At 35.4% G+C, this 144,179-nt stretch overlaps 1 protein-coding gene across 1 annotated transcript; it reads left to right on the top strand.

The window, feature by feature from the left end:
- Positions 1-29,754: 29,754 nt before the first annotated feature.
- On the top strand, positions 29,755-143,829 carry LOC150099817 (U3 small nucleolar ribonucleoprotein MPP10-like). Its single transcript, XM_090403678.1, has 11 exons — positions 29,755-29,845; positions 33,199-33,850; positions 55,264-55,394; positions 74,583-74,754; positions 80,625-80,766; positions 95,321-95,388; positions 101,853-101,990; positions 107,193-107,303; positions 132,903-133,010; positions 134,826-135,011; positions 143,662-143,829. The coding sequence occupies exons 1-11, from the start codon at positions 29,781-29,783 to the stop codon at positions 143,803-143,805; spliced, it is 1,917 nt and encodes a 638-aa protein (XP_090259804.1). The 5' UTR covers positions 29,755-29,780; the 3' UTR covers positions 143,806-143,829.
- Positions 143,830-144,179: the final 350 nt, after the last annotated feature.

Raw genomic sequence — 144,179 nt, 5'->3', positions numbered from 1 at the left:
TGGATATTTCCCAGTGATTGTACTTTTCAGTTTAACACCAATCTGATTAAAACCCAGTAGAAGGCCCAAACCCGAGGTCTCCTTGGGAAACAACAGGTTGTAATCTTTTGGGACTGTCAGAGAAATGGTGTTGTTTTGGTTCTTTTTTCCAGTAATCACAGAACTCACATCAAACACTGCTTGAGGAAGTTCAGAGGGTGAATTGTAACTGCTATGGGGAATCTTGTTCACTTTGTAAAATCCTTCTTTAGACTTTTCGAAAACTTTATTTCCTGTGATGTTGTTGTTGTCAATAGTGTTGACTCCTCCTCCAACTCCACGTATCATATGAAACTCATCGTAACCGGAATCGATGTTATTAAATTCTCCCGGAAGATGAATTTCGGCAAGAGCAACTTCCCATTTATCTTTAAGTCTGATCTCATGCGGTAATTCCACTTGAAATTTCGTTTGCGTGTTAGTAGGAAACACTTTCATACTGGCGTTACCAGGAAGGGTTAAGTAAAACATCTTCGCTACGAACCCAAGAATTATACGATGAGGGATAACCGAGTCACTTAACAAAATACTGAAGCTTTCCTTTCTGTTTGCGTTGTTTAAGTACCTGTTCGATTAGATACACGTCTTCCAGAAGTTCATTGGGTATATCAGCCTTTTGCAACTGAGGTTCATAGAAAGTTCCCTCCACTATCTGTCCGTTCCGACCGCGAACTCTATATACTACAGGGTTTCTATTAATAACCTGAGCAATAGTGAACAATTATCGTGCCCAGTTACCCCAAAACCCTTTTCTAAAGTTGTGAGTATCATCACTTAAAACCACACTATCACCTACTTGAAATTTTGGTTTGGTACTCTCCTCTTGGGTTCCGTACAAATATTTCCAAACACGATCCTCGTAGTGAATGTTAACTTCCGAAGGAGCCATACCGATAATGCGGTGTGGTGTGAGGTTATACGTATGTACAAGGGTCGGCAAAACATTCGTATAACATTTTCTTTTAGTATAAGTCATCCATTTGTAGATCTTTGTTTTCAATGTTCTGATAAATCTTTCTGCAATGGGTGCTTTCATTTCGCTACTGGTCGTGTAGAAATGAATATTATGGTTCTTAAACAATGCACAAACTTTCTTGTTGCAAACCTCTTTTCCTTGATCAATGTTTATGTAACATGGCACTTCTTTAAAAATAGACTCGAAAGCATTAACAACAGCGTCTGCTGATTTCTTCTTCAGTATTCGAACCTACGCAAATCGGGAAAAACAATCAATGCATTTAAGGAGGAAACCCACACCCCATTCTCTTTTGCATGGGATAACATATCAGCCAAATCACATTGAAAAGTGTGTAAAAGTGTCGGGACTTTGATTTGATTGCGTTTAAATTTTCTTCTAATGGTTTCATGTTTCACATAAGTAGGCTGTGTTGCTAACAAACTTTTCACGGTTTCATGTGGCAAATTTGAATGTTTCTGTAAAGCTTTGATACTTCCAAAACTAATAACTGTATTAGGATTATAGTAATCTATTAACTTTTCCATCACTAAGCATAAGTTTTTTTTTCTTTGCAAGTGAAAATCAAGAACCATCGCAAAAGTGGCAGATACTTGCTTTTATAGCAGTGCTGCTAATATTGGTGTATGTTGAAATTGGCATACTCATCTGGGAAGCAGTATCAAAATCAGTGTTTGTGGGGTGGCTTTCACCACATTTCAGACACTTAGAGTCAGCCTTGCAGAGCCTTTGATCATGCCCTTATTTCTGACATCTGTGACACTGACCTGATGAAGCTCTTTTCCTTAAAGTTTCAAGCATGATCATGAGTCGACAGATCGATGTCAGATCATGTTTTTATAGGAGTTTTGAATCACCACAAGAACCAGTGGCATCGGGCCAGAGGCGTACCTAGAAGGGGGTGGTCCTCCCCGGGCGGCACTTTGAACCTTTTTGAACTTTTGCAGTTAATTCTAAAATACAGTCTCGAGAACTCATTTCCAAATATTGTAATACTACTGCGAATTTTCCTCACAATTGCTGTAAGTGTCGCTAGTTGTGAGAGGAGTTTTTCTAAATAAAATCGATTAAGAATTACCTACATTGCTATGAAATAGATTTCACCAATGTCATCGACGATTTTTCTAAAAGAAAAACAAGAAAAATAACATTTTAGAATGTTGAAATTAAAGTTTTACTTCAAAAATAAACAGAATGTTTTAATTTATTTCCCTATACGTCGTTATGACTTTCTCTAGTCTTTTTGGTGTATTGAGAGGGTCGGCAAACTCAGGGACCACCCGGGGGAAAAAGCTCTAGCTACACCACTGCATCGGGCTGTTGTAAGCACATGACATTCTGCTGACCTTTACTGGTGGTAGTCTGTGGTAGCAGAGATCTGCTATTTCCTCATTGTTGATATCTTCTGTCACTCCTCGGAGCACCACCTTCAAATTTCTCTCCGATGAGTGACTGAGGGAGAATGTATGATATTAGATATTCAGAGCATCAATGCTTTTAGTTAGGTGACGAAAATCACCCACAGTGGCGGGCTGCCACAGTATTGCCAAGTATCCAATCCACAGTTAAATGGGTTAACAGTTAACGCCAGTGGCTGGATGGAAAGAAGCAAAAATGCTTTTCAGGTTCCCCTTTATCTGTATAAGAGATTCTATCGATGAAGTATTATTGAGCTTAGAGCTCGCTCTTAAGGGGCATGAAGTTAACTATCTTCGGTTTGTAGTAGAATTGAATTTGGTCTTTTATATTTGCAGTGAATTGCTTCATTGTAGTTGGCATCTTGCTTGATCAATGGGTTTGAATGAAGGAATGTTTCTGCTAAATCAAGAAGAAGAGAAGGAATGTTAGGAATGTTTACTTCATTGTGGATCTGGAAATTTCTAATAAACCATGGAGCTTCCGGGATCATCCTTAGGCACTCATTCTGGATGTTTTGCAGAGTCAATATGTTAGTTTCAGATGTGTGACTCTATGCTGGAGAAGCGTAGGTGACAACTGGGCAAATTACCATTTTGTACAGTGTTAGCTTGTTTGGATGTCTAATTTGCTTTTGCGGCTGATCAAGGATTAGAGTTGTGCAATTACTCTTGATGTCTTCGATCCTATTAGTTTGATGTCACTGTTAAATAGGAGTTTATTATCTAGTTTCACTCCAAGATATGTAACTTCTTTCTCCCATGGGATCTTGACTTCGTTGAGCTGAATGTCGTTGTTGGGGACCTTTCTTCTGGAGAATAGTACGGCTGTTCTTTTTTTACTGCCATGACTTCAAGGCAGTAAAGTCTTAATCTTTTAATTGACAATTGGGGACTGAGAGATCCAGATAGTATCGCAGTATCGTCCGCGTATAGTGTTGAGGTAATCGTTCTCGGGTTTGGCTGGATGTTGGCTAAGTAGATCGAGAGCAGAAGTGTTCCAGAAGAGAGCTCTGTGGCACACCTGCACGGATCCTGCGTTTGGATGACACTGTTCCGTTTAGTTTGATTTGCATATATCTAGAAATCAAATATGATTTGATTAGTTTAACTACTTTTATTGCAACCGTAAAGTCTATAAGCTTATAGAGAAGACCCTGATGCCAGACTTTATCAAAAGCTGTCGCAATATCAATGAAGATCGCTGCTGTGTGGAGATTCCAATTAAATCCACCTGCTATATGTTCTACCATTCTATGTATCTGTTGCACTGTAGAATGTTCCCTACGGAATCCAAATTGTTCGTCAGGGATTATTCTAAGATTGTCAGCAAGTGCTTGTGACCTTATGAGGACAACCTTTTCTGTGACTTTTCCAAGGCTTGATATGAGACTAATGGGTCTATAACTTTCAGGAAGTTGGGGATCCTGGTTATCGGAAAGTGATGAAATTTGATGATTGCATTTGTTATATTAAGTATGTGTATTATAGCTTTTCTTAGTAGCATATTTATTACACTTCTGGGTCTGAAGCCTTTTTGCTGTTCAAATGAGTTATAATGTTTATTATTTCTGCGAGAGTGATGGGAGAGATGGGTTCTAAGTTATCCATATGATGATGTAAAGCTTTTCTGACCTGGCGATGAATTTTATAGATGAAACTAATATCAAAGCTTTCATGTGACGGGCTTCACTGTTCCTTCAAATTGTCTATAAGGGCTTTTGCCTTATCCTTACTTGTGTGAGCTATTCCTTGCTTGGTCTGTATGGGAAATAGAGGTTGTCTTTTGGTGCGAAGGATTTTTAGGAATTTCCAGAGAGTGGTCTTCTGAATTGATTGTGGCTAATTTGGTTTCCCATTCGTGATTTCGGAGGTTTTGAAGACTTCTCTGATTTTTCTGTTAAGGGTGTTTAATATTGTTTTATCTTGTGGTGCTCTTGTATTTTGATATCTCTTTCTAGCTTTGTTTTTCGCTCTGATTAGGTCCATGATTTCTTCTGGGATCTGATCGGTCAAGTGGTTGATAGTACTTTGTGCAACTGAAGCTATTGCTTTGCGAATTTAACTTGTTAAATTGTTTACAGCTATGTCTATCTCCTCCTTATTGTGAATGATGGGCAGTGGGCCGATGTACTCTGGGAGAATTTTGTTCAGTTTATCCCATGCTATAAGGAGTGCTGGGGTGAGAGCTGTTCTTGAGTATCTAGTTTAAGCTGGATTGGACTGTGGTCAGATGAGAGTTCCCCTATTGTTTCTAGATGGTAGTGGTATCTGATGTTTTTGAAAATTACAATGTCTAGAACATCTGGGTTTCCTGTTGGAATGTAATGGGGGGGGCTCGATGGGACCAGTCACAACAGCTGAGTTGAGCATTGCGTAGTTGTATAAAGTGTGACCTTTGGTGTTGACTGAAGAGCTAAACCAAGCTGTATGTTTGGAGTTAAGATCTCCTCCTAGGATTATGGAGTCTTTGGATCCGAGGATAGACTCTAAATCAGATGTCAGAAGTAGAATGCTTGGAGGATTGTATGCTGCATAAATTTTGAATTTGCCAGCATTGCTGGTGTGTACCTCCAAGTTCGTAGTTTGTGGGTTGGGTACTGTATTCAGGTAGCTTTTAGTGTAGATGGCGGTGCATCCACCTCTTGCGCCCAGTCGACCGTTTCTGTACATGGTAAAGCCTCGGAGTCTTGGGTTATTTGCTGGCCTCAAGTGTGTCTCGTTAATTACAACGATGTCAGGAATGTTAATGGATTAACAAACAAAATCTTGGAGCTTCCAGATTTTGTTTGTTAATCCATTAGCATTCCATGCTACAGTCATAAGTAAATTGGGTTTGAATTTTTTATTCATGTCAAAGAGCTGTCAAAATAGATTGGGTTCCTTGTAGTAATCTCTTTCCTCAAGCTGGTGAGATTTTGAAGAATTCCTGCAGCATGGCGGCAAGTGAAGCATTTAAAATATAAGTTAGATTAGAGCCTGCTTGCTCGTGAGGTGTACGAGTATTGATTCGTGCATCCTCAGAATATGTTTTGGTCATGATTGTGGGTCGCATTCCTTCCTGTGTTGCTGGGGCGATTTGAGCTGGAGGGCGACTTGCTTGACTGCTTATCGAGTCTTTGTGTGTGTGTGGGGGGGGGGGAGGTAAGATTAGCTCTTGTTGATCCACGATTTTTTGCATGGAAAATGCAGCCCTTGTAATTGGCGAGGTGAGGTCCTCTGCAGTTTGCACATCATGCCAGAGTGGTTTTCGGCTTGGTGCATGTCCCTTTAAAATTCATCAGCAGACTCTGGTCTACTGATGCATTTTAAACATCTGTTGGAAGCTTTACGGAGTTTTGGGGCAAGCCCAAACTTTTGGCATCTATGGCATTGCCCTAATGATGCCTTCTTCCTTAGCGGCTCAATTGCAATTTTGAGTCTGCATACATTAGTTAGTGCGTTGATTCTTTTTTGTGTGTGTTGCTTATTTCCACTAACACGAGTGGCATCGGTTTTCTATCTGATCTTAACATCCTACTCATTTTGACTGCGATCAAGCCTTGGTTGACGAGATCAGCAGTGACCTCATCAATCGTGACTCCCTTCGCAGCCCCTCTAAGTACCGCTTTGAGGTTCTTTTCGCTATCCAGTGCGAAGGTGTGGAAAGGCATCTTGGAATTATCCAGCATTTTTGCCATCTTGCGGTAGTCTGTAACAATTTCGGGTTGAATTTGTATTGCCTCTTCTATATTTCCGGCCCAGGAGAAGTTGATGTTTTGTTCTCCAAGGGACCTAGAGACTGACGTCCATTTTTCTTTTTCTCGGAGGATAACTGGATGGACCTTTTCTTTTCTGACTTGGGTATCATGTGTTGTTATATCCTCTTGCATATGATCTTCTGATGTTCTTTCGGATTCATATTGAGAGAGTCTTTGGTGTAGAAACAGGTGTGAAGTCTCCCCCAGTGTCCTCATCATCTTCTTCAGCGTCATTAATCTATGTGTAGATAGATATTCAGGAAGCCAGGCCATTGTGTCTCAAATTTTTTTAAAAGAAGTTTAAAGAGGTTAAAGAGTTTAAAGAGCTTGCTAACTTATTAAGTTAGCAAGGAGCTAGCTTAATAAGCTAGCAGTGAATTACAAAACATTACAAAAAAGCTAATAAAGATAACTAATTTTAGCACTTAAACGACTCCAGTCTTTTCTAATATTGAAACATTTTAAGTACAACAGCATATCCATAAATTCAAAAGATTCATGTTGCCTTTGACTCTCCCTGTACAATGGACGTATAAAATTTTCTTTCTTGTATCACTGCGCAATTTGTGTCATAAACCGAACTCCGAGAACGTTAATAAGAGCCGAGATATAACGAAGGATCTTATGTTAAGCTTGGTTAGATGAGTCATTAGTAAGTTCGTTCGTCCATAAATAAGAATCCTTTATTAGGTCGTTGACGAGAAAAAGAGTGGAACGTGTAACTTCAAATTGACTTCTTAGTATAAGGCTGTAAATCATTAGCTATTACTTAAGGAATTTAAGACATTTTTTTACACAAACATCGAACAAAAATGTTACGAAATATTGCTTTGAATATTTTCTCGTATTTTTAAACCTCTTTGTTCTTTGTTAAAGGATATAAGTGATAGTAAACATTGTTTAAAATTATTATTTTTTTAGAAACTAGAGCCACTGTTTCTTTCTTTTTTTTTTTTTTTTTGATCGGAACATATTTACAAAATTCAGTTTCTTTTCAAAATTGTAACGGTTCTAAGCAGAAAACAAAATACATAAAAATTAGAAAGATACATTTGTTTTTTTTTATGAACTTCTCCTAATCAATTTCAAGTAAGAAGGGCTTATTGATTTACAAATTATATCCGCTTGTGTGGGAATGAGTATAAAATTACTGAAACGTGCGACACTAATTCACAAGAACGCTCTTTCGTTGTTCCAAGAAAAGCTCATTATTCCAAGAATTTATTTACAACTTCGTTTCTGTTCACTAAATGTTGAACTTCCGTATTGATTCCTTCCAGTTCGAGAAACAAAGAAATGATCGTCTTATGTAATACGTGAAACCATTTTTTTTTTATTTTCTGGCTCGATCGCTTTGAAAGCTTGTTCTCATTAGTAGCGCCACCTATTCAAAAAAAAAAAAAAAAAAGAATATCCGTTTTTTATTGAAATTGAAACCAAGTTTATTTATTAACCTTCATACTCATTATGAATATTTCCACTGACGAAGCTAGGCAGATAAAAATTTATTTATTTTACTGATTCGTAAAATGGAATATTCGGAATCCACAGTTATGAATGCCGTTATATAATACCAGTATGAAAAATAGGCCTAATGATTGCTCGACTTATGAAATTTCTGGGATACCGTATTTTATTATTTAATTAATAATATAAAATTTTATTTTCTGAATTTTATTAGGAAGAATTTTAGAGGGATGAATTACATTCTCAGCAATTAAACGAATAATGTCTGCTTCGAAGCCAGTTACCATGTAACTGCTACCACATCGGTACTTGGCTTACTTTTTACACATCAGATGTTATTATGAGGTATGGGGAAAGCGGTTGAATGATGTGACCTACAGAGATGTTTGCGAAGGAACGAAAAAAAAAAAACATCAATTACAATATTATATTGGATTGTAGATATACAGTATTTCCATATATTTCTACAGAGTTATATCATGATGTCCGTGACAAAATTATTATTCAAAGAACCCTATTGATTGGTCGTAATTCTTTTAAATTCGAAAGTTTATGGCAGGAAGTTATAGCGCATTTACGAGATTGCTAGCAAGTTTTGGGCTTATTTTTATTGTCTATACATGTGATTTTTGTTTTGCCTAATTTTGCCATTATAAACCACCTGCCTGAAACCCAAACTGAAGCGAGTCAATAAATTTTAATAGAAATCCTACATGCGATTTTTTTTATCATCCGTTCATCCGTGCAAAATTATTAATACAATTTTAAATCAGTTTTTCGTTTGCCAGAAATACTCTAAATGAACCAAAATTAAAACATATGGACATAAAACTCCGATTTACACAAAAATTGGAACGGCTGGAAAAAGTTTTGTCAAATTTCTAAATACAAAATATCATTAAAATCTAAGTAGCCAGAGTCTCTAAATAAATTTTGTGCTGGGACTCACAAAATAGCTTTTATCTGAGGTTGCTTGGTTGGTAAAATAAGACTATGAAACTAATGATGTGTACGACTTCTTATAATTAGTTTAGATAAAGTCATCTCGGGAGTAAGGCGGTATATAAAGGCTGTTTTCTTTAATAACTCATTCACTACGACTTCGTCCCCATCATTTTTCTCTTAACATAGCCCGTGTTCGAGGTAACTCGAACACGGGATATATCGATATTTATGATGGGATGGTACTAAATAATAATAATAATAATAATAACTGAATAAATATATGAATAAAATAAACATAAGGCATGCTTAACCTCTTGGTAATCTTCATGGCACTGGTTTAGAGAGTGAAGGCATTTCTAAATTCGAATTCATTTATTTTATCGACAGAATTTTTTTATTTGATCAAATTAAATCATCAATATAATACAAGTAACTTCTTCGTGAGATGATTTATTATTTTCTTCCCGAGTAAAATTTCTTTTCATGTGAAATTCTATGATAGTACTTTTATTATTCGAATACCAGATGGCGCCACCATATGAGCAACCATATTTACGTATAGTAATCGTTCACTTAGTGGTATTAGTGTGTAATTGTGCTTTAAGTTTGGGCATAAAAAATTGTCACACTTTTAAAATATATATTGAGAGCTCGGTTTATTAGCGATTACTTAATTCATTAGTAAACTAATAATAATAATTAAATAGAGTCAAGATGTAAAACTGAACATTAAAATAATTAAATGACTATACATGTAAAATTATGTAATCAAATAAGGAATTTAATGTAAACCACTCATATTTCGTGATGATCTCATCACAGCATCAGAGTGACAACATACAAAGAAAATAGAACCGCTGCACGAAGCAAAAAAGTACAGACAATGATTACAAAGTACTTCTGGTCTACCGTTTCCGATCTGTCACGTGGTATTATTAGGAACCCGTGGAAACTGAGAACATTTTCATTAACACAATTGTAAAGAAAGATGTTCTAAAGGCAAAAGGACAGCAAAGCTCGTAATGAGATGTAAAAGTATACTCCACAGAGCAGGTTTAAAAAGAGAATTACTAAAAATTTACCACTGACATTGAATTAAGATATTTGCATCTAGAATTGCATCTAGAAACACAAGAAAACTATTATTCGCGCACAGTAAATAGAATTGCATGTATGGCATGACAAATGAATAAACCAGAGAAATACATATAAGAGTCTCTCGAATTTGAAAGACCTTTATGAGGAATTTTTGCATTGTTCCATGGGATCCCGTGGCTAGTAGAAACTTCGTGTTCTCTAAGACTAGATTTCTCAACTTGTCTCAGCTGTATAATTTTCCATTTCTCCCACATCGTCAACATAACGAAACGAAGCGGAGAGATAAATTTACAGTAGTGAAAACACGTGAAAAACCTGAAGTACTTTGTAACCTTTGTTCAGTTTTTTTTTTTTTTGCTTTCGTGTAGCTTCAGTTTTCGTTGTGTGTTTTCACTCTGATGTGATGAGACATTCATCACGAATATTAGTGGTTTATATTAAATTCTTTATTTCATTGCGTAATTTACATGTATAGTCATTTATTTATGGCTGACAATTACAGTAGCATTAACATTCAAATAAACATTAAAATGATCCACTTACTGTGAAATAAAAAAATTAGGTTATTTTCTTCGAACTGTTTAGCAAATACTTTTGTATATTCGGGCGTCATCGTTGATAAAAAAATAAAGAAATAAAATAAAAAAAACAGACAGACATAGCATTTTGTTAATGTAGTGAAAAAACTGTATAAAGAAATATTAGGATCTGGATTGAAAAGAAGAAAAAGGGATAAAACTATAAGACTGGAGGACAAAGCAACACTTAAAAAGGAGGTTTGCAAATTTGAACAATGTAACTGCGTTTGGAACAAATAATTAGGAAATATCATCCTAACTAGCAGTGTAATGAGATTGACCACTATGACCACTGTAACGTGGATTGACTACTATGACCTGAAGGGCAAGAGGTTAGACTCGAAACCCATCACATTCCCTTTCAAAACAAACCTCCAAATCAGAATAAAAGATGTCCATGCTTTTCTGGGATTAACAAAACCAATCCCTTTACATACTCAAGAATCGGGCACAAAAGTGAACAGGACATTATAAATAAAAAGAATGAAAATAGATAGTGATTCAGAATTATCTCTATAGAGTCTTTTCAAAAAGCAATGAACAATCACATGATAACAGCTATTACCATATTACAGTCACATTAACTGGTAGATGACTTTCATTACTCGGTGAAATATCACCACTTTACTGAAGATGCACAATGTTTTGTTCTTGGAGCAAGGATTCCGACTGTTCTCCCCACCATCTTTCGACATGCAGCGTGAGCGATATGCGGTATGTCTGGCATGCCAGCATACTACAGGGATCCAGCCTCCTGCATCTTCGACAGAACAGCAGTAAAGCAGTTCCGCAGGCCGGCTTCCAGTTAATGTACGGGATCGAACCAGATGATGCATGAAAACCCGAGTTTCCTGGATAAAAAAAAAAAAAAACTCGTTTGTCCATGTCAGATATCGACTAACTCGGGTACCGGTCGAAGAAACTTTTAGAAAAAATTTTTCTAGTCGCCGACTAGAATCGAACTTATGTCTTTCTTTGGGTGACGTGGTGCTCTTGACGCATCACTTCACTAATTATTTATAAATAAAGTTTATTCAACAGGAAATTCGTGAAAGGGATGAAAAAGAGCGATAATAATTCCTATTCATAAAAAGATAATAAAGAATAAATGTATCAAACAATACCCTAAAATTATAGAGGCATAAATGTTTTGAATGTCTGTTGCGAAATACAAAGCAAAAAATTAAACAACTTTCAAAATACTCTCAAAACTTAATTCTGGAAGAACGAAATGATTTTAGAAAAGGACATTCATGTACAGATCCAACTTTTCGTCTAAAATTAATAATAATAATAATAATAATAAATAGAAGAGAGTAAAATCTGGAAACACGTCACATCTATTGATTTTGAAAAAGCTTTTGAAAAAGTAAAAGAAAGATTTTATATAACATATTACAAAAATGACGAACAGCAAATAATTTTCTAATAACAATTATATACATATATAAAGATAATGATATATGGATACAACTGAAATTTGAATTATCATCTTGGAAATATATAAATCAAGGAGTTAGAGAAGGATGCTCCCTATCTGTAACTCTATTTATTTTAATGGATAATAAAAAATGAAATAGACACAATTATCAAGACAATAAACTATTCTCTAATGTGAATTTAAACTCTTTGAGAAAGCTATTCTGAACCTAAAAGTAATAGTAGAAGATTTTGGAATGACAATCTCAACAAAAAAAATAAAAATAAATGGAATTTATAAATTCATTTGGTAGGGGCATCTTAAAAGAATGCAAAAAGAAACACCACCCAAACAAGTTCTTCATCATAAACCATTAGGAAAAAGAAAACCGGATCGTCTATTGAAGACCCTTTCTGTTGTCCTTTGAGGCTGGAACAGGCCAAAATAAGCCTAAATCTTTAAAGTGTTTGATGATCATGATGATGCCTTTGCAGAAAATTTCTGATTTACTCTCTCTTATGATGGAATTTAACTATAAAATATGAAAATTAGATACTTCTTTAGCCAACTACCAGAGAAAAGAAAATTATAGGTTTGATTCTAATATCCAACTATAGCAACTTTTCAAAGCTCTTATTTCAACCAATTGTCAAGTTAGTCAAGCTCTGACAAACAGAAGTAAGATTTTTTTTCCCTGTGAACGCGGGATTTTAAGCTGGCATCTAGAAAAAAAAAATCAACCCAGAATTCATACTATTACAAAGGACACAATGCTAAGGTTTCATCCCCTGAGATGGCAGTAGTCATTTGCCTTATTTACCCTGGACCAGCTGCCTCTCATAACATCGATAGTTATGGTCTTAGCTTTAGGCAGCTGAGGGTTGACACCTGCCTTCCTAGTTACAAAATGTTAGCGCTAAAAACGCTCTTCCTACTCCATAGAAGAATTAAAGGAGTTAAAAGATTCAGTACCATGAGATAGCAGAAGGCATAGGCCTTAGTAGTAGGGAGTCACTATAAACCAGATTGAGATGTAGATAAAATAAGAAAAGTGACGTCATCGAACTGAAGTAGATAAGTGACGTCATGTAGATAAGAAGTAGATAAGCGACATCATTGAGCTGAAGTCAGTGACGTCACCCTGGATGCATGAGTTGTACGTGTCCTCTTTTTGTTTGCTTGCAGAGGTGCATTATGGGTAATGGTTCGAGTATGAAATTCTGGGTATTATTTAGAGAATGGAATCTTTGAAATTTCCTGGGGGAAACCCAAGTTCCAGTGTGGAACTCTGGGTAATGGTTCGTATATGGAATACTGGGTGATGCTCTGTTGATCCCAGTTACTGATGACGTCATGTTGTTTCTTTTGGTTTGAGCATGGATTTCTGGCTGTTATTTAGAGAATGGAATCTTCGGAATTTCCTGGGGGGGGGGGAAACCCATCCGTATTTGACGTCACGTTGTGTGTGTTTGGTTCGAGTATGGAATTCTGGTTAATGTTTAGAGCAGGGTTTCTCAAACTGTGTTCCATGGAACACTAGTGTTCCGTAGAAGGTGAATAGGTGTTCCGCGAGAAGTTCTGGAGTTTGTCATTTTAGTTTTCTAAGCATTTTTCCTGAATAAATATTTTATAGTGGAAATATTCTGAGGAGAATAATATTCGTGAATATGTGGAAAAGCTCAGACCCAGAACGCCTAATAGCATCTGTAACATCTGTGTATTGTTAATTTTCACACATAGAAACTTTCAACATTTGGGAAAGGGAATACTGCCGTTTATGACCGATCATAAAAATTGCCTGCAAGCCGATTACAACAATGGGCGGCGTGTTCTCAAAATTGAACGAAATAATATCTGTGTTGCAAATGTTATTGACCAATCAGTGAGAAAGTATAAAGAGAATTTTTCCACTGAAATTGAAGATCAAGGTAGTCTGTATCCGGTTTTCAAATCTATTTCTACTGAATACTTTCTTCGCAAGTTCGTATTGCAGTGTGCAAGTGCCTGTTCTGAAACCGGAGTGCCATGATTTTTTTAAAAGTAATAAGAATACAGATTTAAATTTCAATATGAATAAGAGACAAGGGACTTTGTTTAATTTTGGTATTAAGAAATCTCTTATCGAAGGTGTTTGTGATGGAACAGATAGTGAGTCATCCATCTCAAGCCTACAAAGCGATCTCCAGGATGTACAAAAGGTGGGGAAAACTACTAGCACACAGGAGAAAAAGTCTGCATTCACTCATAGGTACTTATAATAATATTATAAATATATTTGGTGATCAGAATAGGACATGTCAATGAAAATCAGCACAAATTAATTTAATGATGGCTTATTGAAACTTTAATTAAATCAATTAAATTAAACTATAATTGATATTAAATTAATTATTAATTAATAATAAAAATCAGCTAAATTACCAATTAATTATTAATTAATATATTACAAAATAACCAAGGTGTTCCATGAAAATTTCAGGATTTGTGAAGTGTTCCGGCATAGAAAAAGTTTGAGAAACCCTGGTTAAGAGGATGGAATTGTGGGATGTACCGCCATCTGTCAGTGACGCGCTGTGAGCCTTTGGTTCGAGTGTGGCATTAGGTAATGATTAGAGATTGGAATTCTGGGAGGATATTTGGTCAAGTGTTGGGGTCTTTGGCTCGATTGTGCAACTATAGAAGAATATTTGTCTATAGGTGGCAGCACGAATTTTCCAATATAAATGTGTGCTATTTCATTCCTAATTTTGATTATGGGAATTTCTAGTTTAGCGTCAACAGATGGCTCCAGCAGTGTTTTTTCTTTATATTGACGTCAATAGGTAGCAGTTGGACATTTTCTACAATAATTAATTACTGGATATCAGTGGTGTCCCCCTCCTCATCCCCACAAACAAACACATACACTCACATTTTTTCCCTTTCGCTTCATTAATTTCAATGTAGTGTGAACAGATAGCAGTATGAATTTGGTATTTTCAAAATATAGTCTAAATTCATCCCTAATTTAGACTATAGGAATTTTTAGTTCAGTGTCAAGAGATATCATCACAATTTTTTTTTTTTTTTACATTCACTTTTTCTTGTCATTAGGTAGCAGTTAGACATTTTCTAAATAATTAACTACTGGATATCATTGGTGGAATCCCCTTCCTCATCCCCACACATCTGTTCGCATCACAGTGTGAAACTAACAGAACCTCGCAAACAAGTTTAACTATGATTTTACAGGAGAGACAGCAGTTTTCTAACAAGAATATGCAAACGCAAAGAAGGAAAGGAGTCAAATCCTGTGTTTGACTCATTTCCTTTAGACACAATTGACTGTTTCTTCCTCAGATAAGATAGTCTGGAGTACCTTGTTTGGAACTTGTACCAGAGAATTTAACATGAAAAGTATAGTATAGTATCAGACATAATGTTCACTTCAAACAATAATAAAAATAATTAATTTATTTGTGTTGGGAAAAAAAGGAACATAATAAGGATGAAGAATACAGAAAAGCATTCGAATACAGATGAAAAAAAAATACGAAGTCTCAGAAAAAATATGAAAATGACTTGGCATTATAGATGCACAATTTCTTCATAATGAAGTCTCAACTTTATTTCCTAAAGAAATTTGTATTCGGATAGAACTATTTTAAGATTTATAGGTGGAATGAATTTCCTGAAAAGTTAAAAATCAGAATTCTTGGTTAATTAAATATAACCATTAACTGAAATGGGAGAATGGTTCCCTTTCTCTGGACAAACTAAGAAAATGGATAATACAATTAACATGCAAATATCAAATATTACTTGCCAAAGGCAGAGAAAAGTCGGTAATGTTTTCGAAACTTTTACACAGACCTGTTCGTGATATAAACGATATTATTTGTCCAAACATATGCACTTACTCATGTTACTGGAAACATAATGAAAGATTTTGTGCTAATATCATTGCTCAAAAACATATGTATTGGTTTAAAAAAATAAAAATTTATGCATCAATTTTACAATAGAAAACATTTCCCAGACAGGGCCCAAGATGAATAAGCTTTGCTCCTGTAATGCCACATGAAGTAGGATAACATCAGTTCAATGTCACTACCACAAGCATGCGAAAACATGCCCATGAGTCATCTGCGCAAATGTTACATTTGGAAAGAAACGGACAGGGTAAACAATCTTATAAGGAACAAGATTCGAGTACATTTTTTCAGTTACTGCAATTCAATCAGCGCAGAAATCATCTTTGTGTTGTGGTGTGGTGAGTGGCCAGTAAAGTAAAATAACGGGTCAGCCCCAAAAGCCTTTGAAATTTTCTTTCTTCAGGAAAATAGCATGAGACAAAACTCTTCACATAGCTCTAAAAGGATGGAAACCCATTAATATTTTGGATGATACATACATTGTGATATGGTCATCCAGGAGCACTTAGGAAAAGTTATGCCAGAGTTGGTTTAATATCCTCGGATACCTGCAAAGGAGAGTAGAGTACGAATTGGACATCGGAGACTGCAATATTCTCAAATGCCAAGATGGTGAACTAATCATCGATGAAACAGGAAATGGTGTAAGTAAATTTTTCTCTATTAGCTCTGAAGAAGCTGAGCGATTTTCACCAAAAATCTACAACATCGATTATCATTTACTATTTTTGGAAACTGAATTACCAGCTATCAGAATCATGGGAGAAATAATTGGCGCTTATCTGAACTCTTTGATGGTTAAATTAGACTTTCAAAACTTTATTTCAAGACTTTCAATAATGATTCTTTATTTTGGGACATTTACGAACACCATGCGAGACTACTTGTGTATGTGTGGTGACAAAAGAATGTGAGGAAGCGATAGACAAGCAAGCTGTCGTTTCGAGCAGTAGACATTTTTAGAAAAACTGTCTACTATAGTATGCCTACAGATTTGAGACCGTTTGACACTTCTGCACATGTTAACAGGAGGAGAATCCATTCTGATAATAGGGTAATCAGTCCGTATTGTTCGATGAGTTGTTTATTATTACACGTCGGAAAATTAACGTTCTCGTTTATGATCATTGTAGTTAACTATGTTGCTTGTATAACAGTTGGAAAATTTTACCTATAAAGCACGAGATTTCGCGTGTTGGCGACCAATTCGTACGCCCTTCTTGGCTACTATTCTTGGCAAGACGCCAAGTAGAGATCTACAAACTGTGGGCGAACTATACTATTTAACTAAACATTCCTATAGTCTAAATTAAGGATGGAATATCACACACACTTAAATACCAAATTCCTGCTGCCGTCTGTTCGCACTACTGTGAAATTAATGCAGAGAATGAAAAAAATGAATGAAAATTGTGTGCGCGTGTGTGTGTGTGTGTGTATTTGTGGGAGTGTGGGGGAAACCACTGATATCCAATAATTAATTATTTAGAAAAATGCCTACTGCTACCTATTGATAAGAAAACGTGAATGTAAACAAAAAAATTGTGACATCTCTTGACACTAAACTAAAAATTCCTATAGTCTAAATTAGGGATGAAATATCACACACACTTAAAATATCAAATTCGTATTTCCATCTATTCACACTACATTGAAATTAATGCAGTGAACGAAATAAGAAAAATGAGTGTATGTGTGGGTGAGGAGGGGGGGCACACTAGTGATATCCAGTATTTAATTATTTTAGAAAATGTCTAAATGCTACCTAATGACAAGAAAACATGAATGTAAAAAAAATGTGATGACATCTCTTGACATTAAACTAAAAATTCCTATAGTCTAAATTTGGGATGAAATATCACACACACTGAAAATACCAAATTCAGGTGAGGCATGCAGGTGACGATTTTAAGTGTTCCTGGAGGCCTCACTTTAGTTCGTATGGGAGTGGCGAATCCCAGGTACCTGATACTGGACCATGCCTTACTCCATCTAATATATATCTGTTATATTATCTGTAGACTGGTCCCTACTCATCTTTCCTCACTTTTTTTTTCTTTCTCCTTCTTCCCCCAAAGCTATTAGAGTATTGAAGGGCTAGGATGGATGTTCCTATTTACTGTTTCTTTTAGTCTCATGCAGTGGCAGTCTGACTTCTCTCCAAGATATTTGCCGCACCCGGTAGACTGAACTCCTGTAAGGTTGGCATCTGCAAGGGCATGCAGCTGTAAAACTTTGCAGATCATCTGAATGTAGACAGACCTCAAAGAAGTAGATAGGAGTAGGGCTCACTCCAGAAGCAACGCATAGGGACTTCGTCTGGCACCTCAAGAAAAAGGGGAAAGTACGGCCGAATCGGGAGTGGATACAGCTAACAAAGATAGCTCTAAGAAGAAGAGAAAAGCAAAAATTGAAAAGTGCTTCACACATCAGAATAGGAACCCTTAATGTGAGTTCCCTCTATGGAAGAAGCTGAGAAGTACCAAATTTGATGCAGTGGAGATGGGTGGAGATACTGACTGTGCAAGAAACAAAATGGAAAGGACCAACAGAAGGAGAAATTGGAGAAGGATGCAAGTCATTTTATTGTGGAATGAACAGACAACGGAATCGAGTGTGAATTGGGCTCAATCAGGAACTTAAAGAAAATGTATTAGAAGTGAATAGAATATCAGACAGAGCAATTGTAGCGCATTTAGACAGTGATGGTGAAATTCTGACTTTAGTGAGCATATACGCACCTCAAGCTGACTGTGAAGAAGAAGAAAATGAAGTTTTCGATAGACCTAGAATGTATAATAAGCAGATTAAAAAGTATGGAACGGATGTTTGTGTGTGGGGAAAGTAATGAAAGTAGGGAGACTATACAAGGAAGACATGCAGTCGGTGATAGGAACAGTGAAGATGATAAGGTTGCTGATTTTGCAATGGCAAGGAATCTTGTTATATTACCCACCTTCTACATCAAACCACCAAATCACAGGTACCCATACAGCAGTGGGAGAGACACTCCCAAGTGGACTATGTATTCTGTAGAAGAGAATATATAATACTAGGTGAGGGAGTGGTATAGCAGTACAGGCTTCTACTCTGCCAAGTGGGAAAAGAGGGGTAAATTGGAAGTAAGCGAAAGGGATCTTCAAAATAAGATGGTGGAAGCTGGGAGGAAATGCTCTTAGAGAAGAATAGAAGGTACAGGTAACGATTTCTGAAAATGAGCCAATCGGAGATGGAAAATGAGAAAACAAAATCAAAAATATCCGAAATATTGGGAAAGAAGTGTTGGGCCAGACAACAGGAAATATTAAAGTGGGCAAGCAAACGTGGTAGTGGTGCAATGAGGTACAAAATTGTATTAGGAAAAAGAAAATGGCCATGTGAAATGGGACAGGGTAGGTGATGAGAATAATGGAATGGAAAAGAGAGCAGTAGCAAGATCTAAAACTGGAGCCTATGCTAACGTGTATGAACATCTGGATAATGAAGAAGTTGTCAAAAAGGCCCTCAGGATAGCCAGAAAAAAAGGAGTGGAATAGCAAAGTTATTTATCAAGCCAGGATGATCAAGAGAAAGGATCGTAATGTTCTGTATGAAGAAATGGGTGTGTCTAGGTGAATTGGGCATGATTCTATTAACGGATGCCTTTAACAGAATCATTGAAACTAAGGAAATATCAGTGGAATGGAGAGAGAGAGAGAGAGAGAGAGAGAGAGAGAGAGAGAGAGAGAGAGAGAGAGAGAGAGAGAGAGAGAGTATACATAGGAACCTTCATTCTTATATATAGGAACCAGTATACTGGTTCCTATATATAAGAATGAAGGTGATATTCAGTCTTGTTACAACTACAGATGAAATAAATTCATGAGTCACACTATGAAGGTATGTGATAAGGTAATTAAGAAGAGATAATGAGATTTGGTGTCAGTTAGCAAAGAGCAGTTTGGGCTTATGCTCGGTCGGGGAACATTTGAAGCCATCTTTGTTCTAAGATGGCTCATAGAAGGAAATCGGGAGAGTAACATGGAAATTTTTCTTGTCTTCATCGATTTGGAAAAGGTCTTTGATACAGTCGCAAGAAAAAGAAACGGAGAAACATTAGGGGAAAAGTGATTCCAAAGAAGTATGTACATCTTGTACAAGACATGTATGATGGTAGTAAAAAAGGGTGAGATAAAGAGCAGGAGCCACTGAGGCATTCCCAGTAAAAGTCATGTATCATCAAGAGTCAGCTTTGAACCCCCTTCTTATTTGTTATTTTCTTGGATCTGTTGACTCAGGGTGATTCAGGGTAAAAAAAATTTACCCTGAATCACCCTGGATGAGTGGCGGACTGGCCAGTGTGTCAGCTATCCCGATGGCAAGTGGACCCTGTGGGTCCGTGATGGAGTAGGCTCCAGTGGCGTAGCTAGGGGGTGGCGGAGGTGTGAGGTTTTCCCCGGGCGGTACGAGGTTTTCACGTGAGACACAATTTTATTTTTCGACGATTCTTTTATTTATGTTAAATTTGTAATTTTTATTATCTAATTAATCATTAGTTTTTAACGACTATACTTACAACCAAAATAAATAAAATATAAATATAACAGAACCATTACATTTCCTTATACTATAATTCAAATTCTTAAAAATAAAACAATAAACTGCATGGCACGGCGATTGCTTTATTGGTTATTGCATATACTGTGACTGCAGCTTCACGGCAGCAGGCACCGCACAGTCAATACACATTTTCAAAACTTTTTTCTTCTTCTAATTTTGCATATAACTAGGGCCATCGACAGGATTTCAGGGCCCCGATAATAAAAATATTTCTACGGTTCCCTATTATATTAGGGTTTTTGCTTATATAGGGAGTATATATATGTGAAAAGTGAACTTTTAACATCTTTCTCTAAATCCAGAGTAATTTAATAAAAAGGTGGCACAGCGTTGGGCAGCTCCTGTTGGAGGAGATGACCTTGCTAATGCTTCTGCCTTGGTGTCTCCACTTGGGCCTGGCTCCCACTGAAGAGACCTCAATAAAGGTCGAAACTAGTCTGACTAGTGGCCCTTCCCTTAATGCATAACATTAGCCATATCCGCAAGGAGATGTGTTTTGCATTATGGGAGATACTGAGATAGGAGTGTTGGTAGCTTGTTCCACCTTTGCAAGGAGTCTCCCGGTGTTGTACCACTTTACTCCAGTCCTGAAGATACTTTCAGGAGCAAACGTTGTTTGCACACACTTGGATAAAGGATTAAACTAAATTTTTTATAATGTTTTAGTAATAATAAGTAATAAGAAAATAAGAAACAAAGATCCTATTTCCAAGCCATCTATCTCCGCGATATACTGATGCACAACTTTCGTCCAGTTCACTTGTTGCATCATTTGTCAGGCAGCCAGAACGTGGCGTGACTCCTTTACCATCATTTAATATATCTTTTCGTGTTTCGTAAAGAACGGATCCGTTTTCTAAAGTGTGTATATATATATATATATATATGTGGATTTCGATTTTATTGAATTGTAAGTAATGAATATATGAATTGGAAGTATTTATTGTCAATTAATATGTTTAACTTATTTGATATAAAAGCAAATGTCCTTCACATTGCCCCGTATTTACTCGAATATAACTCGAACTTTTTTCCCCAAAAATTAAAGCTGAAAATCGTAGTGCATGATATACAGTATATGGGGATTTTCAGAAACTAAAGTTTTCAGTTTTTTCGGAAAATCCCCGCATCACGCACCACGCACCACGATTGCTATTGCTATTCCCTGCTTAGAAAGCAGTTTCCTTGTGGGCACTCTACTCAAATAGCGCCATCTTCTTTCCCATTATTTCAAGTAAAAATTAACAATAATTTACAAGACTTCAGATACCTAATGAACAATCCTTCACGAATGACTAATGAGAAGTAAAAGCACTTCTCATTAGTCATTGAAAGCAGAACGCGAAACAGACAGCTATGTTTACTCTATCTTTACTGCCCTATCTTTACTAGGCCAGTAAAGATAGAGCAGCTATGAAGAAGTACATGTGATTGGTGCAGTATCAACAAAAAATCGCACGACTCAAAGATAAAAGCAAGCCGACAATTTTAGAATTGAAATACTAATTCTCTTCAACCGAATTCAATATCTGAAACTACCATAACAACATTCACTATATATTTCTTAGTTTTAACACAAAAAGTAGTATAAAGATTTATCCTGCTTGGACCCAGCAAAGTTTAAAACTAGAGAGAAGGGCTTTGAAAGTGAAGCATTGGAAGGTATTATTAAGCTGTCTTCACAAATCAGCAAAGAACAAGAAATATTGGAATTGTTTTCTTTTGCTTCGAACTTTGATATATTAAAGATATTGCTTAATGATGGTGAGAATATGAATTCCAGTTGCAATAAGTGTAAAATTTGTAGCACTTGCCCAGCGTGTGTACTAAAATTTCCGGCATCCAACAGACTTCATGACAAGGCATATGATAACTTTTAGGAACTTTATAAAGTCATGTGCACGCTATCAGTTACTCAAGTCCAATGTGAGAGGACATTCACAATCAGAGTGAATAAACTTGGAATCATACATGTTGCTGTCCACTGAAAAGGAATTGTTAGATGAATTGGATGCAGAAGCAATTGTTGACAGATTCGCACAATCATCTAGTGAATTCGAACGATTGCTCTTAATATAGTGGACTGCATGAAATATGCTTTTGAACTACCTGTTAATGTGTAAAATGTTCAGTACAAGCAAACTATTTTAAAATATCCACCGTTAATTTAAAATTAGAAAAAAAATATAAATTAAATTATAACAATCTGTATTTACATTTACTATCTAGTGTATACTGCCAGTAATGTGTACAATACATATATGTACACTGTAATTACTAAAAATATATACATTTATTTCACAAACATTTTAATTGTAACGTTTTTCCACTTATGTATTTTTTTGAAAATTTTATTTATTTCTTATAAAAATTAAATGGTAGCCTTATAATTGTGGGTGAGCCCCCTTTGTCTCCTGGCAAACAATATTTTCAGACCCAGTCCGCCACTGCCCTCGATGATGTGGTGATTTGCACAAACTCTGAGCAGGAAGCAGGAGAAGGACTTCAGCAATGGAGGAAAGCTTTGGAAGACAGTGATGTGAGGATCGGTAGAACTTAGACAGAGTACATCTGTTGTAGTGAAGCAGCAGAAAGTAATATTGCAGGGAACAGGCATGCCTCAAGTGTCTAGGTTCACATACCTAGGAGCATGTATCCAAAGTGATGGATACCTGGACTCACATCTTAATAGTAGGGTCCAATCAGGGTGAATAAACAGAAAAACATTTCAGGCATCTTGTGTGATGCAAAAGTGTCGAGCAAGTTAAAAGGGAAGATCTACAAAATGGCAGTGAGACTTGCATTGATGTATAGCAGTGATACCTAGCAGATGACTAAGATATGGAAGAAGAGAATGAACGTAGTTGAAACGAGAATGCTGAGACAAGCAAGTGGTAAAACAAGATTGAACAAGATTTAAAAGATCAAGAACTCACTAATCAGGGAAACAGTAAAAGTAAACCAAATGTCCATTAAGATTAGAAAATCAAGGCTGAGGTGTTTGATCATGTTATGGTGAGATAAAAGCTATGGAAAGGAGAGTGCTGGATATGAAACCGCCAGGAAAAATAAGAAAGAGGAGACCTAAACGATGACTGGACAACTTGGGAGGGATCTTCAAGATCTCGAGCTAGAGGAGAAATGCCCTTTGACAGAAGTGAGTGGAGGAGGTTGATCTGCTGCAACGACCCTAATTGAATGGAAATGAAGCTGGAGAAGAAGAAGAGTGAATTTTATGTCTGAAAATAATTTAACTTTTTTTGTGAAAATTTCGAACCACCTTCAACAGACGTCGCGTTTTTATTTTAAATTTTTAGCATTCTAGCCTAGCCTAGCTCTACGAGATACAGAATTAAAAATCTGAATTTCTGGGTGGTGAAACTCTCCAGAGATAAAATAATTCGGACACAAATTGAAACAGGCCAATAAAAAGTTGCTGTTTATTGGCGTCTAGGTTAGTTAGAATCGAATGTTCAATGATATTTCTCGCAATTTAGCATTATGGTATTGGAAATGTTGGAACAAGCCTGCATACACTTCTAACAATGCTTGTTGGTAGACAAAATTTAAAGCACATCTGGTTTTATTTAACTGGAATAAACAGGAAAAGATAACATTAATAAACTACAGTTTTTACTCTGACAAATCTGAAAAACGAGCATAAAAATAATGAAATAAAATAATTAGTTGTGGATTACAAAGTGTACGAGTCTCGGTCTCTTACCCTGGCCCGTTTCTACATTTTGCGGGGCCCTGTGTGAAATCAAAAAGTGGGGCCCCTGAAAGTTAGTAACATTTATGGAAATTTTAAATGGAAGAATATCTTGCTAATTAATTAATTAAATCAAATATGAAAAATATTTATGCACATAAATAAACAAATATGCTCTTTAGCATCAATTTAAGTAAAGGGAAAAAATTAGTTAAAAAATAAATGTGTTTGTGTGTACATGATATATTATTTTATTATGTAAGTAAACATTATCATATAAATACGCCAGAACAATGATTTATTTAATAATATAAATAATAATATAAAAATATGAAAAAATATCAATTTTTACTATAAAGAATGAAATATATGTATAACAACGTATAAGATTTAAAAGAAATCTTAATATATTAAATTTTATTTAACCTAATGCGCTTATCAATAAAATTATTTATAACGCTATTCAAATTTTGTGCAATTTCATGCTCTATAGATAATATTGCCAGGAACGGCAAACTTTCTTGAGACATAGAAGATAGCAAATAGCTTTTTATTAATTTTAATTTGGAAAATGATCTTTCTGCTGATGCGACCGTAACTGGACTGGTCAATAATATTTTAAATGTCGTAGTAATATTTGGATAAATACCCGACAAATTATTTGCAATTATGAATTTTAAAATATTAATGGGTACATCTTTTGGAACAATATTTCTAAAAATAATTAATTCATTGTAAAATTCAGATTCATCAATATCTGTATTTAATTTTTGATACAGCTGTTTGCAGCAAAATTTTAATTCATTTTCTGTCATTTTTCTTATTAATTTCATATCATAAAGAAATCCAAATGATTTTTCGTGAAATTCATGCAATTTAAAATTTTAAAATTTAAAATTTTTAAATCTTTAAATTTACTTTCTATTTCTAATAGATTTAACAGTTCTTTAGCAATCTCAAAACAGCTATCAATCCTGATATTCTCTGCTCTTCAATGTACTGCACTAACTCTTTAATATGTTTAGTTGCTACGTCTATGGGAATTTTTGCATTTTGTAATACTTTACTTACTAAATTAACTTTTGCTCATACCAAATTACGAGGGCTTAGTATAAGCTCAAATGAATCTATTTGCTCATATATTGAAACCACTTCTATTTTGACAGTATTATCTGATGTAGTTTTAAATAATTATTTTAGTGCATTTAAAAATTCTGAAATTTGAAAACTTATAGCTCTAACTGATTCTACTCTACATTCCCATCTTGTATCACATAACGGTTTTGGAGTTAATTGTTTAACAAATTTCTTTAATATGTCCCAACGCGAAGTTGAGGCACCAAATAATGTATATATTTTTTGTATAACATTAAAAAAATGTATTGCTATAATAGATGATTTTACGACATCCTCTAAAATCAAATTTAAATTATGACAGGTGCAAGGAGTATAAAATGCCTTTTCGTTTACATTTAAAATGTAAGCAAGGACTCCCTTATATACTCCTTTCATATTCGCTCCGTTATTATACCATTGCCCTCTACAATCTGATAATTTAAAATTTAATTTATTTAAGTGATTTTATATTTTCAGATATACCTTTACCAGTAGTGTCATTAGTTGTTAAAAACGTCAAGAAGTGTTCACGAATTTCAATACATGCTTAAAATATATGTAAAAATCTAAAAATTACTGAAATTTGCTCCTGATGACTAACACCAGGAGTACAATCGAGAATTATTGAATAGTACTTTGCCTGTCGTATCATATTTACAATATTTTGTTGAATTTTGGTTCCCATATCAACAATTAATTCATTTTGCACAATGGGTGTTAGATACGAATTTTGTTTCTTACCTATAACTTTTTTTTCCGAACATCGCATTAAATGATCTTTTAAAAGTGGATCAAAATCTGCAATTAATTCTATGATTCCAAAAAAATTACCATTATGGGCTGTGTACAAAGTATCAAAATTACCTCTAAAAGCTAAATTATGTTCGGATAAATAAAGAATTGCTGCTACTATTCGTCTCAAAACATTTCATAACCGTTCTGCTTCAAATTTTATGACATTTTGAATTGCCTGATCAATTGTATTATGATTTTTTAAATTACATTCCATTTGTGTTCATGGATACATGCATTTCATGTGCATTGGATTTCGTTCGTGCGACTCTAATCTTTCACTTACATATCGCCAGTCAGAAAGGCCATTATTAGATAAAAAATTATCATCAGAAGAAAATAATTTGCAACAAAAACAAAAAATTGATTTCGAAGAGTTTGAATATATAAGCCATCTTTTGTTTTGCTTCTCTCCATTTGCAACTGTCCTAACATTGTGAGAGGTGGAAAAACACCTCTTGTTGTCATCTTTTGGAAAATCGTTTTCAGTCGATGGAGACGGTGGACCACGTTGTACAATTTGTGTTAGTGTTAGTGTTGCATTGTTCAAAATTTTAGGCCATGTTGTTGGATCATCAATAGTAGATAGTTCATCTTCCTCTGGTGTCTCAGTTTTAGGATCTTCAATACTCATTGTTTGACCAAACGCGTCATGTTCTCCCCTTCCTTTGAGTATTTCAGAACTCTCATCATTCATTAATGTTGAAGCCGAAGAACTGTTTGTAATTATTTCAGAACTCCCGTTATCAACTGATATATCTGAACAAATATATGAGTTCAACTTCATAAATTTAAATAGTGAATTTCGTTGACGTTCCTCACCCTTCTTTTTCTTGTTTTCGCGTTCGTTTTTCATGCCCACTTGGGTATTTTCTTCCATAATAATCTCTCTCACGACTAGTCATACTCTAGAATTAAATACGATAGATTTAATTATAAAATAAGTTAATAAATTAAAACAAAATACATATCTGATAAATAAAATATATATAAAATAGATAATATTAGAAAATAAATAAATCTAATATATATTGAAAACTGCTATCGAAGAAAAATTCTGATGTGGGATAACCTAAAACCAGTTTACAAAATATATTTTTTAAGATATTTCAATAATGTCACATAAAAAAAATTGCCATGACAGTACGTGTATATACTTACTTGTTCATAAAATCATAAACTAAAATTAAAAAAAAACTCCTTAAAATTATTAAAAACACCTGTTTTAAAATACACTTTTCCCTATTTAACACTATGTTGTACGATATTGTTATATATCTTAGAGTAGTTTCAACTACTACCGCTCTAGCGCTACGATCTTATTTTGCTTTCTATAACAACAATAGTTGGTGGTAAAATTATATACATATATTTTTCTATATAATAATATTTTTATACAATAATTACAATATTAATTTATATAATCATTAAAAAATTAATTGATTTTCTTTATTCAATTTTTTGCGCTTTGTGGGACCCTATGCCACAGCACACCCATAATAAGGCCTTGCTCTTGCCAGTCTAGTGCAGTTGGTAAAACGTTAGAACAATGCGCTTCTTGATTGAAAAAAAAGTGCAATTGTCGTCATGACAAAAGGTATCTTTTTAATGAGTTTTTTCAATTGAAGGCGGGTTAACTGCAGCAGGGTGGGTGTTTGCTCCCCCGAAACTTTTTTAACAATATACAGGCTTTTTTTTATCTGTATGATCACCCACATTGAAGTTTTATGTTTATTAATCCAGATATGGTTAGATCAAGACATTGTTCAAAGGGAAAATCTCTCTCTCTCTCTCCTAACCACTAACCTCCTTCTTACTATCACTTTTATATTGAATTTTGCAACATGTTCTTCGAATTCCAATTCCCTGTCCTTCATCCTTGGGTCCATAGCTTCTTCGTTCCTTTAGAAGCCATTTTTCATTTTTATTATAAGAATTTCGATATGTTGTGTCACAGATATGAAATATTATACTTGTCTACGTATCTCTTGGCAGTGACAAGTACGGTTTTCCTCCCACAGTGAGAGAAACTCGAGCTTTTAATTCCACAACTGAGTAAAATTAATATGCAAGTGCGTACAAATACATGACACTTAGGATTAGTGACATTGAATCTTGTGCAGATTCCATGAGAATGCTTCTCAACAATAAATGAATAATTGTGTGGTATTCTTTCTTGACTATAATCTACATGTTTCGTTGATTTTTCTATCGGCATCTTCAGGGAATACAAATTAGTAAGCTATATGAAGGTAACAGACTAGGTTATAACTGATGGTTCTAATTCATACAAAAAATTAGTATTGTGCGAGACAATGCGCGTGTCTGGGGGGAACGTGATTTATTTGTTATGACACATGATGTAATTGGCGTAAAAGTTCATTTCCTTATGTTTAATGATCTGATTAAAGCTTTCCAAATTTCTGGTAGGGTTAGACCTTGATTCTTCATTGTGCGGGCGACTGTAGCCGTTTCCTTGAAGGTTCTTGAATGGTAGTTCTCTTCTATATAGGGCATATGGCTCTTATCCCACTCAATGAGATGGTTGGTAGAGGCAAAGTGGCAAGAAAGGCCTGAAATGTCTTGTCTGTTGTTTCTGACATACCCTATGTGTTCTTTCTTTCTCGTTTCGAAGCTTCTAGAGGTCTAACCAATGTAACTAACACCATATGAGCAAGGTATATTATTTACTCCAGAGTACTTATAGAATGGATGAGGGTCTTTCGGTGATCTTAAAAATTTCCGAATAGTGTTGACTGGCTTGAATGCTACTCTGATATTATGCGGTTTTAGAAGGTTAGCCAATTTTTTTGGAAATGCTGCTGACAAATGGAATAGTAATAGTACTGATGTATTGGACATCATCACGTTGTCTTTGTGGTATGTCAGTAAAGAGTATCTTGTTGCAGAGTCTTTTTGGATAACCATTTATAGATAGCTCTCTGGATATCGTAGTTAATTCCTTTTGTAGGTCATCTTGGTCTGTTGTGTACTGTATAGCTTTTTTCTTGAGCATATGGATAATGCTAAGTTTCTGAGATATATAATGAGACGAGTTGAAATGGAGGTAACGTCCAATATTCGTAGGTTTGCTATGCACAGATAGGTTGATACTGTTATTGGTTTGTTTCTTTATTAGGGTGTCTAGGAATGGCAGTTTTCCATCTTTTTCGATTTCTAATGTGAATTTGATAGTATGGTGGAAACTATTGATTTGGTTGAGGTAATTCATTAGTTCTTCTTTCCAATGATTCCAAATGAGAAAGATATCATTATTGTTATTGTTATTATTCCTGACATCTCCAAGGAGTAAGAAGATTCATTGCGGGAGGACACCTACAGATGTCTCAACCACTACACCGAACCTCTACTACGATATGTCATCAACATATCTGTACCAAGTTTTCGGTTTTGGGATGATTTGGGATAAGATTTTTTACTCTAGATCTTCCATGAATAAGTCAGCACAAGGAGGAGAGAGGGGGGCTACCCATAATGAAACTTGGTACAGATATGTTGATGACATATCGTAGTAGAGGTTCGGTGTAGTGGTTGAGACAGCTGTAGATGTCTCAACGCGATGAATCTTCGGACTCCTTGGAGGTGTCAGGAATAATAACAATAACAATAATATTTTTTTCAAAAAAAAGCGTTAAATGATTTATACATTTCCGAATCTATTTATTGATTTATAAAAAGTAACTTGACTAACATTATAAAAAAGTGTAATAGTTTATATAACAAATGAATAAATTTCCCTGACGGCAAGAAACTGTAATTTCTTTTTTTAAAAAAAAAAGTATGAGCTTGCTCTTTCGGGGAAAAAAAAGCGTTACATGATTTATACATTTCCGAATCTATTTATTGATTTATTTTTAGGTGTATTTTATTGTAATTTAAATGTAGATGGCGTGTAGTGTGTTGTGATGAAACGTCGTTTGTATTTTGATGAAACGTGTTTGAGTTGCCATGGATTTAAAGGACATGTTATCGAATGTAGAAGCGTATACCAAACAACCTGAATCATTTTTAGAGTAAGTTTTATATGAATAACATGTAAAAATACGAATCTAGTTGCTTCAGTTCTTCCTTAATAGCTTGCTGGTGTTAGTTTTTCGAACTTGAATACAGCTTACGCTGTATTCAAGTTCGAAAAACTAACACCAGCTGTGTTTGAGTCATAGTTTATATATTCTTTAAGGCTTATTTTAAAAATATGATTACCATTTTATTCGATATTTTTTTAACATACCTTTTATTTTCTCCTACTTTCGTTGGGCATACGGAACTTAGCCATTACGTTGTTCTGTTTAGCTGTAATCCAAATATCCCCATTTCGTTAAATTAATTATATAATAAATGAAATCGGTACATAAAAATATACGTGTTTATATTTTATTCCGTTTATGCTCACATTAGATCAGATTTCCCATGGTTTTTTTGCCCGTGTAATTTAATCACTTGTGAGGTTAGTTTGACCGCACTTAAAGTTGTAGTAAGGGGAGACTGCTCTTGAGTGCCTTGTCTATTATCCGAAAATCATTCACTAATCATAATTTTTGAGTTTTATAGTATTCATGTATCAGTTACATACATTTATCATCAACCTTACACTAGAGAGTTCAAAGCCCCCCTATTGCATCAGCACCTCATTTATTCCCAATTATTCAAGCTAAAATTATTTTAATATTCTCAAAAGAATGTCGCCATTATTAATAGCATTCCTTATAGCCATCCCCAACTTTGCATCATCAGAAAACATCTCAATTCACATGAATTGTCATTAGAGCACAACCCTGCACCATACGACTGGTTATCTTCTCATTCACTTGTATGGAATTGATGATGAAGTAATTTGTCCTCATACATCTAAAAATATTGCCATATATGAATTTCCTCTATCTGTCACTTCTTTCACTTTGTCATAAAGTGCAAGTAGATTGTTAGAGTAAGATCTATCCTTTACAGACCATGCTAACCATCATAAAACATCCTGTCTCTGTTAACCAGTTACTAGATTCTATTCCAAACCAGTCTCTCCAATACCTTAATCTCAACATCAGGCATACAGAATGGAACTACTCATCACCTTATACACCTGTAGTTCATTTGTAGCATTTGCCTACATTTTTGTTGCAACATCATTCATACCTGATCTGTACTGACAGAGTGCTTATTAAATAATTTTCACACACCCTCTGTTGCGGTCATGTTTCTATCCATGTATCACTCTACTACAATTATTCTAACTAATTTTCTAAGGGGAAAAAAATAGTGCTTTTTCCATAGAAAATTAGTGTTTTATAATATATATTAGTGTAGATTTCATGTTTTTAGAATATTTAGTGTTTTTGTAATATTTTTATTGTACTATTGCAATATTAAATACAGCCATAAACTAGTACCAAAAATGCACAAGAAACAGAATGCTAACAAGAACAGCAAAATTGAGAACAAAAAGGCTTGCCCTTCTAAAGAAGATATTGAAAATAATTTAGCCTCCAAAATCTCAAGATTAAAGTAAATTATTAGACTAATGATATGGGAATTATAAAAAGTTGAGTGGCATTTAAAGGAACATGGAGAATAAGAAAGTTAAGAAGCAAAATGAAGAACAGCAAAGCAAGGAATTAGGTAAGCTAGTACATAATGAAAGTTAAGTAAGTAAAGTTGATCATAAAAATGAAGGATGTAATTTGCTATGGCAACTATCATAGAACAAGCAGTTGATGAGTGGGTTATAATTTCAAGTTTCCCAGACCAAAAATTAAAATATAGCACATGCAAAGAAAAAACAGCAAAGCAAAACAAGAGAGGCAGCAATTCCAGTAAGGATGAATGATTTAACTAGCAATAAGTTCAGTATGATAGTGGATATGAAAGAATTGTTGGAAGAAGTAAGAGTGAGAAAGTTAAAATCATAAGTTTATTGCCTAGATATGATAGAAATAATTAAGGACTATGATGCCAAACAATTTGATGCATAGGCTTTGTAGAAGTAATGGATATGGGTTTTTGGTATATCGAATGGATTTGGTATCAGGAGTAATGGATATCGAATGCATTTAGTATCAGGAGTCTTGAGAAATTATTAATTGGTATGAGACCTAATGCAGAGAGTCAGGGAAAGTAAATTATCATGTGAGGATGGTAAGCAACTGTGTAAGAGCGACAAGATTATGTGACTGTTAATGATGGGGAATGGGTATTATCATGAAAACAATTATAAGGAAAGAAGAATTTTGTGTTTGTCCGGTTCAGACTTATCAAGCATGTGCAAGGATGTCTGCATAAGTAAGGCACTAGATAAGAACAGAGATCTGCAAGATGTCCAACTGCATCTAGTGGACTACAGAGAAAAGTTGAAACATTGGGACTTCAGATTATAGGCATTAGTGAGACCTACCTCTCAGAGACACACTAACTTGTGTAAAGAGTAGAGTATTTTTAGGATGGATAGACAGGCTAGGAGAGGAGGGGGAGTGCTAATGAGCATGACATGGTGTTGTTACACACCTAGAGGATCGTTTATTAGTGAGGAAGACATGCATTACCAAAAGATAATGAGTAAGAAATGAGTAATCATAATGGGGGTGCTTTAATTATCCAAACATTGATTGGGTAGCTGTGACATCTCATGAGAAGAATGAAGCTGATTTTATTTAGCTGCTGTAAGACAATTTCCCCAAGCAGCATGTGACAGAAGGAACTCAAGGTCAAAGAGTGTTAGAGCTGATTATAGTGTCACAGGGGATTTTAATTAAAGATTGTAATTATCCTGCCTCTGGTTGGTGTTGTGATCACTATCACCAACTTGAGGTAGTACTCACTTGTTCCATTCAGAAAAGGTTACATGCTGAACTACAAAGCTGGAAATCATTCCCACCTGTTGAGTATGCTGGGTTCTGTACTATGGTATCAGTTGTTGGATGGGAAGGATATTGACAGTGCATGGGAAGTATTTAAAAAAATACTTAAATGATGCACGAGGGGATGAAGACTAGATTTTTCTCATAGAGTTTTACATGATTGGAATAGATTGCCATTGGATGTGGTGTGTGTGCAAGTAGTGTGAACGAATTCAAGAACTGATATGAGAGCTGGTGGCGATGGTATGTTGCCACTCTTGATGAGTCCCTGATGGTCTCTTAATAATATAATTCAATTGAATTGTATTCAGTATTGATCAGCATGTATTTGTTATTTTAATTTTATTCTGTATTTATAATCAAGTTTATATTCTTTATCATATCATCTTTATATTCTTTATCATAATCAAGTTCATATTCTTTATATGTTGATTCCTGAAGCCATTTTGTAAGATTTAATTCACTTCATTGTATTGTATTTCAATACTTTCCTAATCAACTGTTCTTTTGTTTTACAGGCCCCAGCCTCATGGCGTAGAAAGTTTTAAAATAATTTTAAAAAAACTCTATCAACTTACTTCAGAAATTAATACAAAGAAAAATTCTCTTCCAAGTGTTTTAAAAGAACTTCTAATAGAAAAGTTTGATAGTGAACAAATTTGGCAACAACTTGAGCTACAGAATTCTTCATTAAGATCCATTGTGACAAATAATGTTGAAAGAATTCTTACTCAGTGCCAGAATGGAGGAACATCTTCACTCTCTATCAATTCAAAGGCTGCTCTTGATAGTCATGATGAAGACATGTATAAATCAGAATCATGTGATGATGATGAAGATGATGTTCAGAAACAAATTTTATGTACTAAAATGGAAAAAGGGAAAGTTGCTAAAGTGAAAAAAACTGTGAAACCATCAGTGGTTGATGACCAGTTTTTTAAATTAGAAGAGATGGAAAATTTTCTTCAGAAAGAAGATATGAGAGAATTAGAAATGCATGAAGATTCTAATGATGACAGTGATAAAAGTTCCACCAGTATAAATTTATTTGAAGATCTTCCTTCTGATAATGAAGACATAAACCAGAATGATGAATTCAGTGATGATGATGATAGCAATAATGATTCTGTTGATTTGAAGGATACAGAATCTCTTGAAATGGGAAAAAAGGTAATTTTGTTGTTTTCAAAAAAATCTTATTCTACCAGCAAAATAAACTACTTTATATATCATGTATTGAAAATATATTGTGTTATTGTGTTATATAATATAATATATTATTATTACTTGACACCTCCACTAACTACACCAATGCCATCTACCGCCAACCATCACCACCACTAGTATTTCCACAGACAATCACTATGTATATATATATATATATATATATATATATATATATATATATATATACATAGTGTGTATGTATATATATATATATATACTGTGTATATATATTGTGTATATATACTGTGTATATATATATACTGTGTATATATATGGACTGTGTATATATATATATATGTAGAAAGTATTTTTACCTTGGGTATAAATATGTTAAAGATACCAAGTAATTTTTAAACCTGGTTTTACTCCATTTCCCAAGTAAGCAAACAGACTAAAAGTCAAGTTTGCGCCTGCAATTGATGCAAGTCTAACTGATCCCACAGGTATTGCAGGACCAGGGCAACTCGTGGCAAAGGTGGAACAAGCTCCAATCACTAATCTTAATATTTACCCTTAATGCCAAAACACATCTCCAAGAAGGGGATGTATGATGTTTTGTATTAAAGGCAAGGGGCCACTACCCAGACCGGTTTCGACCTTTATTGAGGTCTCGTCAGTGGGAGCTAGGCTAGAATTAGAAATACCAAGATTTAGTAATACAGAGCTTGTAAGTATTTCGCCAAAACAAGTTACCATAAGGTGTTTTAACCTTATTGAATAAAAATCTCTGGAGGAGATATAGATGTAGAAAGTATTTTTACCTTGGGTGTAAATATGTTAAAGATACCAAGTAATTTTTAAACCTGGTTTTACTCCATTTCCCAAGTAAGCAAACAGACTAAAAGTCAAGTTTGCGCCTGCAATTGATGCAAGTCTAACTGATCCCACAGGTATTGCAGGACCAGGGCAACTCGTGGCAAAGGTGGAACAATATTAAGATTAGTGATCGGAGCTTGTTCCACCTTTGCCACGAGTTGCCCTGGTCCTGCAATACCTGTGGGATCAGTTAGACTTGCATCAATTGCAGGCGCAAACTTGACTTTTAGTCTGTTTGCTTACTTGGGAAATGGAGTAAAACCAGGTTTAAAAATTACTTGGTATCTTTAACACACACACACACACACACACACACACACACACACACACACACACACACACACACACACACACACACACACACAGTGATACCCCGAAGTTATGCGGTAGGTGGGACCAACGAAAAGCGCGTAAGTTGAATTCGCGTAACTCGGGGTATAATTTTGCATGTAATTTATATATACAAACATACAATTGGGACCAAAGGTTTACAAAAACACCTATATATTTTTTAAGAAATATAATCATAATTGTAGTTTTTTGTACATAAAAAAAAGAAAGTTATTTCGATGTCGATGGTTTCATAAAATCTAATAGATTCGTCTGACAGCATAATGTCATTTTCTTGTCACGCAAAATTTCTTCACAGCAAGCAGTGATTTTTTAATTCATTCCCTTGTGGCTACAATTCGTTCCTCGTTAGAATCTATGTCCTCCAAAATCTGTAAACCTTTCTTAATTAAGCTGAGACCTGTTAATTTTGCAATTGTCGTGTGCTTTTCTGGTAAAACTGGATCTGAGGTTTCAGTCTCTTCAGTAGCGAAGAGTCCGATATTGGAGACTCTTCGCTACTTCGCTACTGTATATCATAAATGAATTTATGATATACAGTAGCCCAACTTGGGCTACTGTATATCATAAATTGGTAGGTCATAGGAAAACATCTGTAATGATTGCTTACTAAATAACTTAAGGAAATTACAATGTACAATAGAATATACATTAAATTAAACTTTTAATATATTTCCAGTATTTTGGCAACATCATGTTGCCATCTTCAAAGGAACTTACAATAACGACATGTGCACGCAGGCACTAAACACAGTAAATGAGAAACGAAGCGAGGAAGCTATGGTTTCCCTAAAAGTCCTGATGGTGCTCCCTAGCAGGCTATGTAGGTATTCTTGGCTGTTGGGCTGAAGGTCTCCTGATGTAAGCCTCCCAAATTTGGGGCAGTCTCATGCAACCAAATTTGTTGAGGTTTGGCATGTTTCTTAGGGCTGAGGCTGATTCCATGAATGTCTTTCAAATTTGAACTTGTTGCGGTGTATTATTGTGGCTTTCTTCCACCGTATTCTGTGGCGTGTATCCAGAGCATGGTCTGCAAGACCAGAGTGGCTGTACTGGTGAAACCGGATGTAGTCCTTGTGTTCTGAAATTCTGATATTCGCTCTCCTGCCTGTTTGGCCAAGCCACAATAATACACCATAGCAGGTTCAGATTTGAATGACTATTCATGGAATCAGCCTCAGCCCTAAGAAACATGCCAAACCTCAACATATTTGGTTGCATGAGACTGCCCCAAATTTGGGAGGCTTACATCAGGAGACCTTCAGCCCAATGGCCAAGAATACCTACATAGCCTGCTAGCGGACACCATCAGGACTTTTAGGAAAACCATAGCTTCCTCGCTTCTTTTCTCATTTACTGTGTTTAGTACCTGTGTTCACATGTCTTTATTGTAAGTTCCTTTGAAGATGGCAATGTGACGTTTCTGAAATATTGGAAATATATTAAAGTTTAATTTAATGTATATTCTATTGTACATTGTAATTTCCTTAAATTATTTAGTAAGCATGTATAACCAACATTTAAGCCTTTCTACAAGAATCTGTAATGATTATTTAGCCATTCAGTTCATACATCAAAAATTTCAAATTAGCAACTAATTCTTTGCTAAATTCTAAAGTTGTCTTCACATTTACTCCATTCCTGTTATATAAAAGTACTAACTTAAGGAAATGCCAAAAAGAAACATTTTGTGTGTGTGTGAGTTTTCTATATCAGGGAGTTTTTACCTTAACTTTCTCATTTTTCATCTAAAAATCTTCATCTAAAAATGTACTATTTGTTTCATTTTTTGAAATTTATCTATTATCTCTATCACTGGTGCACTAATACTATAGCACTAGTGATAGTGCTATAGTATCTTCCTTGGATATTTCAGTGTTTATACCTCCAACAGACTTTCTTTCACAACTGTACTAATTCACTACTAAGTAGACATGCAGAAATGTTTATTATATAGGCATCTCCATGGAGTCAAGATTCATTGCAGGAGACCCATTATTCGCACACTAGCCTTTATTTACACGATAGTTGTCATACCTGAATGCATTCACTGATGAAGCACTCACAGCTACTTTTTGGCAACCCATTTTTCTTCCATTTCTTGCATTGATGAACTTGGTAAATAAATTCTTTTACTATTCCAAACATGAAACACTAAATGTTCCTTTGACTTTTTTACCAGAAAGAAATCAGGATAATCTTGTCCAAATCTAAAAAAAAATTTCCTCATCCCAGTATTATTTCTCTAACTGTTCTGAATGTTTGTGCTGCAGGGTTGGCTCCTGGTTGCCTTTTGATTCTCTTCTTTTCCACTGGTATCGCTTATGCATCTTAGAAATTAGCCTATATATTTACCCTTTTCATTCTATTTTCAATTACTCTCCAGTTTTTCTCACTAAAGTAATGAAGAATATCATTAACAGTCAACTACCATATTACTTAGAAATCTCTCAATTAAAAAATTATTAATGGGTGATCTTGCTTGTTTTGTCCATCTTTGAACAAATGGCATGGAAAAGTTAGGAGAATTTCATATGGTTGTTATTGTTACTAAGGCATTTCATATGGAAGACTAATAAGCAAGCTCTCATTATATATATGTCCTCAGTACAAAATTTTTCCCTCTAACATTAGCACCATTCATGGGTCCAAAGTTGTTGTTTTTTTTTAACATGATCTGGAAATCATGCTGTGTAGAATGATATTCACGCTATTTCAGGCCCCCAGTAATGGGACAGTAGTTTAATATTTGGTAGTGCAATAAAATAAAACTTTAAATATCTCAAATGACCAAAGTTAAAAACCCTAGCTTTAAACTGTCTTTAAACAACTTTCAACAACTTTTACTGTCTACAACATGTTGTAGACAGTTAAAAGTCAACAAATTACTATTATTACGGGCAACTCCAGGGAGTCATTAGACTCATCGAGGGAGGCCCCAAATCATATTCATCACAACTATTTGACATTCATACAGTATCTATCATACCTCGCCTTAAATTCATTCACTGTCACAGCATCCACCACAGACTCAGGGGGCGCATTCCACTCATTCACTACTCTAAAAGTAAAGAACCCAGCTCTAACACCTTTACTAACCACACTTTTGCCCAGTTTCCATGGATGTCCCCTAGTCCTCCCACAAATCCTTAACCTGTTCTCATACGGTTCATTCCACAGACCTGCTATCATATATCAAATGCAAAATAAAGTTTGAAAGGACATAATGAAGAAAACTTTCTGCCTCCTCAAACAGATGAGGCATTCAAGTCTCTTGCTAAGAGACTTGTGTTGGGATAACTTCTCTCCTGTGCTTCCACTTGACTCGCATCCAAATTTTACGTTGGCAACATCACCCAAAAAGAAGGTTGACCTTTTGCCATCATTTTCTTTAATTCTTGTAAAGATGACCAAGGGAAATTGCCTCCAACTGTATACCACAAACAGTCCATTGCATATCTTCTATAATTCTTTTGACAAAAAGACATTGAAAAATCATTATTCTGGATACCAATAAGTCTCTTGATCCAGGTTTATTCTTTCCCCATTTTGTGTTCCAGAACGAATACCCATTCTATATCATTTATATACAAGATTGCTAAACAAATTGCAATCCTTTGATCTACCTACCACCCTCTGTAATTGGGTAGTCAGCTTTTTCTCTGGTCATTCACTGTGTCATAGTGGATGGCTCCCTCTTTCCATATTGATAAGTATTATGGATAATTATTAGAAGCTATGAAATTACAAACATATATGAAAATAATAAAAGAAATGTACAAAGGAAGTAAAAGTCATGTTATTGCACAGCAAACATCAGAATCGTTTGACATAAGGCAGGACTGGTATGAGACAAGTTTGTATAATATCTGCTTTACTGTTCAACATAGTCATTGATTAAATTATGAGAAAAGTTATGTGTAAGAAGAGGAATTCTCTGTCACAGCTGGAAAATTTAGATTATGTAGACGGGTTTGATATTATCAAAATACACTGGTGTACAAGCAAAATGGGAAGCATCGTATAAAACAGCTTTTGTTTTAATCATTAAAATAAATGATTAAAACAAAAGTTTTTAAATTGAACAGAAAATTCCACAGGAAAATTAAAATCAATCAACATGCAGTAGGAGTTTAAAGAATTTTACTTACTTGGGAGTAATGTTAATACTGAAAGTGGATCTGACGAGGATATCAATGAAAAGATTGGCAAAAAGCAAATACTGCTTTCAGAAAATTGAATAATATATCGAAATCATTCAAATATTATAAAATCAAAACAAAAATCTTTAGTAGCTATGTTAACACTATATTATATATATATGGATCAGAGACAAGGGAATTGACCAAAAAACAGGAAGCTAAATTAAATAATTTTCAGAGAAAATGTTTGCTTGAAATAATATTATTATTATTGTTCCAGGCAACTCCAAGGAGTCGACAGACTCGTCGAGGGAGGCCCTAACATCATGTCAAGAACAACTATTCAACATTGACACAGTATCTATCATACCTTGCCTTGAACTCATTCACGGTCGTAGCACCCACAACAGACTCTGGAAGCTTATTCCACTCATTCACCACTCTCCAAGTAAAAAACCTAGCTCTATATCCTTTTTCAACCACGCTCTTGCCCAGCTTCCATGCATGGCCCCTAGTCCTCCCACCACCAGTCATATTTTCAAAAATATCTTCTGGATCAATCTTATAGAAACCCTTCAGTAATTTGAATGTCTCAATCATATCACTCCTCCTTCACCTATCGTCCAATCTCTGCAACCCACAAATTTTCAACCTATTCTCATAAGGTTCAATCCACTGACCTTCTATCATCTTGGTCACTCGTCTCTGGATCCTCTCCACTTCCTCCCCATCACGAAGAAACCCTGGTGCCCATAACTGGGCACAGTAGTCCAGATGGGGTCTTATCAAGGCTCGATACAGAAGAACAACAACTTGTTTGTCTCTGCATGTTAAAGTATTTTTCAGAAGCCAAGTGATTTGATGAACTGATTTAGTCACTTTTGCAATGTGCGTACTAAACTTCAATTCCCTATCCACCAACACTCCCAAATCCCTGGCCTCATCAATCTCCTGGAGTACGGTTCCATCAATGTGATATACTGCTGCTATTCTTTTCACCCCAAAAATTGACATCCATTTTTCCTAGCCCAGTCCTCCAAACTATCCAAATCATCCTGTAACATTTTGACATCCTGTGCACTCACAATTGCTCTACCCAACTTTGCATCATCAGCAAACAAGTGAACACTTCCTCTCAAATCCTTTCCTATATCATTGATGAACAAATTGAAAAGCAGTGGTCCAAGAACAGAGCACTGCGGCACACCACTAGTCACAAGCCGTCTTTTAGACTCCACTCCTGCATAAACCACTCTCTGGTATCTCTCCTTCAACCACCATCCTATCCATCTCACCAACCCTATATCTATCCCCATCTGCTCCAGTTTACTGATTAGGGTTCCATATGGTAACCTGTCAAAGGCCTTGGCAAGGTCCAGTAGTATCACTGTAAACCCATTACCCCTATCCAGTTCAGCCGTCACTGTGTTATAAAACGTGAGCAAGTTACTGAGGCATGATCTACCCTTCACAAAACCATGTTGTCCCCCATACAATATCCCATTTTCATCTATCCAATCCTGTATTCTTTTCTTGACTAATTTCTCAAAGACCTTGACAATGATTCCTGATATGCTAATCGGTCGGTAATTTACAACAGCAGTCTTGGAACCACCTTTATGCATTGGAACTATTTTCCCCTCTTTCCACCCCCTCGGGACTAACAGACCCGTGACTCAAATTAAACAAAATGGCCAAGGGTACTGACAATTCTTTAGCTGCTTCTCATACGACACGAGCTGGTATATCATCCAATCCCACAGATGTATTGACATTGAGGTTATGCAATAGACTACTCACCTCCACTTCATTCACCACAATTCCAATATAGTCTACTGGTTTATTCGTTTCTGCAATGTCACCACCTGGATGATATATATACTTGCAAAGTGCTCACTCAGTAACTCAACTATATCAACTGATTCAGTTACCTCCCTACCATCGGCATTCTTTAAAATCATTCTGCCATGTACATTTTTCCTTTTACTTGCACCGTATCGAAAAAAATGTTTACGATTCTCTTTAGCCTGCATGGCCAATGTTCTTTCGTAATCCTTTTTTGCTTTTCTTACCACACTCGTTAGCCTTCTGGCCTGCACTTTATACCGTTAATGTGCCTGCCGGTCACCTTTCTCCTTAAATTCCCTCCATAGTTGCTTTTTTTTTTTTTTTTTTTTTTTTTTTTGCAACTCAAGCTTAATGATGTTATTCATACATTTAACCCCTACGTGATTTATTATTCAAACTCTAGGTATACAGTCAGCCATTGCTTCATGCAAACACTTCTTAACCGCCTCCCATGCACTAACTATTTCTAGCCCTTGCAGTTGTACATGCCATGGCACTGAACCAATCAAACTCGTAAGCTTGTCATACTTACCAGCCCGATAATTCCACATGCAACCTGTCTTAATTGTAAATTCCACACCTTTAGCCACCTCCAAGTCAAGACCCTATGATCACTCTCACCCATTGGTGGTAACGTGGTCATATTCATTACAGTCAAATTCTCAGATGCAATTACCAGGTCACGCACTCTCTGACCCCTAGTATTTTCCATTACATGCTGTTGTCGCAGAGAGTTATCCCTTAATAACTGCATAAAATCCAATTCCTTCCTCCCGTGTGTCCTCTCCTCACTCCAATCGATGCGACCATAGTTGAAATTTCCCATAATAATTACCCTCCTTCCACTCATTCCTTCTATTTGCTTGTGCATACTGTCACCACCATCTTTTCCATCACCTGGTCTATAGCAGCACCCAATTGTATATTTTGTTCTGCTAGCCACAATCTCACACCAAATGGTCTCAAATGTGTTCTTTTCTCTATCCTGCAATTCAACTTCTATTCTCCTTGGCTGCAGCTCATCAGCTATCATCAACAATACTCCTCCCTCCATTTTATTCTCCCTGTCATTCCTGAACACACTATACCCATCACATTCAATCCCACTAGCTATATCATCTGCAGTCAGCCATGATTCAATAATACCAATAATCTGTGGTCTGGAAGTGCAAACCATGGCCAAAAACTCTTCCTGCTTGTTCCTAATACTCCTAGCATTAGTGTACATGAATTTAAGACCCCCATTAGCTCCAAAACTACCTTGATGCCTTATATTAACTATCCCACTCTGATTTATTATATATTAAAAGGATGAATATATTAAAAATATATTCATCCTCGTTGTCGTCCGGTAGCATCCTCTAGCAAGAGTGTTGCAGCAGATTAGCAGCTCTTCTCCATTTCTCTCTGTCTGTTGCCTCCGTCATTCTTAAACCAGTCCATTCCACAATATCATTGAAACACTCTCTAGTTGGTCTTCCATGTGTTCTCTTCCCCACAACTTTCTCTTGTAATATAGTTCTTGTCATGTGTCCCGGAGAACCTCTCAGAAGATGTCCTGCAAATCTGGTCTTTCTTTGCATAATATTCTTGAGCAGTGTTCTTTCCATCCCAACTCTTCTTAAAACTTCTTGATTTGATATTCTCTCTATATAACTAATCTTTTCTATCTTTCTATAATACCACATTTCCAATGCATTAATTCTTTCCATCTCTCTCTTTCTGAATGTCCATGACTCACTTCCATAACTTGCAATACTCCAAACTGTTGCTTTAACTATTCCAACTCTAACACCTATTTTAATATTCTTGTTTATTAAAATTCTCTTCATTTCCATAAATGCCGATTTAGCTTTGCCTATACCATTTCTAATGTCCAACTCTGAAGTTCCTTTCTCTGAGATCCAGCTACCTAAATATTGAAATCTATCCACGTCTTCTAAAATCTTTCCTCCACATCTTATCTTTGCATTATCTCCTATTTTTCTGCCCATTATCATTATCTTGGTCTTCTTTGTGTTAATACTTAGTCCGTATTCTTTACAAGAGTTTTGAATTCTTTGAACAATTTGTTGTAATCTATTTTCACTTTCTGCCATCACCACTGCATCATCCGCATATCTTAAGTTATTAATAATTCTTCCATTTATTTTTATTCCTTCTTCTACATTCTCAAACACCTCTCTATGTATCTGTTCACTATAAAGGTTAAATAATAATGGTGATAACTTGCATCCTTGTCTAACTCCTCTCACCACTGGGAATTCACCTGTTTCCTCTCCATTTACACATATTGATGCTATTTGTGACCAATATAATCTCTTTAAAATTTCCAAGTCATAAGAGTCAATATCAATATTTTCTAGAATGTCAAAAAACCCTTTATGTTTCACTGTATCAAATGCCTTTTCAAAATCTAGAATGTCAAAAAACCCTTTATGTTTCACTGTATCAAATGCCTTTTCAAAATCTAGAAATTCCAAAAACAACTTTCCACCATGGTTTAGTGTTTTTTCCCCGATAATTCTTAGACAAGTTATAGCCTCTCTAGTTCCTTTGTTGTTTGGAATCCAAACTGTTCCTCATTCATTTCTTTTTCTATTTTATTCTTAATTCTCTCTAAAATTATTTGTACCAGAATTTTTACTGTGCGAGTTATAAGACTTATCGTTCTAAAATTGTTACAGTCTAAAACTCCCATCTTTTTTGGAATGGGGATAAAAATTGATCTTCTAAACCGCACTGGTAATTCTTGTCTCTCATAAATTCCGTTAATAATTTGCCATAACACTTCCATACCTTTTTCACCTATATTCCTTAAGTTCTATCTGTATACCATCTATTCCAGGGGATTGTCCTTCTTTAATCTTTTGAATTTCTAGATTCAATTCCTCACTCATGATGTACAGTCTCTGTCCACTATGCTCTTTCATTTGATTTTCTCCTCTTTCTCTGTCTTCATCAAGTTTATTTACATATTCTTCCCATCTCTGTAATATCTTCTCTTTTTCTATCAGAATTTCACTCTTTCATTCTATATTCATCCTAGCATGTAAAAACAATGAATTATGTAAACTGACAGCAAAAAAGTATGACCAGTAGAATAAAAAAATATAAATTAAAAAGGATGGACAGCAGAGATAGATTCTAAGAGTATCTTTGATATGGATACCAGAAGGAAGAAGGAAAAGGCCTAAATTAACTTGGCAGAGAATGGCTGTTTGGGAGAGCTGGAGAGCAGCAGAATTAGTGGAACAATACATGTATCTGAAAGAAATGGATCTCAACATTATGTGCCATGAGGTACCAAGAAAATAGGTAACTAATACAGTAACATCGAACTTCATACATACTTTATCAGTAATGGAGAGAATTTGTCTTTAGGAGAAGGTAGTAGCTTGTATTGATTAGTTTTGAAGGAAGCAGTAAGTTGAAATTTTCTTAGAATCTTTGTTACACATTCAGAAATGCCTTTTATATAAAGAATAGGAATTCTGGTGATTTTTTTTTTTCTTCATTTGGGAAATGTGTATATCAGTTATTTTCTGGATAATTTTGCAGTTGTAATCATTTAGAAGGCCCTTTGTTTGATAGTTTCTATTTCATGTAAGAGTGCTGCTTATGAGGAGCAAATTTTTATAAATGGACTCCTGATAACGGAGATTTTATTATCATATTTTTGGTTGTGGTAGTGATTATGAAGTATGGAGAGTCACTACCATAAGTTTGCCTGGCTGGCTGGCCAACTTATGGCCATGTCAGAATATGCTACCATAAACTACTTGCCTTTGGACACATTGTTAATGTCTGCTTTGTCCTATCTGCACCTTTCGTTATATATAACTCTTACTTTATGCTCTGACTTTCTTCCTCTCGCTCACACCCTGTAATTTAACATATTTATTTGATTAACCAGTTAAACTTCTCATTGAATGCGAGTTTGTAAGAATCCTAAACCAAAACAAAGCAGATATTATTCCCCATTAACTCTGACCTTTACTTTATATCAGTGGTGGCTTAAGCTCATTACTTAGCATATTAAAATTATCTTGCTCCTCTTTTGTCAGATACATGCAGATTTGTAGTTTTGAGATCAGTGCATGGACAAGCCAATCTCAATGTTTTGTTACACTTTTCAATCCACATATGAACATGGATGTAATGAAATTACAAGTCATAGATAATAATAATAATAATAATAATAATAATAATAATTATTATTATTATTATTTGACACCTCCAGGGAGTCCAAGACTCATCGAGGGAGGGCTCCTACTCTACAACTTTCCGTCTTCACCACTCAACCTGATCCACGAACCACATCATCTATACCAATACCATCTGCTGTCCGCCATCACCATGTATTTTTCACAAACATCCATGCCCACAGTGGGATTTGAATCCACAGCTTTTAGGCTGGAGAGCGAGTAGTGGTCCTTCCCTTAATGCATAACATTATACATATCCGCAAGGAGATGTGTTTTGCATTATGGGAGATACTGAGATAGGAGTGATGTTAGCTTGGTCCACCTTTGCTACGAGTTGCCCGGTGTTGTACTACCTTTCGCAGTCCTGAAGATATTTTCAGGAGCAAACTTTGTTTGCTCACACTTGGATAAAGGATTAAACTAAATTTATTATTATTATCATCTAAATTTAAATTATAAACCATGGCCACCCCTATCGATATAGTTGCTAGACCAACCAATCTTTCTTGGGTCATTGCTGTTTGCAAATAATTTTTAATCAGTTTAAGCTTGGAAAAACTTCTTTCCGCATATGCCATGCTAACAGGAATTGTTAGTGTAATGATGGCACCTACTGCAATATGGCTGAACGAGTGCCCTTTTTAAGCCACGCCGCGAGGCAGGCTGCCTCTGCTACATCCTGTCGACGGTACTGCTTACAATGAGTTGAATCCCATATATACTTCATTCATTCCGTACAGTCCTTAATCATCATTAACAGCGACCCCACTTAAGTGGGACAAGCTGCAGAAGAAGAAGAAGAAGATATAGAAATTTATTGCTGAATTAGCATTGTAATTCAGGCTTCCTGGTTAGTCGCTTATGTTCAGGTGTGTCATCCTCATTAGTTTCCCTGTCTTCTGGGCTCTTTAGGTGCCTTGTTGCAGTTTGTTCAGAGTTGCATCCTCAAAATCTTAATTTTTATTGTAACATTGAAGGCTATTGTCAATGCATAAAAACTCTTCGTAGTTTCTGACATGTTGCAGTTTAAAAATGATTTAATTTTCATAATCAGCGATATCTGGCATTTCCTGGTCTGAATTCTTAAAGAAACAATGAGCAAAGCAGTTTTGAATTGTTTGCCTACTTTTTTCTTACCAACTGTTTGCAACAAATTGTACTACTGCCCATAAAATGATAACCTTTGTGTTGATTTCTTTGACCATTGAAGATGTCAGTAGATTTTCTTCAATTGTTTCAAGGATGTAGTGTACCAATATTCCATGATACAGTGTCTTCAAATTTTTTTGATTCCCATGTCTATTGGCTGTACTAGGGACATGGGGTTAGCCTGAAGAAATTCAAATTGAATGTTTTTCAAACAATCTAATTGAGGATGCACCTCACAGTTGTCCAGAAGCAGAAGAATTTTTCTTGAATTTTGTTGTAATTCTACATCCCAACTCATTAGCCATTCCTGAAAAATAATAGAAGTTACCCATGCATTCTTGTTGGCATAACATAGGAGTGGCAAAGTGTCTATTCTAAGCCTGTTATAGCATTGAGGCTTGACGCTTTTTCCAATAACCAACAGCTTCTGTTTGTCACTTACCAGCATGCTACAGCAGCACAGCATAGTAATGGGATCCATTGCTTTTCCTGACAGTGCTGCAAGTTTATAGCTCAGGGAACCATTTGGTGTGGCATGGTAAAACAGACCTGTTTCGTTAGCATCATACATTTCATCAGGACTAAACTTATGCAGCGATTCGGGTAGCTTAGTTGATTTCCACTGTTCAGTGTTCACAGTATCAGTGCTATAGATGCTTACATGGTAACCATCTATAGCTTTAAAGCTTGCATGGTTACCATATAAGCTTTAAGGCTACCAGCTTTCTAGCTGACTCTTCTGATTTGGTTTTTGACATTTGACCATTAATGCGCACACCTCGTTCAGTTACAATAGAGAATCATTGATTGATAGACTCCTCAATATCTGGATCCTTGCCTTCTCGCTTCTGTTTTTAGGATTTTCCCTGTTGTCCATCATGTGAGGTCATTCTTCTTTCAAGAATGCTTCTTTTTGTCCTGCTGGCCTAACAAATGTGCAATTGTAGATTTTGCAACAGTGGTTATCTCTGCCAGTTGATGATGACTGGTGTTAGATGATTGGCTTTTTTATTTTGTCAAACACGGTGATTTTATCTTCTAATGTTAGGTCTTTCCTTGGCGTCTTGACAGGAGCCATATAAAAAAAAATAATTAAATCGCTACACTGTTTGTTACACTTTTTACTAAAAAATTAACATGCCTGTTTTAATCAAGAGTATGCTACCTAGCAGTCATTGTAAGTAGAATTGTTATTCAGTAAAATAACGAACTAATTCAGGCGAGGGGGGGGGTGTCCGTTATATAATAAAGTAGATTTTCTGAATGCATATGTTTAAAAATTGACAAATTAGCTATTTTACATGTTTTTACTTATGTAGAAACTTTTATGTAATTAAAATTAAGTACTGTATCTATGAAAAATTTAATTTCACAGAAAGTTTTCTATATGTATTATTGCTTATAACCTCACCGTGGTTTTTGATCTAATTTTCGATTTACTGTTATATTAACTCTTTTCCGTTTGTCCATATTTTAAGGTTAGGGTTACAAAGATGTGTTTTACCATTCATATCTAATTTTAAATTTATATTGAATAGGTCTATAAAATGTGTATGTACATAAACCATTCACTGCGAGTAAACAAATGCACACTATTGGGTGTGGCTTAGCACACGTCAGAACATTGACTGGCACCCATTAAAACTGATGCAGAAAGTTACGTCACGTGACAAAAGAACCAATTACAGCGTGATTATTATTATTACATCACACCTCCAGGGAGTCCAAAGACTCATTGAGGGAGGGCATCTACTCTACAACTCTTCCTCTCACTACACCACCAACCTTCATCAGCTAACACCAATGCCATCTACTGCCGACTACCACCACTAGTGCTTTCACAGACAATCACAAACATACATGCCCACAATGGGATTCGAACCCACAGCCTTTTGGCTGGAGAGTGGATACGCTAACCACTCGGCCCACCAAGGCCGGCAATTGATGTGATGACTTGCTAATCATTCACAAAACATGATTTATGAGAGGTGACTCATTTATGTTGGCTAAATTACTACATTTTTCCAACATACGATGGACTATTTGCCAAAATTTGTTAAAAAATAACAGAAATTAATAGCATAAATAACCTGCTAATTTAATTATAAACAAATCTTGATTAAAAGCATTTTAAAATTAACAGGGTATTGATTTTCACATGTGACATATGGACCAGAAATTTTGTCTGTTAAATCGAGGGTTTACTGTACTGTCAAAATACATGTGTCCTCTACTCTGTATACTGGTGCTGATTGACAACAATACTCTCTATGTAACTTACTACATGTGTGCCATCTACAGCCACTGTCCTGATAAAGCAGCAAGGTGGCCCAAATAAGCGAAGCAACTTTGGATTATATTCTTGATTTGTTTCCTTTCTTCAGTATTTGTCCCAAATAAACTGTCCCCCAATTAACCAGAATCTACTGTATATATATTTTTTAAAGCCAAATCTTGAAAAATCAGCATGATACAGTGCTAATCATGTGAGATTTTAGAGTTAATTTTCTACTCCTTTTTTTTTTCTTTGTAATGTCTTCAAGAGCATGACTTTCACTATTTTTAGTATTAGATTTGCTATCCTTCTTAGGATTAGTCTTAATCTCATAAATCACTGATTATCAGAAGTGAGACTCATGCATTTCCTATCCTGTTAACAAATATTCTTGCCCTATAGTGTTTTACCTATTTGGAACTATATTCTTGAAAGTTTATTTTTCACTTGGTTAGAGTATAATAAATTGAGTTTAATCCTTTATCCAAGTGTGAGCAAACAAAGTTTGCGTCTGAAAGTATCTTCAGGACTGGGGTAAGGTGGTACAACACCAGGACAACTCGTTGCAAAGGTGGAGCAAGCTACCAACACTACTGTCTCAGTATCTCCTATAATGCAAAACACATCTCCTTGCGGATATGTCTAATTTTTTTAAATTGCGGATTAGACATATCCACAAGGAGATGTGTTTTGCATTATAGGAGATACTGAGACAGTAGTGTTGGTAGCTTGCTCCACCTTTGCAACGAGTTGCCTGGTGTTGTACCACCTTACCCCAGTCCTGAAGATACTTTCAGGTGCAAACTTTGTTTGTTCACACTTGGATAAAGGATTAAACTAAATTTATTAGGAACTATATTTACAATGGACTTGTTGCATGGGTGTCTCACTATTGATCTCCTTCACTTTATCTAATTTGTTATTTTGAATCTGTTCAACTTTCCTTTCTTCTACTGAATTTGCCAATTTTGTTTTGTTATCTACTAGGTCTTCTTTCATTGTTATGAAATCTTCCTTCTCATCTTTGTTTATTGTTTCAGTTTCAAACACTTTTCTTTGTTCAACTTTAGTGCATTCATTAGACTCCTGTAACATGTAAACAGAATGCTTATTAGAGTTATACTCTATCCCACAAAGAGAAATTGTACTCTCCAAGAAGTTACAGGTAAAGTGGTATCTACTTAAGAAATCAAGACCAATATTTATTTTCTTTGAAGTCAAAATCTCAGTTTCAAAGATACTTCTTGATGTGATTGAATCATTGAATATAATAATTTCATCAGGAATGAAGTCCTTTACCTTGTTATAAAATAACAAAGATATGACTGAGATATGTGCTCCTGTATCTAACAGAATCTCACAAGGCAGATCCTCAATTAGATCCTAACCCTATATGACCGTTAAAGGTTTTTCATTTTTAGTATGTGCAATTTCAACATTATACATGTCCTTACAGACATGTATAATGCTATGCATTAAGGGAAGGGCCACTACCCAGACCGGTTTCGATTCTTTATTGAGGTCTCATCAGTGGGAGCCAGACTCAGAAGTGGTACCAAGGTTGAAGTAATGCAAAAATCATATTTCTATATACAAGTAGCCAAAAGGTGTCACACCTTATTATTATCTCCTGTCATGAAGTTACTTTATGTAACTTTCTTTGCTTACACTTGGATAAAGGATGAAACCAAGAATATAATTTGTTGGCATCTTTAATTTATAACATAATCAAGTGGAAGAACTTTCAACATCTATCCCTAATCCAAAGTATTTTAATAGTAAGATGTGACACCTTTTGGCTACTTGTATATGGAAATATGACTTTTGCATTACTTCAACCTTGGTATCATTTCTGGGTCTGGCTTCCACTGATGAGACCCCCAATAAAGGTTGAAACTGGTCTGGGTAGTGGCCCTTCCAATAATGCATAGCACTATACGTCTGTAAGAATATGGGTGTTGCATTATGGAATACTAAGACAATTAATGTGAAGTTATTAGCCTCTATATAAGTTGCCCTGTCATGAAGTTACCTCATGCACAAACTTTGTTTGCTTATACTTGGATAAAGGTGAAACCAAGAATATAATTTCTTGGCATCTTTAATTTATATTGCCTGATAGGTAGTAAGAGCATGAACAGTGAATGAGTTTACAGAATGGTATGTTAGAGACTTTGTGTTGTTTAAGGTGGGTTATTTTGTGTTGTTAAATCCCTCTTCTCATTTAGAAGCAAAATGGACATCCTAGGTATTAGGTATATCTAATACTATCACCAAAATTCAGTACTCATAAACTGCATGCTCTTTTCATCATATTCTGTTTTAGATAATAATCATTCTTTAACTGAATAAATTACATTTTCTTACCTCTTGCATATAATATTTTTGTTTGTTTGTTTGTTTGTTTGTTAATCCCACACGGGTGTGGCCTCATTGTTTTTATTTTATTTATTTTGCATAATACAGAAATTGTATTCGGAGACCAAAATTGAACATTTTTCAAGCTGTTTCACATCCTCAATAAGTGGGGCAGTGTTCCCACGCACTCATGAAATTCATCTTCCACTTAAAGACATTCATAAATTTCACTGCTTGCAGTGGGATCCAAATCTACTTCTAATCAGACCTGCAATATTGCATAAAATGAAAATTTTGTTTAAGAAATATAGGAAGAATGGTAATGAGGCTAGTCATTCTTAGCACAAATGCACGGTAGATGGTGACTGGCATGGTGATATATAATTTATTATTAGTAGTAGTAGTATTAGGATTTCAGTATAATAATTAAACAATAATGTCATCATCATCATCATCATCAAATTCCTGCCATGTACCCTCAAGGGGTGTACAGGATATGACAGTACTACATGAAAAAATTACATCATTACTAACTTCCTATCTACAATTTTCCTCCAAATCAGTCTGTTACTTGTCAAGACTCCAACATTATCAGATCTTATATTTCTATCGTCTAAGGCACTTTGTACCGTATCAATCCACCTATATCTTGGTCTTCCTCTGGGTCGTTTTCCTGCCAACCTGGCAGAGAACACTTGTTTTGCTAATCTTTCCTCTCCCATTCTATTTAAGTGACCATACCATCTGAGATTAGCTCTGCTAACGCATTCCTGGATGCTGACAATGTCAAGTTCTTTCCTAATATCCTCATTTTTAATATGATATTGCCATTGATGCCATCTGTTCACGCCTCTAATCTTTCTCAGGACTCTCATATCTGCGGTCTCTAGTCTTTGGTCAAGTGTTTTACTTCTGACCCAGCTCTCAGATCCATAAGTTAAAATTGGTTTGAACACAGTCTTGTATACAGCTAATTTAGTGTTCCGACTAATTTCTTTCTTATTCCATATGAATTTATTCAGTTGACTTCCCACGATACCAGCTTTGCTGATTCTGTTGTCTATTTCTATATTTAGTTTACCATCTTCAGTAAAAATTGCGCCTAAGTAGCTGAAATGTTTTACTTGTTCCACAGGTTCTCCATTCACAACACAGTTGACATTTTCAACAATTCTGCCTATTTTCATTCTTTGTCTTTTTATTGCTGACCTTCATACCATATCTATTACAACAGCTATTCAATTTAGTCAGAGAATCTTGCAGACTTGTAGCGGATTTATTTAGAAGTATAACATCATCCGCATAAAGCAAAGAGCTGACATTAACATCTCCAATTTTGATATCAGGTTTAATACCACATTCCTTCATAATGTGATCCATATAGATAATGAATAACAGAGGGGATAATGTACATCCTTGTCTCACACCAGATTTAACATTAAACCATCTTCCTGTACTTCCTTCAATTCTAACTGCTGACTCACAACTCAAATAAAGACTAAGTATTGCTTGATATAATGCCCCATTGACACCATATAACTGCAGCGTATTGAATAGCTTCTCTCTTGGCACCTTGTCATATGCCTTTTCCAAATCGACAAAACTTAAATACAGATCTTTGTTATATTCCCATGCTATCTCGACTATTTGTCGTAAAGTGAAGATCTGATCCTGACAGCCTCTATTTGGCCTGAATCCAGCTTGTTCTTCACCAAGCTTTTCTTCCACAATTCTTCTCAACCGTTTCTCAAGTATACTTGCATAGATCTTGCCAGGAACACTCAGTAGGGAAATACCTCTGTAATTCTCACATTCCGTTTTATTTCCCTTTTTATATATGGGTACTATGAGAGCTCTACACCAATCATCGGGAATTCGTCCCTCTGTCCGGGCTTTCTGAACTATGCAGTGCAGCCACTGTAAGACTCTTATACCACCATACTTCAGCATTTCTGGTCGAATATCATCTACTCCTGCTGCCTTTCCACATTTCAAGCCTTTGATGGCTTTTTCTACTTCAAGTATAGATATGTATTCCTGACTGCATGCCTGGTCAGTGTTTTTTATCACTGTGCTGTCATCACTGCTTGTTTCATTTAGCAGTTTTTCAAAGTAATTACTCCATACTTCAAGGATATCTTTTTCTCCTGTTTTCATTTCACCTTTATCATCTCTAATTCCTTTTACAGCACTCTTTCCTCCATTCCTAAGCTTCTTCAACAACCTCCAGAATATTTTGCCACCTTCTTGATATTTATTTTCTATATTCTTGCCAAAGTCCTCCCATGACTTTTGTTTAGCTAGTTTTACACACTGTTTAGCTTTCTTACATTTGTCTCTGTATTCTGTAAGAGTAAAAGCTGAATTATTTGCCAGGAACTTTTGATATGCTTTCTTCTTTTCCTTCACTGCCTCTTTAATTTCCTGTGTCCACCAGGGAGTTCTGATTTTTTTATCTTTGCACACAACCTCACCACATGCCTCTCTGGCAGAATCAATCAATGTTTCCTTCAGAGTTTGCCACTGAATCTCCAATGTTTGATTCCTGTTCTCAAACTCTTTCATTTTCTTTTCAATAATATTTCTGTATTTTAGTCTACAGTTTACATCTGAGAGCTGCTCAACTTTTATTCGCTTTAAAACTTTCTTACATGTTATTCTTTTCAATATGAAATTCAATTTTATCCTGCTCAAGACTAAATAGTGATCACTTCCAATTTCAAATCCTCTGTACACTCTGGTGTCCTGCACCAGGGAGAAAACATCACTATCAACAATAACATAGTCAATGAGACTTTTCTTATTCCTAGCCTCTTCTCTCCATGTGAATTTGTGCACATTTTTATGTTGGAACATGGTGTTAGTAATAACCAGTCCATGTCCTGAGCAGAAATCCAACAGATATTTGCCATTATTATTAGCTTTGCTCTTTTCTCCAAATTTTCCCAAAATATTTTTGTATGTCTCACAATCATTTCCTACTCTGCTATTTAGATCCCCAACAAGGACCAACTTTACCTTTTTCATTGTGTCAGTTGCTTTTTCTAAAGCCTCAAAAAATTCCTCCACTTCTACCTTAGTAGAACCTTCTGTGGGACCATAGGCACAAATAAGTCTCATTGTCCAGTTCCCCATTCTCATATTTGCCCACATTACTCTACTTGAGACTGACTGCCATTCAAGAAGATTAGCCTCGTATTTTGTGTTGAATTCTATGGCTACTCCTTCTTTTCCTTGATTGTTATTGCCTGAATATAACATTTTGTATTTATTGCTCAGAAAGATCTCACCAGTTTTGGTCTTTTTTGTTTGTCACCCCTATTATGTCGATCTGGTACTTATCTAATTCCTCAGCTAGCTCCATTTCTTTGCCATTCAGGCTTCTTACGTTGATAGTACCAATCTTTAACTCTGGTGATGTTGAGTTGTGGTTTGTTTTCAGATTTGTTCCAGTAGCTGACTTTTCGCTGTTCGCCCTGGTTCCCTGGCGAAAACAACGGGGGCCTTGTTTAACCGGGCGACGCCCCAGCCGGCATGAAATTTTGTCATTTTGTACCATCATTTTTTATTTTGGTTTAACCAATAAGAATACAATTTGGTCGGCTAAATCCCAAATTGCCAGCCCATCCCCGTTCGTTCAGTATCAAAGTAGATACCCAACAGGGTGCACCACGAGAAGGTGAGGATTGGACATTAGGTCAGAAGCCCTGGTCGGTTCTCCGCATTCCTTTAAAGGCTATGTGGAGGTCTCCTCTCAGTTATACAGCTTTGACCCTTAATGACACAATAATGTCATGTCTTTAATTTTTCCTTCCTTCCTACCATAATAAACTTCTTCCCCAAATGATCAGTAACACAACAAAATGCCCTTTCTTCATTATCAGCAAGGCATGCAGTTGCCTTACATCTCTCTCATTTTAGTGGCATTATCTCACAATAGAAAAAAGGTTTAGATCACTTTCATCAAACTTTAACACCCCGTCTTTTTTTTTTTTTTTTCTCATCGCATTTTCATCCATAAAATACCCTAGCTAGAATGCAAAGCCACCAAACAAGCATCCACTTTAAAATTAATCCCATTTGTTTTCTCCTAATCTTTAGCCTTAGAACACAAAATGCATATTTAGACTTCTTTAACAGTATAGGTTACTCAAAAGATATAAAATATTGCTACTTAATATAATATATTTGATTTCATTTTGTTTTTAGAATAATGTAAGTGAAGCAATGTATGAGGATTTCTTTGACCCTCCAGAGATGGAAAATAAGATTGCTATTAGTCAGAATATTGATAACGAAAGTGAAAGTTCTATGGAAGAAGCTGATGATGAAGATGATGAGTAAGTTACAAATAATTCAGAATGTAAAACTTTTGATGAATTATTCACGCCTGACACACTTCTGTGTGATGATCATAATTTTTGTTCCTTTTCAGAAGGATTTTTCTCAGTAAATGATAAAATTACTTTGTCTTTCTACTCTAACTGTACAAATTTTGATGAAATTTGCTATGTTATGTTATGTTATGTGAAACTGATATGTTACAGTCTATTATCCTACCCTTTTAAGTGTAAGCAGTACAATACAGACAGTAACATATCAGTTTATTCATTAAAGCATTGCTATAAAAATTAACTACAGAATAATAAACTGAACTGTAGAAGAGACCAAATATTGTGTGTTTCCTTTTGCAATTGCATGAAAAAATATATTATCAAGTTTCTGGTATGTACCCTCAGGGGATGTGTATGTGCAGAATATTATGATAGTACTACATGAAAAGATTACATCATTACTAAATTTCTATTGATAATTTAACTATATTAATGTTACAGTATTTGGAGTCCTGTTATTTCTTAGGATTCCAATATATAGCATCTCTTGCCATATCAGTCTACCTAGATCAGGGGTGGTCAATCTTTTACGTTCCATGCACCAATTTTTTCACTTACGAGTTCAGATGTGCCATGAAACTTTTCCACCCTTAAAAACTCCCTGTAAAAATATGTTAATATGAACATATTTAATAAGCTCATTTTCCCACGGTTCATCAAATTCACTCATACTATCACCTTCTGTTTTTCTTTTGCACTGTGATGGGTAACCGAATGTAAAAACAAAGCTTAATTTTCGAAACAGTACACAACTGCAAATGTTCACAAAGGATGAACAAAGCACAACTCTGTAGCGCACATGTATCAATTGTAAACTGACCAAAACCTGCAATGCACTACTGTTCGTAACGCTTGTCACCTCAGGATCAAACAAGTGAATATTGTTGGATTCTGAATATAAAGAGATTTGAGTAATTAATATTTACTTCAGAATCCAACATGATCTTCCATCACATAAGCTAGACTTGTAATTATTATTTAATGTAAATCACTTGTTTATAAATTAATATTCATGTAACTACCTTTAAGTTCTATTAATAATTAATTAATTAATCAAGGATATATAATAATAGTGAAAGGATTCTGTATTAAAATATTATTAAGTTTATTTTATTTATTGCTATGTTAATATTATAAGAATTTGTATTCAACAATTTAGCTGCATATTAATTGAAATGTAAATATTCCTTATTTGTTCCTGTATGTAGAGGTATAACGTTGTGCAATGCCTCAGTTTTATTATATTTTGTTTTAGTTGTCATGGAGATGTATGTAAGATTGCGAGCGCGAGTTTAGAACAGAGCGTGGCAGATCAGTGTTGAAGGGCTGGAAAAGGATTTTAATAGAAGTAGAGCATGAGAATAATTTCGGCAGGAAGAAGGGATATATAAGCGAAGAACAGATAAAACGATTCATTCGGGGAATCAGAGTGAGATAATAGTGATTAGAGAGATAACAGCGAGTCAGTCAAGTAACTCGCTAAGGTCTACTAGTCGAGGAGCGAGTTATCTAGTAAGTTGCAGAACAACAAATAAAGCAACGGAAGATAGCAAAGTAGCAACTGGATGACTAGCGATAATTTAGTTGGGATTTTGACTCAAGACCGACCTTTCAGGGACACACAGAAACTTGAACAATAGCATGGAGTAATTAAGAGAATAAGTAGAGGCAGCAAGGTTGAATTTAAACGATAGCTGTGTTAAGAGATATAGTGCCTAAAAGATTAATTAAATGCCAGGAGTATAGGCAATTGTGCGTAAAAACTTCAAGTTAAAGAATTACTGTGTGTTATCTTAGTTCAAGAGTTATTAGTAGAATACTGAATTGGTCAAGTATGACAGTGAAATGTTTAAAAGGAGGGCCATAATTGCGAATGACTTTATGCGTGGGTTATGTATGACGAGTGGTGTGGAATTTGTGGATGTGTGGAGTGAGTTCGATGGGCGAAAGGATCTATATAAGATGGATGGCTTGCATTTGAATGGTACAGTGTAAGGAGACTTGAGAAAGTGGTGCTGAATGTAGTGGATGTGCAAATTCAGGGAAACTAGATTTATTAAGGGGGGAGGGTAGATATACAGTCCTTAGGGAGGCAGTTCAATGTATGAATGAATATAATATGCCCGAGCGAATAAGGACAACAAATCAAAGTGGGATAGTTAATATAAGGCATCAAGGTAGAGTTGGGGCTAATGGGGGTCTTAAATTCATGTACACTAATGCTAGGAGTATTAGGAACAAGAAGGAAGAGTTTTTGGCCATGGTTGGCATTTCCAGACCACAGGTTATTGGTATTAGTGAATCATGGCAGACTGTAGATGATATAGCTAGTGGGACTGCATGTGATAGGTATGGTGTGTTCAGAAATGACCGGGAGAATAAAATGGGGGGGGGGGGTATTGTTGATGATAGCTGATGAGCTACAGCCAAGGAGAATAGAAGTTGAATTGCAGGATAGAGAAAAGAGCACATATGAGGCCATTTGGTGTGAGATTGTGGCTAGCTGAACTAAATATACAATTGGGTGCTGCTATAGACCAGGCGATGGAAAAGATGGTGGTGACAGTATGCACAAGCAAACAAAAGGTGACAGTATGCACAAGCAAATAGAAGAAATGAGTGGAAGTAGGGTAATTATTATATGAGATTTCAACAATGTCGCATTGATATTGGAGTGAGGAGAGGACACACGGTAGGAAGGAATTGGATTTTATGCGGTTATTAAGGGATAACTATCTGCGACGGCATGTAATGGAAAATACTAGGGGTCAGAGAGTGCTTGACCTAGTAATTACATCTGAGGACTTGGCTGTAACAAATATGACCACATTGCCACCAATTGGTGAGAGTGATCATAGACTTGGGAGGTGGCTAAAGGTGTGGAATTTTCAATTAAGACAGGGTACATGTGGAATTATCGGGCTGGAAAGTATGACAAGCTTAGGAGTTTGATTGGTTCAGTGCCATGGCATGTACAACTGGAAGACTAGAAGTTGATAGTGCATGGGAGGTAGTTAAGAAGTGTTTGCATGAAGCAATGGCTGACTGTATACCTAGAGTCCGAATAATAAATCAACTAGGGATTAAATGGATGAATAACACCATTAAGCTTGAGCTGCAAAAAATGAAGCAACTATGGAGGGAATTTAAGGAGAAAGGTGACCGGCAGGCACATGAATGGTATAAAGCGCAGGCCAGTAGGGGAACGAGTGTGGTAAGAAAAGCAAAAAAGGATTACGAAAGAACATTGGCCATGCAGGCTAAAGAGAATCCTGTTGAAGATTTGTAGGTTGCAGAGATTGGACGATAGGCAAAGGAGGGGTGATATGATTGAGACATTCAAACTACTGAAGGGTTTCTACAAGATTGATCCAGAAGATATTTTTGAAAATATGACTGTTGGTGGGAGGACTAGGGGCCATGCATGGAAGCTGGGCAAGAGCGTGGTTGACAAGGGTGTTAGAGCTAGGTTTTTTACTTGGAGAGTGGTGAATGAGTGGAATAAGCTTCCAGAGTCTGTTGTGGGTGCTACGACCATGAATGAGTTCAAGGCAAGGTATGATCGATACTGTGTCAGTGTCGAATAGTTGTTCTTGACATGATGTTAGGGCCTCCCTCGATGAGTCTCTTGACTCCTTGGAGTTGCCCAGAACAATAATAATATTATTATTGTAGTTGGTTACTAAGGAACTTATGACATTGAACTTTTTCAAATGGTTAATTGAATTTTGTGAAAGCTGTATTTCAGACAACAGATTAACCATTGCCTGAAATTGTATGACTAAATTACCAGATGAGCCAAAATGTTTGTAATACCTTATTCAGTGACTTAAACTAAAGTGTATTTGTAAGCCTATATTAAACGTTTGTTTTTGTTGATCTAAAGTTGTACTTTGCCTGAATCTCTTTTACTGCACCATTCATAAAATAATCGAACCAAAGCGGGTGAAATAAATAAGTTAAATAAACTCAGCCTGTATACATAATAACAACACATAAAAGGAAATAATCGAGAGTTGGTTTTACTTTAATTCTTTGACTAATTTAGATATAGAGTGGCACAGTCAATAAATACAAATTTTCTCTATATTTGGATTAGAAATCAATTAGCAACTTTTTTTTTTTGTTTGTTTAAGAACATCGTAGTGATAAGTTGACAGATTCAAGGTATAGGTTAAGGTGAAATAGGATCCAACAATATGCAGAGGATGTGCACAAAACAATAAAATTGCTATAAATAATTAATAAGTTTTAGCTTCTTTTTTTTTCTACTAATCAGTTTTTGATTAATACTTTTTGCATAAATAGTAAAAAATACATTAGCTTTTTTATTATTATCATTGGGAACCAATGCGCCACTTTTGGTGCATGTGCCATAGGTTGGCCATCCTAGACCTAGATCTTGGTCTTCCTCTGTCTTTTTCTCTTGCCATCCTAACAACATATATCTGTTTTGTTAACTTTTCCTCTCCTAATTCTTTAAATTATCATATCTCAAACTTTTCTAGTATCAGCTCACTTGAACAAACATAGAAGTCAGTTGCTTACTAGTCCCCATATCCCCCCTCTTTCTCTGATATGTCATATTTTACTACCAGAAGTGAGTTTTCATATGCCACCTTTTAGTGCAAAATTGTGGAGTATTTAGTATAGCATACACAACCTGGATATTTTTCAATGAAAAACTGAGTCAGAGGAAAATTTGGATTTTCCTCTGACTCTTCCTCTTTGAAAATTTCAGTGCATTTTGCTGCATACCATGGCAACACAGTGGTATTATGTACCACTATACATTAATGTGTTAACATACAACATGCAGCAAAATATTATGCATATTATCTTGAAATTATGTAAGAGAACGTTTTAATTAATAGGATTTTAATATGTTGTGTTCTAAACTGTATTAGAAATTTACAAACTTTTGATAAAATTTATTTATTAATAAAATTCTGTTTAATATTATATTTAGTTTATTTAAAATAAATATTTTAATTTAAATTAAATTAAATTAAAATATGGTCTATGGCCCACTAGTGGGCCATAGACCATACTTTGAGAAATGATGCTTTAAGTGACTATATGTTACCATATGGTTTAAGTTACCAAACGTTACCTTTGCTTACACATTCCTGAATGATAAAAATGTCAAGTTTGTTCACTTCCCTTGATTATCTTTTTTATTTCTATCCATAAGTTCAAGTTGATTTGAGCATTGTCTTGTACAGCTAATTTAGAGTTTTGACTAATTTCTCTTATTTTTATTATAAATTTCATCAGTTGACTCACCAATGGGTTGTAGGTTTGAATCCAGTCTTAGGCATGGATGATGTTTATGATTGTTTTTTAGTGGAAGACAAATTTCATCACCTTGTAGGAGACCACTGCTTTACTTATTCAAGACACAAAGTGACTTGAAAAAGTTCATGTTTGGTGTCTGGAACAGAGTTTCTAGATTATGTAAAAAAAATAAAGATACATTTAAAAAAATTAAAAAAATAGAAACAAAAATCCCAAAACTACTTGTGGTATTTGTGGGTATTAATCGCATATTAAAAAAATATATTTTGGTGGATCTTATGTTAGGTTTGTTTTAATGTTCCGTCATGACTGTTCTGTATTATGTCACACTGATATTATGTTAAGTACTCAATTAGACAGTGTATCTGGCTAATGATTCCTTTTTTTTTTTTTTTTTTTTTTGTATTTTATGATTATAAATTCCTCATTTCATCTTAACTGAATACTGTGTATTTAAAACTGCTATCAGGTCTAAATATATTCCTTCCGGATACTCTATGTAATTCTGTTATGTTACATGATTCTCTATTCTGATTGCTGCTCTGTTTCTGTTCTGAATGAGATTGAACAAAGATAAAGTCATGTTATATACCATCCAGTCAGGGCTGGTTTTAGACCAGTTTTGAGGATAAGGCTACACTAGTGTTTTTTTTTCGAACATGTACAGCAGTGAATAGAACATATGCAAGAATGGTGATAGCCACGTTGACGGTAAAAATTTGTACGGAACATCACCATTCTTGTGCATATATTCTATTCACTGCTGTACATGTTCGGGAAAAAAAACTTTTCTTTTTTCGTCTCTTTTTTCAGATTCAAAATACCATTCAAAATTCAATTGTACAATTGTTTTCAAGATGTGTTTTTAATTCATACCACTTTTTACAATTTTGCATATGTTCTACATTCGTTTCATGTCGTGATAAATTATTGGCCAAATGTCGCCAATCTGAAAACCCCTGACTCTCTGTTAATTTGTTTTTCTTTAAAGAAAACAGCTTCCAACAAAAGCAAAATACACTATTGGATTTTTTAGAATAGATTAACCAAGTTCTTTGAACTTTTTCACCATTAGGTAAGAGCCTTACAAACTGTGACGTGGAAAATGATCTTCCATTGTTATCTTTAATAAAGTTCATATTTTGAGGTGTTACAGGTCCCTTATGAATTATGAGTTCTAATAACCGATTATTAACAATAGATGTCCAGCTACAAGGATCCCCTAAAATCACATTCTGTCGTGAATTCAGCACAATTATCAGAAGGCCTACTTTGTAAATTATCCCCACAGCTTGATTTCGGCGTTGACTCTTCCTCCTGGCACAGTTCTGAACAAAATTCAAACATTTCATTTGATTTTTCACATTCCACTTTGATTTTGCCCTTATTGTCTGGAAAAGGTTCTGAAGTGATTGATGTTGTTGAGTTATCTTCATCTAACTTTACATATTTCAGTATGGATCCTCGTAATTTTTCCTTTTCTTTATCACTTTAATTCTTTCTTTTGCATTAAAAAGCACCAGACAGATGTTTAATTTTCCTATCTGACATATGAAAACATATAATAATAATAATAAGAAGAAGAAGAACAAATTATTTTTTCTCTTTTTCAATGAATAAATAAATGTTGTAATGACCCAAGCTGACTTAAGCCTTTCTGTACAGATTCTGAAAAAAACTCTGATCTGTCCATCCGTCTGTCAAATCTATCTCAAAGACGGTGGTATATTTTATAACAGGTACTAGAAAAAAAACAAAAAATTGTAATTCCCTTTTTTTCCCAATTATGTATTTTTAGTAGCAAAAAACTAGGCCAAAACTATGGTTTGCTTGAATGAACATTTCCTTGTTGAGTGAGGTTTTTAAAGAGATAGAGAAGGAAACCCGTCATCATCATCAAATTCCTGACATACACCCTCAAGGGGTGTACAGGATATGATAGTACTACATGAAAAATTTACATAATTACTAACTTCCTATCTACAATTTTCCTCATAATCAGTCTATTACTTGTCAAGACTTCAATATTATCATTATCAGATCTTATATTTCTATCGTCTAAGGCACATTGTACTGTATCGATCCACCTATATATTGGTCTTCCTCTGGGTCGTTTTTCTACCAACCTGGCAGAGAACACTTGTTTTGCTAATCTTTCCTCGCCCATTCTGTTTAAGTGACCATACCACCTGAGATTAGCTCTGCTAACGCATTCCTGGATGCTGACAATGGCAAGTTCTTTCCTAATATCCTCGTTTTTAATATGATATTGCTATTGATGCCATCTGTTCACGTCTCTAATCTTTCTCAGGACTCTCATATCTGAGGTCTCTAGTCTTTGGTCAAGTGTTTTACTTTTGACCCAGCTCTCAGATACATAAGTTAAAACTGGTTTGAACACTGTCTTGTATACAGCTAATTTAGTGTTCCGACTAATTTCTCTCTTATTCCATATGAATTTATTCAATTGACTTCCCACCATATCAGCTTACTGATTCTATTGTCTATTTCTGTATTTAATTTACCATCTTCACTAAAAGTCGTGCCTAAGTAGCTGAAATGTTTTACTTGTTCCACAGATTCCCCGTTCACAACACAGTTGACATTTTCAACAATTCTGCCTATTTTCATTCTTTGTCTTTTTAATGCTGATCTTCATACCATATCTATTACAACAGTTATTCAATTTAGTCAGGGAATCTTGCAGACTTGTAGCGGATTTATTTAGAAGTATAACATCATCCACATAAAGCAAAGAGCTGACATTAACATCTCCAATTTTGATATCATGTTTAATACCACTTTCCTTCATAATGTGATCCATATAGGTAATGAATAACAGAGGGGATAATGTACATCCTTCAATTCCAACTGCCGACTTACAACTCAAATACAGACTAAGTATTACTTGATATAATGCCCCATCGACACCATATAACTGTAGCGTATCGAATAGCTTCTCTCTTGGCGCCTTGTCATATGCCTTTTCCAGATCGACAAAACTTATATACAGATCTTTGTTACATTCCCATGCTTTCTCGACTGTTTGTTGTAAAGGATCTGATCCTGACAGCCTCTATTTGGCCTGAATCCAGCTTGTTCTTCACCAAGCTTTTCTTCCACAATTCTTCTCAACCGTTTCTCAAGTATACTTGCATAGATCTTGCCAGGAACACTCAGTAGAGAAATACCTCTGTAATTCTCACATTCAGTTTTATTTCTCTTTTTATATATGGGCACTATTAGAGCTCTTCTCCAATCATCGGGAATTCGTCCCTCTGTCCAGGCTTTCTGAACTATGCAGTGCAGCCACTGTAAGACTTTTATATCACCATACTTCAGCATTTCTGGTCGAATATCATCTACTCCTGCTGCCTTTCGACATTTCAAGCCTTTGATGGCTTTTTCTACTTTAAGTATGGATATGTATTCCTGACTGTATGCCTGTTGAGTGTTTTTTACCACTGTGCTATCACTGCTTGTTTCATTTAGCAATTTTTCTGAGTAATTACTCCATACTTCAAGGATATCTTTTTCTCCTGTTTTCATGTCACCTTTATAATCTCTAACTCCTTTTACAGCACTCTTTCCTCCATTTCTAAGCTTCTTCAACAACCTCCAGAATCTTTTGCCACCTTCTTGATATTTATTTTCTATATTCTTGCCAAAGTCCTCCCATGACTTTTGTTTAGCTAATTTTACACATTGTTTAGCATTCTTGCATTTGTTTCTATATTCTCTAAGTGTACAAGCTGACTTATTTGCCAGGAACGTTTGATATGCTTTCTTCTTTTCATTCACTGCCTCTTTAATTTCCTGTAGTCCACCAGGGAGTTCTGATTTTTTTATCCTTGCAGACAACCTCACCACATGTCTCTCTGGCAGAATCAATCAATGTTTTCTTCAGAGTTTGCCACTGAATCTCCAAGGTTTGATTCCTGTTCTCAAACTCTTTCATTTTTTCTTCAATAATCTTTGTGTATTTTGGTCTACAGTTCACATCTGAGAGCTGCTCAACTTTTATTCGCTTTAAAACTTTCTTACATGTTATTCTTTTCAACATGAAATTCAATTTTATCCTGCTCAAGACTAAATAGTGATCACTTCCAATTTCAAATCCTCTGTACACTCTGGTGTCCTGCACCAGGGAGAAAATATTGCTATCAACAATAACATAGTCAATGAGACTTTTCTTATTCCTAGCCTCTTCTCTCCATGTGAATTTGTGTACATTTTTATGTTGGAACATGGTGTTAGTAATAACCAGTCCATGTCCTGAGCTGAAATCCAACAGGTTTTTGCCATTATTATTAGCTTTGCTCTTTTCTCCAAATTTTCCCCAAATATTTTTATATGTCTGACAATCATTTCCTACTCTGCTATTCAGATCCCCAACAAGGACGGACCAACTTTTCCTCCACTTCTACTTTAGTAGAACCTTCTGTAGGACCATAGGCACAAATAAGACTCATTGTTCCCCATTCTTATATTTGCCCACATCACTCTACTTGAGACTGCCTGCCATTCAAGAAGATTAACCTCATATTTTGTGTTGAATACTATAGCTACTGCTTCTTTTCCTTGATTGTCATTGCTTGAATATAAGATTTTGTATTTATTGCACAGAAAGATCTCACCAGTTTTTGTCTGTTTTGTTTCAGTCACCCCTATTATGTCGATCTGGTACTTATCTAATTCCTCAGCTAGCTTCATTTCTTTGCCATTCAGGTTTCTTATGTTGATAGTACCAATCTTTAACTCTCGTGATGTTGAGTTGGGGTGTGTTTTCAGATTTGTTCCAGTAGCTGACTTTTCGCTGTTCGCCCTGGTTCCCTGGCTAAAACAACGGGGGCCTTACTTAACCGGACGACGACCCAGCCACCATGAAATTTTATCATGTTGTACCATCATTTTTTATTTTGGTGTAACCAATAAGAATACAATTTGGTTGGCTAAATGCCAAATTGCCAGCCCATCCTCGTTCGTTCAGTATCCAGGTAGATACCCAACAGGGTGCATAAGTTTTAACAATGTTACGTATTATTTCATCGCCAATATTTTAAAAGTAACTATAGGCTGTATCGAATTTATTCCATTGGCCGCCTGCGTGTACGCATGCCCTGCACACCTATTAGAACTGGCACTGCATCTGGTCGTTTCTGACTCTTGGTGATCTTGTGAACTACGGCTCTCTATCTCACACGTCCTCTTGTCTTTTTTTTTCAGCTGTTGTAAGTTGAAGTTGATAAGTTCCTTTATTTTGTAAATCCAACTCTTTTGCAGTCTTCCTCTCCTTCTTATGCCCTGAATCTTCCCTAACATAACTGTCTTTTCCAGTGATTCATCTGCTCACATAATAAGCCCAAAGTACATTAACTTCTGTGTGACGATCATTATTTCCAAGGAGCATTCTGTCTTTATCCTCTCTAGCCTTATTCATCATGCTTGTGGTTCATGATATTCTTAATGGTCTCCGCTATGCCTATGATTCAAATGAATTAATTCACTTTCTGTCTTTCTTCTTAAAGAGCCTCTGTAGCTCAGTCGATATAGATGAAGCCCTTTGGTCGGAAAGATCTGGATTCAATTCCCGTCCATGACGTGAGGAACCTTTATTTGGTCTCTTTTGACTAAAGGTGAGTTAGCTGGTCTCATATGAAGGTAGAAGGTTTTTTCACCTGGAAACTCGGAGATTTTTGACCCTCAAAACAAGCAAACTAGCCTGTGAACATACACAGATCTGCAGCCATAAAATACATACTTAATCCCTCACTAGGAGGGCTCAATCCTCTAAGGGATGGTGGAGGAATGGGGGGGGACCCCATATGAATAAATAAAATAAATGATCTAGCTTTCACATCCATACATCGTAACTGGAAATGCCATTGCTTTGATAATTCTAAGTTTCATGGCCTTACTAACATCTTTTTTTTTTTTTTTTTTGCCAGGTGTAACATAGCTTTTGTTCCCATGGCTGTCCTTTTAATTTCAACTTCACATTCTCTATCATCTCTTATTCTGAACCCCAGTAAATTATACCTTTCAACCACCTCTATTTTATCTCCCTCAATCATAAATTCATCTAAATTGTCAGAAGTCATCACTTTTGTTTTGCTGATATTTAAATTAATCCCAGCTGTGTTGCTTTCTCTCTTAAACAACAGAACATCTGCTCCATATCTTCCTTAATTTGTATTATGAGGGATGTATCACCTCTGTCTTAATTCCTGCTGGGTCTTTGTCTAAGTTAGCTATTCTCATAATATATTCACTATAAATATTAAAAAAGATAGTGCAGCAGTATGCAACCCTGCTGCACCCATATTTCCATCTGAACACTGTCTTTCTCCAAAGACCATTTTTACTGAAGGTTCTTGGTTGTCATACAGCTTTCTAATAAAAAGAATCAGATGCTCAGGTATTCCCATTAATCTCATCACATTCCACAATTGTGATCTGCATAATCAAAAGCTTTCTTATAATAAATAAAACAGATGAATACTTGCTGCTGTCCCCTCTTCCCTTGTTCTTCTTCTAATCCATCTCATGTTTACTATCTGATGTAGTTCCTCCACCTCTCATGAAGCCTGTTCTTCTTTCATTTCTCTGTTCATGTATGGTTCCAGCCTTTTCTTTTTTTTTGATCACTTTCAGCATAGCTCCATTTGCATGTGAAATTATAAAGTTCTGCAATTTTCACAATCTCTGGGTTTTGATTTTATTTTTATTAGGATGAATATTATTATTACATGACACCTCCAGGCAGTCCAAAGACTCATCGAGGGAGGACACCTACTCTACATCTCTTTGTCTCCACCAATTAATCCACCAACTACAACTAACTGCAGCTACTCCAATGCCCATCACCACCACCATTAGTATTTACATAGAAAATCGCAAACATCCATGCACGCAGCGGTATTCGAGCCCTCAGCCTTTTGGCTGGAGAGCGGATATGCTAACCGCTCAGCCAACCAGGCTGGCAGTTTTCCAATCTCTAGGCTTCTAAATATTGATGTTTTCCAATCTCTAGGCCAGTATATTTTCTTCCAAACCTATTGACAGTTTTAGTTAATATATTCACTACTTCATCCCCAGTTGCTCTCAATAATTCCACTGATACTATAAGCTCCAGGAGCTATTTCCTTTTTGGTTGATATCACTTCACATTTCATTATCATGGATTCCTCAACAAATTCTCTTTTCACATTCTTCTTCGGTATTAATATCTTTCTTGTCCAAATCCTATCCATCTTTTTTTTTTACTACTTCCATCAAACTTTTTCCCAAATTAGTTTTTTTCAACTCCTAATCTAGGGATAAACATTCCTGTAACATTCTTCATCTTTCTAAATGGATCTCTTGTTCTACCTGTAATGTAATTTCTTCAGTTTCCTTGCACCTGTTATTTAGACATTTTCCCTTATCTTTCTTAGCCTATCTTTGGAAATCTGCATGCAGTTTTCTAACCCTTTTTTTGTTTCATTATTAAAATAATGGATAAAAAGTATCTATTATTTTATACCCAAGTAGGCAAATAGTAGCCGAGTGGTTAGCGTATCCGCTCTCCAGCCAAAAGGCTGCGGGTTCGAATCCCACCGTGGGCATGGATGTTTGTGATTGTCTGTGAAAAATACTAGTGGTGGTGGTGGTAGATGGCGTTGGTGAATTGTGAGTAGTGGAGATAGAGAGTTGTAGAGTAGCTGCCCTCCCCTGATGAGTCTTTGGACTCCCTGGAGGTGTCACGTAATAATAATAATAATATCTCTTCAGCATGAGTTTTCTTAATTTGCTGCTTAAAAGACTCAAACTGCTTATAAGCCACAGAGATAATTGAAAACTTATAAAAAAACTTTCTGCACTAGTTGGCTTGGTATTGCACTATTGTTCTTCATTATGGCAAACATGATTTGCTGTTTGAAATAAATTCATTTACTATTTTAGTAAATTAAAAGAAATAATAATTAATAAATTATTATTTCTTTTAATTACAAAAATAAAGAGTCAAAAGGCTTCACTTTGGCGAATGCAAATTTATAAAAATTAAGTGGATATTAAATCCAGCATTATTTCAAAGCCAAATATAGAAACTATAAAAGTTTCGTATGAAATTTTACCAGAGAGCTTACGGGAATACACTCACCAATCTTTACGAGTTGCCTTAGCCGGATCTTATAGGAGAGATGATTGCCACCCAAGCATCCATATATTCCCCTCCTATTGGTCCATTTTGAAAAGGTTTCACTGTCAGGCCAGTTAATAATTTTGAAGCCAAGATGGAAGCATTTCAGGCCCTTTTTTCTTGCTGTTGTAATTTTCACAGTGATGGGAGTTCACCTGTGAATATATATAACTTTCAAATGAGTGCCGTAGTCCAGGTTTTGTCTAGTCTTTGATAAGAACCATTGTTTTGAAAATAACAGCTTCATGCCACTGAAACTCTTAATCATAATCACTAATAAAAGACAAGTACATATACTTTTGGCAGTTTATTTTTAAAGCATTTCAACACCAAAACAACTGCAGAAAATCTATATTTTTTATATACTTATGAGAACTTCAAAATTTTTGAAGTTTCACATTTTAAAGTTCTGTACCTGGCTATAAAATAATACTGTATATTATATATATATATATATATATATATATATATTTTTATTTTTATTTTTAAATAATTTTCTCTTTAAAGATTAAAGGTTTTGGATTGTTTTTTCTTATCTCTCAAGTCTGATGTTTTTAGCAACATTTATTGACAAAATATAGGAGCATTTCTGCCCCTACATTAATAAAAAAATAGTAGCTGCAGGCTGGCTTCCAGATAGTACATGGGCTGAACCTGTCAGTAATGAGTCTAGAGGCTTCCCTGTTAACTGCCACATAATCTCACTGCCATGTACTGCCTCATCATGCCTGGAGAAGAAATTTTAAGTGGCAATATGTGAGATGCACTGTCAAGGCTACGTTATGGCAAGGAGGCTGGTAACTTGTCTCCATACAAAGTTGCTCTCAATAATTCCACTGATACTATAAGCTCCAGGAGCTATTTCCATTTTGGCTGATATCACTTCACATTTCATTATCATGGATTCCTTAACAAATTCTCCAAATCCATTTCCAGAGTGTCTCCTCTTACTACATGTCTGCCCTTCCATTTAACCATAAATAATGAGACACATAAACACTGACCGATAACATTGTCACTAAACCAAATCTTCAAAAATCAGTCCCCCTCCTCAAAAAAAAAAAAAAAAAAACAGGCCAAGCAAAAACAGCATACAAATCATGCTATAATCTTTGTTGATCTGGTTGGCTGAATGGCTGGTGTACCTGTTCTCAAACTACCAGTCTTCAGGATTGAATCCTACTGTGGGCATGGATGTTTGTAATTATCTTTAGATGGAAGATGAATTTTATCCCCCAATGTTAGACCATCATCTCGCTTATTGGAGGCCTGAAATGGCTTGAAAAAGTTCCATGTTTGGTCTCTAGAGTAAGGGTTCCAAATTATGAAGAATAGATTAAAAATACAATATATATATATATATCATCATCATCAAATTCCTGCCATGTACCCTCAAGGGGTGTACAGGATATGACAGTACTACATGAAAAAATTACATCATTACTAACTTCCTATCTACAATTTTCCTCCAAATCAGTCTGTTACTTGTCAAGACTCCAACATTATCAGATCTTATATTTCTATCGTCTAAGGCACTTTGTACCGTATCAATCCACCTATATCTTGGTCTTCCTCTGGATCGTTTTCTTGCCAACCTGGTAGAGAACACTAGTTTTACTAATCTTTCCTCTTCCATTCTATTTAAGTGACCATACCATCTGAGATTAGCTCTGCTAACGCATTCCTGGATGCTGACAACGTCAAGTTCTTTCCTAATATCCTCATTTTTAATATGATATTGCCATTGATGCCATCTGTTCACGCCTCTAATCTTTCTCAGGACTCTCATATCTGCAATCTCTAGTCTTTGGTCAAGTGTATTACTTATGACCCAGCTCTCAGATCCATAAGTTAAAATTGGTTTGAACACAGTCTTGTATACAGCTAATTTAGTGTTCCGACTAATTTCTTTCTTATTCCATATGAATTTATTCAGTTGACTTCAGACGATACCAGCTTTGCTGATTCTGTTGTCTATTTCTATATTTAGTTTACCATCTTCAGTAAAAATTGTGCCTAAGTAGCTGAAATGTTTTACCTGTTCCACAGGTTCTCCATTCACAACACAGTTGACATTATCAATGATTCTGCCTATTTTCATTGTCTTTGTCTTTTTATTGCTGACCTTCATACCATATCTATTACAACAGCTATTCAATTTAGTCAGAGAATCTTGCAGACTTGTAGCGGATTTATTTAGAAGTATAACATCATCCGCATAAAGCAAAGAGCTGACATTAACATCTCCAATTTTGATATCATGTTTAATACCACATTCCTCCATAATGTGATCCATATAGATAATGAATAACAGAGGGGATAATGTACATCCTTGTCTCACACCAGATTTAACATTAAACCATCTTCCTGTACTTCCTTCAATTCTAACTGCTGACTCACAACTCAAATAAAGACTAAGTATTGCTTGATATAATGCCCCATTCACACCATATAACTGCAGCATATTGAATAGCTTCTCTCTTGGCACCTTGTCATATGCCTTTTCCAAATCGACAAAACTTAAATACTGATCTTTGTTATATTCCCATGCTTTCTCGACTATTTGTCGTAAAGTGAAGATCTGATCCTGACAGCCTCTATTGGCCTGAATCCAGCTTGTTCTTCACCAAGCTTTTCTTCCACAATTCTTCTCAACCGTTTCTCAAGTATACTTGCATAGATCTTGCCAGGAACACTCAGTAGGGAAATACCTCTGTAATTCTCACATTCAGTTTTATTTCCCTTTTTATATATGGGTACTATGAGAGCTCTACTCCAATCATCGGGAATTCGTCCCTCTGTCCAGGCTTTCTGAACTATGCAATGCAGCCACTGTAAGACTCTTATACCACCATACTTCAGCATTTCTGGTTGAATATCATCTACTCCTGCTGCCTTTCCACATTTCAAGCCTTTGATGGCTTTTTCTACTTCAAGTATGGATATGTATTCCTGACTACATGCCTGGTCAGTGTTTTTTATCACTGTGCTGTCATCACTGCTTGTTTCATTTAGCAGTTTTTCAAAGTAATTACTCCATACTTCAAGGATATCTTTTTCTCCTGTTTTCATTTCACCTTTATCATCTCTAATTCCTTTTACAGCACTCTTTCCTCCATTCCTAAGCTTCTTCAACAACCTCCAGAATCTTTTGCCGCCTTCTTGATATTTATTTTCTATATTCTTGCCAAAGTCCTCCCATGACTTTTGTTTAGCTAGTTTTACACACTGTTTAGCTTTCTTACATTTGTCTCTGTATTCTGTAAGAGTAAAAGCTGACTTATTTGCCAGGAACTTTTGATATGCTTTCTTCTTTTCCTTCACTGCCTCTTTAATTTCCTGTGTCCACCAGGGAGTTCTGATTTTTTTATCCTTGCACACACCCTCACCACATGCCTCTCTGGCAGCATCAATCAATGTTTCCTTCAGAGTTTGCCACTGAATCTCCAAGGTTTGATTCCTGTTCTCAAGCTCTTTCATTTTCTTTTCAATAATATTTCTGTATTTTAGTCTACAGTTCACATCTGAGAGCTGCTCAACTTTTATTCGCTTTAAAACTTTCTTACATGTTATTCTTTTCAATATGAAATTCAATTTTATCCTGCTCAAGACTAAATAGTGATCACTTCCAATTTCAAATCCTCTGTACACTCTGGTGTCCTGCACCAGGGAGAAAACATCACTATCAACAATAACATAGTCAATGAGACTTTTCTTATTCCTAGCCTCTTCTCTCCATGTGAATTTGTGCACATTTTTATGTTGGAACATGGTGTTAGTAATAACCAGTCCATGTCCTGAGCAGAAATCCAACAGATATTTGCCATTATTATTAGCTTTACTCTTTTCTCCAAATTTTCCCAAAATATTTTTGTATGTCTCACAATCATTTCCTACTCTACTATTTAGATCCCCAACAAGGACCAACTTTTCCTTTTTCATTGTGTCAGTTGCTTTTTCTAAAGCCTCAAAAAATTCCTCCACTTCTACCTTAGTAGAACCTTCTGTGGGACCATAGGCACAAATAAGTCTCATTGTCCAGTTCCCCATTCTCATATTTGCCCACATTACTCTACTTGAGACTGACTGCCATTCAAGAAGATTAGCCTCGTGTTTTGTGTTATATACTATGGCTACTCCTTCTTTTCCTTGATTGTCATTGCCTGAATATAACATTTTGTATTTATTGCTCAGAAAGATCTCACCAGTTTTGGTCTTTTTTGTTTCAGTCACCCCTATTATGTCGATCTGGTACTTATCTAATTCCTCAGCTAGCTCCATTTCTTTGCCATTCAGGCTTCTTACGTTGATAGTACCAATCTTTAACTCTGGTGATGTTGAGTTGGGGTTTGTTTTCAGATTTGTTCCAGTAGCTGACTTTTCGCTGTTCGCCCTGGTTCCCTGGCGAAAACAACGAGGGCCTTGTTTAACCGGGCGATGCCCCAGCCGGCATGAAATTTTGTCATTTTGTACCATCATTCTATATTTTGGTTTAACCAATAAGAATACAATTTGGTCGGCTAAATCCCAAATTACCAGCCCATCCTCGTTCGTTCAGTATCAAAGTAGATACCCAACAGGGTGCACCACGAGAAGGTGAGGATTGGACATTAGGTCAGAAGCCCTGGTCGGTTCTCTGCATTCCTTTAAAGGCTATGTGCAGGTCTCCTCTCAGTTATACAGTTTTGACCCTTAAGCACCCCATATATATATATAATTGATAGAAATAGAAAGAAATAGGTTAGCAGATTAACTTTTGTGGGGAGAGTAACAAAAAAAAAAACACTTTACCACTATTCTTGACATAAACACCAGCATAAATTATGTGCATTATTGCTTATTACTGCTTGGCAAAGACTAGCTCATTTAGAATCCCTCACTTTTGTTACTTCTTTGGCTCAAGGTTTCCCTGTCCCACTTAGTAACAATGTATATTCTATTTACTACTTTCTAAACTTCGAAAAGAACTCTCCTCTTCACCTTCCTATCCACAAAACTTGACCCTCTGCATTTCAGCTATCTAAATAATTAAGTATCTTCCTAGGTGACCTCAATGTTCACAACTCTATCTGGATCCCCATTTCCAATACCACTGACCAAACTGGATGAGATGTAGAAATTTTCAGTCACCAAAGCATTATAAGCAGTGACCACATACAAATCATAATCTATGTACTAGTGTTCCCAATACCCTTGATCCCTTTTTAACTAGTTTTTCTTTCACATACCACATAGAGGCCATCTCTTCTCTTAGTAACTCTGATCACAGTCATGTGCAAGTCTCCTCTTACAGAGAATGGTCCCCCAACCTTTTAGAACAGATAGGTTGCAACATGGCATCCTATCACAATGCCTCTTTCAAACTCTGTCAGTTAGGCCATTTCTCCAATTTATACCAACGAGGATCATATTTCTCCAATTTATACCGACAAACATGTGACTTGTTACATGGCATGATGCACCCTGTTGATGGGGTTGTCCATTGACTTCTTTTTAAAGCAATGTATATATTAAAATTTATGGCCAAAGTCCTAAAATCAAAACAGATTTCATTGTTTAAAATTTATTGATTTGAAATAATGATGCATTTATATAGTTAGTTAAAAGATGAGATTGTTTTCTTCATGTAATATATATATTTTTCCTCCCTCCAGAGAGTATGACATCAGAGATGTTGATATGAAATCCCTGAAACAAGTTGTTAAAAGTGCTTCTCAGAATTTGCTAGCTAGTGATAGTGAAGATGATCTTAAAACTAAAAACAAGGATATCCAAAATATTAAACCTTCAGAAACCAAATCTAGGTTTGAGAAACAACAAGAAAAGGCAAGTGTGTATAATATATCCATGTACTCATCAATGTAATCACAACCTAAAGAGAAAAATTCAAATATACTAACTCATGGGAATTTGAGTTTTAAAAATTCTGTTCACTTTAAAACCTTAATTTAAAAAAAAATCTTATTGTAAATAATTCAGGCATGCTCAATTTTGATACTGACAGAAACTTGATTAACCCACATTCCCTCTTCCTCCAACATCTTTGAATTATCTGAATCATGCACTATCAACATCCAGCCCTTGCAGTGTTAAATGCTATGGCACCAATCCAAACAATCCCCTAAGCTTGTCATACTTACTAGCCCTGTAATTCCACGTATACCCATCTTAACTGAAAATTCCACACATTTAGCCATCTCCCAGTTCAAGACCATATGATCACTCTCACCAATTGGTGACAACGTGGTATTCATTGTAGACAAGTGCAATTATCAGATCGAGCATTCTCGAACTCCTAGTATATTCCATCACAATCTGTCTCAGGTAATTATTCCTTAGTAACTGAATAAATTCCATTTCCTTCCTCCCATGTATCCTCTCCTCTTTCCAATGTATGTTCCCATAGTTGAAATCACCCATAATAATTATCTGTCCTCCACTCATTGAGTCTATTTGCTGATACATAGTATCTCCATCATCTTTTCCATCTCCTAGTCTATAGTAGCATCCAACTGTATATTTTTTTCTTCTGGCTTCAATCTCAGACCAAATAGCTTCAAATGTGCTATTTTCACTGGCTTGCAGTTGAACTTCTACTCTCTCTTTGGTTGGTATTCATTGGCTATCATAAATAATACTCTTCCCTCATTCTTTTTTCTCTATTCTCCCTGAACACACTATATCCTTAACATTCAATCCAACTAACTATATCATCTTCTGTTAGCCATGTCTTACTAATGCCTTTGGCCAGGATGAGCCAACTGATGCCAAAAATTCCTCCTGCATTTTTCCAAATGCTCCTGGCATTAGTGTACATAACGTGCAAAAGCCCCTTGGGCCCACCGCTATCCTGACACTTTATTCTAACTATCCCATTCTGGTTTTTTACCAGTGGTACTAACTTAGGCATATTATACACATTGTTACACTCAGCTGCCTCACTGATGTCTGCATATCCACTTAACAGCTCCCTTCCCCCTAAAAAAAAAGCTACTTTCCCTGATTCTGCACATACACTTTCACTTCATTCAACAACACTTTTTCCAGTCTCCAAATACCAAATTCATTCAGATGCAAACTCACTCACTCACAAACTCACTCCACATCCACAAACTCCACACCACTCCTGCATAACCTATGCATTGAGTCATTCACTATTATGTCCTTCCTTCTCAGCTCTACTCTGTCATACTGCAGCAACAGACTCACTATCTTAACTCTCTCTCTCGCACATTTCTTTTCTCTCACACATTATACTGGAAGGCATAGTGTGAGGAACAAACAGCCATGGTGCTCACCTTAATAAGATGTAGCACCTCCTTATGAATGCAACAGTCCTACAGAGCATATTTTCCTTAAGCATATGATAGCAAACAATGCAAATTTTGGGACATTCTTCCTGTAGGCATGTAATGAAATCCTGGACTGTTATGGGGTGGACATCCTTTGACCTCACCTAATGTTCTAGTTAATTCCACAGATGTTTGATAGGATTGAGATCAGGGCTTTATGGAGGCCAGTCAAGTGTGGTGGCATTCATGTCTACAAACCACACAATTACAACTGCAGCCTTATGATAATGTGTATTGTCTTGCTGAAAGAGACAGTGGTCAGTTCCATAGAAACGTCACAAAGGGAAGCATTGCATGTCCAGAATGTTCAGATACCTCGTGGAGTTTAATGTTCATGGCACCACAAACCAGGCTTAAAGCCAGTCCAAGGCCAAACCAGGAAATGCAGAACCATACCATCGCATTGAACACTTCTGAATTTTATAGTTGCGTTTGTGTGCTCTGGTAAGAGACATTCACCACACCCATCCATCTGCTTGGTAGAGGGTGTAGCATGATTCATCACTCCATAAGACAGCTTTCCAAGCTTCTACATCCCACTATAAATGCTCTTTGCACCACTGAAGATGATGCAACATGTCAGTTTATGTAATGTTGGTGGGAATATTGCAGTCCTATCTTGAAACCCATGTTTTGTACCTTGGTTCTGAATGTTTTTGTGCAGATTCATGTTCCAATCAATGCCTGGAACTCTGCATCCAATGTGTCAGCTGACGAATGGCAGTTTTTACATATTGTTCTTCATGGCATCCTATGGTCAGATTTGGTGAGTATTGTGGGTCCTCCACTGAGAGTAGCACTTGCAGTTGACTCCTGAGCTTCCATCTCGGTATGGTATCACTGATTGTTGACCTGGGATGGCCCAATTTTCCAAACAGATAAGCCATTTGTATAAATGGCTTATCTGTTTGGAAAATAATATGACACTTCTAAGTTACACTAACTTAGAAGTGTCATATTCCTGCAGTTTATAATGGCTACAAACACATGACACACACACGATGCACCTTGCCCATAGTGGTGTTCATTGACTTCTTTCCAAGCAGTATATATGTCAAGACTGGTAGGGAGGTTAAGCCTAAAATTAAATTATGGCAATCTAGTCTGCACAGTGTTCAAACAGAGGAATTTGCTCTGCTGCATAGGTCATAGTTATTTTATACTCCTTCCTGTTGAGGACTGATGACATACCTATGTGTGAGTTGTGTGACACCAGACCACCCATAATTCATACTTTAATCCGATGTCCTCATTTCACCAACGAGTGCAGTTATTATTTTAGTCGCTTTCGTAATCTGTCTGAGCTCTATACACTCAGGCAGATTTTATCAGCCTCAGAGTGCCACCTGGTTTTTAAATTTTTGCAGAGCATTAATGTTTACCATCTCATAAATTCTATACTTATTATAAATTAAAGATGTCCAGAAATTATATTCTTGGTTTAATCCTTTCTTCAAGTGTAAGCAAACAATGTTTGTTCATGAAGCATCTTGATGACTGGGCTGCTTATATATAGAACCTAATAATTTCACATCAATTGCCTTAGTACCCCATAATGCAAAGCACACACACTCTTTTGGATGTGTATAATGCTATGAATTATTGGAAGGGCCATTACTCAGACCAGTTCTGACATTTATTGAGGTCTCCTTTTTATGCATGTTTTAATACTTTTAACTCTGTTATATATTCATCTTTTACATTTATTTTTCTACACTGTTTTTTCTTTATAATTTTTCATATTACTTTGTACTTCTAAGAAATGCTTCATTTATTATTATTATTTCTGTTTTTATATATGGACTTTAGACCTGTGCATACTGCTTATTTATTACATGTGTTCTGATGCAGCATGACCATTAAACCAATAAACAAACAAGCCCTAAATGCTAGAAAAATATCAGTATATAAAATACTCATGGACAGCTGTAGTGAGGTGTTTTACAATTTAGCATGCAATATCTCTTCCATAAGTGAAATGGGATTTTCTCTCCCATAAAAGCTCTATTTCAGTCTGAATGGCCGAATGGTTATCGTATCCACTCTCCAGCCAAAAGGCTGCAGGTTTGAATCCCACTGTGGGCATGAAAGTTTGTGATTGTCTGTGGAAATACTGGTGGTGGTGGGTGGTAGATGACGTTGGTGTAGTTGGTGGATTGAGAGAGAGTTGTAGAGTAGGTGTACCCTCCCTCGATGAGTCTTTAGACTCCCTGGAGGTGTCATGTAATAAAAATAATAATAAATATATGATGTAAAAAAAATCAAATATCAGGATTAACTTGGCCATTTTGTTTATAATTATTTCATTTCAATATCATTTCATGCCAGCCTGGTGGGCTGAGTGGTTAGCATATCTGCTCTCCATCCAAAAGGCTGCGGGTTCAAATCCTGCTGTGGGCATGGATGTTTGTGATTTTCGGTGAAAGTACTAGTGGTGGTGGGCAGTAGATGGTATTGGTGTAGATGATGTGGTTCACTGTAGGTGGTGGATTTGGAGCAGGAAAGTTGTAGAGTACGTGCCCTCCCTCGATGAGTCTTTGGACTCCCTGGAAGTGTCACGTAATAATAATAATAATTATTATTATTTTGTAACCAGTGTTTCTGACTTCATATGCAGTTTATCCTACTTTAAATGACTTGTAGAACTGCACTGAAAGAGAAATAATGCCAAATGCAAACTTTAACTGTCATTAAAGTGGTGACTTTATTTAATTCTGCTTGCTGTGCTTATCATTTGTAATAACAGTTAGATATAATGGTCAGATTGATCATTATAAATTGATAATGAGGATTGATTAAGGATTATGAATTAAACATATTTTTTTCTATTTTATTTTATTATTATTATTTTTTTAGCTTACCTGTTTATTACCTTAATAGAAGTTGTTTGATAATATGGCACTTAGTTTTATAGAATGGCAGCTATTTATATATATATATATATGTATGCACACACAGGTAACCCTCGTATAACGTGGATGTTAGGTTCCATGAAAATGTCGCGTTATATAAATTGCGTTATGCGAGACTCAGATCACATAGAAAAAGTATGGTTAGGTTCTGAAATCGTGTTTTTTTTTAAAAGATTATATAGACAATGAAATCCAACAAAAATATATTTTTTTATTTAATTCAGGTAATTCATGTAAGTTAAGAAAACATAAACTATGAAACAAATACATAGTAAAAAATTATAAATTGTACACAAACTTCATTGCACATAATACATAAATGTTTTAGGTAAAATAAAATAAAGTGCATATTTTAATCGTCATCACTGTCTTCAAAACAGACATTTCGCAGGTGTTCTTTATTTACGATTGGCTGGACGTTGTCATCACTTGAAATCTCTTGGATATCCTTTGCATAATTCTCATTGCCTACTTCGGCTGGTTTAGTTATCAAGAAGTCAGTAATAAGACCTTGCTTACCACTATGCTGCAATTTTTAATTAAGTTCAGAATATGAAGCTAAACAAATATCCAATTGTTTTGTGAATTTTCTGCGTTCCATTGAGGGATCATTATCCTTAAAATAACTTCTTAACATTCTTGCCAAGTCCAATCCTTCTGCTAATTTCTTTAACGGATTCATCACAAGCAGAATCTTCGGGGACTTTCCCCGCCATTTGGTTCGACGGCAGCTATTAATTGTACCAGTTTCTCCTCATTTAAATCTATTTCTCCCTCAATTAATTCACTATTGAAGAGATTGGAACACTTATAAAGAAGTTCACGAAGGTTGAGTCTCATGTGCTGATCGAAACCGAATGTATCTTCAGTCTTGTTCAGTTGTTACCTTGGCAGTTTACAGTGGGTGGGTGGGTCTATCCCTATTAACAAACGTGTTTTATTAATATCGTAAAAGTGCTCTAAGTGGCCATTACTATAAAAATAATTTTTTACATAAAAAAAACATTACATATTGTATGTAACTCACCAAAAAATAAAGTGCTCAGCTTGAGATTAACACACTTATGATTTTTAATGCGCTTTCCTGGCAGAAAATGAAGACAGTTTTCAACAATAAATACTTTATGCAGTAAACAATTGACTTACATATGTGCTAAAGGGTATTTCCCTTATTATAAATTAGGGGAAATACTCCTAAGGAAGAAAAACGCTACTTATAAATACATATGCGATATTGGCAGAGGTAATTTGGAGTAAACATTAATGTTTACTCCAAACAAAAAGTCCATTTATTGATCAGGGCAATGTACCATACATTTTATTAGAATGCAAATGAAAAAAAAAATATATATATAATATATAAAAAATATAAAAAAATATTTGGGATGCTAGATAATACATATTGATATATTGACTTTTTAATCTTTTGCAGTTGTTAAAAGACATACAAGAATTGGAAGAAAATAATTTCAAGGAGAAGGACTGGCAGTTAAAAGGGGAACTGAATGCAGAATCTAGACCAGAAAATTGTCTTTTAGAAGAAGATTTTGAGTTTGACCATGTTACTAGGCAGTGTAGGTATCTAAATTTTGGAACACAATAATGTTTCACTTTTTTTTATCTTCTGTAATGAAAACAGCTGGGGTATATATTTGTGTTCATTAGTACTTTTAATTTACTTTCTGTTTGATTACTACTGGCTTGACAGGTATTTTGAACAGTTGTTGATATTAGAAGATGGCTGTCAGAGAGAGAGACAGTCATCAGGCTACTGAAACTTAAGAGCCTTAATAAAAGGCAAATTTAAGGACTTTGCTCCTTTAAGTAGTAATGCAGTATGAAGATGCACTTGTAGAAGGTAATCAAACTTCACAAACTGTAATTTTAGAAATTTAAATTTTAAAGTTTCATAGAGCAAACAATATTTATCTACCTTTTATAGATTAACTAGGGGAGGGGGGGCTCTGGCATCTATGGCATCCATCTCATAATCCCAAACCCTATAACACTAACAATATTAGTGTTATAGGGTTTGGGATTATGAGATGACTGCAGTTGTCTACTATGCTCTTGGCCCTATCTCTCTCTCTCTAAAATCATCAGTAGCCATGGACTCAGCTTTCAGTGAGAGCTAATGGTGAAGACCAGCTATTTCCTCTTTCTTTCCCTTTCTCTAATTTTCAAAGTTATTAGAGCTTAAAGAATTCCACCCTATTCCCTTTGCAGGATAAAAAAAAAAACATTCAGGTATAATGGATATAAGTGATGTCTAGGACACTGCCATTCCCTTTCTAATGGAGAAGAGAAAAAAAAGAGTATTTAAATGCTTGTCCTGTCAAAGAAATGTATTCTAGCATCTTTTCTAAAATATTTAAACCTTTCAGTCTGGAAGATGAAAGTCAGGGTTCATATCAAGAACAAAATTGGTGTAGTCTTTTGTAGATGTTTACTAAGATTCTAATTACTAAAAGGATCACTCAGCAAAAAGTTCAAAAACTGGATCAACACTGATGATTGCTAAAGTTATGCTCAGCTTCATCATTGTTATATAACATCATACATCATCAGTCTAACTGATAATCTTATGTGTTGATGGTTATTCATGACTTATTTTCACTTTTCTTATTTTCATGTTTCACTTACTCACTGTAACATATACATGCTGTGTTGTGCTCTGATGATGATGCTGATTTGAAATTCAGCAATATAACCAATTAATAAAACATCTTTTTATAAAATAGTTCAGTTGGTGTTATTATTACTGTTAAAAATAAGTCATGAATCATACATCATCACTTTGATTTTCATCACATAAATTTACATTTCCAGTTGCCTTATCACTGATCTTTGCCATCAAACTGACTTACATAAAACTGTTGTTAACTATGGCTGTTAAACCATTTAAACTTATATTGCAAATATGTTAGCCACTTGACCAACAAAGTGAATTTGTTGGTCAAGTGGCTAACATATCTGCTCTCTAGTAGGCTACAAGCTCAAATTTCACCATAGGCATGGATGTCTTTAGATGGAAGATGAATTTTACTGCATTGTATGAGATCACTGCCCTGCTTAGTGTTTCCTTATGTTACTAATGCACAATAGGTTTACAACCTTTCTGGGTAGATTGATATAAAAAAAATAAAATTATGTTATATGATCTGATTACAGAACTGCAAGACAAAGATATTGATATTGCTATCATATTGAGGGAGAAAAATATCCAGATTTGGTGCATACATCATGGTTTACTGAGGAGTACCATTTGAAGATTATACTCTTATTCATTGTTCTCACTAAGAATAGGTTAAAAGTAAATTGCCCAGACTTTTTTTTTAAATTTAATTTTAAAAAACTTGCAAGATAGATGAGAATTCAAAAAAAAAAAAAAAAATTAAGAACTTCATGCCATAATGGAAAAATTATGGAATGTATATAGTCAGAGCTCCAGAAATCTATTTGCAACAGGTGTTATCAGAAGAGATACATGGCAAGTAAATTTTCAGCCTCCTCCTAAATGCACACAAAATGTATTCTTTTCTTTCCATAATTTACACTTCTTCTTTTCTTTTTTTTTTTTTTTTCATTTTAAAACATCATCTCATTCAAGTTATTTTATCATGCTGGCCACCAATAAACATAATGATGAAGTTTTATTTATGACCAGGTGAGCGATAGTATTTTATGTAATTAATTTAATAAGTTAATTCCTTCATAGACTATTGACTATTTAGACTTAATATACTTCACCACAACTAATAAAGATTTGAAAGACTTTTTTTAGAATCAGCAGCAGATTTAAAAAGATCAACCAAATCTTAATAAAGATGGTTGTATTAAGCTTCCCAAGATTTGGGAAAGTTTAATTCTTAGGCCTCCACTCAATTAAAGCTAGCCAACAGCACCCATAGAGGGTATCACTCATGGCACATTAGGCTTTCAGTCTAATTTTTTCACTTATTGTTTCTTGCAATTTTAATATTGTTTCCCTGACAATGTCTCAGCAACTGATATGAAATATAGGATTGATTAAACGTGTGTTTAATTAGTTTTATGTGTGCTGTATTTATTTTAATTAGTTTGCACTAAGATATTCTTTAAGATAAACCTAACATCTGTTTCCAAAATATGAAGTGATTCCAATCTATGATGAAAGGCGGTACTATTTATTTCTTGCCCTCTGGTATTAACTTAAGCCTACCCTTTATCTACAGATTAATTTTGAAATTTTGTATAACTTGCAAGTCATTATCATTCGTATAAAAATCAGAGATACCATTAAACGAAAAAATTAAATTAAGAAGACTAATTTTCATTTTGTTTCACTGCCAATAAGACAAATTTATATTTTCATTATTCTACAAACACCCTCTTTAAGTAGGTGTCCAGTTGTAATGTAATATTGGCATAAGCTTATTTTCACACTTCACAACATGAATTATCTTAGTGTAATTATACACTTGAACATCTTATGTGATGAAAAGATTCTAATAGTGTCATTTAAAAAACACAGTTATCTTGCCGAGACGATTCGGAGACTGGATTGCATTATTGACATAGCATTGTAAAAAACTAGTCTTGGTATGTTGCTAATGTTGATCATTTTCTGTTGTTTATTTGTCATTCCTATTGAATTATTTTAATGGATAATTTATAAAAATTCGCTCTTCATTATAGACAGTAAATGCAAACATTTCAATTTTTTTTTGAAGAACTAAGATATTCTTTAAGATAAACCTAACATCTGTTTCCAAAATATGAAGTGATTCCAATCTATGATGAAAGGCGGTACTATTTATTTCTTGCCCTCTGGTATTAACTTAAGCCTACCCTTTATCTACAGATTAATTTTGAAATTTTGTATAACTTGCAAGTCATTATCATTCGTATAAAAATCAGAGATACCATTAAACGAAAAAATGAAATTAAGAAGACTAATTCTCATTTTGTTTCACTGCCAATAAGACAAATTTATATTTTCATTATTCTACAAACACCCTCTTTAAGTAGGTGTCCAGTTGTAATGTAATATTGGCATAAGCTTATTTTCACACTTCACAACATGAATTATCTTAGTGTAATTATACACTTGAACATCTTATGTGATGAAAAGATTCTAATAGTGTCATTTAAAAAACACAGTTATCTTGCCGAGACGATTCGGAGACTGGATTGCATTATTGACATAGCATTGTAAAAAACTAGTCTGGGTATGTTGCTAATGTTGATCATTTTCTGTTGTTTATTTGTCATTCCTATTGAATTATTTTAATGGATAATTTATAAAAATTCGCTCTTCATTATAGACAGTAAATGCAAACATTTCAATTTTTTTTTGAAGTAATGCTAAACCAGAGGCAAAATTAAGGAACCAGAAAGTAGAGAAAATAGTTGTTTTGTCATCAACTAAAAACAATTAAGACATGCTTTCCAAGACAAATGGCTCAAAGTATTCAAGTGATGTGTTATGAAGATGAAGTTGCAATTTATGATGTATGTAAAAACATCCTAGTATGGCTTACAGAAATTCCAGATTACTACAAAATTTTTGAGGTCCTTTTAAAGTGGAAAGATTTAGGTTTCACGAGACATTCACTTTTCACCAAAACTGCTATCATATAAACATAGCTAGCAATCACTTGAATAACACCTCTAGCAATTTTCCAAAGAAAAGTGGATTCTAAAATATTTGAACACCTGCAGTGTTTGTTTTATACATTATTATTATTATTCTTATTAAGAGAGACATCCAGGGACTCATCGAGGGAGACCACATACTACACGCACCAACTATCATACTTTTTCTTGAATTCATTCACACTGCTTACACTCACAACATCCAATGGCAATCTATTCCAATTATGCACCACCCAATGAGAGAAAAATCTAGCTCTTGCCCCCTTCTTAGTGGCATTCATTCTCAGCTTCCAAGGATGCACTCTTGTCCTTCACCTCATCTCATCTCATCTTCTTTATACCCTCTTTTACCTTGTGGTGTCAAGGGTTTATTAATCATCAGACCTCATACCATTCACAGAATAAGGTGGTCAGTGCTACACCCTGGTGTATCCTATGTCCTGTAGTGTTGAGTTCTCAAGGCCAGTTTGCCTGCTTTGATGAAATGAAAAACCCCAGGATAAACTGGGGAAAAAACTCTACTGTCCATGCCCAAGACTGGCTAACTTGACTATGGCTGAGGAAGATCCTTCAGCTCCTCACGTCACAGATGAGAAATTGAACCTAGGACACTCCTTCCACAGGCATATGGTTGCAAAGCACACAGCCACTAGGCTAACCGTTTGGACCTGTCCCTTCACCACCCTCCATAAATTGAAAAATTCCATCCTGTATGATCCTTTCAGAAGTTTGTAAGTCTTAATCATAACACCCCCTCTTTCTCCTATTTGCTAGTGTCTGCAGCCTACAAATTCTCAATCTGTCTTCAGTATTCCATAATCCTGATATCATTTTTAACACTCTCCTTGCACTCTCTCTCCAATATATCAGAATCAAACAGAAACCAGGAGAATAGACCTGCACACAATAATCCAAGTGAGGTTTTATTGAGGCCTTATAAAGAGGCAAAACGACATCCTTACCTTTACATGTGAATGTTCGTTTCAGCATTGCAATTATCTTTTGAGTTGTATTAGCAATCGTTGCTAATACAACTCAATACAACCCCTGAACTTTCCTAGCCTCATCAGTTTCTTCAAGCATAATCCCATTAACATAATACGACATTGGATATCTAATCACGCTGAAGTGCATGACTACATTTATTGACATCCATTTTCCCATGCCCACAATTCCAGCCTATTCAAATCATTCTGCAGGTACTGCATATCAGCAGCATTCCTGATTACCCTACCTATCTTTGCATCGTCAGCAAATAGCTGTATGTCGCTTGTCAAATCCTTCCCAATAATATGAATGTACTGATCTTTATGGTACACCACTTTTTTTTTTTTTTTAATCTTTGTACTGATTATTTAGATGAAATAAGTACAGATACAACAACAAAGGCAGAAAGAAAGGACATAAAAGGTGTTTATAAAAACATGAATATGATGACAGGAAGGAGATAGATGCAAAGGACTGGAGCAATCAAGAATGAAAGAGGTGAAATTCTGATAGAAAAAGAGAAGATATTACAGAGATGGGAAGAATATGTAAATAAACTTTATGAAGACAGGAAAAAAATCAAAGGAAAGAACATAGTGGGTAGAGCCTGTGCATCATGAGGGAAGAATTGAATCTAGCAATTCAAAAGATGAAAGAAGGAAAATCGCCTAGAATAGATGGTATACAGATAGAACTTATAAGGAATATAGGTGAAAAAGGTATGGAAGTGTTGTGGCAAGTTATTAACAGAATTTATGAAGGACAAGAATAACCAGAGGAGCTTAGATCAATTTTTATCCCCATTCTAAAAAAGACTGGAGTTTTATAGACTGTAATAATTTTAGAACAATAAGTCATAACTCACACAGCAAAAATTACTATTTTATTCCTAAGAGAATTATTGCACCAGAATGGTGCAAATAATTTTAGAGAGAATTAGGAATAAAATAGAAAAAGAAATGAATGAGGAACAGTTTGGATTCCAAACCAACAGAAGAACTAGAGAGGCTATAACTTGTCTAAGAATTATTGGGGAGAAAACACTAAACCATGGTGGAAAGTTGTTTTTGGGATTTCTAGATTTTGAAAAGACATTTGATACAGTGAAACATGAAAGGCTTTTTGACATTCTAGAAGATATTGACTCTTATGACTTGGAAAATTTTAAAGAGATTATATTAGTCACAAATAGCATCAGTATGTGTAAATGGAGAGGAAACAGGAGAATTCCTGGTGGAGAGAGGAGTTAGACAAAGATGCAAGTTATCACCATTATTATTTAACCTTTATAGTGAACAAATGCTTAGAGAGGCACTTGAGGATGTAGAAGAAGGAATAAAAATAAACGGAAGAATCATTAATAACTTAAGATATGCGGATGATGTAGTGGTGATGGCAGAAAATGAAAATGCGTTACAACAAATTGTTCAAAGAATTGAAAACTCTTGTAAAGAATATGGACTAAGGATTAACACAAAGAAGACCAAGATAATGATAATGGGCAGAAAAATAGGAGATAATGCAAAGATAAGATGTGGAGGAAAGATTTTAGAAGACATGGATAGATTTCAATATTTAGGTAGCTGGATCTCAGAGAAAGGAACTTCAGAGTTGGACATTAGAAATAGAATAGGCAAAGCTAAATCGGCATTTATGGAAATGAAGAGAATTTTAATAAACAAGAATATTAAAATAGGTGTTAGAGTTGGAATAGTTAAAGCAACAGTTTGGAGTATTGCAAGTTATGGAAGTGAGTCATGGACATTCAGAAAGAGAGATATGGAAAGAATTAATGCTTTGGAAATGTGGTGTTATAGAAAGATAGAAAAGATTAGCTATATAGAGAGAATATCAAATCAAGAAGTTATAAGAGTTGGGATGGAAAGAACACTGCTCAAGAATATTATGCAAAGAAAGACCAGATTTGCAGGAAATCTTCTGAGAGATTCTTCGGGACACCTGACAAGAACCATATTACAAGGGAAAGTTGAGGGGAAGAGAAGACGTGGAAGTCCAACTAGAGAGTGGTTTAATGACATCGTGGAATGGACTGGTTTAAGAATGATGGAAGCAACAGACAGAGAGAAATGGAGAAGAGCTGCTCATCTCCTTCAACTTGCTAGAGGATGCTACCGAACGATGACGATGATAATGGCTGATTATGGGCAGTACTACCCTTACATCACGTCCAGACTTGATATAGACATAAGCCTTTACAAGTGTTTTACCCTATGCCTGTTCTAGTTATCATTGTAGTCATTCTCTGGTGTCAATGCCATGCCGCCAGTGTGCCCTGTAGGGCCCTCAAGGGAAGAATTCTTATATCCTTCTGTGTAAGCCAAAGCTGTTTTAAGTCTTTATAGCTATATGTACTCCATACGCCATGTAAAGAGAAGGTGGCGCTGGTAAACCTTGGAGTTGCCCCATGCTCCTCCTGTATCTTACTAACTCGATACAGGAGGTTATTCTTATAATAGTTTACCTTATTATAATGGCTATAGGCTAGTGGGCACCATGTTCCTACCACCTGGGCATCAACTACCCAAACGTCACCATTACTTTTAATCACTAAGTCTGGCTTAAGCAAACCTGTGGAGGTCCTATAATGTGGTTTCACCTCTGTCTCCCAACTTTTGCTCTTAAAGCGGTTGTTCAGAATGGAGATCATGGCATCATGTGTCTGCATGCAGATCTCATCAGTGCGGAAGCAACACTGGGCTATATGAGACAATGTCTCACTGTAGTGGCAGCCATCCCTACAGTCTGAGTCGTCACTATCCCCATCGAGCTCGAGTGGACAGCACATTGATCCTCATTCTGAAAAGGTCAATATACTCATACCCAGGGAGAAGTCTGGTGCCATCTGGGGAGGCACCAGATATGACTCTTTTAAAGGAGCACGATCTACAGAACAGTGCAGCAGAGATGCCCATCTCTTGTGTTCTGCAGGTGCTGACTCATTTAAATCTTAACTCTTGCAGGCTTACATCCCCCATATATCACTTTTGATATCTCTTAGTCGGCAATCCTCTTATCCATGCTAATATTCTATAATCCAAACCCATATTCTCCAATTTATGTAACAGTCTACCATGCTATATTCTGTTAAAAGCCTTAGCAAAATCCAAAAGTATCATGGTGTATCCATTCCCCTTGTCTAGTTCAATGGTAACATTGTTATAGAATGTGAGCAAGTTGCTAAAACATGACCTTCCCATAGTAAACCCATGTTGCTCATTGCAAAGTAGAGATTCACTGTCAAGCCATTTCTAAATGCAAGCCCTAACCAATTTTTCCAAAATCTTCACAACACTCCTGAGATACTAATTGGTCGATAGTTGGATATATTGGTCTTTGCACCACCCTTATGCAATGGAATTACCACACATTCTTTCCATTCCTGCAGAGCCTTCCCTTTTTATTATAAAGCTTGCCATCATCATCATCAAATTCCTGCCATGTACCCTCAAGGGGTGTACAGGATATGATAGTACTACATGAAAAGAAATTACATCATTATTAATTTCCTATCTACAATTTTCCTCCAAATCAGTCTGTTACTTGTCAACACTCCAACATTATCAGATCTTATATTTCTATCATCTAAAGCACTTTCTACTGTATCAATCCACCTATATCTTGGTCTTCCTCTGGGTTGTTTTGCTGCCAACCTGGCAGAGAACACTTGTTTTGCTAATCTTTCCTTGCCCATTCTGTTTAAGTGACCATACCACTTGAGATTAGCTCTCCTAACGCATTCCTGGATGCTGACAATGTCAAGTTCTTTCCTAATATCCTCGTTTTTAATATGATACTGCCATTGATGCCATCTGTTCACGCCTATAATCTTTCTCAGGACTCTCATATCTGTGGTCTCTAGTCTTTGGTCAAGTGTTTTACTTATGACCCAGCTCTCAGATCCATAACTTAAAACTGTTTTGAACACTGTCTTGTATACAGCTAATTTAGTGTTCCGACTAATTTCTCTCTTATTCCATATGAATTTATTCAATTGACTTCTTACCATACCAGCTTTGCTGATTCTGTTGTCTATTTCTATATTTAATTTACCATCTTCACTAAAAATCGTGCCTAAATAGCTGAAATGTTTTACTTGTTCCACAGGTTCTCCATTCACAACACAGTTGACATTTTCAATGATTCTGCCTATTTTCATTGTCTTTCTATTGCTGACCTTCATTCCATATCTATTACAACAGCTATTCAATTTAGTCAGAGAATCTTGCAGACTTGTAGCGGATTTATTTAGAAGTATAACATCATCCGCATAAAGCAAAGAGCTGACATTAATATCTCCAATTTTGACATCATGTTTAATACCACTTTCCTTCATAATGTGATCCATATAGATAATGAATAACAGAGGGGATAATGTACATCCTTGTCTCACACCAGATTTAACATTAAACCATCTTCCTGTACTTCCTTCAATTCTAACTGCTGACTTGCAACTCAAATAAAGACTAAGTATTGCTTGATATAATGCCCCACTTAACACCATATAACTGCAGCGTATTGAATAGCTTCTCTCTTGGCACCTTGTCATATTCCTTTTCCAGATCGACAAAACTTAAATACAGAGCTTTGTTTTATTCCCATGCTTTCTCGACTATTTGTCGTAAAGTGAAGATCTGATCCTGGCAGCCTCTATTTGGCTTGAATCCAGCTTGTTCTTCACCAAGCTTTTCTTCCACAATTCTTCTCAACCGTTTCTCAAGTATACTTGCATAGATCTTGCCAGGAACACTCAGTAGGGAAATACCTCTGTAATTCTCACATGCAGTTTTATTTCCCTTTTTATATATGGGTACTATGAGAGCTCTACTCCAATCATTGGGAATTCGTCCCTCTGACCAGTCTTTCTGAACTATGCAGTGCAGCCACTGTAAGACTATTATAAAGCTAAATTCAAGAAACCATTTAGTGGCATCAAGAACTTCAGTCTCAGTAATAGAACAAAATGACATGAAATGTAAAGAATTTGTGTCAGTTATTGCTAATGTCATTAAGTAAAAATTAGTTGAGGAAATTATAGCATCCAGTAGTGAGTATTCTTATACATACTTCTATGGATATTTCAAATAAGTGGAAACTCAACCATTATATAAGAGGCATAATTGGAAAAGGCATTTGTTTACATAATTCTACTCCAAAACTCAGTTGTAGTGTGCTCTGATAAATTAGAGAGTGAAATGAACTTTTCTTGCTAGAAGACCGGCAGTTGGTTAGTAGGCGCTGGAATAGAAGTACATGTAACAAATTATCAAATTAACAAGAATCTTGCAAATTATTGCATGCAGTTTCAATTTGGCTGTATAAAATTCTATTAAAGATGTGCCCCTTTGTTGTTGAAATGAAACATTGTGTGTGTGTATGTAGCTGTTACCACAATTCATACTATGAGTGAGTAAAACTTTTTTGTGATATAAGTGGAATTTCTGGAGCCCTGGTTATAGTGATCTCAGTGCAAGATAGGCAATCGACCATTGCAGGTTGTACAGGTTCATAAGGGAGAACCAGTTATAAATTGCAGTAGAACAGCCTGTTGACTCTTTTCTATATTCAGTAAACTGGAAGTCTCCAACACCTTTTTCAGAAATACGGGTGTGTGTGTGTGTATTATTCTTATTATCTGAGACCTTCAGAGAATCAAGGACTCATCGAAAGAGGCCATATATCAACCACACCAGCTGTTATACTTTATACTTTCTATTAAAACTCACTCACACAAGATACATTCACTACATCAACAAACAGACTATTCCACTCACTCAATAATTAGTGCGAGAAAAATCTAGCTGTTATCACTTCCTTAACCATGCACAAACTTCCATGGATGTCCCTGTGTTCTCTCTTCACCTTTTAAAATTATATTAAACCACCTGTAACACCCATTTAGAAGTTTCATTGATGTTTATAAATTTCTGGAGATAAGATTTTTGATTTTCATTGCTCAATGTGAGCCGACTACTGCTGTTTATTGGAGGCCTAAAGTAGTTGAAAATTATTCACTTTAAGGGATAATCAGAGTGGTTTTAGAATTGGATGAGATTATCCAATTCTTAAACCACGCATGGTTTTAATGTGTTATAATTTTGCAGCCTTTTTTTTTAGTTGAATTTGTCATTAAAAAATAATAAATATTAGCTAATAATTTATCGCTTTAGAAACTTAATTCTCCAAAATTGTGGGAAGATACCTCAAACAGCTAACAACAAATCACTTTAAGTATGCTTTTCTCCGCTGCCTTTTATCTACTCATGTATTCATCCTTATAATTTGCTTTAAATCTTATAACTAATTCTCTCTACCCTTTTTAACCACTGCAAAGTTTCTTACTATAAGTATTTTCAAATACTTAAAACTTCTTATCCTTTTGGAGGGCATCATGTCAAATAGCTAACACGATGCCAATTTCAACCTCTCATTCTTCTTCCCTTTTTCTGTTGTTGCTCTCTTTCCTCTTGCTGTCTAACATTTTCTTGAGATTCCTAATTATAGTTCTTGCATTTGTCATTCTCTGCATGCCTTTCCACAATTACAAACAAACCCTCCCATATAATTGCATTATATGGGAGGGTTTGTTTCTTGCTTGAAATTTAACATTATATTTGCTACTCACATTTTCATTTTGCATAAATTAGCTTTAAATACTTAAATTTTCCAGAACTGAGAAGAGTCATTGTAATAAACAACATTTGACTGAAATTTCTCTTTCCCCATGCTCATTGTGTTTTTTTTTTTTTTTTTTTTTTTTTTTTTTTTTTTTGCATAATCCTTATCAATCTTTCACTTGATATCCAATAGAATCTTAGGAATTTCTCTTTTTGTTTATCTTCAAATCCTAGTAATCAAAAAGTGTTGGATGCTGATGGCAAATATATTAGTATAATTATTTTAGTAATTAAACTTTATTCAAGTTATTCATTAATAATAACAAACTACAGTAACTTGAATATAGTTTAATTATGGGCATATTTAGAGGACAGTAATTTAGTGGATAATTTGATCTCAATAACTTTTTAAAAAAATATGAAGCTCTCGAACAGTGAACACTTCCTAATCAAAGCTACAGCAAGATCACATAATAGTGAATTTACTTTCAAAAGATGCAGTCACTGTGCTTAGTCAAAGTCATAATTTGGCCTTCACTCCTAAAAAAAAAAAAAAAAAGTACCAGTTTTAGAAATAACCCACATAGGATGCGGTATCTATGATCTGTCATCCACATTGACTAATAATTATTTTGGATATGGCTAGAATTCTGATAAAAACTAAGCCTTCTAAGAGCAACATTCCACCCAAAGAAATATTAGCACTAAAAAAGTTGTACAACAAAAAAATTAACATAACCAAAACTGATAAAGGAAATGTAACTATCAGAAAACAAGCAACCTTTTTAGACTTCTGCATATCAGATTGCAGATTAGGATCCTACCAAATCTCAAAAGAGAAAGTGTACTGGTTACCTTTCTTTTTTTTTTTTAAGTCATGTTTTGGGCTTAAAGATTTTATCAGAAAAAGCTATAAGTAATAACTCATCTTCTTGCACATCTTGGGGTCTATAAAGTTCCTTAAAGAACACAAAAATTACATCCATGTTCATTTGTATTAGGAAGTTGAGACTAGTAGACCATGCTCTGGATTCACATGATTAAATGGAAGAAGACATCTGTGCTATATCAAAGTCACTGTCTGAGAGACTCTTTGACTATTTTCAAAATTAGCATTGGCTATGAGTTTCTTAGAAGTAGTACGAAATGCTAGATATGATAATATTTGAGTGCTGACAAGTTATTGACTAATTTGGATGAAAATGTTGATAGGAGATTAAAAATAATGTAAACTTAATCATGTAGTGCTGTCATAGTAAACACCACTTGAGGAGGTGCATATCAGGAAATTGATGGGTTCAGTAATACTATATTATTCAGTAATGATGTGTCCATTGAGATTCATTTGCTTCTCCTGTTGAAGTGATGCCAATTCTCCACTCTCTGATCAGTGGACTTTGGGGTTCATGTTGTACTGTGGCATGAATGTTTGTGAAAGTTTGTTTGTTGTAGATGATTTTCATCATCTGGCATTTGTTCCACTTCAGTCTTGGAAGAAAATTTCTTGTTTGTTCTCTGGTGTTTGGATGATGTAACTTTTAGCACTTATGTTATCAATTATGCTAAAGCTTTCTGACCTTTCTTGTTTGGGATTGGCATGAAAACATTGCAGTTATTATAAATTGTAAATATTTGAAACAGCCAACAAAGGAAATATTCCAAATTTAAATAATGATGGTTGACAAAGAATAACATTGTCTACAGCAAGTTAAAAATGTGTTATATTGTTCATTAAAATATACCTGCATGAAAGCAAAAAAAAAAAAAAAAAAAAATTAATATTACAGCTCACTGTATATTGTATTTCTGTTGCAGATACACAAAGAAATTTTTTTTCAACCTCTATTACTCGTCATGTATTAGGTTGTTATATTGCTGTTACTTCAAAATAGCTAGTTAAATAGCAGCTATTTTGAAGAGCACAGTGTTTCGAGTTTAGACTTTTTAAAAGAACTATAATTTTATACAGTTCACTGTTGCGTTAAGCAAACGTTCAGTAAGAATTCATGGAAATGGAGAAGAGAGAAATAACACTTATACAGATATATTTTCTGTTTGTGTTAAAGTTTGGAGAGGATGCATTTAAATTCCCAGGTATTCTGTTTTGTCCTGTAACACAATACATTCACAACTGGAATTCATTTCTCATAGAATGATTGCATAGAATTGTTCTTACTGCAAGAAATTTTCACTTGCCTTGCTACTCTCTCTCTCTCTCTGCCTCATCATTTTTTTCTGACTCTGCCTAAGAGACATGAGGCACTTATGAATTGTTAAAGTTGTACTTATGAGACGCATCTTTTAGGAAGAAGGAAAGAGAATCTGAATCCTCCTCATCCTCATCATAAGGAACATTTCCTAGCTCTTGTTTGAATTGGCCAGTCACATGTGGAATGTTTTCTTCCAGAAAGTTGGGTTTCCATCTCACAAGACAAAGACTCACCTAAGACCATATCTTATCTACCTGAACCCAGTAGTTCTGTATTTCAGTCTTAAGTTTTATGTCTGCTAAAAATCATTATTAACTGTCCTTGCTCTTCTTTTGCATAAAAAAAAAACCAACTTGAAATAAATTATACTCTCTCTCTTTCTTCACCCTTTACCCCCCCCCCCCCACACTCACATTGGCATTTCTTCAACCACATTTCACATCTTATTGTTTTGTTTATTATTAAAATAAATACTTACTCTAAATGTTTACAAAAATAAAAGACCATGTAGTGGCAATTATAAATGGCATTCTTTTTTCTTGCTTGAAGCTTTTTAAAGTGTAGTATAAATTTTAATTATTCACAAAAAAAAAAGTTCTGTAAGTCTTAAAATTTGTCATTTTCAATTATTTAAATATATGTTTGTGTCTTTATTTTAGTACCTCTCATTACTCAGCAGACTACAAAGAAACTTGAAGACATCATTAAACAAAGGATTAAAGATAAGGTTTTCAAATTTTACTAATCTTTAAAGTTAGTATATTGTGTTGCTGAACAAAAAGGAAATATTTTCAATACCACCATTTGAAATGAATAGCATTGCTTTGAGTTTTAATTTCTGATTACAGGATTCATTATGATTTTCAAAAAATTGCTTATTATTTAAGGTGGAAACATGAATTGCTCATGCAACTATCCTTCAAGAACAGAATTTGGAACACAGTGTCAGATTTTCATTGTGTGTGTGTGTGTTTTCTCTCCCTTTCTATATTAGGAAGCTTACTGCATTAAGTTAAAAAATAATGATGATGCGTGATATATGTGGGGATTTTCGGAAACTAAAGTTTTTCAGGAAAAAATTAAATTGACGTTTATTATTAAATTCTTAGTATTCATTATAATTTATAATTGCTTATATTATTTATAAAATGAATGCATTTAAATTTTAATTATCAACGTTATTTACTTGATTGGTGGCTCATCTTTATGACGCAATATTTTTGAATATTTAGCGACAATGTTTCTTTAATTAAATTAAAATAGTTTCATTATTGCTTGTCCTTCTACCATTTCGGAATCATAAGATCACAATGATTTAAAAATACTGAATATGGGTATGATTTACCAAGAATCTACTATTTGCTCTTGCTACTTCCAGTCTCTCATATGACTGGTGCGGTATTAACAAAAGATTGCACGACTCAACAACAAAGGCAAGCCAATGATTGTTGAGATGAAATGCTGATTCTCTTCAACCGAATTCCAAAATATCTGAAACTGCCATAACAACATTCACTATCTATTTTTTTTTTTTTTTTAGTTTTAAACTTTTTTTCCTGTGTGTAAAAAGTGTGTGAAATATGCAAAGCTTTTTCATTTATTTTTTCATAAAGTAAAATCAGGGGTGCAAGATATATGCAAGGGCGAGTTATATTCGAGTAAATGCGGTAAATGTAATGAAGCTTCTTTTTCATTTTCTGTTTGTGTTTTTGTATACTTTCGCTGAAATAACTGTATAGATGAAATACTTACTGTATTCTGAAATGCTAAAATTAAATATCAGACAGAAGTATGAGAATGTGATTTACTCCATGTAGTTATATAGTTTCTTTATATAGTTATATATGGCTTAGAAAATTACTTAGTCCTGTCACAGTACAAGAGGAATAAGAGCTTTTCAGGTAAAGATGGGTTGGCCAGTATTATATGAAGATGGTAGTGTTTTTCTTGCTAGATACTGCATCATTTTTTTTTTTCCCAAGCTGTTTTTATGCACTGCTGATATCCTTCCCATTTGGTAATTGATACCATGAGATCGAACTACCTTTGTAGTTCAGCATGATATCTTTCCTAATCGGAACATCTACGAACTCAGCTACTTTCCTGTGTAAAAACTCGATGTAGCTTAAAAATACCAAAGCGCTTTACATCGATTTTTTACAGAGATCAAGTCCCATGAGAATGTTGTAAAAATAACCATGTTTGGCTCTGTATATTTGGTGCTAGGTATTATTGTAAATAACTCTTTGGAAATTAACTGTATTTACTCCTTTAACAAAAATATTTTAGAATGTCAAAAACAAAAGCAATGTTTTGCCACCAGAACATTGTGCAATAGCTCTCTATGAGGGCATAAGAAAGGTTGTTTGCGACTTTTTTGTGTATGAGAAAGTGCTTACAAGCTCTGCACATAAACACTTCCAAAGTCAGTCTGAAAGGTTCAAACGACTTTCTGCTGACCGGCAACTTACGATCAAAAGGGTGCATGGACGAGAACAAAGAGCGGGTTGAACTTAAAAGAAAATGAAAGAGTTGTGCCGAATTCTTAGGGGGTTATAACCCTCCGTGCAAGGTCTCAGAGAAGGCATAATAAAAAGGGACAGAGCCGAGCAGAGAAGGCTTCCAGTCGTCAGCAGAGAGTCATCAGAAGTCGGAACCAGAGCGGAGGCGAGCTGCAGACCATAAGCAGAGTCCGAACCAGAGCAGTGGCGGAGACCAGAAGACGAACCAGAAGAGGTGAGGCAAGACCTCAGTTACTAAAGAGGAGAGCCGAGATCCAGGTGCCAAGAGAGAAAAAGGTGAAGCACTGTTACCAAAGAGAGCAAGATTAGTCATCAGCGGTCAGCAGTTAGTCATCAGTGATTAGAAGCAGAAGTGGCGGCAATTAGAAGCAGAAGTTCCCGAAGTAAGGATCCAGAGGAGAATTTGCCTGTATGCTGAAACCTCTTGTATGTGCTATTTGAGTACCACAGATTGCAGTTCAAAAAGCCCGCTAATATCCCAACGTGATATCGCTGTAGCAAGATACTCCTGAAGGAAGCCTAAAACTCAAGATGAAAGAAAAGCCATAGACTTTAGGAAAAGATTCTTGACTGAATGTGCGATACAGAGCCTCTGTAAGTTACTTCCCTTTGTATATTTTCTCTTATAATCTAGGAGATATGTTCTATATGGACTGTTAAGAATTAGTTTAATAGTATTAAGAAGTGTCCATAAGAGAGTCAATTGGCATGTTAGAATTATTGTGTAGAGGCTTAAGTGCTGTGAGGACATTATGTTGGAGGTTTAATGGATTTTTTACAACACTCAAAAAGAATTAAAATAGAATTTAATACTTCCTATATTTCGTCCTAGTCACTAGGACATATACAGGGATTACAAAAACAATTAATGTAACATGCACACAAAAACTTACAATACTAAGCCCAACCATGTGGTTGACACTAAAGTCCTATCTAGGTGGAGCACCCTCTAAGGGCGGTAGTAGGCGGCCTGGAATTTAAGGATGACTGATGTTTTGGACACCACTCACAGAGTATCATGGAAGAAAACCACCATGCTCTACCACAGCAAATTCAAGAAAGAGAGACTTTTTTAGAAGCAGCAGCAGCTCTCAGAAACCAACCAAATCTTAACAAATACGGTTGCATTAAGCTTCCGAAGATTTGGGAAACACTCATCACCAGAGGTCCCACCTTACATTCCAGGCCACCTACTACTGCCCTTAGAGGGCGCTCCACCTAGATAGGACTTTAGTGTCACCCACGTGGTTGGGCTTAGTATTTTAAGTTTTTGTGTGCATGTTATATTAATTGTTTTTGTAATCCCCGTAGATGTCCTAGTGACTAGGACGAAATATAGGAAGTATTAAATTCTATTTTAATTCTTTTTGAGTGTTGTAATAAATCCATTGAACCTCCAACATAATGGCATGTTAGAAGTTGATATCTAATTTGTAAAAATAACCTCTTTGCGAATAAACTAGAAGTTTAATAAGTTGAATTTGTAAGCAGAGAGTAAATAAGTTTTAGAGTTAAAGAGATTATTTAGTGTTGAAGTGAAAGGGTTCTAATTTTATGCTAAAGATTTTTTCGATGAGTAGAGAAAGCAATCTCCCTGTCATTTGATTCATGTATAATATGTAAATAAATGTGTTTTAAGTATTTGTTAAAAGAGTGCTGCCTGATCCTTTATTTTACAACTGCACTGTTCCTAAATAAATCGTACTTGTGAGCGGAAAACGACTAAGGCATTAAAAGCACAGTTTTATTACTATTACTATTACTATTATTACGGGCAACTCCAGGGAGTCATTAGACTCATCGAGGGAGGCCCCAAATCATATCATCACAACTATTTGACATTTATACAGTATCTATCATACCTCGCCTTAAACTCATTCACTGTCACGGCATCCACCACAGACTCAGGGAGCGCATTCCACTCATTCACTACTCTAAAAGTAAAGAACCCAGCTCTAACACCTTTACTAACCACACTTTTGCCCAGTTTTTAAAGATGGCATTATTACTTAAGAACCATGACTGTTTATTATTATTATTACGGGCGACTCCAAGGAGTCCTTAGACTCATCAAGAGAGGCCCTAAACATCATGTCCATCACAACTATTCAACATTCACACAGTATCTATCATACTTTGCCTTGAACTCATTCACTATCATAGCATCCACAACAGACTCAGGCAGCTTATTCCACTCATTCACCACTCTAAAAGTAAAAAACCCACCTCTAACACCCTTATTAACCACACTCTTGCCCAGCTTCCATGGATGTCCCCTAGTCCTCCCACCACCAGTCCTGTTCTCAAAAATATCCTCTGAATTAATCCTATAGAAACCCTTCAGCAATTTGAATGTCTCAATCATATCTCCCCTTTTCGCCTATCAACCAATTTCTGCAACCCACAAATCTTCAACCTGTTCTCATAAGGTTCATTCCACAGACCTGCTATCATCTTGGTCACTCGCCTCTGGATCCTCTCAACCTCCTCCCCATCAAGAAGAAACCTAGGTGACCAGATCGGGGCACAGTAATCAAGATGGGATCTTATCAAGGCTCAATACAGAGGGACAATAACTTGCTTATCTCTGCTCGTCAAAGTATTCTTCAGCATTCAAGTGATTTGATGAGCTGATTTAGCCACTTTTGTGATGTGCTCCCTAAACTTCAACTCCCTATCCACCAGCACTCCCAAGTCCCTGGCCTCATCAATCTCCTGGAGTACAGTTCCACCAATGTGATATACTGCTGCTAATCTTTTCACCCCAAAATGCATAACCTTACATTTTACCACATTAAATTGACATCCATTCTCCTTAGCCCAGACCTCCAATCTATCCAAATCATCCTGCAAAATTTTGACATCTTCAGCATTCACTATTGCCCTACCTAACATAGCATCATCAGCGAATAAATGAACCGTTCCTCTCAGAGCCTTCCCTAAACTTTGTTGAAGGAAGTTATGCTAGTAAGAGAGAGAGACATCTACTGGAAGTGTTATTGAGTCATATGCCGAATATATGATATACTGATGGCGCAGCCTTACAAATAAATGTTCCAGTGTTCATAGGCATATGACTGATAAAATACGGAAGGTGGATAAACATAATACGCAGTAGAGTAAGTGAGAAAGGTTACGAGAGAGAAAGTGCGCACAGCTGAATAGTAATATAGAATAAAGATAAAGCTAAAGAATAGAGATATAAGGGAATAAAGATATTACAATACAAGTATAGGAAAACAACACATATTGTTACACCTGGTCAGTATGTCACAATCACTGTTGGCCAAATGGCAAAACAGTCACATGTTTAACTGAGACCTTTCTGACCAGTCAAATCTAACACTATTTGATCTTAGAGTTACTTTTTACATGATGCTTGAGAAAGTTCTTGCATCAGCCCAAAATAAATTTTCCTTCATTCTCCTCCAGAATTACCATAGTTATTAAGTTTAATGTGTTATGCTGTTTCGAGATAGGAATTGTGCATCCAATTTACCTATATGAGGCAGGCTACAGGTGCATTGAATATGGTATACTCAGTGCTGGGCTAGGGAAGGAAGGGAATCCTTGGAGGAGTCGAATAAGTTCTTTAATTTTGTAGAATGTTTAAAGATGGCATTAAGGTTGTATTTGTGTAGGATACTAGACAGATATATATATAATATTTATTCTATCTGATATTCCTTTAATGTATGGAATGGCTGCTGTTTTATTGTAATCTAGTTTATTTTTATTATTATTAGCCAGTATTTTTAAGCTTATGGTAAACATTGAAGAAAAGACTGTTGGAAGTTATTAATAGTTATTAAGTTTAATGTGTTATGCTGTTTCGAGATAGGAATTGTGCATCCAATTTACCTATATGAGGCAGGCTACAGGTGCATTGAATATCGTATACTCAGTGCTGGGCTAGGGAAGGAAGGGAATCCTTGCAGGAGTCGAATAAGTTCTTTAATTTTGCAGAATGTTTAAAGATGGTATTAAGGTTGTATTTGTGTAGGATGCTAGACAGATATATATATAATATTTATTCTATCTGATATTCCTTTAATGTATGGAATGGCTGCTGTTTTATTGTAATAAGCAAAGGAATCTAAATCTTCGGTATAAAAGTAAGCAATAGGGGAAGATAACAGCAAGCCCATGGCTGTGCCTTTTTATTTTTTTGCAGGTAAGAAGTATTTTGTCAAACGATTATCAGAAATTGCCAGTCATAAAGTTGCTTCACATGCAAACTTTGTTTGCTTACACTTGGAAAAAGGATTAAACCAAGAATATAATTTCTTGGCATCTTTAATTTATAGTATAACCAAGTGGAAAGACTTTCAAGACTGTTATCTTCTTTTCCTTCCTTCTGTGTGCATATATGTGCATGCACACAGACTGTGGTAGGGTGACTGATGGGTGAATTTCTTCATAGAAACAGTGGAAATTACTTTTGGGAAATTTTTTGCAATTTTGTACAAATAAATATCAAGAAATCTAAAACATTAAAATATTTATATATGTTTCTGCAAAGATATAGTGATATATATATATATTGAACTCACTATAATGGAATGACTTGTGTATAGAACATTCCAGTGCTATTCCTATAATTGTTATTGAAATTTGTGTGTCATTTTTAAATTCCTAATTGATCTGTTCTGTATTCAATAAATTTCAGGCATGGGATGATGTAGAACGAAAAATGAAACCTAAGGAGGAGCTTTTTGAATATAAGCGAAGGGTTATCCTGGATCAAGAAAAGAGCAAACTGAGTTTGGCAGAAATTTATGAAAAAGAGTACGTAAAACAGCAGCAGGTCTGTATCCATTGAAAAGTTCATAATTGTATTTTTGTAAATAAGTTTTTTTTAGGAATGCAGTTGATGTTTTCCAGTGTTCCTGTCTATTTTCATAGTTTTTGTCTATTATTACTGATTTTCACATCATATTTATTAACAGCAGTTATTTCTATTTCCCATTGCATGTTAGGCTCAGTCGCTTGGCAGAGCCAAATAGATTGGCTTCTTTTAAAACTTAATAATGCTCTTGACAGTTAATCGTATTGTATATTATTGCTGTCTAATGTATAACTTCTGGCTGGTTGGCCTGTGCTTCAGGATGAAAAATCCTTCCACCTTCATATACGACTAACTCGCCTTCACATGAAAAGCTCTTAAAAAAGTTCCAACTACAGAAGCTTTTAGGACTTATTCTCTTTTATTAACTAGGTTTCCATAAAATCAAGTTCTCTTCAAAATAAATAGATAAATAAACAAAACATTAAGGCCAGCTAGAGTTATCAAAAAAAAGTAGACTAAGAATGTATAATATTTTTTCAAAACAAATATTATTATATAGCAGTGACACATGGACAATAAGAGAAAGAGATAAGAAAAGCATCACTGCAGTAGAAATGAAATTATATGAGAAAAACAGCAGGTTATGCAAGACTAGATAAAGAGAGAAATGATGACATACTGAAAGAACTAAGCCAAACATCAATAATGAAAACCAGAGGAAAGTACAGAACCAAATGGAACGAGCATCTATAACAAATGGCATGTGATATAATACCCAAGAAGATAACAAACTATACACCAAAAGGTCATAGAAACAAAGGCAGACTGATGAAACACTGGGCTGAGACCAGAACAGGCCACCTGGCCTAGATTGTGAAAGAAGAAGAAAGATTCCATAGAGGTAAAGTTGTTTAGCAGTGGTAGGTGCCAGTAAGGCTAACATGTTAAGTAAAGAATAAAGATATTAATTCATTTAAAGCGTTCTGAAGATTTATTGTGATTTATTTAAGAGTTAATATCACTGGTCTCAAGTAAAGAGCTGAATTTAATATATCCGATTTTGATAATCAGGTTTAGTTTCATGTTACTACATATGTGTCTCATACCTGTAATGAATAACATTAGTGATAGCATGCTCTCTTGCTTGCTTAAGCCCGTAGTTTTACATCAAATGATTTTTCTCTACATTCTTTAGTTGTAAATTCTTTGCTCCCTATAATCTGTTGGGTTCCCCAAGTTGATTTTAGAGACTAAATGTTTGGCTGTATAATGTCCCATTTATCTTTCATACTATCATTAATGTACATATTGAACAGGTAGCAGTCAAGCACATTTTCCTGTATCATCCCACTAGTTACCTGCCTTCTCTTTGATTTTTCCTGTAGTATCTGTCAAATGCCTTTCCAGATGCACCATTTCTTTTGACCAACTTGGCTTGCTTTTTTTTTTTTTTTTTTTTGTAGAAGTGAGGAAATGACTTTGGTTACTTAAGAGTAATAGCTGTATAACTCAGGAGAGACCTCCACACTTTTAAGGAATGTAGAGAACTAACCAGACTTCTGACCTAATGTCCAATTCTCACCTTCTTGTGGTGCACCCTATTAGCATGCTTCACAGTATTAGAGAAATATAGTTCATTTCTTTGACTCAAAACATTTGTTCGATTTCCAACCAGCCCCTTTAGAGCAGAGCACAAAATTAGATATGTGGTTGACACATGGTCGATGCATTAGATAGTTGTAGAAACACTTCAAATTGTAACTGAAAAGGAACTAGCATCCTAACAAGGTGTATTCCAATTGTATTCTACTGATAAATACTGATAAAAATAAATTGATGAAAAATTAACCTCTGTGACAATTGAATGACCAGAGAGACCATACTGGCCATTTTTTCAAAACCAGGATGGGGGGGGGTATTCATTTCAGATTATTTTGTTAGCACAAAATAAATTGGTGTCCAATTATTTAAAAAATAAAAAAAAATCCACTTCAGAAATATTCCATAATCTTAAATTGATGCACAGTTGACTGCCTGTCACATGCACATGACTGAGATTTTTTTTTTTTTTGCTTCCAAATCCACTACAACTCAAACACCAGCAGACCTTTTTGGTTCAGAAATTGAAAACAAAATTCAAATTATGCAGATTTGATTCAGTGCTTGTCATCCAGAAAAGTGTGATTGCCGAGCTCAATGATAGGTTTAGATGCCTACCAGCATTGTTTTGAAAATTTGTATGGACAATGTAAACATTATATTGAGTGAAGGAGAGATTATATTAAAAATAAATGAATAATTCATTTTTCTGTAGTTGCTCTTTATTTTTATAGAAATTTTGTCTCATTCCTTAAATATTACATAATTATATAATGTTTTTATTGTTTTTATGGCTATTTTGCCTGCTTCTGTTTAGGAGTGCCCCTGTTTTAATATCATTGGCTTTTTACACACTAATTCTTAGGGCATTGTAGATGTGTATTTACAGACAAATATATGTAGCATAATGGAAGAAAATTCACACATACCTTTTCTTGGATGTTGTTGCTAGTCTTCTTTCTGCTGTGTGCATATGTCTGCTGTTATGGTGTTGGAATGGAGTGGGGGGCTTAGGCAATGTAGAAGAATTAAATTGAAAAACCCATTTTTTTGTATAATGTATGTATATTATTATTAAGGGTGGGCGGAGCACTTTTTTTATAGGGTGGGAAAAGATGAAGGGGGTTGAAAATAGCAACTGATTTTTTTGAGGGAGGGGAAGGAGTTATGAGAAAAGGGGATCAGGGAGGGGGTTGACAAGGTGTGAGCTGTTTCGACTATGTTGGTCGTTGTCTGAACTCATGGAGGAAGTGAACGCTATGTCAAGTCAGCTAGGTGTTTCTGCCTTTGAAGTGTTTGTGTTATCGCCTATTGTTCAGGGTTGTGACCTCAATTTTATATTGTGAAGCTTCCAACATTCGGAGATTATGTAAGGACGGTGGACGTTGATTGAGTTCGTGTCACATTTTATGGCTATTGTTTCCGATATTCTAATCATTGTTTCATTGTCTTGTCTGTCTATTATGATGGCCTTGCCTTGTCGATTTGCAGGGTATGTTTTTGTTCAGGGGCATGAACTGCTATTTCTGTTTTCCCTGTACTTTGTATTCTAATTTTCTTTTTGATATTGCGTATTTTAGTGTTTAAATGTTCTGGAATGGGGATGTTACAGTCACGGAAGTGTTCTTGTAGTCTTGCCCATAAAGCCTGATGGTGGAACCTGTGTAGGTGATATCACAGTCTTTTTGGCAGGGAAATTTATAGACTACGTTGTGGTGTTCAAATATTTCTTTGTGTGAGTGAGATTTAGTGGGTTTTAGAAGATTTGCCAATTTTTGGTTTGTGGTGAATACCAGTTTGTGGTCAGTATATTTGAAGATGTATTTGTAGGCTTTGTATGTGTTCTGGGTGTAGGGCAGTTTGATAATTTTTTGTGTTGGGAAGTTTGTTTTGGTACTTGGGTTGTTTTGATGGGATTTTGTTGTCCTATTTGCATAATTTATTAGCTGTGTGGGATAGTTGCGATTTTTAAAAATCTGTTAGTTTTTTTATTTCAGTGTTCAGATAATTATGGTTAGTTGAAAACTTATAGGCATTTATGAATTGTGAAAGGATGACCGATTTTTTGACAGAATATGGATGGTATGAGTGGAAAAGGAGATAGTTTCCGATGTGCGTGGGTTTGTGGTATATTTTCGTGGCTATTTTGTTGTTTTTTCTGATTAATGTCAAGTTTAAGAAATTGATGGATTTGTTCTGTTCGGTTTCTGTGGTGAATTTTAGTCTGTTGCTGTAACTGTTTAAGGACGCTTGTAAGGCGGTGATGTGTGTAGGATGTCCAATACACAGAATATCGTCCACCACGTATCTGCCATAAAAGGTGATGTGGGGGGGCCTCTCCTACTCCCCCCCCCCACATCACCTTATCAAACTGCCCTACACCCAGAACACATACAAAGCCTACAAATACATCTTCAAACATATTGACTACAAACTGGTATTCACCACAAACCAAAAATTGGCAAATCTTCTAAAACCCACTAAATCTCACTCACACAAAGAAATATTTGAACACCACAATGTAGTCTATAAATTTCCTTGCCAAAAAGACTGTGATATCACCTACACAGGTCCCACCATCAGGTCTTTATGGGCAAGACTACAAGAACACTTCCGGGACTGTAACATCCCCATTCCAGAACATTTAAACACTAAAATACGCAACATCAAAAAGAAAATTAGAATACAAAGTACAGGGAAAACAGAAATAGCAGTTTACGCCCTTGAACAAAAACATATCCGACAAATTGATTGGGCAAGGCCATCATAATAGACAGACAAGACAATGAAACAATGCTTAGAATATCGGAAACAATAGCCATGAAATGTGACATGAACTCAATCAACGTCCACCGTCCCTACATAATCTCCGAATGTTGGAAGCTTCACAATATAAAATTGAGGTCACAACCCTGAACAATAGGCGATAACACAAACACTTCAAAGGCAGAAACACCTAGCCAACTTGACATAACATCCACTTCCTCCATGAGTTCAGAAGACGACCAACATAGTCGAAACGGCTTGCACCCAGTCAACCCCCCTCCCTGGTCCCCTTTTCCCATAACTCCTTCCCCTCCCTCAAAAAACAGTTGCTATTTTCAACCCCTTCATCTTTTCCCACCCTATAAAAAAAGTGCTCTGCCCACCCTTAATAATAATATAAATACATTATACAAAAAAAATGGGTTTTTCAATTTAATTCTTCTACATTGCCTAAGCCCCCCACCACCACCACTCCATTCCAACACCATAACAGCAGACGTATGCACTCTGCAGAAAGAAGACTAACGACAGTATCCAAGAAAAGGTATGTGTGAATTTTCTTCCATTATGCTACATATATTTGTCTATAAATACACATCTACAATTCCCTAAGAATTCGTGAGTAAAAAGCCAATGACATTAAAACAGGGGCACTCCTAAACAGAAGCAGGCAAAATAGCCATAAAAAGAATAGCTTTAAGAGGAGTAACATGGGATTTATCCCAGAAATAATACCTATATAATGTTTGTCTTTTCTTTTTTTAATTGAGCTGTAATGTTTGTCTTTTCTTTTTTTAATTGAGCTGTAATGTTTATCTTTTCTTTTTTTAATTGAGCTGTACATTAATTCAATAGGTAAAAAAAGAAGATGAAGAAAAACCAGAACACACTGAAATAAAGCAAATGATGTCAACACTGTTCTATCAGTTAGATGCATTATCAAACTTTCATTATGTTCCAAAACCAGTGAGTACAATGATAGAATAACAATATGTATGCCTTTATTATTTTGTGAAGTTTGGATTATTTTATGTGTATATATATTTATTTTTTTTACTTTCTAATTATTTTTCAATTTGCCAGCTTTCAGCAGGATTTGAACTGTCTCTGAAAAACAAGTTTATTATATTTTTAATATCATTGTGGATTTCATTGAAGGTGAAACATATTGTTCCTTCAAGTTAATCAATGCATTTTTTGCAAGTTCATCCAAAATACATGGCAGAATATACTTGATGTCATAGTGTCTATGAACTCATGGTTTATCTCGTGTAAGAGCATATAGCTCCTGGTGGTGGGGATCATTTGTTTAATAATTCTCTCGCTTCATAAATCTTGCACTACTAGGTAAAATTATTGATCCCAAAGAATGGCAAAATTTTTCAAACTAGTATCCAGTCATTAATTAGCAGTAATTCCTATATAATAGGACATTGTCATAATAAAAAAATGGAATGATCTAACAAATTTATCAACAGATGATAACTTCCTACCTTCTCCTGCTTTCACTTCTGCCATGGCCCTATCAACAAACATAGCATGTTTAGTTGGATTATGAATCTATTCAAATCTATGTTTACTCCAAATGAAATTGAGGTCTCAAAAAGGATTCCATCCATCCAATTTTCATCCATACTTAGAACAGTTGAGTCTCTAATTGGGGATTTTAGGCAATTTAATGTAGTCAGCTTGCCATTCCTCTGTAGCATCCCTCTAGGAGTAAGTGTTTTTATGTCTGTAGGTATGTGTTCACAAGGCCAGTTTGCCTGTTTTGAAGAATGGAAAACCTGAGTTTCTGGGAGAAAAGCCCTGCACCTCTGTATGAGGCCAACTGACTCACCTTTAACTGAAAATCTCTGATAATTTCTTTGAAAAGAATACATTATTGAATCAAACTAGAAAACGACTTCAACAAAGATGTGTTTTTCAATAATATAATATTAAAATACATTCAAAATGAAATCCCCCCCCCCTCAATTCTTATCTATAAAGCAGGTAACAAAGACATTACAGTCATTGTTGACAGAACTTATTATTATTATTATCTAATACCTTCATGGAGTCAAGGACTCATCGAGGGAAGCTATAAATCACCCAAACCAGCTGTCATACCTTCCCTTAAATTCATTCACACTAGATGCACTCATTACCCCTAATGGCAAACTATTACACTTACTTACTGCTATCTGAGAGAAAAACCTAGCTCTTACCCCTTTGTTGACTGTGAACAAACTTAACTTTCTTGGATGCCCCCATGTTCTCTCCCCCACCTTCCATATAATGAAAAATTTCATCAGATGCTATCCTATAACACCCTTTCAAAGGTTTATATACCTCTATCATATCACCCCCTCTTTCTCCTGTTTGCCAGAATCTGTAATCCACATACTTGCAATCTGTCTTCATAATCTATATCCCATAAATTATTATGGATATAATCTTTGTAACTCTTCTTTGCACCCTTTCCACAGCTTCTTTATCCCCTTGAAACCTGGGAGACCAAATCTGTGTACAATAATCCAGGTGTGGTCTTATCAAAAACCTTATAAAGAGGCAAAACAACTTATTTATCCTTACATGTCAAGGTTTGTTCCAACATTGCAATTATCTTCTGAGTTGTATTTGGAACTTTTGCTATGTGACCTTTGAACTTCAAATTCTATCCGGCAATACACCAAGATTCCTTGTTTCCTCAGTTTCTTGTAGTATAACCCTATTGATATAATATGCTGCTGGAAATTAATTATGCCAAAGTGTATAATTTACACTTCCTAACATTAAACTGATAGCCATTTTCGTTTGCCCAAATTTCCAGCATATTCAAATCATTTTGTAAGTGCTGAATATCAGTAGATCTTGATTGCTCTGCCTATCTTCGCATCATCGGCAAACACATCTCATGTTAGACCCTGCCTGGTGTCATTAATGTATAGACTGAACCCTGAGGTACACCACTGGTTATCTTAAATCTGGAACATGCACACCCACTATATTCCACTTTTTGATATCTGTCTGTCAACCATCCCCTTGTTATGACGTTGCTTTCTCTAAAAATCTTAATGCTTTCCTTAATGTAATTTCTTTCCCTATACTGTGATCTATCCCTTCCAGAATTTTCTAACCTTAACCTCCGAATCACCTTTTGTAATTTCCCTATGAAAGTGAAAATTAGCCACCAACTAAGAGTGAATTCTCTAGACCTTCTTTCTGGGGCCATCTCCTTTTCAGACACTGACAAATTCGTTTTTTAAAACTATGCCAGTCACAGTCCTAGGACAGAAGGATCCTTGTTCAGAGAGACCTTCCCAGAATCTTAACGCCTATTTTATCTAAAGTTCTACAGCGTTTGTAGAATTCTTAGCTTGCAATTGTGACTCTAATGTTCTAAATTCCCCTTTCTTATTCCTTTTCATATAGGTTCAGATTTTATGAGTGGTAAGTTGATCTCATGCTCAGACAACACTCAGGTTTACATAACAAAACATGTTTATTAGGATCTTACAATTAGATTCAAATACAAGAATTTAATCAATTAAACACTAAATCAAACTGGCGAATACAAGTGAACATTCTAATAAATAATCAACAACTGTAGCCTCTAAGTTAATCAGTTATACACATAACATTCACAATACAAAATTTCAAATCAGATTCTATCTACAATTCTAGCTCCTCACATTAATTTGGTCACACACATGAGCATAAGTTTTCAGACAACCAGTCTAATGAAAACACCAACAAATTGCTAAGCATATTAGTTATTCAAAGTTCCCTAAGTATTTGTCCATAATTTCCTTTCCACTAGAAACTGATTCACCTTTGCTTCTAATACTATTGGAAAATAAGTAAGAAAGTTCTGTATGTTACCATCACTGTGTCAGATTACCATCTCCGCCTGGTCCATCTTCTTTTGTTGGATAAGACTCTGCACTTCCATCAGTTTGCATCCACGTGGGGGGTCATGTTGTTCATCCGATAAGGCCTTTCTCTGCACTTAACGATGCTAGCATTTGTCTCGATCTTTTCCGGGTCACTATGGTCAGCGTTCCCGCCTTTGGGAAATAACTTTCTACTGCTTTATTCCGGTGGGACTTCTATCGACAGCCCGAAACAGTGGACGCCAGCATCTCGCGTACTGTCCATTTGGTACCCATCAAGCATTCACAAGGAAGAGCTCGCCGTCCGACATCGTAGTGCATTCTTCTATTGGTCAGCTACCCCAGGTCCAAGCGAGAGGAACAAAACTTGAGAGAGCTTGAAGCTCGTGTGAATCCTTACTTATTCTATCTCTGTTGCGCCTTCTTTTCCGCTGCAGAAATCTTCACACGGCACTTTCCCTTCTGCCCTTAAGCTGTTTCATCATAACTCTTCTCCTTGAGGAGTGCTCTTTTCAGGGAACGCGAGCTCAATTCGCCTTCTGCGTAAGCCTTTGCCTCAGGCATTATACCAAACTGGGTAGCTAGCACGCGACCCTTGGACTTTTGTTTACACTGGATATGCCTTTCACATAGAATACATGTTGATCGCTACAACTTATAAAACGGAATTTCTATTTAGACGAACAAAATTCATTTTTTCTTTGTACTTCACATTAAAGTTATTCAATTATGCTCCCTTTTTATAATTTGTTTCCTTACTATAGTACAAGTATCTCTTAGTTCTTTTATTCTTGTTAAATCTTGAATGAAATAATTTTAATGAAAATTCCTCATTCAAGATCTAACACCCTGATCCAAGTCAAAAGGTCAAGAGTTTATATTCCAATCCCATATTCTCCAGTTTATGCAACAGCCTTTCGTGTGGTATCCTATGAAATGCCTTAGAAAAATCCAACATTATCAGAGTGTATCCATTTTCTTTATCCAACTCAGCCATAACATTGTTATAAAATATGAGCAAATCGCTAGAACATGATCTTCCTTTAGTAAACCCGTACTGCTCCTTGCATAGTATAGCTTGTTTGTCTGCCCATTTTTGCATGCAAGTTCTTACCACCTTCTCTAAAATCTTCGCTACCACACCAGAGATACCGATAGGTCAGTAGTTAGACACATCAGTTTTTGTACCACCCTTGTACAATGGAACTACCAAACATTCCTTCCATCCTGTGGTATCATTCTTGAGCTGAGACTCGAATTATACCAACATGTGAAAGCCTAGCCAATTCGGCAGAACATTCCTTTAGCAAACAGGCTGATATCTATCCTATACACAAATTCTTATCCAGGTCATGCAACAGCTCTTCAATCTCATTTTCATGCACATCTAACTCTACCTCAAATGTAACAGTAGAACTATGCACCATGTTACATACACCTGGTTGATGTATCTTAGCAAAGTGAGCACCCATTAATTGAACAATCTCATTAGCTTCTGACACTCGAGTATCGTCTGCCAATTTCTTTTCATACTCTGATTTAGATTTCCGCACAACTTGTTACTTTTCTGGCCTGAGCTTTTTATATTTCATTAACTCCTCTCTTATTCTCAGATTTATTCCAATTCATCTTCTTCTTGTGATTTTTTTGCCTAATAAGGTTGTGCATCCATTTCACTCCCAGCCAATTTATTCTTCGAACACTAGGGATACATTCAGATACCACCTTATTTAGCACTTTTTCAAAGATTCCTATGCATCGCTAACATTTTTCTCATTCAGTAACTGATACCATGGGATCAAAGATAGTATTCTCCTAAGTTGATGCTTAAGGATCAAAGCTGTATAACTGAGAGAAGATCTCTACATAGCCTTTAAAAGAATGCAGAGAACCGACCAGGGCTTCTGACCTAATGTCCAATCCTCACCTTCTCATGGTGCACCCTGTTGGGTATCTACATAGATACTGAACGAGTATTTTCTATATTGGCTTAAACCAATATAGAAAATGGTGGTACAACATGACAAAATTTCATGCTGGCCGGGGCATCGCCCAGTTAAACAAGACTCCCATTGTTTTCGTCAGGGAGCCAGAGTGAACAGCGAAAAGTCAGCTGCTGGAACAAATCTGAAAGCACACCACCAACTCAACATCGCCAGCGTTAAAGATCGGTACTATCAACATAAGAAGCCTGAATGACAAAGAAATGGAGCTAGCTGAAGAATTACATAAGTACCAGATCGACATAATAGGGGTGACTGAAACAAAAAAGACAAAAACTGGTGAGATCTTTCTGAGCAATAAATACAAAATGTTATATTCAGGAAATGACAATCAAGGAAAAGAAGGAATAGCCATAGTATTCAACACAAAATATGAGGCTAATCTTCTTGAATGGCAGGCAGTCTCAAGTAGAGTGATGTGGGCAAATATCAGAATGGGGAATTGGACAATGAGACTTATTGTGCCTGTGGTCCCACAGAAGGTTCTACTAAGATAGAAGTGGAGGAATTTTTTGATGCTTTAGAAAAAGCAACTGACACAATGAAAAAGGAAAAGTTGGTCCTTGTTGGGGATCTAAATAGCAGAGTAGGAAATGATTGTCGGACATACAAAAATGTTTCGGGAAAATTTGGAGAAAAGAGCAAAGCTAATAATAATGGCAAATACCTGTTGGATTTCTGCTCAGGACATGGACTGGTTATTACTAACACCATGTTCCAACATACAAATGTGCACAAATTCACATGGAGAGAAGAGGCAAGGAATAAGAAAAGTCTCATTGACTATGTTATTGTTGATAGTGATGTTTTCTCCCTGGTGCAGTACACCAGAGTGTACAGAGGATTTGAAATTGGAAGTGATCACTATTTAGTCTTGAGCAGGATAAAATTGAATTTCATTTTGAAAAGAATAACATATAAGAAAGTTTTAAAGCGAATAAAAGTTGAGCAGCTCTCAGATGTGAACTGTAGACTAAAATACACAAAGATTATTGAAGAAAAAATGAAAGAGTTTGAGAACAGGAACCAAAACTTGGAGATCAGTGGCAACCCTTGAAGAAAACCCTAATTGATTCAGCCAGAGAGGCATGGTGAGGTTGTCTGCAAGGATAGAAAAATCAGAACTCCATGGTGGACACAGGAAGTTAAAGAGGCAGTGAAGGAAAAGAAGAAAGCATATCAAAAGTTCCTGGCAAATAAGTGCTTTTGCTCTTAGAGAATACAGAGACAAATTTAAAAAAGCGAAACAGTGTGTTAAACTAGCTAAACAAAAGTCATGGGAGGACGTTGGCAAGAACATAGAAAATAAATATCAAGAAGGTGGTTAGATATTCTGGAGGTTGTTGAAGAAGCTTAGAAATGGAGGAAAGTGTGCCGTAAAAGGAGTTAGAGATGATAAAGGTGACATGAAAACAAGGACAAAAAGATATCCTTGAAGTGGAGTAATTACATCGAAAAATTGCTAAATGAAACAAGCAGTGATGACAGCACAGTGATAAAAAACACTGATAAAAATACGAGGGTTACCTGTAATATCAATGGGGAGTGAGGGGAGATAGAAACTGTGATTTAATGTGTTCAACAAAAAGTGAAAGCACAGTGGTAAAAAACACTCAACAGGCATACAGTCAAGAATGCATATCCATCTTTTTGTGGAAAGGCAGCAGGAGTAGATGATATTCGGCCAGAAATGCTGAAGTATGGGGGTATAAAAGTCTTACAGTGGCTGCACTGCATAGCTCAGGCTTGAATAGAGGGACGAATTCCTGATAATTGGAGTAGAGCTCTAATAGTACCCATATATAAAAAGGGAAATGAAACTGAATGTGAGAATTACAGAAGTATTTCCCTGCTGAGTGTTCCAGGCAAGATTTATTCCAGTATACTTGAGAAACAGTTGAGAAGAATTGTGGAAGAAATGTTTGTGAAGAACAAGCTGGATTCAGGTCAAATAGAGGCTGTCAGGATCAGATCTTCACTTTACGACAGTTAATTGAGAAAGCATGGGAATATAACAAAGATCCGTATTTAAGTTTTGTCGATCTGGAAAAAGGCATATGACATGGTGCCAAGAGAGAAGCTATTCAATGTACGGTTATATGGCGTCAATGGGGCATTATATCAAGCAATACTTAGTCTTTATTTGGATTGTAAGTCAGCATTGAATTCCCATCAAGGATGTCATGAGCTTTTCAGCTGAAGATGAGTTAGCTAGTCTCATATGAAGATGGCATGGTTTCCCCTACCCGGAAGCTCATGGTTTTCATCCCACAAAACAGACAAACTGGATCATGCAATTTAAAAACAGAGCAGGCGCAATACAGTTAGTGCTACCCTCTCTATCATTAGCAGTAATCAGGTTTCTAAGAAGCAAAGTTACTTGGCCATGACAGGCTGTTGAGCTTAACATGATAAAAAAATGAAGGGTATGGGATGATGGTGGTAATGATAGCATTTGCAAACAGATTTTCAGTCATTTCAATCAACTTTGCTGAACTTTTTGTTCATCATCATCATCAAATTCCTGACATGTACCCTGAAGGGTGTACAGGACATGATAGTACTACATGAAAAATTTACATCATTACTAACTTCCTATCTACAATTTTCCTCCAAATCAGTCTGTTACTTGTCAAGACTCCAACATTATCATATCTTATATTTCTATCGTCTAAGGCACTTTGTACCATATCAATCCACCTATATCTTGATCATCCTCTGGGTCGCTTTCCTGCCAAAATGGCAGAGAACACTTGTTTTGCTAATCTTTATTGGCCCATTTTGTTCAAGTGACCATACCACCTGAGATTAGCTCTGCTGACGATGGCAAGTTCTTTCCTAATATCCTCGTTTTTAATATGATATTGCCATTGATGCCATCTGTTCACACCCCTAATCTTTCTCAGGACTCTCATATCTGCGGTCTCTAGTCTTTGATCAAGTATTTTACTTCTGACCCAGTTCTCAAATCCATAAGTGAAAATTGGTTTGAACACTGTCTTGTATACAGCTAATTTAGTGTTCCGACTAATTTCTCTCTTATTCCATATGAATTTATTCAATCGATTTCCTACCATACCAGCTTTGTTGATTCTGTTGTCTATTTTCATATTTAATTTACCATCTTCACTAAAAATCGTGCCTAAGTAGCTGAAAGTTTTACTTGTTCCACAGGTTCCCCATTCAAAACACAGTTGACATTTTCAATGATTCTACCTATTTTCATTGTCTTTGTTTTTTTATTGCTGACCTTCATACCATATTCTATTACAACAGTTATTCATTTTAATCAGGGAAACTTGCAAATTTGTAATGGATTTATTTAGAAGTATAACATCGTCCGCATAAAGCAAAGAGCTGACATTAACATCTCCAATTCTAGTATCATGTTCAATACAACTTCCCTTGATAATGTGATCCATATAGATGATGATTAACAGAGGAGATAATGTACATTCTTGTCTCACACTAAATTTAACATTTGATATAATGCCCCATTGACACTATATAACTGTAGTGTATTGAATAGTTTTTCTCTTGGCACCTTGTCATATGCTTTTTCCAGATCGACAAAACTTAAATACAGATCTTTGTTATATTCCCATGCTTTCTCAATTAACTGTCGTAAAGTGAAGATCTGATCCTGACAGCCTCTATTCGACCTGAATCCAGCTTGTTCTTCACTAAGATTTTCTTCCACAATTTTTCTCAACCGTTTCTCAAATATACTGGCATAAATCTTGCCTGGAACACTCAGTAGGGAAATACCTCTGTAATTCTCACATTCAGTTTTATTTCCCTTTTTATATATGGGTACTATTAGAGCTCTACTCCAATCATCAGGTATTCGTCCCTCTATTCAGGCCTTCTGAACTATGCAGTGCAGCCACTGTAAGACTTTTATACCACCATACTTCAGCATTTCTGGCCGAATATCATCTACTCCTGCTGCCTTTCCACAAAAAGATGGATATGCATTCTTGACTGTATGCCTGTTGAGTGTTTTTTACCACTGTGCTTTCACTTTTTGTTGAACACATTAAATCACAGTTTCTATCTCCCCTCACTCCCCATCGATATTACTAACCCTCGTATAATGTGAGGTTCCACAGAAATGCTGCATTATATAAATCGTATAATGCGAGACTCAGATCACATAGAAAAAGTAGGATTATGTTCCAAAATCTTTTTTTTTTAATTATATAAACAATAATGACATATCCAACAAAAAATATTTTTATTTAATTCAGGTAATTCAAGTAAGTTAAGAAAACATATAAACTATGAAACAAATACATAGTATAAAATAAAAATTACAAATTATATATAAACTTCATTGCACATAATGCATAAATGTTTAGGCAAAATAAAATAAAGTGCATAATATAATCATCATCACTGTCTTCAAAACGAACACTTCATAGATGTTCTTTATTTACGAGTTGCCAGACGTTGTCATCACTTGAAATCTCTTGGACATCATTTGTATAATTCTCATACTTCGATTGATTTAGTTATCAAGAAGTTAGTAATAAGACCTTGCTTACCACTATGCTGCAATTTTTTATTAAGTTCATAATAAAGCTAAACAAATATCCAATTGTCTCATGAATTTTCCGGAGTGCTCCATTGAGGGATCATTTTCCGTAAAATAACTTCCTAGCTTTCTTGCCAAGTCCAATCCTTCTGCTAATTTTTTTAAACTGAATTCTTTAACGGATTAATCATAATCAGAATCTTCGGCAGAACTTTCCCTCCATTTGGTTCAACGTCATCTATTAATTGTACCAGTTCCTCCTAATTTAAATCTATATCCCCATTTAATTCACTCATTTCGTTTTCAACCATATCGCAAAACCCTGTAAGTGGTCATTACTATAAAAATAAAATTTTTACATGAAAAAGAAGCATTACATATTAATTATTTATGTAACTCACTACAATAAACACTTTATACGGTAAACCATTGACGCACATGCATGCTAACGGATATTTTCCCTAATATAAATACGCTACTTATAACTACATGCGCAATACGGCAGGCGCAAATTTAGCAAAGATAAAATTTGATTTTTAAATCATGCGATGAAAAATATATGAAAAGATAAAGGGTTACTACAATTTGTAGACCATGTTTTTACCTCATTGTATAAGTACAATGCTGTAAAAGTACTTATACAATCGAAACTGCATTGTATAAGTACCGAGTTCAACTAGGGTTACTACAATTTGTAGACTGTTATATTGAAACCGCGTTATACAAGGGTTACCTGTACTTATTATGGTATATTTTGATGATATCTTATGTATTTGTAACGAAAATGTTATACAAAAACAGTCTCATTCTTTGAACAAATTTAGCAGCAGATTACAGTTCTCCATCGAATAAAAAAAAAAAAATAATAAATATTGGGTTGGCAAATAAGTTTGTTCAGTTTATGCATTAGCACAAGTTTATGCTGCTTCGCCTGTCGCTATTGTTGCACTACTGCGCAACCCTTGTTGAAAGGCGACATTTCACATAACCTTTCAGTGAATTTTCGTTCGCCCTACTTCAGTTGCTTGTGTGTAACATATTTTTAGAAATGGAAGGAAATAATGTACGTTACTGACATATTTTGCTCTTTTACTTCAAAAAAGGCAAACGAGCTGCAGAGGCCCATAAAAAAATATGCAGCATATATGGGGTGATGCCTTAACAGAACGTACATGCCAAAAGTGGTTTGCCAAATTCTGTTCTGGAGATTTTGACGTCAGTGATGCACCGGTCGCCCAACCGAGGTTGATTCGAGTGTTGTGAAGGATATCGTCGACAAAAATCTGTCACAAACAGTGCAGGAGATTGCTGCAGTACTGAACATATCCCATACAAGCTTTGAAAACCATTTGCACAAGCTGGGATATGTTTCAAAACTCTTTGTTTGGGTGCTGCATGAATTGACTGAGGCCAGTATAGCTGCTCACATATCCATCTGTGATGTCACCAAGAAAATGACCTATTTTTGAAGCTGATGATTATGGGAGATGAAAAATGGGTCGTGTACGATAACGTGGTACGTAAAAGATCATGGGGACACAAGAGCAAACTGCCGCAAACAACCTCAAAAGCGGAATTGCACCCAAGCTTGAAGATCATGCTCTCTTGTGGGATTGTAAAGGTGTTGTCCACTACAAGGTGTTACCGTCAGGCAGAAAGATTGATTCGACTGTCTATTGCTCACAGTAATGCAACTGGCCCATGCAATTAGCACAAAACGTCCTGCATTGGCAAATCAGAAAGGAATTGTCTTTCACCATGACAATGCCAGACCCCACACATCGTTAACATCACGAAGTAAATTGTTTCTTCTTGGCTGGGATAGTTTGCCACATCCTCCATATTCATCAGACCTGGCACCTTCTGATTACCACTTATTTCGATTGTTGCAGAATTTTCTGAACGGGAAAACCTTCGCTAATGAGGAGGTTGTCAAAAGGCACTTGGAATAGTTTTTTGCCAGTAAACCTCAGGAGTTTTGTGAACACGGCATAATGAAGTTGGTGGACAGATGGCAAGAGGTCATTGATAAAGAGAGTCAATATATAACTGACTAGTATGTGTTGTATATATTAAATAAAATGTGTTTCATTCCACTCTGAAAAACCGAATGAACTTATTTGCCAACCCAATATATGAGCTTCATAAATATGATCTTGATTAGATCAAATCACTATATTAATACTAAAGTATATGTACTACAAATTGACAAATATTGGAAATTGCTTGAATTTATCTTATAATTCTTATTATATTAAAAAATTTGTTATATTAAGCCAGTTCATACAAATACTCATCCTCAGCCACTACTTTCAACCAAGAAATTGTCTGCTAAATTTATTGATCTTCTTCTTCCTCTGTGTGTTTTTCCCGCTTCCATTGCAGGGTCCACGTGTTACGTAGATACGATGTTTGTTAGTACAACCCCCAGCCGGGCCTGTCGCCAAGCCTGCTGCTGAGGGAGAAATGTAATTTTTGACTGTAGCAGCATGTGTTCACGGGGCTGGTTGCCTGTTTACAGGATGAAAAATCCCAGATAAACTGGAGAAAAAACCCTGCTGTCCACGCCCAAGACCGGCTAACTTGGCTATGGCTGAGAAAGATCCTTAAGTTCCTCACGTCGTCGATGGGATTCGAGCCTAGGACACTCCTTCCCCAGGCATATGGTTGTGAAGTGCATAGCCACCAGGCTAACCACGTGGACCTGCTAAATTGATTGATATCATCTTTTTATGCCAATAACTTAAGGGTTATTGGCATAAAAAGATGATATCAACCCCTATGCCAATAATACCTGGCAGAGAACACTTGTTTTGCTAATCTCATCTCCCATTCTGTTTAAGTGACCATACCACCTGAGATTAGCTCTGCTAACACATTCCTGGATGCTGACAATGGCAAGTTCTTTCCTAATATCCTCGTTTTTAATATGATATTGCCATTGATGCCATCTGTTCATGCCTATAATCTTTCTGAGGACTCTCATATCTGTGGCCTCTAGTCTTGGTCAAGTGTTTTACTTCTGACCCAGCTCTCAGATCCATAAGTTAAAACTGGTTTGAACACTGTCTTGTATACAGCTAATTTAGTGTTCTGACTAATTTCTCTCTTATTCCATATGAATTTATTCAATTGACTGCCTACCATACCAGCTTTGTTGATTCTGTTGTCTATTTCCACATTTAATTTACCATCTTCACTAAAAATCGTGTCTAAGTAGCTGAAATGTTTTACTTGTTCTATAAGTTCTCCATTCACAATGCAGTTGATATTTTCAATGTTTCTGTCTATTTTCATTGTCTTTGTCTTTTTAATGCTGACCTTCATACCATATCTATTACAACAGTTATTCAATTTAGTCAAGGAATCTTGCAGACTTGTAGAAGATTTATTTAGAAGTATAACATCGTCCGCATAAAGCAAAGAGCTGACATTAGCATCTCCAATTCTGGTATCATGTTTAATTCCACTCTCCTTAATAATGTGATCCATATAGTTAATGAATAACAGAGGGGATAATGTACATCCTTGTCTCACACCAGATTTAACATTAAACCATCTTCCTGTACTTCAATTCTGACTGCTGACTTACAACTCAAATAAAGACTAAGTATTGCTTGTGATAATTTCCCATTGACACCATATAACTGTAGCGTATTGAATAGCTTCTCTCTTGGCACCTTGTCATATGCCTTTTCCAGATTGACAAAACTTAAATACAGATCTTTGTTATATTCCCATGCTTTCTCAACTATTTGTCGTAAAGTCAAGATTTGATCCTGACAGTGTCTATTTTGCCTGACTTCAGCTTGTTCTTCACCAAGCTTTTCTTCCACAATTCTTGTCAACCATTTCTCAAGTATACTTGCATAGATCTTGCCAGAACACTCAGTAGGGAAATATCTCTGTAATTCTCACATTCAGTTTTATTTCCCTTTTTATATAAAGGTCTATTAGAGCTCTACTCCAATCATTGGGAATTCATCCCTCTGTCCAGGCTTTCTGAACTATGCAGTGCAGCCATTGTAAGACTTTTATTCCACCATACTTTAGCATTTCTGGTTGAATATCATCTACTCCTGCTGCCTTTCTACTTTTCAAGCCTTTGATGGCTTTTTCTACTTCAAGTATGGATATGTATTCCTGACTGCATGTCTGGTCAGTGTTTTTTTTTTTTTTACCACTGTGCTGTCATCACTGCTTGTTTCATTTAGCAGTTTATCAAAATAATTACTCCATACTTCAAGGATATCTTTTTCTTCCGTTTCCATGTCACTTTCATCATCTCAAACTCCTTTTAATCCTGCTCAAGACTAAATAGTGATTACTTCCAATTTCAAATCCTCTGTACACTCTGGTGTACTGCACCAGGGAGAAAACATCACTATCAACAATAACATAGTCAATGAGACTTTTCTTATTCCTTGCCTCTTCTCTCCATGTGAATTTGTGCACATTTTTATGTTGGAACATGGTGTTAGTAATAACCAGTCCATGTCGTGAGCAGAAATCCAACAGGTATTTGCCATTATTATTAGCTTTGCTCTTTTCTCCAAATTTTACCAAAATATTTTTGTATGTCTGACAATCATTTCTTAATCTGCTATTTAGATCTCCAACAAGGACCAACCTTTCCTTTTTCATTGTGTCAGTTGCTTTTTCTAAAGCATCAAAAAATTCCTCCACTTCTACTTTAGTAGAACCTTCTGTAGGATCATAGGCACAAATAAGTCTCATTGTCCAATTCCCCATTCTTATATTTGCCCACATCACTCTATTTGAGACTGCCTGCACATTCAAGAATATTAGCCTCGTATTTTGTGTTGAATACTATGGCTACTCCTTGTTTGTCATTGCCTGAATATAACATTTCGTATTTATTTCTAACTAGTTTTTGAGCTCACATTTTTATTAAATCATAATCTCTTTGTTTTATTTATAGTTTTTAATACCTCCTTGCTCATATATTTAATTTTTACCTTCCACAAGTTTTCCATTTTTACATTATATTTTGGCTTTATTTTAAATTCTGCACTAAATATCACCATCATCCTGATCTTCCAGATATGTCTGATTTGATTTAAATTAATAAATCTATAATCTTGAATGAAGAAGTTCTATTATGTTTTTTTTTTTTTTGTTGTTGTTGTTTTAGTAGTCGTTGGCTTTTTTTACGTGCTTTTATTATTGAAATTGTATGGAACTGTAATAGCTAATAATGTCTGAATGCAAGTAATAAGAATTTCATGTTGATTTTCATGTTTTAAAATAAGATATTTTGAAATTCTAATGTGGAAAAGCTTTACAAATATCCATGTTTTGTTGATATATATTAAAATTAGTTAATTTCTATAAACTAAATAAAGACAGAGAGAGTAGAAATGTTTTGTAAATAATGTTGATAATATAATTGAGGATAATTTGGTGTTTGACATACCTGAATTAAAAGAAATTATTAAAAAATTGACCAGAGATTTGAAAAATGTAGAAATATTTAAATAAACTGAGACAGGATATGAAAATCAGAAAAAGAAGATACAGAAAAGCACTGAAGTTGGTAAGAATTATATTAAAATATAAGGGGGAGGGGAAGTAATATGGTGCTGCAATTCAGTCATGAATTGTGCGCTTGCCGATGAAGTCACTACTTTGAACTTCCAAGAAGCAAAAATTAAAGTTGTGGCAAATATAATAGAAAAGAAAAGTAAAAGGGATGGTAGTTCTTGTTGGAACTAATGATTTAAGTAGTGACATGTTGTATGAGAGAGGATGTGAAATGACTGTTAGAAGAAGTGAGAGAGAGTAGAAATTGTTGATTTGCTAGCAAGATATGACAGTATAAAGGTAAGTAATATAAAGTATAAGTATGAAGGTAAGTGGAAAAAATGGATGTGTGGGGAGTGAGTTTGATGGTATAGACTTGTATAACAGGAACTGCCTACACTTGAATCGAATTGGCATTAGGAGCCAAAATTATTTATAGGAGTCCATCGAAAATAAAGTGTGATCCGAATGCCCGACTGAGGTTACTATGAAGGAAATTATTATTATTATTATTATTATTATTATTACGGGCAACTCCAGGGAGTCATTAGACTCATCGAGGGAGGCCCCAAATCATTTTCATCACAACTATTTGACATTCATACAGTATCTATCATACCTCGCCTTAAACTCATTCACTGTCACAGCATCCACCACAGACTCAGGGAGCGCATTCCACTCATTCACTACTCTAAAAGTAAAGAACCCAGCTCTAACACCTTTACTAACCACACTTTTGCCCAGTTTCCATGGATGTCCCCTAGCCCTCCCACAACCAGCCCTGTTCTCAAAAATATCTTCTGAATTAATTTTATAGAAACCCTTCAGTAATTTGAATGTCTCAATCATATCTCCCCTCCTCCGCCTATCAACCAATTTTTGCAACCCACAAATCCTCAACCTGTTCTCATACGGTTCATTCCACAGACCTGCTATCATCTTGGTCACTCGCCTCTGGATCCTCTCCACCTCCTCCCCATCAAGAAGAAACCTAGGTGACCAAATCTGAGCACAGTAGTCGAGATGAGGTCTTATCAAGGCTCGATACAGAGGAACAATAACCTGCTTGTCTCTGCTTGTCAACGTATTCTTCAGCAACCAAGTGATTTGATGAGCTGATTTGGCCACTTTTGCAATGTGTCCCCTAAATTTCAATTCCTTATCCACCAACACTCCTAAATCTTGTGCCTCATCAATTTCCTGGAGCACGGTTCCACCAATGCAGTAAACTGCCTCCCATCTTTTCACCCCAAAATGCATAACCTTACATTTTGCCACATTAAATTGACATCCATTCTCCCTAGCCCAGACCTCCAATCTATCCAAATCATCCTGCAAAATTTTGAAGTCATCTGCATTCACTATTGCCCTACCCAACTTCGCATCATCCGCAAACAAATGAACTGTTCCTCTCAGATCCTTTCCTATATCATTTATGAACAAATTAAACAGCAGTGGTCCAAGAACAGATCCTTGTGGTACACCACTAGTCACAGGCCGTCTTGTGGACTCTACTCCTGAGTAAACCACTCTCTGATATCTCTCCGTCAACCACCCTCCTATCCATCTCACCAACCCTATGTCCATTCCCATATGCTGCAATTTACTGATTAGAATTCCATGTGGTATCCTGTCAAAGGCCTTAGCAAGGTCCAGCAGAATCACTGTAAACCCATTACCCTTATCCAGTTCAGCCGTCACTGTGTTATAATACGTGAGCAAGTTACTGAAACATGACCTACCCTTCACAAAACCATGCTGTCCCCGATACAGTATCCCATTTTCTTCTATCCAATCTTGTATTTTCCTCTTGACTATTTTCTCTAAGACCTTGATAATGATTCCTGTTATGCTGATTGGCCGGTAATTTTCAACAGCAGCCTTGGAACCACCTTTGTGCAGTGGAACTATTTTCCCCTCTTTCCACCCCCTTGGGACTGACCCAGTCCTGAGGCTCAAATTAAACATAATGGTCAAGGGCACTGACAATTCTTTGGCTGCTTCACGTACGACACGAGCTGGTATACCATCCAATCCCACAGATGTATTGACATTGAGGTTCTGTAATAGACTAGTTACCTCTACCTCATTCATCACAATTCCAGTATAAGCTGTTGGTTCCTCCATTTCCGCAAAGCCACCACCTGGATGATATACTCTTGCAAAGTGCTCGCTCAGTAATTCCACAACATCGACTGATTCAGTTACCTCCCTACCCTCAGCATTTTTTAAGATCATTCTACCATGAGAATTTTTCCTTTTACTTGCAACATATTGAAAAAACTGTTTGGGATTCTCTTTAGCCTGCATGGCCAATTTCCTTTCGTAATCTGCTTTTGCTTTTCTTACCACCCTTGTTACCATCCTGGCCTGAGCTTTATACTGTTCATGCACCTGATGGTCACCCTTCTCCTTAAATTCCCTCCACAATTGTTTCTTTTTTTGCAGCTCAAGCTTAATAGTGTTATTCATCCATTTAACCCCTACCTGATTTATTATTCGGACTCTTGGTATACAGTCAACCATTGCCTCCTGCAAACAGTTCTTAACCACCTCCCATGCACCATCAACATCCAGCCCTTGCAGTTTTACATGCCATGGCATTGAGCCAAGCACACACCTAAGCTTGTCATACTTACCAGCCCGGTAATTCCACATATACCCTGTCTTAATTGTAAATTCGACTCCTTTAGCCACCTCCCAAGTCATGACCTTATGGTCACTCTCACCAATTGGTGGCAACATGGTCATGTTCGTTACAGCTACATTCTCAGTTGCAATTACTAGGTCCAGCACTCTGCCCCCTGGTATTTTCCAATACATGTTGCCGTAGATAGTTGTCCCTTAATAACTGCATAAAATCCAATTCCTTCCTCCCATGTGCCCTCTCCTCTTTCCAGTCAATGTTACCATAATTGAAATCACCCATAATAATTACCCTCCTTCCATTCATTTCTTCTATTTGCTTATGCATACTATTCCCACCATCCACTCCATCACCCGGTCTATAGCAGCACCCAATTGTATATTTTGTTCTGCTAGATTGTATCTCACACCAAACAGCCTCAAATGTGCTTTTTTCCCCATCCTGCAGTTCAACTTCAATACTCCTTGGCTGAAGCTCATCAGCTATCATCAATAACACTCCTCCCCCCTTTTTATTCACCCTGTCACTCCTGAACACGCTATACCCATCGCATTCAATCCCACTAGCTTTATCATCTTCTGTCAGCCATGTTTCACTAATACCGACAACCTGTGGCCTGGAAGTGCCAACCATGGCCAAAAACTCTTCCTTCTTGTTCCTAATACTCCTGGCATTAGTGTACATGAATCGCAGAAGCCCATTTGTCCCATCCCTACTTTGATTCCTTATACTAATTATCCCATTCTGATTTGTTGTCCGTCGTACTCGCCCGGGCGTAATATACTCATTCATACACTTAACTGCCCCCCCTAAAGTCTGCATATCTACTCCCCCCCCCTCTTAATAAATCTAGTTTCCCTGAGTCTGTACATCCACTTCCACATCATTCATCAACACTCTTTCAAGTCTCCGTACACCAACTCCATTCAAATGTAACCCATCCATCTTATATAAGTCCTTTCGCCCATCGAACTCATTCCATACATCCACAAATTCCACACCACTCTCCATGCATAACCCACGCATAAAGTCATTGGCAATTATGGCCCTCCTTCTAAACACTTCGCTGTCATACCGCGGTAAGATACTCACCATCCTAACTCTCTCACTCTTCTCTTTTGCTACCTCAAACAACTCCCTCACATCCTCTATCATTTCCATTTTGTCCTCTTTCAAATCATTCGTTCCTGCCACTATTATCATCTCTTTCACCCTCTGTTTTTGCAGTCGAATAGATTCGCTGACGTCCTTTATGTTCGCACCCGGCTGGTACGACTTCGTTAAACTCTCAATTATTACGCCTCTTAATAGCGAATCCCCATACAGCACTCGCTCCTTCATTTTATTGACGATGATTGACAAAATCCATGGTATCGTTATGGAAGACCGCCAAGTGAGATTGCAACTGTAGGCATCTCAACCGAACAGGTCTATAATATCCTGCATGATAAAAGGCTGTGTGCGTGATGGGTGCTGCGATTGTTGACTGTCAATCAAAAATGCATGTGAAAAGACATTTCAATGCAGTATTTGGCAAGTTTAATTGCGATTTGCAAGATATTTTGCATCGATTCATGACTGTAGACGAAAACTTGGATCCACCACTACACACCTGAGTTCAAGCAGCAGTCAAAACAGTGGAAAATGCCCAGTGAAAGAGCACCGAAAAAATCAAAGACCGTTTTGTGTTAGCTGGGAAGGTGATGGCCAGTATTTTTTGGGATTCCCAAAGAATTATCATGATTGACTATTTGGAAAAGGGCAAGACAATAGCAGGAGTCTGTTGTGCATTGTTGTTGGACTGTTTAAAAGAAGAACTGAAGAAAAAACGCCCAAGATTGGTGCACAAAAAAAGTGTTCTTTCATCAGCCATCACATTGGCAAAATTGCATGAATTGAGGTTCAAATTGGTTCCACATCAACCATATTCTCCAGACTTGGTCCCGTGTGACTTCTTCTTGTTGCCAAACTTAAAAATTTGGCTCGGTGGGAAAAAAGTTCTTCGAATAAGGATGTCATGAAGGCTGTCAATGACTATTTTGCACAATTTGACAAATCCTACTTTTTTTAGATGGAATGAAAAAATTGGAAACTCACTGGACCAAATGTGAAGACCTGGATGGAGACTATGTTGAGAAATAAAGATGATTTTTTCCAAAAAATGTGTGTAACTTATTTTTTTACCCAAACTTCCCTCGTCAAACAACCCTTGTATATATATATATATAGATGTAAGAAATTTTTTAACTTGGGGATATTGTATATTAGGATAACCAAGTTATTTTATAAACTTATGATAAAAGGTGGGTAAAGCTCTGATATACTACTACTAATAATAATAAGAAGAATAGTGATCAGAGCTTTACCCACCTTTACAATATGTTGCCCTGGTGTGTTGTACCATCTTTAGACTTGAACTTTGTTTCAGGTGCAAACTTAATTGTTTGCATACTTGGGATTAGGAGTTAAAATAACCAAGTTTATAAAATAACTTGGTTATCCTAATATACAATATCCCCAAGTTAAAAAATTTCTTACAGCTATATCTCCTCCAGAGATTTTTATTAAAAATAAAAACACCTTGTTTCAACTTCTATAGGTAAAGTTGATAAGGCTCCGTATTACCATAACCTCGGTATTTAGGGTCTAGCTACTCACTGAGGAGACCTCAAAAAAGGTTGAAACCGGTCTGGGTAGTGATTCCACCCATAATGCATTGCAGTATACATCTTCTAGTGAGATGTGCTTTACATTATGGGTGATCAGAGCTTTACCCACCTTTACAATATGTTGCCCTGGTGTTGTACCATCTTTAGACTTGAACTTTGTTTCAGGCGCAAACTTAATTGTTTGCATACTTGGGATTAGGAGCTAAAATAACCAAGTTTATTTATAAAATAACTTGGTTATCCTAATATATATATATATATATATCAAAGATTGCAAATACATCTCAGATGTTAATTATATACTGGAACAAGCATTTAGTGCAATATCAGGGAAAAGAAAAGTTAGCAGTGGGTTCCACAGGGCTCTGTGATGGAACCACTACCTTTCAACCTTTATTTATATCAATGATATTGTCACTAGAATTCAGGGAGTTCAGTTGTTTGCAAATGATAAGAAAATGGGACAGGTTATTGACCGTAGTGCTGATGCGGAAGTGCTTCAGGAGGATCTGCATCAGCTGGAAACATGAGTAAATGAATGGGACATATCAGTTTAACATGGCTAAATGTAAGGTTTTGAATTTTGAATCTGCAGATGTTGGAGAAAGTTGAGGAAGTGTGATCTTGGTGTTATGGTTGATTGAACTTTAAAGGTCTTGTTGCAAAGATAGTAAAGAAGATTGCTGCAATATTAAAATGAATATTAATCAGCAGTGATTCAATTGTATCAGGCTCTGATTCGGCCATATTCGGTCACTCAAGTTTGGAGGAGATGAAGACACTTTGGAGAGGGTGCAAAGGTAGTTGACAAAAATTATTTCAGGACTGTGGAATGTCAACTATTAGGATAGATTGAAGTCACATAATCTGCAGATTTTGGCTGATAGAAGGTGCAAAGGATGATATGATTGAGTTGTTTAAGCTGTTGAGAGGTATTTTCCAGATGGATACAAAAGAGATTTTTTAGATAGTGGAAAATAAGGAAGGGGCAAGAACTGGAGCCCATCCTTGGAAATTGCATAGCAGAGTGGTGGGTGAATGAAATGCATTGTCTGACTAGGAAGTATGAATCATTTTAACACATTCCCTGCCAACTACAAGTATACTCTTAGTTGGTATATGAGCCTCACAAGCCAACTACTACGAATATACTTGTATGTCAATTACGACCTCCTATGCCAAGCATGAGTTAACCCATAGTATAAGCACGTTAATTTGGATCCTTGGCCTGTGAATAAAGTGGAGAGCACGTCTGTGGGCTTGGTAGAAGGAAAATAATTTCAGCAAAAGTATAGTATATTATAAGAGGTATTGTTGCATAAGCTGTGTATTTATTAATGCAAATAAAACAATTTTTTGAAGTTTTTTCCAAGTATACATATATTTATATATGATATATCATCATCTGAGTCATCGCTGGAGTCGTCTGTAGGATTATAATCATCTTCGGAATTGGAACCAAATCATTCCATTCATCATCGCTCATATTAGCATAAGCTTCTAATTCTTCATCAGTAAGCTTTCTTTTACTGGCCATGGCATAATTGAAGGTTTTTATTTAGATAATTTTAAATAATTGTAAGACTAGATGCAATAAACCTTACTATGCTGAATGTCACTGACTCTGATCTCAAGTTACACAGTCGTCAGCACATGTAAGATATAGGTGGTGGGTGTTACGAGATTATTTGTAGTTGATGGATGAAACAAATTCTGTCTGATAAAGCCAGCTACAAGATAATTCGTACTGACCTTGTAGAAGTGAAAGTGCTCGGTGTGCAGTAACAAACTATGTCTGAGGAGCATGGCAGCGAACGTGTTAAGCTCAGTGTGATAGATATGTTGCAGTCAGGAGAGATTTTTGTAATAAGTTTGTGGACTTTTGTAATATATATATGTATGTATGCTTCTTAAATAATGTAATGTAATAAGACGTATACTTTTTTTTATAATGTATTTAATTGTTAATGGTAAACCCTCCCCCCTCCTCTCTTGATGAGTTTTTGACTCCAGGATAGTTAATGTAATAACAATAATAAGGATGTCATTGAAGCAGGCAAAATAGCAGTAATTATAATATGTCATTTTCCTCTTTACAAAGTCATTAATATGATTGTACACTCACACGCCTGAACCACTGTATGCTGATTTGGTCCTCGTTTCCAAGGGAATGAAGAAGCTGTGGAGAGGGTGTAAAGAAGAGTTAATAAAGATGATGTGGAATTATGGAATGTAGATTTATGAAGACAAATTGAGAAGTATACATGGATAAACAGGAGAAAGAATGGCGATATGATGGAAGTTTATAAACTTCTTAATGGTTGTAATAGGATACTTGTTGATGGAATTTTTCATTATATGGAAAGTGGGGATTTGACAAGAAGGCATCTGTGGAAGTTTATGTGCAGTCTGAAAAATAGAGAGGTGAGAGCTAGATTTTTCTCTTACAGAGTAGTGAGTGTGCGACAGCTTGCTTGTTTAAGTGGTGATTGCATCTAGCGTGAATGATTTAAAGATAATGCATAATAGCATGGGTAATGGATGGTTTCACTGAGTCCTTGATCCCTAGAGGTCTCTGATGATAATAATAATAAGACTGGGCACCAAAACAGAAGTTTGCACAGATCAAAACTCTCAGATCCATAAGTTAAAACTGATTTGAACACTGTCTTGTATACAGCTAATTTCTCTCTTATTCCATATACAGTGGTATCTCGCTAATCCGAACTAATAAAAACTGTGCTCGTTCAGATTAGCGAAATGTTTGGATTAATGAATTTTCCCCCAAGAGACAACAATAACTAGCGTTTAAGACAAAAATAATCAGATTCTAATGGTACATCAATTTAATTCTGTAAATAAATGAAGTACATGATAGAAAAAAGCTACTGTACTGTAATGTAAAACTTAAAAAATAATACAGTACACAAGTTTAATTCATTAAAAATTTAGTTTGTATGTACCTGTATTGTTGAGGATTCTGATTTAATAAAATTGCATAGTTCAGTACATAACTTAATTTGCTTAAAAAATAGCACTTTCTTGTACACAACACAAAAAAAAAGTTTTATTTCTTTGTAAAAAAGTCACTGATTTTCTTTTGCTCCTTGGAAGCTAAACGTTTTTCGAATGCTTCTTCTCAGAGTTGCATTAGCAATAAAATTTTGTGGAATGGCGTATCATTCTGCTAAGCCTGTTCTATACACATATTAAAATTGTCAACTGCCTCTTCATCTTTTACTTTTTTTTTTCTTGTGGTTGTTTATCGTCAGCATCTTCTTCTAATTCATTCTGTAGTGTCATTTATATTTATAATTTCAGCATCTGATTTGATTTTGAATTCACTTTCGGTTCTACCTGTAATCCATTCCGTAACACATGTTTGTGAAATTTCAACATCTGGAATTATATTTTTAACCAAATTATGCAAGTTTTGAATTTCCTCTTTTTGTGTATCACTGTAGTTATCTTAGTAAATTCTAGAACCACAGTCTTTTCCATGACCTTCGAATTGCCTCAAGTTCGACGGCTTCCCAAGCGGCAGCAACTGAGAATGCTACATCTTAATTATTAACAGTACACAAAATAATAATATGTAATAAATAAAACTTTTTTTCTTCCAAACCCAGTTCGGATTAGCGAGATACCACTGTACATTTATTCATTTGACTTCCTACCATACCGGCTTTATTGATTCTGTTGTCTATTTCCATATTTAATTTACCATCTTCACTGAAAATTGTGCCTAAGTAGCTGAAATGTTTTATTTGTTCTGTAAGTTCTCCATTCATGATGCAGTTGATATTTTCAGTGTTTCTGCCTATTTTTGTTGGCTTTGTTTTGTTATTGCTGATTTTCATACCAAATTTATTACAACAGTTATTCAATTTAGTCAGGGAATTTTGCAGACATGTAGCAGATTTATTTAGAGGTATAACATCATTCGATGTTAATGTCAGCAAAGAGCTGACATTTTGTAGATGTTATGACATTGTCATAACATCTACAAAATTGTAGTTGTTATGACATAGAGGACATAACATCTACAATTTTGATATCAGGTTTAATACCACCATCTTTTTGTTGGCTTTTTCTATTTCAAGAGGATTTAAACTGTCAACAATGAAATAATCAATGAGACTTTTCTTATTCCTTGCCTCTCCATGTGAATTTATGCACATTTTTATGTTGTTACATTGTGTTAGTAATAACCAGTACATGTCCTTGAGCAAAAATCCAACATGTATTTGCTATTATTATTCGCTTTGCGAATAATGAAAAATGACAGAATTTCATGCCCCAGCCGGAATGAAATTCTGTCATGTTGTACCATCGAGTAGGAAACTGGTGTCTGACAGATACAATTGATTTGCATTATAGCAAACATTGCTGTTGTGAATATTCCGTTATTATTACAGAAATGCTGAAAAGTCTAGTTTCCAGAATTAATTTTATGCTAAAGGAAATTTGCTGTTACAAACATTGTTATGCTATTTTAACTAATCATTCATTGAGTCCCTACAAGTTTGTAGTAGAAACTTGTAGATACCTAAGTCTTATTGTTAATACTGTATCAGCAATAAAGCTTAGGTCAGCACTTTTAGTATGCTATAAAAGTCTGCTGTTCTACTGGAAAATTTGCAGTAATTTGCTATATGTTCTTTGTGGTGAGAGTTGATGTCAAAATATTTGCTGTTACAAACATTGTTACACTAATTTAACTAATTATTCATTTTGAGTCCCTACAAGTTTGTAGTAGAAACTTGTAGATACCTAAGACTTATTGTTAATATTGTATCCGCAATAAAGCTTAGGTCCGCACTTTTAGTATGCTATAAGTCTGCTGTTCTACTGGAAAATTTGCACTAATTTGCTATATGTTCTTTGTAGTGAGAGTTGATGTCAAAATATTTAGCAAAATAACAGAAATTATTCTTTTAAGTTGACTCACGGTCATCTTTTATTAAACATATTAATTACACATTATTAACAGGCCCAGTGGACTGTTACTGCACAGTAACTTTACCTCATTTTTGCTCTTTATCTGTTGTGTGTACATTCTTTAGTGAGTTTGCATTTGCATGAGGAAAAATCCCATTATGAGACAGACTAAATGTTTTTTGCACTATAAACAGGATTCAAACCCAAATCCTTCAACCTGGAGGGCATCATACTATTGGAGGAAGTATATTCATTATTATTTAATTAAATTTAATTCATTATCATTTATATTTTTCAGGCAGGTATCATAAAGTAAATCACCACATAATTTTGTCTTTCTTATTAGCCTGTACCTGAAGTGAAAATTGTAAATAATCTCCCTTCTCTAACTGTGGAAGAAGTTGCACCTGTCAATGTTAGTGAAGCTGCTCTTCTTGCTCCTGAAGAAATAAAGGTAAGTATATTTAGAATTATGCAAATACAGGTAAAATATTTAGAAAATTAAAAATATGCAGTTTTACTACTACATATCATGAAAATATTTGTCAAAATATATTGATGCCGATTGTATTGTTCGTTTTAAATTATAGTAATTAAAACATTCATGACAAAATTCAGTAATAACTTGATGTATAGACATGTAAGACATGATAATAAATAAAACAGATTTAACTTATATATTTTTAATAGTATACAATTTTCACCCTAGTATTAAGGGTATCTTAGTATAAGTTTCAAATTAAAAGTTATATTTCAAGTTAAAAATTATATAAAAGTGAAAATGCCCTTGATACTAGGATGATAATTTTATTCTATTAAAAATATATCATCATCATCATCAAATTTCTGATATATATACCATACCCTTAAGGGTGTATAGGATATGATAGTACTACATGAAAAATGTACATCATTATTAAAAATATATATGTGAGTTAAATTTGTTTTATGTTATTTACTAATTAAAAATCTCAGGAAATTCCTCATGGGCGTATACTATTAAAATTAAAAAAATACCTGAATCATCCTACTACCTACTTCCTACTACGTATTAGGCCTAATATTAGCTAAAGATAGCCTGTTACAGAGCTATCTTTAGCCCTTCTAAGTCGTACCATCCTGAGGATAAGGTGATTAGCCCTATGCCTCCCACTATTTCTTATGTCTGTAGCTGTGTGTTTATGGGGCTGGTTTGCTGCTTGTGGGAGGAAAAACCCTGCTGTCCATGCCCAAGACCAGCTAACTTGGCTATGTCTGAGAAAGATCTTTAAGCTCCTCGCATCAGCAACAGGAATCGAACCCAGGACACTCCTTTCCCAGGCATATGGTTGTGAAGTGTATAGCCACTGGGACCTGAATTACATCAAAGTCAAATCATCTACTCTAGTTGGTAGATTCTAATGACTTTTTTCCTAATTCTGTTATTGGTGTGACTTTTTTCCTAATTCTGCATTTCTCCTTTCTTTCTTTCTTTCTTTTTTTTTCCTCCCATATCATGATTCTCATCATTTAGCTAGTTTAATTGTTATGAATAGATGAATAATTCTTTTAAAGTTACTAGATGGTAGAGTAAAACTATTGAGTAATGTGTTATTAGAATATTTTAATATTAAAGGAAAACCTTCAGTGTTAAAATATTCTAGTTACTAAAGTTGTATTCCTTTTTTACAGATTTTTTTTTGTTTCTCTTATTTTAGTTTAATTGTTGGGCATCCACCAACCCCATTAAGGAACCAGCAACATATCTGGTTCCTTAATGCTAGGCTGCCAAAAAAAAAAAAAAAAAAAGACTAGTATAGGTATGATTCTACTGTCACCGATCAGATGAACTTTTTGAGGCTTTTTTTTCTCCCCTAGTTGAGTTTATATATATATATATATATATATATATATATATATATATCTAGTACAGGCAAACAGAGTTTTTCTTCGAGAAACTCAAGTTTTAACTCGGAAAAATTAACCATAGAACTTTATTTTAAACAATGATGCAAGTTAGGAATTAGTATCATGAAATGGCAGCAGTTGTTGCTCTTAATTTCACTTCATTGCTTTCAAAATCATCAGTAACATAAGTAAGTTATCGATAACAGCTAAAGACTGAAAATGCCTGTCTACTTATTTCCAAAAGGCAGTTCATGTTAAGAGCTCTACCTATTCCCTTTAAGAAATTTAAAAAAAAAATAAAAAATAGAGGCTTTATTTTATGTTATTATTAATCGTAGTGGTATTGTTATTTTTATTTATTTGTGTATTTTTATTTTCATAGGATAAAATGAAAGGTAACATCCAAGGTATATCTGAAAAAACAGCCACAGACAGAAAACGAGAGAGAAGAAAGAAGAAACTCAGACAGAAATTATATTTTAAAAAGCAAGACAACAAAAAACAAAAATCAATTCCATCCACTGAGAAGCAGAAAACAAGAAAACAAGAAAAGGGATCAAAATTGCATGTAAGTATGCTGTTCATTTTCTTAACTTATTACTTGCATTGCTATGACAGATCATCACACTTAACATCAGAAAAAGTTGAGAGGAATGGTTTTAAAAAACAAGTGCGCTATTTTAGGTTAGGATTTTATTTTAAAAAAAGTTCATATTCATTTAGACTGATGACCTAGTCATTGGTTTTAGAAATGATAGGATTTTTCACCTTCAAAAAATGCAAACTGGCCATTCACTACATGCAGTTTACAGACAATACACATAGCTTTATTCTAATCAACAAGCTTAGGTGTTGGATGTTATTTATAACTTATTTTAATAGTATTACAACAACAAACAAACTAAATATAAAAAGATGTTTATTACTGGCTTATACTTTGCTGGATTTGAAACAACTGTCTTCAGCGCAAACATGTTGCAGTCTACACACAACCATGAGTAAGTGAAACAATTCAAATTGTAATGGACAAAAGATTTATTAATTCACACTGTTGGTAGATTTCTTAGATACCTGATTTGTCAACCCCTTAAGTGATATGAATTCTTCCAAACTGCAAAATAATTATGATGATGAAATTTATTAGCACTTTGCATTTTGAAGGTGGCTTATACTTTAGCATAATATGGGTTCAGAAACAGTGGTAAGCATTTTACCACTGACTGGAAATTTGTCATATATATTACTGTTATTATATAATTATATAGATAGTTGAGCACTAAAACGACCTTACCCAACTTGATTGTCATCATTTCCTGAAACAGTAGGCAGTGCTGCATAATTCAGTTAATGTTATTAGTAGCTTCTTATTGATCACTTTGTTCCAAAGTTACATTTGTCATATCTCCAGTTTTGTCTGATCTTACATTTCAGGTTTCTAAGGGCACTGCTAACTGCTTTGATCTACCTTTAAGTTTAAGAATACAGATAGTTGCTGGTCATTAGCCATTCACTATCCAGCATAGTGGTTAGTATTTTGGACAGCTTTTCTCTTGGCACTTTATATGACTTTGTCAAATCTACAAAACTCTTAATTATGAATATGATTTTGTTATTTATGCTGTTCAATCCCATAATTATCATCATAACTATTATAATTTCTATAGTTGCTAATCTTCAGTTAACTTTATTTTCAGTCCAACTTTCATATCTATAAATTAAAATCAGTATGAAACCTGTCTTGTAACCTGTTAGTTTTTAATGTTTCCACCATATTAATTTTACTTCTTTTGTTGCACTTTTTTCATATTTAATTTTGTCATCTTCACTAAAAACTGTACCTAAATAGCTGATATGTTTTACTTGCCGTATTGGTTAACCATTTAAATAAAAGAGAAGGTGAAGTTGAATTATGGGAGTGGAAAGATTAGCAAAACAAGTGTTCTCTGCCAGGTTGGCAGGAAAACGACCCAGAGGAAGACCAAGATATAGGTGGATTGATACGGTACAAAGTGCCTTAGACGATAGAAATATAAGATCTGATAATGTTGGAGTCTTGACAAGTAACAGACTGATTTGGAGGAAAATTGTAGATAGGAAGTTAGTAATGATGTAATTTTCATGTAGTACTGTCATATCCTGTACACCCCTTGAGGGTACATGGCAGGAATTTGATGATGATGATGATGATGTGAAGTTGAATTGTTCATTTGGAAGCTGAACTGTGTGTGGATATTGGTCAGTAGCTGCTTGTCTTAGTGGAAACCAGAATAATAATGGTAGCCAGTTTGACAAAACAGTGTTCAAGAAAATACCAATAGGAAAGGTATAAGGCAAGAACATCTGTGAGAAAGTGATTGGTACGTTCTTCTGGATGGCATCCAGCATTTTTAAGAAAGTACAACACTAGATAGTGTTGTACAGCAGAGAAGTAATGTCTTCAGTATAAGAGGTCACAAAAATTTTTGGAGACTGGAGACTATTGATGTGAAGCCAGCAAAGATTTAAGTTGTTAGTCTGTCTGAGAAGAAAATTTGATTTTGAATGGGGATCAGGGTATTATCCAAGTTAAGAAGTGAAATGAGATGTTTGTTACAGGACTGTGTTTGAATTCATGTTGTTCTCATCTCACTGGAGAACAAAGTGAAACCTTGGATAATTTGATCATTTCAAGGTTTTTCAAATGAAGAGGAATGAAGCATAATGTCATTAGGTGTTAAGGTGTAGGAGGAAGAGCATGGACAGAGTTGTGAGATATGGAAGCATCCATTATTATATGTAGTGACCATCTTGAGCTACCATTTTATGGTCTCTTCCCCACTACTAGTAGCAATGACCCAATTGTTGGGGGGGGGGGGATCATAAAGTGGTACTTAAATTGCTATATGTACTGATAGGCCTATATGATATTTAGACTTCTATTTAGCTTTTTACACAACTTAATTTTCTAAATTTTTCTCTCTTATTCATCTCTGCATTGCTTGATATGTGCATCCCAATGTTCACTTTGGTAAGTACACTGGGCTACATTACATTGCATTTTATGTAATGTAGACCAGTGTAACGTACCCACAAAAAAGTTATTTGTAAACCTATAGTACATTTTTGTACCGTAGACCAGCGCTTCCCAAACTGGGGGCCGTGAAATAATGAAAACAAATTTAAAATGTTTTAAGACTAAGTAGATTTTTTTTCATCTTAAAAGAAACATATTTAATTTTTATTATTTATTATTTCTTTTTTGTTAGTTTTTATATTTTAATGGAAAAAATCACCCATTGGTGTTGGTTCACAAATTTTGCTTCTTGCGTATTTCGGCAATTAATGAATATTAGTAAATATATGCTTATTCATATAAGTTTCATTTCAAAGGTATTGATAAGAAACACAAAAAAGATTACAAATGCATAATCTTGAATATAAATTGTATTGACTATAAATACAATAAATATTATAATAATATATGTCTATATTATGATTTTTTTCCAATGGGGGCCGTGAAATATTTTCATTTTTCCAAAGGGGACCTTGGCATCCATAAGTTTGAAATGCACTGCCGTAGACAGTTAGGGATTTTTTTACATAATCTGGAAATCCTGCTCTAGATACAAACATGGAACTTTTTCAAGCTACTTCAGGCTTCCAGTAATTAGGGCAGTGGTCTCAATCACAAACATCCATGCCCATGGTGAGATTCAAACCCACAGCCTATTGGTTGGAGAGCAGGTATGCTAACCACTTGGCCAACCAGGCCAACTTATAAGAGTTCTATATTTTCAAGATAAGTAGGTCTATGCTAAACCTACCAAATACTCTGCAAATTGTCAAGAGCAACCATGTGTTTCTGAAAATAGACAGAATATTAAAAACATCATTTGCAGCTATAATAGAATAAGTAAAACATTTCAACTAATTAAGCATAATTTTTAGTGAAGATGGCAAATTAAATGTAGAAATGAGCAACAGAAATAGCAAGGCTGGGATGGTAGGGAGTCAAGTGAAGAAATTTGTTTGGAATAAGAGAGATTAGCTAAAACATCAAAGTAGCAGTATGTTACACAGAGTTCAAATCAATTTTGAATTATATAGATTTGAGAGTTGGGTTAGAAATGTGTTTCTATGCATTGGACCAAGACAGCAGGATTTCTTGTCATAAATCTTGAGAGCAGGATTTACATGCCCCATAGCTGAGTGTAAATACCAAAGTGATCATTGGCATTACAGATATCATGTGAATGGTACTTTGAAAATATTCAGTACTAAAGATCATAGATATGAAGGGTCTGGGAAAAAAATTAAGGAAAATAAATAGATAGCATCAATGGCAGAATTGTATTACTAAGTGAAGAAAATAGGAAGGAGATATTGTCAACATACAGACGTGTGCAGAGAGCTAATCTGAGAAGTCACTTAAATAGACTTGGAGAGGAAGTATTAGCAGGACAGGTGTTTGATGCTAGAATGATAAGAAAAGATTTGGAGGAAGACCACGATCTAGAAGGATTGATGAGGTTAGAAGACCTAACAATATTGGAATTCTGACAGATAACTAATTTAGAGAAAAATTGTTGATAGGAAGTTAGTTTTCATGTTGTCCTATCATTGTATCCTGTATCTCCTTGAAGCTTCTTTTCAGAAAAATTCCTGATGATGATAAGTTTACAGCTCACTTCTAAAAGCTGCTTAATTTTAATTATTTTCAAAACTTTCATACACATTTTTCTTTTCAATATGATATTCATTTTTATTCTGCTTAAAACTAAGTGATGATCATTTCCTGTTTCATATCCCCTTTATGCTCTTGTATTCTGAACTAGTTTGTGTTATTTTTGATAGTGATATTTAATCAATAAACTTTTTTTCTTATTTCTGGTTTGTTCACTCCCTGTAAATTTTGCAACATATTTATGTTGAAACATAGTGTAATTACTAGTTCATGTCCAGAAATCTAGCAGATACTTTAACATGATGATTATCTTTGTCTTTTCCCCTTTTTTTTCCCTCCAAAATTTACTGTATGTCTCTTTAAAAAAAATAATAAATTTCAGTACAACTTGCAGAAAAATTGGTAACTCTTCTAGAAGCTTAACAAAGAAAAGTGCCTGCAAACTTCCAGCAAAATTGTTAATGTTTGCTGACCTTATCAAGACCAACAGGACCTCTTATGTTTCTTTCCAGAAATTTATCACATTCTATGCTCTTGTGAGTAGTGCATATTCCAGCCAGTCCTATTAAATAACTGGGGTTAGTTATGCAGATATAGGAATTCTGTTAATGACTGAGGGGACAAAGTAAATGTCTATAAATTATACAGTAACAAGATTATTTGGATGGAAATTTGAAAGACTCAAAGTATTACTTTGAGTCTTTACTTAGGGTGCTTAAGGGTCAAAGCTGTATAACTGAGAGGAGACCTCCACATAGCCTTTAAAGGAATGCGGAGAACCGACCAAGGCTTCTGACCTAATGTCCAATCCTCACCTTCTCGTGGTGCACCCTGTTGGGTATCTACTTTGATACTGAACGAACGAGGATGGGCTGGTAATTTGGGATTTAGCCGACCAAATTGTATTCTTATTGGTTAAACCAAAATAAAAAATGATGGTACAACATGACAAAATTTCATGCCAGCTGGGGCGTCGTTCGGTTAAACAAGGCCCCCGTTGTTTTCGCCAGGGAACCAGGGCGAACAGCGAAAAGTCAGCTACTGGAACAAATCTGAACACAAACCCCAACTCAACATCACCAGAGTTAAAGATTGGTAGTATCAACGTAAGAAGCATGAATGGCAAAGAAATGGAGCTAGCTGAGGAATTAGATAAGTACCAGATCGACATAATAGGGGTGACTGAAACAAAAAAGACCAAAACTGGTGAGATCTTTCTGAGCAATAAATACAAAATGTTATATTCAGGCAATGACAATCAAGGAAAAGAAGGAGTAGCCATAGTATTCAACACAAAATACGAGGCTAATCTTCTTGAATGCAGTCAGTCTCAAGTAGAGTAATGTGGGCAAATATGAGAATGGGGAACTGGACAATGAGACTTATTTGTGCCTATGGTCCCACAGAAGGTTCTACTAAGGTAGAAGTGGAGGAATTTTTTGACGCTTTAGAAAAAGCAACTGACACAATGAAAAAGGAAAAGTTGATCCTTGTTGGGGATCTAAATAGCAGAGTAGGAAATGATTGTGAGACATACAAAAATATTTTGGGAAAATTTGGAGAAAAGAGCAAAGCTAATAATAATGGCAAATATCTGTTGGATTTCTGCTCAGGACATGGACTGGTTATTACTAACACCATGTTCCAACATAAAAATGGGCACAAATTCACATGGAGAGAAGAGGCAAGGAATAAGAAAAGTCTCATTGACTATGTTATTGTTGATAGTGATGTTTTCTCCCTGGTGCAGTACACCAGAGTGTACAGAGGATTTGAAATTGGAAGGGATCACTATTTAGTCTTGAACAGGATAAAATTGAATTTCATATTGAAAAGAATAACATGTAAGAAAGTTTTAAAGCGAATAAAAGTTGAGCAGCTCTCAGATGTGAATTGTAGACTAAAATACAGAAAGATTATTGAAAAGAAAATGAAAGTGTTTGAGAACAGGAATCAAGCCTTGGAGATTCAGTGGCAAACTCTGAAGAAAACATTGATTGATTCTGCCAGAGAGGCATGTGGTGAGGTTGTGTGCAAGGATAAAAAAATCAGAACTCCCTGGTGGACACAGGAAGTTAAAGAGGCAGTGAAGGAAAAGAAGAAAGCATATCAAAAGTTCCTGGCAAATAATTCAGCTTTTACTCTTACAGAATACAGAGACAAATGTAAGAAAGCTAAACATTGTGTAAAACTAGCTAAACAAAAGTCATGGGAGGATTTTGGCAAGAATATAGAAAATAAATATCAAGAAGGTGGCAAAATATTCTGGAGGTTTTTGAAGAAGCTTAGGAATGGAGGAAAGAGTGCTGTAAAAGGAGTTAGAGATGATAAAGGTGACATGAAAACAAGAGAAAAAGATATCCTTGAAGTATGGAGTAATTACTTTGAAAAACTGCTAAATGAAACAAGCAGTGATGACAGCACAGTGATAAAAAACACTGACCAGGCATGCAGTCAGGAATACATATCCATACTTGAAGTAGAAAAAGCCATCAAGGGCTTGAAATGTGGAAAGGCAGCAGGAGTAGATGATATTCGACCAGAAATGCTGAAGTATGGTGGTATAAAAGTCTTACAGTGGCTGCACTGCATAGTTCAGAAAGCCTGGACAGAGGGACGAATTTCCGATGATTGGAGTAGAGCTCTCATAGTACCCATATATAAAAAGGGAAATAAAACTGAATGTGAGAATTACAGAGGTATTTACCTACTGAGTGTTCCTGGCAAGATCTATGCAAGTATACTTGAGAAACTGTTGAGAAGAATTGTGGAAGAAAAGCTTGGTGAAGAACAAGCTGGATTTAGGCCAAATAGAGGCTGTCAGGATCAGATCTTCACTTTACGACAGTTAATTGAGAAAGCATGGGAATATAACAAAGCTCTGTATTTAAGTTTTGTCGATTTGGAAAAGGCATATGACAAGGTGCCAAGAGAGAAGCTATTCAATACGCTACAGTTATATGGTGTCAATGGGAAATTATCACAAGCAATACTTAGTCTTTATTTGAGTTGTAAGTCAGCAGTCAGAATTGAAGGAAGTAGAGGAAGATGGTTTAATGTTAAATCTGGTGTGAGACAAGGATGTACATTATCCCCTCTGTTATTCATTACCTATATGGATCACATTATGAAGGAAAGTGGTATTAAACATGATATCAAAATTGGAGATGTTAATGTCAGCTCTTTACTTTATGCAGATGATGTTATACTTCTAAATAAATCCGCTATAAGTCTGCAAGATTCTCTGACTAAATTGAATAGCTGTTGTAATAGATATGGTATGAAGGTCAGCAATAAAAAGACAAAGACAATGAAAATAGGCAGAATCATTGAAAATGTCAACTGTGTTGTGAATGGAGAACCTGTGGAACAAGTAAAACATTTCAGCTACTTAGGCACGATTTTTACTGAAGATGGTAAATTAAATATAGAAATAGACAACAGAATCAGCAAAGCTGGTATGGTGGGAAGTCAATTGAATAAATTCATTTGGAATAAGAGAGAAATTAGTCGGAACACTAAATTAGCTGTATACAAGACAGTGTTCAAACCAGTTTTAACTTATGGATCTGAGAGCTGGGTCAGAAGTAAAACACTTGACCAAAGACTAGAGACCGCAGATATGAGAGTCCTGAGAAAGATTCGAGGCGTGAACAGATGGCATCAATGGCAATATCATATTAAAAATGAGGTTATTAGGAAAGAACTTGACATTTTCAGCATCCAGGAATGCGTTAGCAGAGCGAATCTCAGGTATGGTTATTTAAATAGAATGGGAGAGGAAAGATTAGCAAAACAAGTGTTCTCTGCCAGGTTGGCAGGAAAACGACCCAGAGGAAGACCAAGATATAGGTGGATTGATACGGTACAAAGTGCCTTAGATGATAGAAATATAAGATCTGATAATGTTTGAATCTTGACAAGTAACAAAATGATTTGGAGGAAAATTGTAGATAGGAAGTTAGTAATGATGTTATTTTTTCATGTAGTACTGTCATATCATGTACACCCCTTGAGGGTACATGGCAGGAATTTCATGATGATGATGAAGTATTACTTTATCTAATTTGCATCAGACCAAGACAGTGGGATTTCCTGTCATGAAACTTGAGAATGCAAAACTTGTACATACACAATAGCTGAGTGTAAATACCAAAGTAATCATTGGTACTACAGATATGTGGATGCAGAATGATGATCTGTGACAAACATTTTGTCATTAATTAATATTTTTTCACATATGGTCTCGCTCTCTTAATTGCCTGTTGGTGTATGTATTTTAAGGGATGTACAAAACAGCTTGCTGCAAACAAGCACTATAAAAGATTACTGTAAGAAATACTGGGATTTGATGGCACCATCATTCCCTTGTTTCTTTTTGATTTTTTTCATCAATGTATTAACTTGCAATTTCTGAAGCCATTTATTGTTATTGAAATGATAAAAATTATTCTGAACACTTATTTAAAACTTATAGTGATGAAATAAAGTTGTATGTGCATATCAGAAATTTTGATTTTGCAATTAATTATTAACTAATCCTTTGCATTTGCAGAAGGAAACTATCAAACAAGCACCCAAGTCATCAGCAGACTTCTTTAAGCAACTACAAGATCAAGTAACAAACCATATTTCTACCAAAGTACAGAAGAAAACAAAAGTTAAAAAAGTATTTAATGCTAGCAAATTAATGTTATAAACTGATATAAAAAAATTTATTTTCCTGGTGTCTGATTATTTTGAATGAATACATACACAGCATATATATAAAAATGAATTTATTTAAATTAAGGGGATATTAAATCCCACATTATTCCAAGCAGAATAAGAAACTCAAAGATAGAAATCTAATCTAAGAGTTTCCTGCCGAATATAGATATTATGTAAAGTTTGGCGAGTCCAAGCGTAAGCTAAACTGGTCTGGGTAGTGACCTTCTCTCATAATGTAGAACAGTAATACATCTCCTAGGAGCTGTTGTTTTACATTATGGTTAAATACCAAGAACAGTGATCGGAGTTTGCACCACCTTTTGCAACGAGTTGCCCTGCCATTGCACTATCTGGTGTTGGCTT

Source organism: Typopeltis vanoorti, chromosome 14 (genome assembly GCF_054136105.1).
Source record: "Typopeltis vanoorti isolate ZY-2024b chromosome 14, IOZ_Tvanoo_1.0, whole genome shotgun sequence".
Taxonomy (NCBI): domain Eukaryota; kingdom Metazoa; phylum Arthropoda; class Arachnida; order Uropygi; family Thelyphonidae; genus Typopeltis; species Typopeltis vanoorti.
This window is presented reverse-complemented; position numbering and strand designations above follow the sequence as displayed.

Bases quoted from the DNA above. Each gene is read 5' to 3' on its own strand.
- LOC150099817 (XM_090403678.1), top strand. From the start codon at position 29,781: ATGGATTTAAAGGACATGTTATCGAATGTAGAAGCGTATACCAAACAA. The intron at 80,767-95,320 runs GTAGGTATCTAA...TCTTTATTTTAG, and splicing joins TGACCATGTTACTAGGCAGT to TACCTCTCATTACTCAGCAG. The intron at 107,304-132,902 runs GTGAGTACAATG...CTTTCTTATTAG, and splicing joins TTCATTATGTTCCAAAACCA to CCTGTACCTGAAGTGAAAAT.